We start from the raw sequence: 111,018 nt of genomic DNA, 5'->3' as shown, positions 1-111,018 counted from the left end.
TGATAGGTCCTGCGCATGAATACAGTGGCTCTGACGCACTGCTTTTGATTTGATTTATTATTGTCACATGTATTAGTACAATGAAAAGTGTTGTTTCTTGCACACTATACAGACAAAGCGTGCCATATAGAGAAGGAAAGAAGTGAGTGTAAAATGTAGTATTATAGTGACAGCTAGGGTGTAGAGAAAAATCAACTTAGTGCAAGGTAGGTCCATTCAAAAATCTGAATGCAGCAGGGAAGAAGCTGTTCTTGAGTCGGTTGGTACGTGACCTCAGACTTTTGTATCTTTTTCCCAATGGAAGAAGGTAGAAGAGAGAATGTCTGGGGTGCGTGGGGTCCTTAATTATTCTGGCTGCTTTTCTGAGGCAGCGGTAAGTGTAGACGGAGCCAATAGATGGGAGGCTGTTTGCGTGATTTACGGGGCTTCGTTCGTTACGTTTTGAAGTTTCTTGCAGTTCTGGACAGAGCAGGAGCCATACCAAGCTGTGATACAACCAAAAAGAATGCTTTCTATGGTGCATCTGTAAAAGTTGAATCGTAGCAGACAAGTCGCGTTTCCTTGGCCTCCTGAGGTAGAGGCTTTGATGGGCTTTCTTAACTTGGAAGGCAGTGACAGTATGGCAGATCTCAGTGCTGCTCGTCTTAGGCAGCCTCTCGGCAAGAAGGAGACTGGCTCCCTCTCCAGCCTGATGGGTTCTGAGATGGCTGGTGGGTGCCATTTGTGAATACGGGGGCTCTGCCATATGCGGGAGTGTGGGAGTAGCATAGGTGGTACTTGGTAGGTCAGATAGATAAGTTGTTGGGATGTTAGCTCACTCTGTTAATCCATGACTTTGCCACCGCAAGTTCCTGACAAAGTCTCTCAATGTCTACCTGAACTTCTCCATTTTGGATGGTCACAAGCCAGAGTATGTTACGAATCAGTGGGGATGTTTGACCCTGCAGGAAGTCTTGAGGGCCTCTCCAAAGCATTTCTGCTATCCTGTTGGGAGCTTCTTGTCACAACTGGGTTTAGATCATTTGGGTTGGACGTACAGGTGACATGTCCATCCCAACTTAGTTGGTTTTGAGTGATGAGCACCTTAATTCTAAGCATGTTGGCTTGTTGGAGAGGACACTGCTTTTAAATCACATTTAACATAGAACACTACAGCACAAACAGGCCCTTCAGCCCACGAATTGCGCCAATCACATCAACACCTACCAATCTATAGACCTATCTATAACCCCCAATCCCATTAAACCCCATATACTCATCCAGAAGTCTTTTGAAAGACCCCAGCGAGTTTGCCTCCACCACCACTGACAGCAGCCGATTCCATTCACCCACCACCCTCTGAGTGAAAAACTTACCCCTAACATCACTTCTGTACTTTCCTCCCCGCACCTTAGATCTGTGTCCTCTCGTAGCGACCATTTCAACCCGGGGAAATAGCCTCTGAGAATCCACCCTATCTACTCCTCTCAACATTTTATAAACTTCTATCAGGTCGCCTCTCAACCTTCGTCTCTCCAGGGAAAAGAGTCCCAGCTCCCTCAACCTAACTTCATAAGGCATGCCTCCCAGTCCAGGCAACATTCTTGTAAATCTCCTCTGTACCCTTTCAATAGCTTCTACGTCTTTCCTATAGTGAGGCGACCAGAACTGCGCACAGTACTCCAAATGAGGCCTGACAAGGGTCTTATAAAGTTGCAGCATTACCTCCCGAATCCTAAACTCAATCCCTCGATTAATGAAGGCCAGTACACCATACGCCTTCTTGACCACATCCTCCACCTGCGAGGCCGATTTAAGAGTCCTGTGGACCCGGACCCCAAGATCCTTCTGCTCTTCAACACTACTAAGACTCCTGCCCTTGATAGTGTACTCGTTCCTCCCGTTGGTTCTGCCAAAATGGACGACTACACATTTATCCGCGTTGAAGTCCATCTGCCATTTCTCCGCCCAGTCCTGCATCCTATTTATGTCCTGCTGCAACTTTTGACATCCTTCCAGACCATCCACAACACCACCGACCTTTGTGTCATCAGCGAACTTACTTACCCATCCCTCCACTTCCTCATTTAGGTCTTTTACGAAAATGACAAACAGCAAGGGTCCTAGAACAGATCCCTGGGGCACTCCACTGGTGACTGACCTCCATGCCGAAAAAGACCCATCCACAACCACTCTCTGCCTTCTGCAGGCAAGCCAGTTCTGGATCCACAAGGCCAAAGGCCCTTGGATCCCATGCCCTCTCACCTTCGCAAGAAGTCTTGCATGGGGGACCTTATCAAACGCCTTGCTGAAGTCCATCTACACCACGTCCACTGCACTTCCTTTGTCAATGTGTTCAGTCACATTTTCGAAGAACTCAACCAGGCTCGTTAGGCACGACCTGCCCTTGACAAAACCATGCTGACTTGACATTTCTTGACATCTGATGTGAAAGATCTTGAGAAGGCACCACTGGTGGTACTTTGCCAGTGCGGTGAGGTGCCTTCTTTAGGTTGTCCAAGCGTCAGAAGCATATTGGTCACCGTAATTCCTGTAGTTACACTAGCAGATCCTACAGTAACATTCAAAAGGGAACTGGATAAATTCTTGAAAAAGGGCAGTAAAGGGTGCTAATTGCAAATTTCTTTCAAAGGCCTAGCAATGATTGGCCAAATGGCCCATTTCTACGCTCAATAACTCTCTGTTTCTGTGTTCTCTGCAGTTGGCCAGACCCAGGTACGTGGCTGAATGGTGAAAAGGTGCAATTTTGAGGAGAATAAAGTTGTTCGTCTGTATGTAAGTGTAAAATGAATTCTTCCATACATAGAAGTCAATGGCTCATTGATCCATGGTTACTATCGAGACCATATTGTGTATTTTTTTCCCCCCAGTTTAGGGTATACTTGATTCAAGATACACCAAGCTTTGCTTTGCTTAGTTAGGTACTTTACCGACAACAACAGTTGATCAATAAGTTACGTATGCCATCTGTCCAATATATCAAAGTGCATAAGCTCGCTGTGCTGTTAACCTATCTTTTGGCCTGAGTAGCTGGGGTTGGGAAATGAAAATGTGCAAAATGTAGTCACTGTTGTAATGAAGGTAGCCATTTAGTCTATCATTCCTCTGCTGACTCTTTAAAAGAAGATTCCAATTAGTCTCACATCCTGTCCCACAATATAGGACCTTTTGCACCCTTAGAACAACCCAAAATTCTTATGATAGTTTGGATAAAGGAGAACCATTAGATGTGCTGGACTTAAATTTCAGAAGGCATTTGACAAGGTGCCATATCAAAGGCTACTGTGCAAAGTAACAGCATACGGATTATGGGTAACGTATTAGCATGAATAGAGGATTGGTTAGTGAACATTAAGCAGCGACTAGGGGATAATGGGTCTTTTTTGGGATGGAAAGATGGAGTGCTGCAGGGATCTGTACTGGAGTCTCTATTTACAATTTACAGGATAAGTTCGCAATGGAGAGAGGCATTCTGAACAGAAGGATCGAGGTCCTGGTACATGAATCAGGAAAGGTTTGTATGCTGGTAGAGCAAGTGATTAGGAAGGCAAATAGATTGTAGTTGTTTGTTGCAGTGGGATTGGAATATAACAGTAAGGATGATTTGTTATAGTTCCTGGCGAGATCACATCGAGAGTACTGCGTACAGTTTTGCCCGCCTTTTCTAAGAAAAGACTGGAAGCAGTTCGGAGAAGGTTTTACTTGACTGATACCTGGGATGGGGGAGTTTCGTACGAGAATAAGGCCCGCATTCATTGGAGTTTTGAGAGGGGACCTGATTGAAACGTATAAGATCTTGGACAGACCTGTCAGTGTGGACGCTGAAAGGATGTTTTCCCCTCGTGGAATAGACAATGAACTAGGGGACATCGTTTAAAAGTGAGGGGTAATTGAGTTCATAAAAATGTTTTTGTGGGTTGTGAGTCTTTGGAACTCTCTTTCCCAGCACACTGTGGAGGCAGGCCAATGAATATTTCTAAAGGAGAGGTGGACAATTTCTTAACTAATACAGGGATCAGGTTATTGGGAGTAGGCAGGAAAATGGAGTTGAGGCAAAATCCTGCAGATTCGAGGGTCTAGGTTGATGGCCTACCCCGATCCTAATTTATATGTTAACAACTTAATTTCAAAGTGCTAGTGCTACCTACATATTGTTGAAAATCTTGTGTAAAGTGCAGTGAACGTTAGATGGTAACCCACCCAGATCCAATTCAGTGAACTTCAGTGGAACCAAATATCAGGGATAACAAATTTAATTCCGATTGTTTTACATCACCCCCTCCAACCAGTTAGGTTGATTGGCCATGCTAAGAAATTGCCTCTAATGTCCAGGGATGCGTAGCTTAGAGGGATTAGTGGGTATAATATGTAGGGATATGGGGATAGGGCCTGGGTGGGATTGTGTTCGGTGCAGACACAATGGGCCGAAGGGCCTCTTTCTGCACTGTAGGGTTCTATGACTAAAAGATCCAATTTCACTTTGCTTTCATCTTCACAATCTTTATTTCCTGTTTTCACAATTAACAGAAGGGTGGAGAACCAGAGCACCCTGATTTACAGTCATTTGACAAAAGAAGTATCACTGAAAAGCGACTGTACTGTGTGAGAATGTAGTCAGGGAAGCACTTTCAATCTAGGCTCTCAGCAGAGGATTGGAGAATTTATTAGAAGAGAAAGGAATGTAAGGGGGAAAGGCAAGATGGTGCGGCTGCAGAGATTTTACTTACAGAGAGCTGGCATGGGACACGACGGGCCAAATGGCCTCTGTCCACGCTGGAATCATTTGTGGGGCACACTTTTTATTTCTGTGGGGTTGTAAAATGCAACTTTGATATTTCCCAATCCTCATATTGTGACCAAATCTGGCAACTGAGTAGCCCTGTTGGGTGTAGTAACTTCAACGAGGCCCCATGCGGTTGGCCCCTTTGAGTATGAGCTCCCTGATTGGACAAACAATTGGACAAACAAGTTGGAGTTTAGAAGGATGAGGGGGGATCTTAGAGACATATAAGATAATGAAAGGGATGGATAGGGTAGAGGTAGAGAAATTCTTCCCGCTCAGAAAGGACAGCAGGACTAGAACATAGAACATTACAGCGCAGAACAGGCCCTTCGGCCCACGATGTTGCGCCGACCAGCTTTTAAAAAAAAACACTAACCCACTAATCTAAACCAATCCCATTTCGTCCATAAACCTATCCACAGATCTCTTAAACGCCCCCAAACTAGGCGCATTTACAACTGCAGCTGGCAAGGCATTCCAGTCCCTCACCACCCTCTGGGTAAAGAACCTACCCCTGACATCAGTCCTATAACTACCCCCCCTTAATTTAAAGCCGTGCCCCCTCATGCTAGCTTTCTCCATCCTAGGAAAAAGGCTATCACTATCCACCCTGTCTAAACCTCTAATCATCTTATGTGTTTCAATAAGGTCCCCTCTTAGCCGCCTTCTTTCCAGCGAAAACAACCCCAAATCTCTCAGTCTCTCCTCATAGGATCTCCCCTCCATACCAGGCAACATCCTGGTAAACCTCCTCTGCACCCTCTCCAAAGCCTCTACATCCTTCCTGTAATGTGGGGACCAGAACTGCACACAATACCCCAAGTGCTGCCGCACCAGAGTTGTGTACAGTTGCATCATGACGCTGCGACTCCTAAATTCAATCCCCCTACCAATAAACGCCAAGACACCGTATGCCTTCTTAACAACCTTATCTACTTGATTCCCAACTTTCAGGGATCTATGTACACATACACCTAGATCCCTCTGCTCCTCCACACTATTCAAAGTCCTCCCGTTAGCCCTATACTCAACACATCTGTTATTCCTACCGAAATGAATTACCTCACACTTCTCCACATTAAACTCCATCCACCACCTCGCGGCCCAGCTCTGCAACCTTTCTAAGTCACCCTGCAAACTATGACACCCTTCCTCACAATCTACCACACCTCCGACTTTGGTGTCATCAGCAAACTTACTAATCCACCCAACTATACCCTCATCCAGATCATTAATAAAAATTACAAACAGCAGTGGCCCCAAAACAGATCCCTGAGGCACACCACTCGTAACCGAACTCCATGACGAATATTTACCATCAACCACCACCCTCTGTCTCCTATCTGCTAGCCAATTCCTGATCCAATTACCTAGATCACCCCCAATCCCATACATCTGCATTTTCTGCAGAAGCCTACCATGGTGAACCTTATCAAACGCCTTACTAAAATCCATATACACCACGTCAACTGCCTTACCCCTATCCACCTCTTTGGTCACTTTCTCAAAGAACTCGATAAGGTTAGTAAGGCACGACCTACCCGCTACAAAACCATGCTGACTGTCTCTAATCAATTCATTACTCTCCAAATAACTATAAATCCTGTCTCTAATAATCCTTTCCAAAACCTTACCCACCACAGAAGTAAGACTCACCGGTCTATAATTCCCAGGGAAGTCTCTGCTCCCCTTCTTAAACAATGGGACAACATTTGCTGTCCTCCAATCTTCAAGGGCACAGCCTCAAGATAAGGGGGGGGCGCAGTTTAGAACGGAGTTGAGGAGGAACTTCTTCACTCAAAGGGTGGTGAATCTCTGGAATTCTCTGCCCGTTGAAGTGGTGGAGGCTACCCCACTGAATATATTTAAGACACGGGTAGATAGGTTTTTGGCAGACAAGGGAATTAAGGGTTATGGGGAGAAAGTGGGAAAGTGGAACTGAGCCACTTCAGATCAGCCATGATCTTATTGAATGGCGGGGCAGGCTCGAAGGGCCAGATGGCCTACTCCTGCTCCTGTTTCTTATGTTCTAACCACAATCAGGGAGCTCATACTGCAAGGTGCCCACCTCATTTGTTGAAGTCATTACATTGTGCCAGTGCTGAAGTCTCCCTTACTCTGTTGGTGTATTGTATGAAAGAAAATTAGCCGTGTCTGTTTCTAAAACAAAGGCATCTGATTGTGGCAGCGAACGCTGGCATTTTACCGGATGTGGAGATGCTGGCGTTGGACTCGGATAAACACAGTAAGAAATCTCACAACACTAGGTTAAAGTTCAATAGGTTTACTTGGTAGAGAGCTCCTCACCTGACGAAGGAACAGCATTCCGAAAGCTAGTGGCATTTAATACCAGACAAACCTGTTGGACTTTAACCTGGTGTTGTGAGATACTGATTTTACCAGATAACAGAGCATAGTTTGTCACGGGACTTGCCATTTGTAGGGATTAGGCTTAAGCAGAAGTGCTGCCTTCAGTACAGGTTACACCACAGGGTGAGTAACACTAGGCAACAGCTTTACATTGTTGAGCCTGAGCTACGGTGCCCGGGGAAGAACAATAAAAAGCATGTAATGTACTGCATAGCTACAGCCTTCAAATGAATCACTTCTCCAAATCTGTTGAAAGCTAACGAAACTGTCTTGAGCGTGATTGGATTATCCCTTCAGTGCGATTGACTTCCAAGCAGTGACTTCCACTTTTTGAATTAGTGCAGCAGATCAGAGAAGTAACCAAATCAAAAAGAAAAGGAAGCTTGTATTTCTGCAAAAATCTTTGCAAAACCCAGGATGTGACAAATGCAACTAATGAAGCAGCTTTTCAAAAAAAAATCTAGCTACTGCTTCAACACAAGAAACACAGCAGCCCATTTGGGCACAGCAAGATCCCACAGGTAGCAAAGTTTTAACGTTGGGATCCCTGATTACATCACCACTGATGTGCAGTTACCGGCGCTGAACTGTGGTAGGCACAGTAAGTAGTCTCACAACACCAGGTAACCTCGTGTTGTGAGACTATTTACTATTCACCACCACTGAACGAAGACAGCAGTGCTGTCGCAACACTCCCCTATTATTGTACTGATTTGATTTGATTTGTTATTGTGACGTGGATTAGCATACAGTCAAAGGTATTGTTTGTTGTGTGCTATACTGTCAAAGCATACCGTTCATAGAGAAGGAAAGGAGGAAGTGCAGAATGTAATGTTACAATCATTGCTAGGGTGTAGAGAAAGATCAGCTTAATGCGAGTTAGGTCCATTTAAAAGTCTGACAGCAGCAGGGAAGAAGCTGTTCTTGAGTTGACTGTTGCGTAACCTCAGACTTGGTGGAAGAGAGAATGTCTGGGATGCGTGGTGTTCTTGATTATGCTGGCTGCTTTGCTGAGGCAGAAGGAAATATAGATGGAGTCAATGGATGGGAGGCTGGTTTGCGAGATGGACCGGGCTTCGTTTACAACCATTCATAGTTTCTTGCGGTCTTGGGCTGATTAGGAGCCACACCAAGCCCATTGAGTCTGCACCAACTCTCCAATAGTGTGTCTTATGTAGGCCAACCCCACCCCTGTCCACCCTATCCCCATAATCCCATGCATGTACCCTGCTAGTCCTCCTACCCTACACATCTTGGGGACACTAAGGGTCAATTTACCATGGCCAATTCACCTAACCGGCACATCTTTGGAGTGTGGGAGGAAACCGGAACATCCCAAATGCCAATTTAAATAGAGCAGTGTTTCATTTTTATACCAGAGGATGTGCATTAACATTGGAACAGGAGAAGACTGTTTAACTCAAGGGTGGCTTGGTGGCCGAGGGCAGCACAGTGGTTAGCACTGCTGCCTCACAGTGCCAGGGACCCAGGTTCTATTCTGGCCTCAGGTCACTGTTTGTGTGGAGTTCACACATTCTCCCCGTGTCTGCATGGGTTTCCTCCAGGTGCTCTGGTTTTCTCCCACAGTCCAAAGATGTGAGGGTTAGATTGATAGGCCATGCTAAATTCACCCTTAGTGTCAGGAGGATTAGCAGGGTAAATATGCGGGGTTGCAGGGATAGGACTTGGGTGGGATTGTGGTTGGTACAGACTTGATGGGCCAAATGGCCTCTTTCTGAGATTCTGTGTGGCACAATGCCTTATTTTGTCAGCTTGGATCTTGTTTGTCCCTTGTGGGGACCATGAATTGGATTCAATTTGAATTGATTTTTGGAGCAGGCAAGGAGTTCGATTAAGGGCTTGCCCTATCCAACCTGAGTGTGACCTTGAACAAAGAACTCCAATTAGACGCATTCCTGGAGGTTTAATCTCTTAAACCCCATCCGCGTTCAGTCAAACAGCCTTCCTTTTATCACAGCAGAAATGTTTGTATAATTAATAAACAAAAGTGTTGAGAGGAAAATGAAAGAGATCCACAATTTTTTTCAGTGCAGTGTTGATTCTTTTCTTGGTGCCTGTGTTGCCTGCCGCAGCAGATTCCACAGCTATCCTGGAGAGTTAGTAACCCTGGGGGGAGGAGAGGTTGGTGCAGCCGTCAGGGGAATTTCAAACCAAGTTACCAACAACCGAAAGCACAATCAGTCAGGCTGAAAGGACTCAGCAGCTGGGTTTCCTGTAAGTCATGAGATCCGTACCACCCGTCGGCCCTTGGCCAGAAGTGACCCAGGAGGCAAGCGTTGTCACCAGCCACAGGGACGAGAGTAGCAGGGAGTGCAGACAAAACTTCAGACCACTGCATGTGGCGTAACAAGCTGTCAGCCGCGGGTTTGTGACAATCTCAAGCAAGGGGGAAGTGAACCGAAAGTACAAACAAGACGCTGGCAGGTAATTGAAAGCCCAAAGTGGATTATCATCAAGTTTAACTTTCCTCCTTGTGCATTTTGCAGATTTGTCTGTGCTTTTGTTCCTGAAGCAGCTTGTTGCAGGTTTAATAAGTTGTTAACTGCCGGGGACGGCGGGGGGGGAGCTGTTACTTTGATTTGAGTTATTATTATCACATGTATTAACATACAGTGAAAAACATACAGTGAAAAGTTTCTTGTGCGCTATACAGACAAAGCATAACATTCATAGAGAATGAAACGAGAGAGTGCAGAAGGTAGTGTTACAGTCATAGCTAGGGTGTAGAGAAAGATCAACTTAATGCGAGGTAGGTCCGTTCAAAAGTCTGACAGCAGCAGGGAAGAAGCTGCTCTTGAGTCGGTTGTTACGTGACCTCAGACTTTTGTATCTTTTTCCCGAAGGAAGAAGGTAGAAGAGAGAATGTCCGGGGTATGTGGGGTCCTTAATTATGCTGGCTGCTTTGCCGAGGCAGCAGGAAGTGTAGACAGAGTCAATGGATGGGAGGCTGGTTTGTGTGAAGGAATGGGCTACATTCACGACCTTTTGTAGTTCCAAGTGAGACATCAGTTTGAAGTTTGTTGCTGATTGATTCAGTCAGATTTGGGATGCTTACTGGTAGTGAAGTAGAGTAACAGCAGCATGTGTTTGTATTTGAGAGGGATTATTGTGTGTGTTCCTTTCACACCCAGGGCCGGAACAGGACGAGTACATTTCCAGCAAGCGCAATTGAAGCTGTCCTGACCTCGCCTTTGTCGAGAGATTTCAGAATCATAGAATCCCTACAGTGTAGAAGGAGGCCAGTCAGCACCGACAACAATCCCACCCAGGCCCTATCCCTGTAACCCAAAGTATTTACCCAGCTAGTCCCCCTGACACTGGAGACAGTTTAGCATGGCCAATCCACCTAACCCGCACACCTTTGGACTATGGGAGGAAACTGGAGCACCCGGAGGAAACCCACGCAGACATGTGGAGAACATGCACACACACACACACACACACACACACACACACACACACACACACACACACACACACACAGTGACCCGAGGCCGGAATCGAACCCGGGTCCCTGGCGCTGTGAGGCAGCAATGCTAACCACCGTGCTGCCCCTTAATTAAAGATTAACGTTTGGTCACTCTGGAGTTCCTGTCCGTAAATACCTGACAGTTTGGAATATTCGTGTCTGTCCTCCTCTGCAAAATGAGATTTAAAATAACATCCCTGCACTTCATCCTTGCTGTTGCAGCATCATTTTCAGCAGCAAGAGGCTATTTACAGATAGCAGTTATAATAGACTGGCTAGTGGTGGAGCTGTGCATCAGAATTAATCATGTTATCCTTGTTTATAGCCGCTATCATTTATCACTGACAAAAAAAATCATTCACAGTTATACCTTCCCTCATGATTATTAAAAATAATTGATTATAGGTCTGTCTGTTTATTCATAGAATCCTACTGTGCAGAAGGAGGCCATTCAGCCCAACGAGTCTGCACTGACCACAATCCCACCCAGGCTCTATTCCCGTAACCCCACATATTTACCCTGCTAATCCCCCTGATATCATGGCCAATCAACCTAACCCTCACATCTTTCAGACTGTGAGAGGAAACAGGAATATGCGGAGGAAACCCATGCAGACACGGGGACAACATGCAGACTCCACACAGACAGTGACCCGAGCTGGGAATCAAACCCGTGTCCCTGGCACTGTGAGGCAGAAGTGCTAACCACTGTGCCACCATGCTGCTCTATTGCCACTGTGCCTTCCCATTGAATCTCCAGTCTCCTCATAGCTGAAACTTTCCATCCCAGGCAAAATCCTGGTGAATCTCCTCTGCGCTCTCTCCAGTTCAATCCTATCGTTATCTGTTTCATATTAGTGCAATCTTATTTAAAAAAGAAAACTGTCTTTTTTTTTGAAGGAAATGAGAATACATTTTCTTATTGCGTAACTGGAAATGCTGAGGAGAGTAACTGCGTCTGTGAGAGGAAACAACACAATGCAAAGTCAGGTCAATGTGACTGTATCATTCATTGTTATGTTGGCTTAAACCTATCGCCTGACATTTTCACCATGTCAACAACTGTTTTCCAACTTAATCAACAACCTGTTTAAGAAGACTGGATTTATATTGTGCCTTTAACATAGCTTTCCAACAAAGTACTTACTTTCAGGCAAAACTGCACACCGGGCCACGTAAGTTACCATAACAGCCACCCCATTGTCATCATGAGGGCGGGCACAGTGTTAACTCTGAAATGGCCTGCTGCCTCACAGTGCCAGGGACCCAGGTTCAATTCCAGCCTTGGGTGACTGTGTGGAGTCTGCACATTCTCCTCGTGTCTGTGTGGCTTTTCTGTGGATGTTCTGGTTTCCTCCCACACTCCACAGATGTGTAGGTTAGGTAATTGCCCCTTCGTGTCCAAAGGTGTGTAAGTAAGTTTGGAATAAATGGGTGTTTTTCTGGTTGGCAGTTGGTGACTAGTGGCATGCCGCAGGGATCGGTGCTGGGGCCTCAACTGTTTACCATATACATAGATGATCTGGAGGAGGGGACTGAGTGTAGGGTAACAAAGTTTGCTGATGACACGAAGATGAGTGGAAAAGCAAATTGAGTGAAGGACGCGGAAAGTCTGCAGAGAAATTTGGATAGGCTGAGTGAGTGGGCGAGGACCTGGCAGATGGAGTATAATGTTGGCAAATGTGAGGTTATCCACTTTGGAAGAAATAATAGTAGGATGGAATATTATTTAAATGGTGAAAAGTTGCAGCATGCTACGGTGCAGAGGGACCTAGGGGTCCTTGTGCACGAGTCGCAAAAACCCAGTCTGCAGGTGCAGCAGATGATCAAGAAGGTGAATAGAATGTTGGCCTTTATAGCGAGGGGGATGGAATATAAAAGGAGGTCTTGCTGCAACTGTACAGGGCACTGGTGAGGCCGCAACTAGAGTACTGTGTGCAGTTTTGGTCCCCTTATTTGCAAAAGGATATATTGGCCTTGGAGGGAGTACAGAGAAGGTTCACCAGGCTGATACTGGAGATGAGGAGGTTTGCTTATGAGGAGAGATTGAGTAGATTGGGCCTGTGCTCGTTCGAGTTTAGAAGGCTGAGGGGGGATGTTATAGAAACGTACAAGATAATGAAGGGGCTAGATAGGGTAGAGGTAGAGAGATTCTTTCAGCATAGAAAGGAAACCAGAACTACAGGGCACAGCCTCAAAATAAGGGGGGGTGCAGTTTAGAACAGAGTTGAGGAGGAACTTCTTCTCTCAGAGGGTGGTGAATCTCTGGAATTCTCTGCCCATTGAAGTGGTAGAAGTTACCTCGTTGAATATGTTTAAATCACGGGTAGATAGATTTCTGATCGATAAGGGAAATAAGGGTTATGGGGAGCAGGCGGGTAAGTGGAACTGATCCACTTCAGATCAGCCATGATCTTATTGAATGGCAGGGCAGGCTTGAAGGGCTAGATGGCCTACTCCTGCTCCTATTTCTTATTTCTTATGTTCTTATGTAGATGGATTAGCCATGGCAAATGTTTTGGGTAATGGGGATAGTGTGGGGTGTGATTGGCCTAGATAAGATGCTTTTTCAGAGAGTCAGTGCAGGCTCGATGGGCCAACTGGTCTCTTTCTGCAGGGAATCTACATCTCTGCTGCTAACTGACTAGTGTTCTTGGGGTGTGGACAACAGAGACAAGTCATTATTTATTGCCCACCCGAGTTACCAGTCATATGGCACGGGACTGGAGTCTCTGAAAGATTTTTTAAATTCATTTATTATCTGGGCCAGCATTTGTTGCCCATTCCGAATTTCCCTTGAACTGAGTGGCTTGCTGGGCCATTTCAGAGGGCATTTAAGACTTACATGTCCATGATAGGTATGTCCCTGTCAGGCAAGGAGGAATTGGTAGGGCTAGGGAACCGTGGTGCACCAAAAAAGTTGATTCGTTGGTTAAAAGGAAAAAGGAGGCTTATGTTCGGATGAGACGTGAGGGCTCGGGTAGTGCACTAGAAAACTTTAGATTGGCTAGGAGGGAGTTGAAGAGTGAGCTAAGAAGGGCTAAAAGAGGACATGAGAAGACTTTGGCTGATAGGGTTAAGGAGAATCCTAAGGCGTTCTATAGGTATGTCAAGAACAGAAGGTTGGTTAGGGCAAGATTAGGGCCAGTTATAGACAGCAGAGGGAAGTTATGTGTGGAACCGGAGGAGATTGGAGAGGCATTGAACCAATATTTCTCTTCGGTGTTCACGCAGGGGGACATGGATATAGCTGAGGAGGACACTGGGTTGCAGGGGAGTAGAATTGACAGTGTTACAGTTGATAAGGAGGATGTGCTGGATATTCTGGAGGGTCTGAAAATAGATAAGTCCCCTGGTCCGGATGGGATTTACCCCAGGATTCTCTGGGAGGCAAGAGAAGTGATTGCAGAGCCTCTGGCTCTGATCTTCAGGTCGTCGTTGGCCTCTGGTATAGTACCGGAAGATTGGAGGTTAGCGAATGTTGTCCCATTGTTTAAGAAGGGGAACAGAGACTTCCCCGGGAATTATAGACCGGTGAGTCTCACTTCTGTTGTGGGCAAGGTTTTAGAAAAAATTATTAGGGATAGGATTTATAGTTATTTGGAGAGTAATGAATTGATTGGAGATAGTCAGCATGGTTTTGTGGCGGGTAGGTCATGCCTTACTAACCTTATTGAGTTTTTTGAGAAAGTGACCAAAGAGGTGGATGGGGGTAAGGCAGTGGACGTGGTGTATATGGATTTTAGTAAGGCGTTTGATAAGGTTCACCATGGTAGGCTTCTGCAGAAAATGCAGATGTATGGGATTGGGGGAGATCTAGGAAATTGGATCAGGAATTGGCTAGCAGATAGGAGACAGAGGGTGGTGGTTGATGGTAAATATTCATCATGGAGTTCGGTTACGAGTGGTGTGCCTCAGGGATCTGTTTCGGGGCTACTGCTGTTTGTAATTTTTATTAATGATCTGGATGAGGGTATAGTTGGGTGGATTAGTAAATTTGCTGATGACACCAAAGTCAGAGGTGTGGTAGATAGTGAGGCAGGGTGTCATAGTTTGCAGGAAGACTTAGACAGGTTGCAGAGCTGGGCCGCGAGGTGGCGGATGGAGTTTAATGCGGAGAAGTGTGAGGTAATTCACTTTGGTAGGAATAACAGATGTGTCGAGTATAGGGCTAACGGGAGGACTTTGAATAGTGTGGATGAGCAGAGGGATCTAGGTGTATGTGTACATAGATCCCTGAAAGTTGGGAATCAAGTAGATAAGGTTGTTAAGAAGGCATACGGTGTCTTGGCGTTTATTGGTAGGGGGATTGAATTTAGGAGTCGCAGCGTTATGTTGCAACTGTACACAACTCTGGTGCAGCCGCACTTGGAGTACTGTGTGCAGTTCTGGTCCCCACATTACAGGAAGGATGTGGAGGCTTTGGAGAGGGTGCAGAGGAGGTTTACCAGGATGTTGCCTGGTATGGAGGGGAGGTCCTATGAGGAGAGGCTGAGGGATTTGGGGTTGTTTTCGCTGGAAAGAAGGCGGCTAAGAGGGGATCTTATTGAAACATATAAGATGATTAGAGGTTTAGATAGCGTGGATAGTGATAGCCTTTTTCCTCTGATGGAGAAATCTAGCACGAGGGGACATGGCTTTAAATTAAGGGGGGGTAGTTATAGGACGGAAGTCAGGGGTAGGTTCTTTACCCAGAGGGTGGTGAGGGATTGGAATGCTCTGCCTGCTGCAGTTGTAAATGCGCCTAGTTTGGGGGCGTTTAAGAGATCCGTGGATAGGTTTATGGACGAAAAGGGTTTGGTTTAGTTTAGTGGGTCATTGTTTTGTAACTGGTCGGCGCAACATCGTGGGCCGAAGGGCCTGTTCTGCGCTGTAATGTTCTATGTTCTATGTACATGTAGGCCAGAGCGGGTGAGGACGGCAGATTTCCTTCCCTAAAGGACATTAGTGAACCAGATGGGTTTTTCCAACAATTGACAATGGTTTCATGGCCATCAGTAGATTCTTAATTCCAGATTTTTAATGAATTCAAATTTCACCATTTGCCATAGTGAGATTCGAACCCAGGTCCCCAGAGCATTACCCTAGGTCTCTGGATTACTGGTGTAGTGACAATACCGCTACGCCACCGCCTCCCCAATATTAGTAAATTACTTAGTTTTTTATGATCCTCGGGCAGCTTTCAGTAACAACAATTTCCATTTATATGATGGGGGCGATTCTCCCCAAAAGATTCTAAGTGACAAATTCACGTAAAAACTGGAGTAAATCCCCCCGGTTTTTTCAGTGGGAGTTTAGGAAAGGATCTCCCACGCTCTGCATTATGCCAGGGCGGAGGGGGTGCCCCTGGATCTCCCAAACTCTGTGCACTATGCTGGGGTGGGTGGGGAGGGGGTGGTCCTGGGATCTCCCACACTCTGTGCACTGCAGAGCGCCTCAGCGTAAATCCCGTTGAAAAGCCGGCAGCGTAGCGCTGAGCAGGCCACTGTGCATGCGCTGATCTGTCAGGACTGAGATCGGTACGTGCGCAGCGGCCACTGTCTGAAGGCCGGCCTCCTGTCTGCTGGCCAGCTCTGCAATCCTGCGTTGCTGACTGTGACATCCCCCCCATGGTGTTATTGCTAGCCCCCCACCCCCGAATACAACTGATCCCCAGCCCACCTCGATTTCCTGCCACCACCCCCTCCATACCGGCAGTCCCAATCCCCAGGAGGCTGCCCCCCACCCCAATGGCCAGCCCTGATTGCTAACCTCCTTCCCTTTTTAAAATTGTACCCGCCTCTACTACCACCTCTGGCAACTCGTTCCAGACACTCAGCAACCTCTCTGTGAAAAACTTGTCCCTCTGGACACTTTTCTGTCTCTCCCCTCTCACCTTAAACCTATGTCCTCTAGTTTTAGGTTCCCCTACCTTTGGGAAAAGATATTGACTATCTAGCTGATCTGTGCCCCTCATTATTTTATAGACCTCTATAAAATCACCTCTCAGCCTCCTACGCTCCAGAGAAAAAAGTCCAGTCTATTCAGCCTTTCCTTATAACTCAATCCATCAAGTCCCAGTAGCATCCTAGTAAATCTTTTCTGCACTCTTTCTAGTTTGATAATATCATGTATTAGTATACAGTGAAAAGTATTATTTCTTGCATGCTATACAGACAAAATATACCGTTCATAGAGAAGGAAAGGAGAGGGTGTAGAACATAGTGTTACAGTCATAGTTAGGGTGCAGAGAAAGATCAGCTTAATGCGAGGTAGGTCCATTCAGGAAAGAAGCTGTTCTTGAGTTGGTTGTTATGTGATCACATATTAAACTCTTTACCAAAATCCATGTCTCCAAGGGAGAGATGACCAGCTTCTGCTCCAGAACAGTGAGCTGCAATCAGTGCGTAAAGGTTTCTAGCTTCAGGCTCACTCTTTTTCTATGATGGCTGAGGTCAGAGGTGGATAGAGGTGGCCTGATGTCTGGGCGAAGAGTTTGATGCTATAAAGGGAACCTCAACCATAGTGTGTGATGGAGGAACAGCAAACTGAAACAGTTGGCAGGTTTTTAGCTGTAAGGACAAACCTGCCATGTCAAATGGTGAGATAATCCTTTACATATTATGTAGATGGACCTCAGTGCCGCGTCCAAGAGTTGGGGTGAGTTGGAGTCAGATGGAAGGAAGCTTTTGTAGAGTATAAGTACTGGCACAGGCAAGAAAATCCTGCATTAGTACTATTAAATTCTACATCATCTGTGCAAACTTAACGCTATAACCATGGTCTTATTGTCTGTCATAAAAATCTAATCCAGCACGAGTAGGCCTCCAGGCCCTTCAAACCTGCCCTGGCACTCAATCATGGCTGACATGTACCAGCTTCGACTTCCTTTCTGTGCCATTTCCCCGTAACCTTCCATTCCTCGATCGAGCAAATATTTATTCACTTCCAGTTTAAATCCTTCTAATAATCCAGCTTCCACCACCCTTTGGGGCATAGAGTTCCAGAGATTCACCATCCCATTGCGAGAAGAAATTTCTACTCACCTCAGTTTTAAATGACCGGCCCTTTATCGTGTAGCTATGTCCCCTTGTTCAAGACTCTCCCACAGCTGAAATCATCCTCACCATCTACCCTAGTGTGGTTTTTCTGTCAGAGTTTGTTCGATGATGCCTCTGACGAGCACCTTGGGAGATTTTACTATGTTGGCTGCAGCATAAGTTCAAATTCTTGTTGTAATCCTCTTCACTTTACAATATTTTAATCTCATTTTGATTTTAGATTTCAGGTGGCCATGTCTAATTTGCACCTCCGCTGACTCAGCACTTTAGTTGTTGCTGGTTCTAGAATCTCATACACGCCGCAGTCTCCGCACTTGTGTCATGTACGATACAGAAACCGAGGAATATCTTGCCGTGCTGCCCCAGTTCCGAGTCCCGTGTTGTAATGGCCGATGATGACAGTGGCTACAGGGTATCGCCAGCACAAGCCTCCTTGACATCATTTGAAGCAGTAGAGGAAGCAGATGTGATTCACTGGATAAATGGTATGAAACGCAGGTTTTTAAGCAATGAAATAGCTGAGTGCAAAGGCAACAATGCCTTACATTTCTATAACACCTTTAATGACCCAGAATGCCTTACATCGAAACGACATTCGGAATGTAGTCACTCTAGTCATGTGAGAAGCACAGCCTCCGGCAGCACAGTGGTTAGCACCGCTGACTAACGCCAGGGACCCAGGTTTGATTCCCGGCTTGGGTCACTGTCTCTGCAGAGTCTGCACGTTCTCCCCGTATCTGCGTGGGTTTCCTCCCACAGTCCAGATGTGCTGGTTAGGTGCATTGGCCATGCTGAATTCTCCCTCAGTGTACAGGTGCTAGAGTGTGGTAACTAGGGGATTTTCACAGTAACTTCATTGTAAGCTTACTTTTGACACCAATAAATAATCTAAAAAACTTTTTGGTGCAGGAAGCTCCCACAAAACGGCAAGTGGCAATGACCAGATAATCAGTTTCAGGGATACTGGAGAGAACTCCCCTTCTCCTGATGATGCCATGGGATCATTCAATAGTTTATTTATTAGTGTCACAAGTAGGCTGACATTAACACTGCAATAAAGTTACTGTGAAAATCCCCTCTTCACCCCACTCCGGTGCCTGTATGGGTATATTGAGGGAGAATTTAGCACGGCCAATCCACCTAACTAATCTTTCGGACTGTAGGATGACACTGGAGCATCTGAGGAAACCCATGCAGACATGAGGAGAACTCCAGACAGACAGGGACCCAAGCCAGGAATCAAACCTAGGTCCCTGGTGCTGTGAGGCAGCAGTGCTAACCACTGTGCCACCGCCCAACACTGCTGCAATACTATCCTGTCAAACATCTTCCTCTCTATAGCACGCTCGTCACCTGCATGGTTAATGCCTCATCTGAAAGGCAGCACCTTGTCAGTGCATCTCTCTCCCTCCCTCAGTACTGGGCTGGGAGTGTTACTCTAGATTTTGTACACCGCTCTCAGGAATGAGGCTTGAACACACGGTCTCAGAGTGGTGCATGTTACCGGCAGAACTACAGCTGATACCTGACGAGAGGTGTCACTGAAAGGCCAGGTCACAATTGGCCTGTAGTTTCAGCAGCAGGACATACAAGGTGGTGAGATCTCGCAGACTCCAATCATCCTGTAATTTCTTTCTCTTTCTGTCCCCTTGGTCCAACTGGAGATGTCAGCTTGGGAAATTAGAGCTGGGACTTACAGAAGTGCTAATCAGCCAGCCCAAAATATTCATAGAAGCATAGAGAACCTACAGCACAGAAGGAGGCCATCCAGCCTATCAAGTCTGCACCAACCACAATCCTACTCAGGCCCTATTCCCGTAGCCTCACACATTCACCTCGCTAATCCCCCTGACATTAGGGTTAATTTAGCATGGTCAATCAACCTAACCCACACGTCTTTGGACTATTGGCCCAAGATAATCGGGGGATGAGAGGTCGCTGTGGTCGATGGATGGATTAACGGTGACCTCAATGTTCACACTAAGCTGTGCAGCTGCACAGTGGGTCAAAGAGGCACCACGTTAGCCTTGTTCTGTCATAAATAACATGGGTTCAGGATTGTGAAAAAAAGGGTGATGCGCAACAATTATATTTTAAAAGGCACATTTATCTGACATTATCAGAATGTCCCTCAGTTTCCATACGTCCACCCACCATGAACTCGGAAAGGTGAAGAAAATTGGCATCTCGTGTTACAAATAGTCACTGCAGCCCTGGGTCCGAGGGAGGGGGTGTGTGTGTGTGTGTGTGTGTGTGTGTGTGTGTATCTCTGGCATTCAGCATGTTGTGGTTATCGTAGGATAAATAAGAAAAAGCTATTTCCAGTGGCAGGAGGGTCAGTAAACAGGGGCCACAGATTTGAGGTGAATGGCGAGAGAAGGTGACTTGAGGAAACTTTTCATGTTACGCAGCTGTGGTTTGGTACGCAGTCCCTGAAATGGGAAGAAAGGGAAGAATGTACAGGTCTGTGGCCAGAGAGCCATAGGGGGTATTGGATAGCTCTTTCAAGAAACTAGCAGCAGGCATGAATGATCTGCTGTGCTGTATCATTCTCTGATTCATCTCTGTCTTTCCCCTGTTTACCCTCTCTCTGTTTCTCCCTACCCGCACCTCACCACACTCTTATACTAAATTGATCTTTCTATACACTCTAGCTATGACTGTAACACTACATTCTGCATCTCTCCCTTCCTTCTCTATGAACGGCATGCTTTGCCTGTAAGAAACAATACTTTTCACTGTATCCCAATACATATGACAATAATACATCAAATCAAATCAAAAATATTCTCTCTCTCTTCTTGCACCCTGGGACTTACCCTCCATTCCCCCAACCAGGATTCCCTGCAAAAGCATTGAACCTGCCCTGATAACTGTTATCTTGGACCTCTAATGTGCCTCGTACAGCTCAATTTTAACCACCGTGAGCAGCCACCCCGCCCCCCTGACAGGTTTCTGATGACAGTCACCCTGGTGAAGCCCATGCTGAACCTGTCTGTTAGCACTGCCCAGCTGTCCTGCACCTTGTTTCGCCCCATTCCTGCACACGATCTAAACTCATGCCCCAGTGTGCCTCCTGAACTTTCAACCTCCGCTTGACTTTGTGGTGCATGTCACACAATCTCAGTGTGTCTGCTTCATATCCCCTTGCTGGCAAATTACAACGGCTGATGGAATGATCTTTGTATCACAGATCCGAATGGACCAGGCCTCCTTAGTCGAAGCAATAGCAGAAACGATTCAGAGCGGTACAGCAGACCACCAGAGAGACCAGGTGAGCCCTGAAACATAGACTGGGGTTTTTCAGAGCAAACTGATAACGTTGTTTTCTTAATGCATCTTAAGCCAGGAGCAGAAGAAATAACTGAGAACTTGTGGAGTTTATTCCATAAGTAGTAACATTAACTGACGCTAAAGCCAACATCCACTCCTCTGTCTTTCAGTGGATTGATCTCAGGGGAAGGCGATGGCCTAGTGGTATTATTGCTAGACTATTAATCCAGAAACTCAGTGAATGTTCTGGGGAACTGGGTTCGAATCCCGCCATGGCAGAGGGTGGAATTTGAATTCAGTAAAAAAAATCTGTAATTAAGAATCCATCTGGTTCACTAATGTCCTATAGGGAAGGAAATCTGCCGTCCTTACCTGGTGTGGCCTACATGTGACTCCAGAGCCACAGCAATGTGGTTGACTCTCAACTACCTTCTGAATAAGGGCAGCTAGGGATGGGTAGTAAATGTGGCCAGCCAACAACACCCAGGCCCCACAAATGAATAAAAAAAACCATAAGGACAATGCGTTTAGCCCCTTGTACCCCTGAGCAGGGTGGGTTGGGGATGGAGAAGTGCATATCAGTTCCTGCTGGCTGAGGGTATAAATGAGGATTTGATTAGGCTTGGGGCTGTGACTTTTTTCCAAAGCCTTTACTGATGGAGAATGGTGGCTTAGTCAAGGAACCTTGGAGCTGATAACCAGCAAGGGAAACCAGTGACATTGCAAACATAAGGTCAACGTATGAAACCTTTCTAATTAAAATATCTAAGATTCAGATTCTTAATTTCTGATGCTAGGCTCCTCAGCCATGTCTAACCTAATGAGGTACGAATAACTAGTATTTATGAATCAATTTGAATTTATTAAGCAAGATTTTACATACGCTTAACAACACAGTGAGGATAATATGGAAAATTCTCGTCACTCAAGGTCCTAAGATTCCTTGAGCCAGTGCAATGTCCTTCTCTTCTTCTGTCTCAGGAGTTGAACTGTCCAGAGCAGTCACACGCTATGGTAACACTGTGCCAGCAAAGACTCAAATTTTCCAACTTTTATCCCCACTTCTTATTATTCTGGAATCCCTTATTTGGAAATAGTTAAAATTCACTGATCCCATTGGCTTAGGATGTGCCTGTTTCGATGTCAACCCACTAGTGTACTTAGTCATGTATTCGAGGCGGGTACAACTTTGTCTTTTAAAAATCATATAGGCAGTTACATTGGTATGATGGGTACAGAGGGATATGGGCCAAATGCGGGCAATTGGGACTAATTTAGTGATTAAAACTGAGTGGCGTGGACAAGGGCCTGTTTCCATGGTGTAAACCTTTATGACCAAAAAATATATTTCCATCCTTTATTTCCTGGGCCTTAGAGTTTATATTCTATTGTGAACAAATGCTACATCCTTTAGCTGCAGATTACCAATATATAAACATCCTCTTGCCAATATTACATCGATCATAAACATCAACATATTCTAACCCATTCCCACAAATTATAATATCAAGAAGCATGCAGGCTAAAAGCACTTCCTATCACAATCTAAACAGAAGGAAAAGTTTCCCTCTAATACAGATGTTCTGACCTACAGATGGTTCATTAATTAAACCAATGCATGGGTTTCATGTGAAGATAGTTTTAACTCAAGTTCAAATTGTTAAACTCAATCTTTCTAACTATTCCTTCGAACTCAAACTCGGAGGCCCCATTAACTTCATTTAACTCTGATTCTTTACAAACAGTTCCGGAACTGGCAGAAATTTAAGAGACAAAAAGAGAAAATTTTCTCTTTTGGCTTCAGATTCCATCATCCGCAGTAACTTGCTTTTAGAGCAGAAGTTCAGACTCAGCTATGTAAAAAGCGGTTAAAAATAAAATCCAACAGACCAACAACAAACCCTAAAGATTTTGAATTACATCAAGCAATAAAGGGGTAAACAATTGCAGAGAAGGAACTGTTTAAAGTTTTAAAGTTTATTTATTAGTGTCACAAGAAGGCTTACATTAACATTGCAATGAAGTTACTGTGAAAACCCTCTAGTCACCACACTTCGGCACCTGTTCAGGTACTTTGAGGGAGAATTTAGCACAGACAGTGCACCTCTCCACACGTCTTTCCTCCAGACTGTGGGAGGAAACCGGAAGAAACCCACGAAGGCATGGGGAGAATGTGCAAACTCTGCACAGACAGTGACCCAAGCTGGGAATTGAACCCAGGTCCCTGGCACTGTGAGGCAGCAGCACTAACCATTCTGCCACTGGGGTGCCTGAACTGAAATACTGAAATGATGATCTGCCCATTGGAAAACTGACTGGAGCTGGTGGTTTTACTCCCCACCTGATTTTACTGTCTGTTGAAGTCCATGTATAAATACAATACCAGTCCATGATAAATTCCGTCAGGTTTTTTATTCTAAAAAAATTGAAGGTAGGGGAGTGAGTGTCTCGGGAGTGAGTCCAAAGTTGGGAAAATGAACAGTGGCTCCTGACCATTTGATCTTGTTCCAAGTGTTTTATCCTGAGTTGAGCATCTTACATTATGGAATGGATCAAAGAATCCCTACAGTTCAGAATAAGACCATTTGGCCCATCAAGTCTGTACTGACCACAACCCCATCTAAGCCCTATTCCTGTAACCCCTCATATTTACCCTGCTAATCCCCCTGACAAGAGGGTTAATTTAGTAGAGCCAATCCACCCTACCCTGCACTTCTTTGGATTGTGGGAGGAACCTGGAGGAAACCCACACAGGCATGGGGAGAACATGCAAACTCCACACAGTCAGTGACCCAAGGCCGGAATCAAACCCGGATCCCTAGTGCTGTGGGGCAGCAGTGCTAATCACTGTGCCACCGTGCCACTCCTGGTGGGTTCTTTTCCCAGAAGTGATAGTTAATGGAAACATGAGTTACACTTGCATTGTTGTTATCCGTTTCTCACCAACAATTTACAGCATAAGCGTTGGAGGCAATATCACAAGCCCTCCGTGGTATTGGGAGATGTGTCATTGAATGTAAAAACTTAACGTGGAGAGAACTGAAGCTTTTCGCAGTAGGTTGCTGTTGATGCAAAGAGCTTGTTTGAAAATTCTTCTTGCCAGCATGCACAATTAATTGCCTCTGCCTATAGCACTCTCCTTGAGTATCCGATGGCCCAGAAGACCAAAACCTCTACAATTTGCATTTCAGAGTTGTACAATGGCCGGATACTGCTGGACCTCACTTCCAGTGGTTTCTGGTGGTCTCAGGGATTCGATCTGGAGTCATGCGAGGAGAGTCTCGCCAGATTCGGAGTTCAGGTAACATGAGCACGTTTATAAGTTCCCCCTTTTCATCATCCAAATTACTGCGTCATTTTTGTTCTGGTTTTTATTTTGGCTGCCACAGTTATGTTTATGATGGCAGGGTGTACTTTGCCACGAGCCCACGATATTGAATGCAGATTAACCCTGTCACAAACTGTTAGAAACGTGCTGTTAGTCGCTAATAAACTGATGGTGGGCTTCAGTCACGGTGATGGATAATCTGAATTTATTAATTTTCTGTTGCATTGTCCACAGCCAGTTGATAAGTATTTTGGACATCTCTCTCTCTCTACAAGTTACCGATATAGGCAATTCAAACAAAATATATAATTCCTTAGGGTGGAATTTTATGGCCTCGTTCATCCTGAAGCCATTAAATCTGCACCAGAGATCAAGGGATCTTCCCGTGCTCCACCCCTCACCTGCTCCAATTCCTGCGGCAGGCAGGATGGTAAACTTCCGGCCACAGTGTCTACTGGTTTCTACAGACTTCAGCTGTATCATTACAAGTTACTGTTTACGTACAGGGGTTCCTATCTAAGTGTTTATGTAGGCAGTTTCAATGCTAAATGTCAAAAATTACAACAGCAAATGCGGAAATGCACATCATTTTTTAACAGTACAGATATATATATAAAATGGACCAAAGCACAAGCATGATCCAAATATGTACAGTTTATCCTTCTCAAAGACTTGTGTTATTATGGTGTGGTTCATGACCACCGGACGTCCCAAACTAATAAAATGCGGTACTGTTGAAAATATGGCAGCCAGTTTGTACACAGCAAGCTCCCACACAAATAGTAATGTGATAATGCCCAGATCTTTTGCTATGTTGGCAGAGTGATAAATGTGCACCTGGACACTGGGTTAACTCCAGTGGTCCTCTTCGAAGTGAAGTCATGGGAGCTTTTACATCCATTTAGGATTCTGACGGGAACACTGGATTTAACAGCTCATCCAAGGACGGCATCTTTTCTTCGTTAATGGGATGGCACAGTGGTTAGCACTTCTGCCTCCCAGCACAGGGACCAGTGTTCGATTCCCAGCTTCGGTCACTGTCTGTGCAGAGTCTACACGTTCTTCCTGTGCCTGCATGGCTTTTCTCCAGGCGCTCCAGCTTCCTCCCACAGTCCAAAAGATGTGTTGGTTAGGGTGCAATGGCCGTGCTAAATTCTCTCTCGGTGAACCTGAACTGGGGCTGGAGTGTGATGACTCGTGGGTTTTCACAGTAACTTCATTGCAGTGTTGATGTAAGCCTACTTGTGATGCTAATAAATAATCTGAATTGGCTCCCTCAAGGAAGCTTTGAACAGTGCCTATTGATAGGCAAAGGGATCTGGGTGTACAGGTACACAGGTCACTGAAAGTGTCAATGCAGGTGGAGAAGGTAGTCAAGAAGGCATACGGCATACTTGCCTTCATCGGCCGGGGCATTGAGTTTAAAAATTGGCAAGTCATTTTATAGACCCTAAGTTAGGCAGCATTTGGGATATAGTGTTCAATTCTGTTCGCCACACTACCAGAAGGATGTGGAGGCTTTGGAGAGGGTACAGAAAAGATTTACTAGGTTGTTGCCTGGTATGTAGGGCATTAGCTATGAGGAGAGGTTGGAGAAACTTGGTTTGTTCTCGCTGGAATGATGGGGGTTGAGGGGCGACCTGATAGAAGTCTACAAGATTATGAGAGGCACAGACAGAGTGGGTAGTCAGAAGCTTTTCTCAGGGTGAAAGAGTCAATTACTAGGGGGCACAGGTTTAAGGTGCGAGGGGCAAGATTTAAAGGAGACGTACGAGGCAGATTTTTTACACAGAGTAGAGGTTGCCGGGGGAGGAAGTGAAAGCGGATATGTTAGTGACTTTTAAGGGGTGTCTTGACAAATACATGAATAGGATGGGAATAGAGGGATATGGTCCCCGGAAGGGTAGGAGGTTTTAGTTCAGTCGGGCAGCATGGTCGGCGTGGGTTTGGAGGGCTGAAGGGCCTATTCCTGTTCTGTAATTTTCTTTGTTCTTTGTTCTTAGTTGTCCAGTTCTTTATTAAGTGCTGCTCTGCACAATCACATCATCATGCTGATTCCAAATATAACCTTATTCTTCAGTTTGTTTATTCCACAAGAGAAATCACAGTTCGTTGGTCCGTGAGGTGTTTTGTAACAGCATGACTTTGAGTTTGTCTTCTAACATGTGATGAATGTTTTCCTTCCCTTCTTGTTCTGATTTATCTTGTCAGAAAATAAACAGGAGTAATTTACATTTGTGTAAAACGTCTCCAGATTCTGACAGGAGCGGCATTGAACAAAATGTGACATTGAGTTTATTTATTAGTGTCACAAGTAGGCTTGCATCAACACTGCAACGGAGTTACTGTGAAAATCCCCTAGTCGCCACACTCCAGCTCCTGTTCGGGTACACTGAGGGAGGGCTTAGCATGGCCAATGCACCTAACTGGCATGTCTTTCAGACTGTGGGAGGAAACCAGAGCACCTGGAGGAAACCCACGCAGACACAGGGAGAGCATGCAGACTCTATGCAAACACTGACCCAAACCGGGAATCAAACCAGGATCCCTGAGGTAGCAGTGCTAACCATTGTGCCACCACATGAGTTAGAGGTGTGAGTTAGCAAAGTCAGTGATGGCTTAGTGGTAGCACTGCTAGAGTATTAATCCAGAAACTCAGCTGATGTTCTGGGGACCCTGGTTCGAATCCCGCCATGGCTGATGGTGAATTCAGTTTTTTAAAAACCTGGAATTAAGAATCTATTGATGACCATGAAACCATTGTCGATTGTCGGAAAAACCCATCTGGTTCACTAATGCCCTTTAGGGAAGGAAATCTGCCGTCCTTACCTGGTCTGGTCTACGTGATTCCAGAGCCATAGCAATATGATTGTCTCTCAACTGGCCTCCAAGGGCAACAAGGGATGGGCAATAAATGCTGGCCAGCCAGTGATACCCGTGTCTCACGAATGAATTAAAAAAAACTAGTTCAGCTTGGTCATTGCATTTAAGGATTGTCTTTAAGGAGGAAAGGGAGGAGATGGAATGCCAGAGCTTGGTGCCCAGTCGTCTGAAGGCACAGCCACCACTGGTGGAGCAGGGATGCTAAAGGGGCCAGAATTAGAGGAGTGCTGATATCTCAAATGGTTTTGGGCTGGAGTAAGAGGGGTAAGACCGCTGGGGAATTTGGAAACCAGGGTGGGATTGCTGGGCTGGGAACCAAAGTAGGTCCAAGTGAGTGTGGGCGACAGGGCAGCAAAACTTGGTGTGAGTTAACAAAGTCAGTGATGGAAAAAGGACATTGGAGATGAAGTTTCTCTCTCATGCTGGCATTATCTGCTTCTCCATAGGTGCCGCCAGAGGATTATGAACTGCCCATTCGAGCATCCCTAATGAGCACAGAAGTAAGGCGATACATGTACTTTAGTTCCACTGGCTTCATGATGTTTCTCGCCCCAGTAAGTGATCCTGTTGTTTTCCAGCCAAGCTTGAAACACACTGACAATGCAAAACCCCGACAAAGCATTTCAGCCATCTGTTTATTTCAATACATCCTCAGTTACAAATAAATGGTAAAGTGAGCAGGGTTCCAGAGTGAGGACAACACTGCGTTGAATTGTGGTTCAACTTTCTCAACCCCTTCCCTCTTTTACCCTTGGTAGAAGCCTTGCACAAACAAATCAACACCATTGGTGGGGGAGCCAAGGACAAGGGGGACATAACAAAGAAAATTACAGCACAGGAACAGGCCCTTCGGCCCTCCAAGCCTGTACCAACCATGCTGCCCAACTGAACTAAAATTCTCTATCCTTCCTGGGACCATATTCATTTGTTCCCATCCTATTCATGTATTTGCCAAGAAGTGGATGCCAACTTAATGAACAATGTCAAACATATGGAGCCAAGTCAGGTCTTAGAGGCTGAGAGGTCCTTTGGCCCAACTTGTCCATGCCACTTCTTTTTTTTAACCACTGGGTCTGGCCTGGGTGGGTTTGTGGTCGGTGAAGCCACAACCCGCACTGTGTCGGTGCACTAACACAGCTGTCACAAGCCATTTTGCTCATCCTTTTTCCAGTTTTTCTTTGTAAACTCTCATGTCCCGTGATGACAGAGATTTGTGCAGCGTTGTAATAGCTCTCTCAAGGGCCGAATGGCCTCCTTCTGCACTGTAGGAATTCTATGGTTCACTAAGCTAATCCCAATTGCCCTCATTTGACCCATACCCCTCTATGCCCATCTTACCCATGTAATTGTCCAATCACTTTTTAAAAGACAAAATTGTACCCCCCTCTACTACTGCTTCTCATTCCAGATACTCACCATTCTGTGTAAAAAAATTGTTCCTCTGGACCCTTTTGATATCTCCCCTCTCACTTTAAACCTATGCCCTCTAGTTTTAGACTGTCCCTACATAACTGATCTATTCCCCTCATTATTTTATGTACCTCCGCTACAGGGAAAAAAGTTCCAGGCTATTCAGCCTGTCCTTATAACTCAAACCATCCGCCCCAGATGGATAAAAGTATAAAAGGGTCATCTGGACTCGAAACGTTCAGTCTTTTCTCTCCTTACAGATGCTGCCAGACCTGCTGAGATTTTCCAGCATTTTCTCTTTTGGTTTCACTCCAGTGGAGTTGAGGTACAGATCAGCCACCATCTTAGTGAATGGTGGAACAAGCTATTACCAGTTCCACCATGTTGTTCGAGCCATGGTACAACCCTTATAAGGGGATGTGATGGCATAGTGATATCAAATTTGGATTCAATAAAAATCTGGAATTAAAAGTCTAGTGGTGTCCGTGAGATCCACCTGGTTCACTCGTGTCCTATAGGGAAGGAAATCTGCCATCCATACTTGATCTGGCCTATATGTGACTCCAGAGCCACAACAATGAATAAAAGAAAGGTTAAGAGGACACAGGGTGAAGCCACATCCCGCACTGTGTCGGTGCACTAACACAGCTGTCACAAGCCATTTTGCTCATCCTGTTTCCAGTTTTTCTTTGTAATCTCTCCTGTCCCGTGATGACAGAGATTTGTGCAGCGTTGTAATAGCTCTCTCCGGCCCTAAGCTTTGTGAGTAACAGTCGCTACTGAACCACGATAATAGCCTTGAGTATGCAGGGTATGAGGTGCCACCTGAACTGCAGAGTGTAACAATCCAAACATAGGACTCGTTAACTGTTCCCTTCCTAGGCTGGAGACAATGCTGAAGTGGATTACTGAATTTGAGTTGCGACCAAGAATGGGGGTCCCCTGGTGTACACTGTAGTCCCAATTTTACAATAATAAGGATTAGCCATGCTAAATTGCTCCTTCGTGTTCAAAGATGTATGGATTAGGTGGATTGGCCAGGCTAAATTGCTCTGCAGTGTCCAAGATGTGCGGGTTAGGTAGATTGGCCATGCTAACTTGGTCCTTCATGTCCAGAGATGTGCAGATTTGGTGGATTGGCCATGCTATATTTCCCCTTAAACAAAGATGTGTAGGTTTGAGGGATTACCGGGGTAAATATGTGAGATTCTGGGATAGGGCCTGGATGGGATCCTCTGTGGGAGAGTCGATGGTCTCCTTCTGCACTGTAGGGATTTATTCTATTCTATTCAAAACAAATCAGAAGAAGAGACAAGAGACTGGAATTAGAGGACAGCAGAGCTTTGGGGTGATTCTTGCTGTGTTTTAGTAAGTTTTGATATCTGGCCTTGGGCAGGGTGAGAGCCTCTGTAACAGTGTCTGTTGACCCTTTAGGTATTTTATTTGGCGGCTTGGTGTTGCCTCTTTTCAACTTTTCACCTGTACCTGGGCCAATATGTGAAGAGCTTCGACTGGGCGTTCTGCCTGATAGTCAGCCTCGCTGCTGTATTGCTGACCACAGTTCTGCTGCTCATCTTACACAGACACAATCAGAAGGTATGTAGGAGACCAGAGCGCCTGTCACTTTGCAAGTTCTGTAAAACCAGTGCTGCTTTTGACTTTACCTGAATGAGGTTCCACAGTTTGATATCTGCAAATGCAATACTATTTCTGTTTAACTTTCTCTCAAGTGTAGTACACACAGATTAAATATCAAGTAACGAAGAGTCGAGTGCAGAATTATTCTGCGTTGCTTTTGGAGCTGTGGAATGTCGTTGTTAGGGGTTGGAATAAGTTCTCCATTTGAACATCGTATTCCCAGGTCAGGGTTGAAGCGTGACTGAAAGTATGGCCTTAGCATCGGGATGGTTTTTCCCTGCAGCTGCTGCTGCGAGTGGTTTATGAACACCTTGTGATTTTGTTTCACGTTACTACTCAAAGGAAATCAGCCAACCATGTGCTTCAACCACAGCCTCGCTTTGCAGTTTGACAATCCTCTGTCTCCCTCACTAACTGTGTCTGCTGACTGAAAGAGGTTAAAACACCGCAGGAGAAAACCAACCCTGATTCCATTTCATCAGAACATTAGGAACCAGCGTCCAGCAAAAGATGGAAGCTTTATTTTCCCTTCCCCATAAAGTAGGCTCTTTATTTAATCCAGAACGTGCACTTACCAGCTAGCACGCGGGCGAAATAACTGTTCAGGTGCAGAATAGGGGTGACACAGGGCACGGTGGTTAGCACTGCTACCTCACAGCGCCAGGGACCCGGGTTCAATTCTGGCCTCGGGTCACTGTCTGTGTGGAGTTTGCACATTCTCCCTGTGTCTGCGTGGGTTTCCTTCGGGTGCTCCAGTTTCCTCCCACAGTCCAAAGATGTGCAGATTAGATTGATTTGTCAGTCTAAAATAACCCTAGTGTTTGGGGTATTAGCGAGGTAAAATATGTGAGGGTTACTGGGATAGGGCCTGGGTGGGATTGTGGTCAGTGCGGACTTGATGGGTCGAATGGCCTCCTTCTACACTGTAGGGATTCTATGAATGAGTAAATGTAACAACATTGGGAATCTACTAGTATTAGCTCATCTGGCACCTCATTTTACGTTGCCCCATAGTGCCGCAAGATGTGTAGGATAGGGGTAAATGCGTAGGGTTACGGAGATAGCGCAGGGGAGAGAACCCAGGTAAGATACTCTGTCAGAAAGTCAGTGCTGACCTGATGGGCCGAATGCCCTCTTTCTGCACTGTAGGGGTTCTAGTTCATTTATTTAAGTGTCACAAGTAGTCTGACATTAACACTGCAATGAAGTTACTGTGAAAATCCCCTAGCTGCCAAACTCCAGCATCTATTCAGGTACACTGAGAGAGAATTTAGCATGGCCAATCCACTTAACCAGCGCATCTTTTGAACTGTGGGAGGAAACCAGTGCATCCAGCAGAAACCCATGCAGACACAGGGAGAACATGCTGACTCTGCACAGGCAGTAACCCAAGCCAGGAATTGAACCCGGGTCCCTGATCAGTCCCATGCATCTACTCTGCCTGTCCTAAGTGAAAGGTTGTTTGTTCGGTGGGTATTGGTGGGTTGCTGAAGGGCATCTTGTAAAGTGGTGCACTAAGGCAGATTTTTGTCTGTTTCCTTAACTAGTAATTCCCAGAACAGGTCGCTGTCCAAAACTAAAGGGCTTAGGTTTAAGGTGAGAGGGGAAAGATTTAAAAGGGACCTAAAGGGCAACTTTTTCACACTGGGTGGTGCGTATATGGAATGAGTTGCCAGAGGAGATGTAGAGGCAGGTACAATAGCGACATTTAAAAGATATTTGGACAGGTACGTGGGTGGGAAATGTTTAGAGGGATGTGGGCCAAACGTAGGCAAATGGGACTAGTTCAGTTTGGGAAACCTGGATGAGATGGGCCAAAGGGCCTGTTTCTGTGCTGTATATCTTCATGGCTCTATGAATATAGTCTGTCATCAGGGGCTTTATAGATGAAAGACACCATTTCCCATCAAGTGTATCTGACCAGACATCTCTCCTGCTCTTACCACCAGCCATTGGTCTGTTTGGAAGGATTTGCTGGTTGACACTCAACCTGTTTGGCCACGTAATGATCGCACCTTCCTCAGCCGTCCAGTCCTGGGGTGGGACTCGAACCTGGAGCTTCTGGCTCAAGAGGTAGAGACACTAACCCACTGCGCCACAAGACCACAGTAAATCCTAACCCCCTGCCTACAGAACAGATTGCCAGAATATTATACTGAGTTGAACCCTTGCTTCCCACACTCACGTAAACACAAGAAAAATATTTGCAGAATGTTTAACTAAGGTTAAACGAGGATGCGAAATGTTCTCTTTTAAAAAGGTGACTCAATCTATTTTTTTTCCAGATTAATGTAAACACGGATATGCGTCTCATCTGGGTCAACGAGAACCTCGTGAAGCACAACATTTTAGTTGGCGTGTCAGACGTTACAAAACATTGCGCGAGCGTGCTTCATGTATCCTTCCCAGAAATCCGGATGATTTGCAATGGCTTTGTTATTTAATCCTGGAATGGCTGAGTGGAGAAAACCTGAGACACTTAACCATGGGACAGGGATACCAGGGATAGGGGCTTCAGTTCTGTGGAAGGACGTGGGAAGCAGGGATTATTCTCAGTGTAGAGTACATTAAGAGGAGATTTGATAGGGGTATTTAAAATCATATGGGATTTTGAAAAGTCTTTCCAATCAGCGAAAGAATCTGCGGTGAGATGTGGAGACACTGGGGGCTGTTCTCTCCAAAAAATTCTTAGTGTCAAATTTGCAGGAAAACTGGAGTTCAGAGAAGAATCTCCCACCCTCAGTAGGCCACCAGCTTGAATATCATTAGGTTTCAAGATAAAAGCAAATTACTGTGGATGCTGGAATCTGAAACCAAAAGAGAAAATGCTGGAAAATCTCACCATGTCTGGTAGCGCCTGTAAGGAGAGAAAAGAGCTTTGACATAGGGTCATCTGGACTCGAAATGTCAGCTCTTTTCTCTTCTTACCAATGCAGCCAGACCTCCTGAGATTTTCCAGCATTTTCTCTTTTAGTATTAGATTTCAGGGGGACCTATTCACACTGGAGAGGTTGACACCAGCAGGCCTCTGCACAAAGTGCCAGTCTCTTACTTGCTGGCCAGCTCCCCGCAGTGCTCCTCCCCACAACCCCTCCATGGCACGATTGCGACCCCTGTCCAGTTGCGGGCCAGCGATAAACGTCCCCTCCTCCCAGTCTGGCCCACCCTGATCTCCTGCCCCACCCACCAGTGACAATCTCCACACGTACACCCCGGACTCCCCAAACGCTGCCGGAAATCCGGACCTGGGAGACACGAGCACAGCGCGAACGCTCGTGGGGAATTCCTGTGAATCGGCCAAAGCGTGGATTCTCCCGGCCCACTGTGTTTAAAAAACTAGCGGGATGGGAGAATCGCCTCCATTTTATTTTCAACACATCAAACTATGAAGATGTGGAATGCGTATCCTGAAAGGGAGCGAGAATTCTCAAAAAGGAAAGGTTATGAAAATTAGACTATAGTGAGATATTTAAAAGAGTCAGTTACAGGCAAAAAGGGGCCAAATGGCCTCATTCTGCGTTGTGGCATTTTCTGATTCCACAAGTGTCCCTGCCTCGGATGGAACGGAAGTCTGGTCTACCCTTTCAAATGAATGCTGCAGAGCTGGGAGGAATAGAGTTGGAAAGCTGGAGAGGTTAAATTAAACCAGCTGAACCATTTCCTTCCTCAGCTGATTTTGTATGTTAGTGAAAGAAACCCTTTAACTAACGGGCGCAGGCGAAACAAGTAACAGATTTTATTCCTTGACACAAGGCCAGCTCTGCTTCATGTATTTTGATGTTAAAGAGTGCGAGAGGAGACTCACTTCTCTGTTGGAAGAAAGACATCAGACATGCTCTGGACTTCAGGTACTGACTGGGAGGCTCTCCTCCCCTCCCCTCTTGCAAATAAAGGCAACTTAGAATCCACAGTGCAGGTCAAAACTTTATTTTGATTTGATTTATTATTGTCACATGTGTTAATGTACAGTGAAAAGTGTTGTTTCTTGCGCACTATATAGACAGCTTACCATTCATAAAGTACATAGGGGAGAAGGAAAGGAGAGAATGCAGAGCGCAGTGTCACAGTCATAGTGAGGGTGTAGAGAAAGATCAACTTAATATATGATAGATTAAATTGATCATTAAGTTGATCTTTCTCCACACCCCAGCTATGACTGTAACACTACATTCTGCACTCTCTCCTTTCATTCCCTATGTACGGTATTGCTTTGTCTGTATAATGCGCAAGAAACAATATTTCTCACTGTATTAATACACGTAAATCAAATCATTCAAAAGTCTGACAGCAGCAGGGAAGAAGCTGTCCTTCAGTCAGTTGGTGTGTGTTTTCAGACTTTTGTATCTTTTTCCCGATGGAAGAAGATGGAAGAGAGAATGTCCAGGGTGCGTGAGGTACTTTACTGTGCTGGCTGCTTTTCCGAGGCAGTGGGAAGTATAGACAGAGTCAATGGATGGGAAGCTGGTTTGCATGATGGACTGTGCCATGTTCATGACCGTTTGTAGTTTCTTGCAGTTTTGGTCAGAGCAGGAGCCGTACCAATCTGTGATGTATCCAGAAAGGATGTTTTTTATGGTGCCTTAGGAATGATAAAAGACTATGTATCTGCATCCTGCTGATCATGCCTGCTTCAGGCTGTTGACTGATTTATTTTACACCTCTCAGTCCAGCCGTTTTGTGTTCATTTTCTGTTATTGCTTAATCAGCAAGTCAGCCCAGTTAGCTTCCTCAGTCTAGCATCTGAATCAGCATTTGTTGAGCTTGCCAGAGGATCTGTGTCAACATTCAATGACAGCACACTTTTAACTTTACACGTACTCCTTTCAAACGGTCTTTGTTTTGTCATTATTGGCACTTTTGAAGCACAGCATTGAACGAGAAGACAGAGAGTTCGGCGGCACGGTGGTTGGCACTGCTGCCTCACAGTACCAGGGACCCAGGTTCAATTCCAGCCTCAGGTCACTGTCTGTCTAGAGTTTGCAGTTTCTTCCCATGTCTGCATGGGTTTCCTCCAGGTGCTCTGGTTTCCTCCCACTCCAAAGATGTGCGGGTTAGGTTGATTGGCCATGCTGAATTAACCCTTTGTGTCCCAAGAAGTGTAGGTTATGGGGATTGGCAGCGTAAATAGTGGGGATAGGGGCTGGTGGGATTGTTGTTGGTGCAGGCTCGCTGGGCCCAATGGTACATTCCTGCACTGTAGCGATTCTATGATTGGAAGAGAGTGAAGAAAATCGTGGTGGAAGAGTTTACTTAAGTACAAATGAACATAAAAGATCAGCAAACAAAAATCTAATGGAGGATTTAATGGGTTAGATAAGAGAGAAACTATGACCTTTGGTGGGTCAAGTCTGGAACAATGGGGCGGAATCGTAAAACCAGAGGCAGGGCATTCAAGGCTGAGGTCAGGAAGTTCACTCTCGCACTAAAGGATGGATAGATTTTTGTTTGCACTGGGTAGCAAGGGGACATGGAGTTAAGTCATGTGATATGGACTTGAGGCAGAGATCAACTGTGATCCAATTGAGCAGTGGGCAATCTGCAGCCTGTGGGACACATGTAGTCCGTCAGGGTTCTGAACTATGAGGCATTTTGCTCACTGTTGCCCATGTGCAGGGTTACCCGATTCTGCTGGTTACCATCCATGTTTTTTTCCCTAGTGGTTTGAGTAAAATGATATGCATTTAAAGGAAGGACACATGAGGCAATGCATGCAATATTGACTGTGAGAGCTGTGCACTCCCTCTGCATCCAATTAAAGCATAAATATTTATTTCACTTCTCCCATTTGAATTGATGACAGTTCATAGAATTCCTACAGTGCAGAAGGAGGCCATTCGGCCCATTGAATCAGCACAGATTCTCCAACAGAGTATCCTACCCAGGGCCTATCCCTGTAACCCCACATATTTAGGGTTAATCCCTCGACCCTACACATCTTGGGACACTATGGCCAATCCACCTGCACATTTTGGAGTGTGGGAGGATATCAGAGCATCCAGAGGAAACCTACACAGACAGGGGGAGAACATGCAAACTCCACCCATGGCCAGAATTCAACAGTGCTAATTAGGGTGCTGCCCCAAAGATCATAGAATCCATACAATGCAGAAGGGGGCCATTCGGCCCATCAAGTCTGCACCGACTTTCCGACAGAGCATCCCACCCAGGCATATCCCCATAACCCCACAGATTTATCCCACTAATTCCCCTAATCTACACTTCTTTGTGACACTAAGGGGCAACTTAGCACAGCCAGTCCACCTAAACAGCATATCTTTGGGTACTAAGGGGCAATTTAGCCTGGCCAATCCACCTAACCAGCGCACCTTTGGACTGTGGGAGGAAACTGGAGCGCTCGGAGGAAACCCATGCAGACACGGGGAGAACATGCAGACTCCGCACAGACAGTGACTCAAGCCGGGAATCAAACCCGGGTCCCTGGCACTGTGAGGCAGCAGTGCTAACCACTGTGCCACCGTGCCTCCCTTTATTAATATAGTCCTATTAATGTATGAATGATCAAACATTTTCTGTAACTTATGAAATATTTGGCATGTATTAAATGTAATTAATTTTACTCATGGGGCCATGGTCTGTGAACAATTCCAATTTCAATTGTGCAGCCCACTCAGATGAAGAAGGGTTACTCACTAGCCTGGACTGCCTGATATAATTGAACGTGGAATATTTCTGAGAATCTGTAAGGCCTGCAACTGTTCTGCATAGAGTAAGCAGATAAGGAGCATCTCATCCCTTGTGTACTGTGTGTCCGTTTAACCATTGTGCTTTTCCACCCACAGTCCCTTCTGAAACAGAAGCTGGGCCACCTCTGCATTGTGATAGAAACTAACCAGGTCAGTCCTCTGAACAACGTCAACACAGAGTCTGAAGAGACTCCACTATTAGCAGGGAAAAGCAGAGACATTCGCAGCAATGGCAATCAACAAACACAGCATGTCTTTAATACATTGACATGCCTAGTGCCGAAAGGCACAGCTCAGGTATTGTACTCACTCTAACTCACATAACCAGTGAGTGTTTGGATCTGCTGTATACCTTCACTTTGATGTGCCCCACTGTACCTTCAGCTGTCCAGTCTGGAATTTATTCTGTAAACCTCTCTACCTTTCTACTTCTCTCACGCTTTTAAATTTCTCCTAAAACCGGTCACTTTAGTCAAACCTTTGTTTGGTGTTTATCCATATTGAAGATGTAATATAATTATAAGTTACTGTTGTAAAGTTCCAATTCTCAAAGTCCTGCACAAAACTAGTGCTGATCCTCAGGGAGGCAGAGGGTGATGGTAGAGGGCTGCTTTTGTGATTGAAAGCCTGTGACCAGCAGTGTACCAAGGGATGAGTGCTGGAACTTGCTGTTTATTACATACAGAGTTGTGGGGGTCTGGAACGCGCTACCGAGTAGGGTGGTGGAGGCAGGAACGTTGGACTCGTTTAAGATGCAGTTAGATAGGCACATGAGTGAAACGAGAATGGAGGGATATGGTAGGGGCTATTAAATAGGGTTAAACCTCGGGAGACACCGGAAGGGCAGGCTGTATGATTAATATTTTTTGTCTTTATTCCACAGGTGGAGGTCCACCTCGTGTCAAGCGAGGGGCATGCACACGGCGGGTCGTGCGTGGGCTGCTCTTGGAAGTCCAGGAGTGGCCTAGTACTTCATGTCGGTGTGTGTGCTTGATCCTGGACCGGTAGACGGGCGCCGCAACAGCTCAGTGACTAGCACTGCTGGCTGTGCAGACACATGGATTTGGGCCTGTGTCTGTGGGAGTTTGCGCATTCTCCCTGTGGTTGCGTGGGTTTCCTCCAGGCGCTCCGGTTTCCTCCCACACCCCAAAGATGTGCTCTTAGGCTAATCGGTTTTTACCAAATTGACACTATTTCTTCCCTGAATCTGACTGAGTAGGGTTCCATTCGTAGACATGCAGGGTAGAATAGGTGTAGGGTGATGCGGCGGCGCGGGCTCGTTGGGCCGAAGGGCCTGTTTCCCGTGCTGGGTTGTTCTTTGTTCTTTGTTCTATTAATGACCTGGATGCGAATGTAGACAGTATAAGAGGGAGACGATGGCCTAGTGGTATTTATTCCAGAAACTCAGCTAATGTTCTGGGTCCCAACTTTGAATCCCGCCATAGCAAATGGTGGATTCTAAATTTAATAAAAAGAAAAATCTGGAATTAGGAATCGACTGATGACCATGAAACCATTGTCGGAAAAACCCATCTGGTTCACTAATATTCTTTAGGGAAGGAAATCTGCCGTCCTTACCTGGTCTGGCCTACATGTGACTCCAGAACCAAAGCAATGTGGTTGACTCTCAGCTGCCCTCTGAAATAGCCTAGCTAGGGATAGGCAATAAATGCTGGCCAGCCAGCGACACCCAAGTCCCACAAATGAATACAAAAAAATTGACAAGTTTGCAGACGACACAAAAATGATTGAGAGTGGAGACTTCAAAATGATTGATAGTGAGGAGGATAGTCTGAGGCTACAGACTAATATTGATCAGCTGGTAAGTTGGGCAGAGCAATGGCAGATGGAATTTAATCCTAATTAGTCTGAGGATGATGCATTTTGGGATGTCTAATAAGGATAGAACGTACATAATAAACAGTAGGTCCCTAGGAAGTATTGAGGAACAAAGGGACCATGGTGTACAAGTCCATAGATTCCTGAAAGTGGCAGCACAGGCAGATAGCTAGTTAAAAAATGCATACAGAATGCTTGCCTGAATTAGGATTGTAATTGTGGCAAACATTCTATATGCATCTAATATAGGAGCAGGGAGGTCTTGATGAAACTTTATAAGACATTGGTTAGGCCACAGATGAAATGTTGTGTGCAGTTCTGGTCGCCACACTGTCAGGACATGACTGCGCTGGAGAGTATGCAGAGGAGATTCACTGATAAGTTTCAGTTCTAAGGAGAGACTGGATTGGCTGCCCAGAGCAGAGGAAACTGTGGCGGGGAGATCTGATCGAGGTGTTATGAGAGGAAAAGGTAGGGTAGATTGTAAGAATCTTTTCCCCGTAGCAGATGTGTTGAAGACCAGAGGGCATAGGTTTAAGGGTGAGGAGTAAGGAATTAGAGGAAATCTGAGGAAAGATTTTTTTCACCCAGAGTATGGTGGAAATATGGAGTGCGCTGCCTAAGAGGGTGGCAGAGGCAGGTACTTCCAAAACATTTAAGAAGCATCGTGACAGGCACTTAAATTGTCAGGGTACAGTAGGCTACGGACCAAGTGATGGAAAATGGGATTTCATAGCATAGACATGGTGGGCCAGAAGGCCTGTTTCTGTGCTGTATGACCAGCGGTGTGCCTCAGGGATCAGTGCTGGGTCCACTGCTATTTGTCATTTGTATTCATGATTTGGATGAGAACATAGGAAGGCTGGATAATAAGTTTGTAGATGATATCAAGATCGGTGGCATGGTGGACAGTGAAGAAAGTTATCTTGGAATGCATTGGGATCGTGATCAATTGGGCCAGTGGGCTGACGAATGGCAGATGGAGTTTAATTTCGACAAATGCAAGGTGATGCATTTTGGTAGATTGAACCAGGGCAGGACTTAATCAGTTAATGGTAGGGTGTTGGGGAGAGTTACAGAATAAAGAGATCTAGGGGTACATGTTCATAGCTCCTTGAAAGTGGAGTCACAGGTGGACAGAGTGCTGAAGAAGGCATTCGGCATACTTGGTTTCATTGATCAGAACATTGAATACAGGAGTTGGGACGTCTTGTTGAAGTTGTACAAGACATTGGTGAGGCCATAGTTGGAACACATGTATAGTTCTAGTCACCCTATTATAGAAAGAATATTATTAAACTAGAAAGAATGCAGAAAAGATTTACTAGGATGCTACCGGGATTTGATGGTTTGAGTCATGAGGAGAGGCTGAATAGACTGGGGCTTTTTCCTCTGGAGCGTAAAAGGCTGAGGGGTGATCTTACAAAGGTTCATAAAATAGACAAGGTAGGTAGTCAGTATCTTTTCCCAAAGGTAGGAGAATCTAAAACTAGGGGGCATAGGTATAAGCTGAGAAGGGAGAGATACAAAAGTGTTCAGAGGGGCAGTTTTTTCACAGAGGGTGGTGAGTGTCTGAACAAACTGCCAGAGGTAGTAGTAAAGGTGGGTACAATTTTATCTTCTAAAAAGCATTTAGTTACATGGGTAAGATGGGTATAGAGGGATATGGGCCAAATGCAGGCAATTGGGATTAGCTTAAGGGTTTGAAAAAAAAGGGTGTCATGGACAAGTTGGGCCGAAGAGCCTGTTTCCATGCTGTAAACCTCTATGACTCTCTATGACTCGAGTAATTGAACCACCATCCTTCCTTGCACATCCTGGTTGGTCTCCCACATTCTACTCTCCAACATCTGACGTCACCCTAAACTCTGTGCCCGTGTCACAAGATGCTCTTTAAAACCTCCCTCTTTGACTGAATTTTGGGTTAGCTGTCCCAATATCATTTCATATTGGTTAGGCTACAGATGAAACATTGTGTGCGTTTCTGGTCACCACAGTGATGGAAGGGTGTGATTCCACGGAGAGGATGCAGAGGAGATTCACCAGGATACTGCCTGGGATGGAATATTCCAGCCAAGAGGAGACTGGCTTGTTGTCATTATTTTGTTTTTTTACAATGCCCCTATGATGTCCCCTGGGATGTTTACCTGGGGAGGTGGTTGTGTATTGGTATTGTCTCTGGAATGGTAATCCAGAGATGCAGGGCAAGATCTGGATCCTGGGTTCAAATCCCACCTTGGCAGATTTGAACTCGATTTTAAAAAAATCTGGAATTTAAATGGTAACCATGAAACCGTTGTAGATTGTCGTAAAAATCCAACCGGTTCACTAATGTCCTTTTAGGGAAGGAAATCTGCCATCCTCACCTGGTCTGGCCTCCAGAGTCACAACAATGGACCAACCTGTCTGAGAAACAGATTCCCTGATCGTTATCATAATACTGTTTGTGGGGAGCTTGCTGTGTGTAAATTGGCTGGCACATTTGCGACAACTGTACCAAAAGTGCTGTGTTGGTTGTGAAACATTTTGAGACACTTTCTTGCAGCACGGTGGCACAGTGGTTGTTAGCACTGCTGCCTCACAGTGCCAGGGTTGTGGGTTCAATTCAGACCTTGGCTCACTGTCTGTGTGGAGTTTGCACTTTCTCCTGGTGTTTGTGTGGGTTTCCTCCGGGTGCTCCGGTTTCTTCCCACACTCCAAAGATGTGCAGGTTAGTTGGGTTGGCCATGCTAAATTGCCCCCTGGTGTCCCGAGATGTGCAGGTTATGTATGGATCAGCTGGGTCACTGTCTGTGTGGTGTTTGCATGTTCTCCCTGTGTCTGTGTGGGTTTCCTCTGGGTGCTCCAGTTTCCTCCCACAGTCCAAAGGTTATGTTGATTGGCCATGTTAAATTGGCCCTAGTGTCTGGGGGACTAGCAAGGTAAATATGTGGGGTTACTGGGATGGGTGGGTGGGCCGATCGGTCAAATGGCCTCCTTCTATGATTCTGTGTGGATTCACCAGTGTAAATTGCCCCTTAGTGTCCAATGATGTGCAAGCTAGGTGGATTGGCCATGCTAAATTACCCCTTGGTGTCAGGTTGATTAGCAGGTTAAATATATGGGGTTACAGGGACAGGGCCTGGGTGGGATTGTTGCCAGTGCAGGTTTGATGGGCTGAATGGCCTTCTTCTGCACTGTAGGGATTCTGTCTGTGATTATGAGAGCTGCTCACTGAGCCAAGGTTACGATCATTGATATTTTGCCTCAATCCATTTCGTTTTTGTGATTTGTTTTTTAACCACGAGTTCCGTTATTTCCTTTTATCACAGGAAATAGCTTATCAGTTGCTGGTCACCTACAGTGGACTGTATGTCAAACTACTGGCCACACAACAGCTTCCCCGCATCAGGTCTTCCATTCACGCAAGCGACGCACTGGTTCCCTGCCTTTGTCAGTACGTAGAGACTTCAATCCTGAAGCTGTCACACCATGAACTGAAATAATCATCTTCAAATCCAAACAATGAAGCTTTCTGCAGTAATAATACTGGACTTTGAACACCAACTGATTTAAAGCGGTGAACAAGCAGTTTTGCGTTGACTTATAAGAGCTTTAAGAAAGTAATCTATTGAACAGCAGCCCGGTGTACAAAGGGCCAACGAGCTTTCTTTCTCTCATGCCAGCAATTAGCTTGTTCCAAAAGAAAGCGCAGGTAAGACTTAGTCAGCAATTTTACCTGTTGCTCCAGCTTGCTGATGCATTCACTGAGGGGTGGGGGTCGTTAGAGTAGTCGGGGGGGGGATTACTTCCCAGTCCCAACCATCCTCTCCCTCTTCTCCCATGTCTGTTGTGCCATCACACGATCTCCCCATATCTAAGATTCACAGGTGCCTTGCTTTGAGTTTTTTTTTACACATCCCTTGATGATAATTGAGTGAAAAACCTGTGAGGCATTTTGACAGAATAAATGGGGAGTAGCCGCCCCCAGAGAAAGGGAGGCTGGGTAACCAGAATGCACGGCTTGAAGACAATCAGCAAGATCCAAAGGAGGTGAGAACTTGATTGATTTTTAAACGCAGCGAGCAGACACAATCCAGAATTCACACCCAGAGAGGGCTGAACCTTTGATAAAGGAATTGGTAAATATTTCAAGGGATAGTGTGTGTCGGGGGAGGGGACGGTGAATTTCAGGGAGAGAACAAGGAGGAGTCGATTGAACTGAATAGAATCCATAAAATTCTTACAGAGGCCATTTAGCCCATTGAGCCTGCACCAACAATAATCCCAACAGGCTTTATCCCTGTAACCCCAACGTGTTACAGGGATAGGGCCTGGGTGGGATTGTTGTATTTACCATAGCTAGTCCCCTTGACACTAAGGGGAAACTTAGCATGGCCAATCCACCTAACCTGGACATCTTTCGGACTGTGGAAGAAAACCAGAGCATTTGGAGGAAACCCACGCAGACATGGGGAGAACATGCAGACTCTGCACAGACACTGACCTGAGGCCAGAATTGAACCCAGGTTCCTGGCGCTGTGAGGCAGCAGTGCTAACCACTGTCCCATTGTGCTGCCCATATAGTTCTTTCAAAGAGGTACAATTATCTGATTGGACCCTCTGGCGTCAGTTTAGCTCAGTTGGCTGAACGACTGGTTCGTGTTGCAGAGTGACACCAACAACGTGGGTTTGATTCCCAACTGAGATTGTTCATAAAGATCCTGCCTTCTCTTAGATGGCCCAGTGGTTAGCCCTGTTCTCTCACAGCACCAGGGATCCGGATTTAATTCCAGACTCAGGTCACTGTGTGGAGTTTGCATGTTCTCCCTGTGTCTGCCTGGGTTTCCTCCAGGTGGCCCAGTTAGGTTGACTGGCTATGCTGTTATCCCTTAGTGTCAGGGGGATTAGTTAGGTAAATACATGGGGTTATAGGGTTAGAGCCTGGGTGGAATTGTTGTCGTTACAGGCTGAATGGCCTCCTTTTGGGATTCTGTGATTCTCAAGCTTGCTTCCTTGTCTGAGGTGTGGTGACTGTCAGGTTAAATCGCTATTGGTCAGCTCTGTCTTGAAGGAGAGAGCAGCCTCTGGTCCTCTGGGCGACATTTCATGTCTGTGCTGAGTGCTTTAGTAATGTTCCAGTCAGCCACCCCACTGCACATGAGGCCTTTGTGTTTGGTACAGGGTTTCAGCAATTCAGGATATGTGACGACAACTCTGTATCTGCCAGGTTTATTTAAAATGTGTGAACAAATGCTTTACCACCTCGTGTTTGCATAGCAAAAATGAACATTTTTTTTAAAGTGTAAATATTTCAAAAGATTTCTGAAGTGCTGCGAAGTTTTAGTTTTGTCAGAGATTATTTAATGGTGTGAAAAAGGCAATTTAGCATTTTATTAGTGAAAGAGATGAGGGGAGAGTTGGTATACTTCTGGCCAAGTAGACCCTGGACAGCTCCCCCTGTATTTTAGTCTTAAATAAAAAGCATTTCTTAACCAACAACCTTCCTTTGTATGGTTATGCTGTAAAGTGTTTGAGTTATGCCTGTGAGTTTGTTGAATTTATGCCACAAATTCTGAACACTACATGGCTGGGTACAATGTGTGTGTGTGTGTGAATGTGGGTGTGGAGTGTGTGTTTGTACTGTGTGTGTCTGTGTCTGAGTGTGATCCACCAATTGCACTGTGCAAACAGTGATCATTTAGTCAGTCTGATCTCAATCTGTCACAATACCATGATTTGGATAATAAAGTCGACTCATTTCATCTTCCAGTCAGCGTCCAGCTGTTTCTCAAGGTGAATCGTAGCTTCACCCCGATGGGACAGAGGCGTCACACCCAAGTGTGGCATCAATACTTGGCACTGGGCAACCTCACAGCTGCCTCACAGTGCCAGGACCAGGGTTCGATTCCCAGCCTTGGGTCACTGTCTATGTGGAGTCTGCACATTCTCCCCATGTCTGCGTGGGTTTCCTCCCACACTCCAGAGATGTGGAGGTTAAGTTGATTGGCCATGCTAAATTGCCCCTTAGCGTCAGGGAGACTAGCTAGGGTAAATACATTGTGGTTATGGGTATAGGGCCTGGGTAGGATTGTGGTCGGTGTAGACTCAATGGGCCAAATGGCCTCTTTCTGCACTGTAGGGAATCAATGATTCCTTAGGCCCTATCAACTAGAATCAATTTTTATTTTGAGTTCTTCTTATAATCTGTTTCAACATGTAAGTATGTGTAAGGCAGTAACAAGTACAGGGTGATTGATGGAGAGAAGCTAGAGTCATAGAATCCCTACAGCAATCTGCCCAACTCCTACTCATAGTTATACCAGGCCGAGGACCAAGTCTACTGGCTCAAAGACATTGAATTAAATTGGACAGAAATCTTCACAAATAAAAGGAGGAGGTCTGTTAGAATCAATAAATAAGTACAAAGATGTATTTTCCGATGAGCTAGGGAAAATTAAGGCAAAGGTCCACAGAAGTGAGTGAAGCAGTGCGGTCAATGCCAGTTGGTGCTGACACTACAGTTAAAGCTCACCAACACCTCTACTTTCTCAGGAGACTACGGAAATTTGGCATGTCCGCTATGACTCTCACCAACACATGCACCATAGAAAGCATTCTTCCTGGTTGTATCACAGCTTGGTACGGGCTCCTGCTCTGTCCAGGACTGCAAGAAACTACAAAAGGTCACGAATGTCGCCCAATCCATTATGCAAACCAACCTTCCATTCGTTGAGCAGCCATTAAGGACTGGCCATTCTTCCATCATCTTCCATAGGGAAAAAGATACAGAAGTCTGAGGATACATCCCAACTGAATCATGAATAACTTCTTCCCTGCTGCCATCAGACTTTTGAATCGACTGTCTTGCACTAAGTTGATCTTTCTGTACACCCTGGCTATGACTGGCAGCACAGTGGTTAGCACTGCTGCCTCACAGCGCCAAGGACCCAGGTACAATCCTGGCCTTGGGTCACTGACTGCACAGAGTCTGCACTTACTTCCTGTGTCTGCATGGGTTTCCTCCGGGTGCTCCAGTTTCTTCCTGCAGTCCAAAGATGTGCAGGGTAAGTTGACTGGTTATGCTAAATTGACCCTAGTGTCAGGGGATTAGCAGAGTAAATATGTTGGGTTACAGGGATAGGGCCTGGTGGGATTGTGGTTGGTGTAGACTCAATGAGCTGAATGGCCTCCTTCTGCACTGTAGGTATTCTATGATGACTGTGACACTACATTCTGCACTCTTCTCTGAATGGTATACTTGTCTGTATAGCGTGCAAAAAAAATAGATTTTTCACTGTATATTCATATGTGACAATAATAAATCAAATCAAAAGCAGAAGTTGCTGACTACAGCCCTTTTGTACCCTTGGGAATGGTCTGGCCAGCCGTGGGTGTGTGCCCACAATGATTATGTGGGCCCATTTTTCTGAAACCATGTTTTACTCCTGATGGATACCCTTTTGAAGTGGAAGTGGTTCAATGTCGCATGGCACAGTTGCGAAATTGTGTTGCCGGGGTACCTGTATCGGATAATAGAACAGCCTTCACGAGTGCTGAATTTCAACTCCACGAATGGTGTAAAGCACATAGGACTGCACCTTCCCACCCGGCATCCAATGGAATGTTTGAACTAGCAGTCAAAACCTTCAAGCCAAGTCTTAAAAAGCAGTCAGGTGCCATTCTGGAAATCGGGATATAGCGATTTCTCCTAGGACACCGGACAACGCTGCATTCTGTGACATGAGTGCGTCCACTGGAATTACTGATGGGCCAGTGTTTTAGGACCAGACCACTGGAATTACTGATGGGTCAGTGTTTTAGGACCAGACCACTGGAATTACTGATGGGCCAGTGTTTTAGGACCAGGCCAGTGTTTTAGGACCAGACCAGTGTTTCTGGACTTGTTGGGGAGGGTGGGGGCTGGTCAGAAGAAAAACCAGGATTCAGGCAAAACAATAAGATTGTTTGCAATCGATTAGCCCATGTATGTCAGAAATTTCAAAAGCGTTTCAAAAGTTGGGTCCCAGGAATTATAACCAAGACAGGACCGCTGCCTTATGAAGTGAATGTACAAGATAGACTTGTCAGGAAACACGGGGACCACATACATGGGCGAGAGCAAACAGTACTACAGCCTGGAACCACACTGCCAGCAGGAAACATCGTTGGTCCGACTAGTGAATTACTGAGTTAATCTGTAACAGGAGAACCTGTCGTCAGCACGGAAATGGATGATGCTGAGATGATAGTGCCTGAGGAGATACGAGGTGCAGCAGTTTCTGCAGAAAATACCTCAGCAGAAGCAGCAAGTCAGTGAAGTTACACCACTCTGCCAGGAAACTGAAACCACCAGAGAGATTAGTCTATGATGGATTATTTGAATGGGTTAAATGTTGGGGACTGTATAATTTAACTTATCATTTTATGCAAGGACTTAGAGGGGGAGGGATGTGGTATCTGGCCCCTTTTAAGGGGCAATTGGTTTGGTCAATCAGAAAGGACAGTAGGACGAGGGGGCACAGCCTCAAGATAAAGGGGGGGGGCGGTTTAGAACGGAGTTGAGGAGGAACGTCTTCACTCAAAGGGTGGTGAATCTCTGGAATTCTTTGCCCATTGAAGTGGTGGAGGCTGCCTCGCTAAATATTTTTAAGACGCGGGTTGATGGGTTTTTGATAAGCGAGGGGATTAAGGGTTATGGGGAGAGGGCGGGAAAGTGGAACTGAGCCACGACAGATCAGCCATGATCTTATTGAATGGCGGGGCAGGCTCGAAGGGCTAGATGGCCTACTCCTGCTCCTATTTCTTATGTTCTTATGATCTTGGGTTCATGTCACACTACATGTATCCCCCACCATTTGGCCTGGTCTTGCAAAATCTTACTAGCTGTCCTGGCTTGAGATAGTTCGTACCTCTTTAACCTGTGATTATCCCTCTCTACATTCACATTGTCTGTACTTGTAAAGACTTGATTACCTGTAAAGATTCGCATTTGAACCATTACCTTGCCATTGTGTCTCTGCCTACACATTATCATCTTTGTGAACCTCCACTGACCTGATGAAGGAGCAGTGCTCTGAAAGCTTGTGATTCCAAATAAACCTGTTGGACTTTAACCTGGTGTTGTGAGACTTCTTACCGTGCCCACCCCAGTCCAACGCCAGCATCTCCACATCATGTAACCCCATCAAGGGAACAGGTGGGTGGGGGTTTTACCTTGGCAAGTGTGGGCTTTTGCCTCAGACTGATCCCAGAATGTTGACTGGTGGCCACAAAGCTGCAAGGCTCTGTAAGGTAATATGTTGTAAGTAAATGTTAGTTGTTTCATACCTAGCTGGCAAACCAAAATTATTACAGTGCAGCCATGGAATGGCAGGGGGTGGGGGGACAATGGTTAGATACTCCCTTGCCCCAGCTCTAACTCAATCTGCCTAACTCTGAGATTCCCCTCCCTAGACTTCTTCGCTTCCCTCTGACTTCTTCCCCTCCCTTTGGTCCCCTGTCCTGGCATCTCATGTAGCTCTGTGTCAAACTGGGGCACACCCTGGATATTTTACAATGTTAAAGACACGATAGATATTAGTGTTTGCACACTGAAGACCAAACTCTCTATTGTCAAACATGACTGGGTTTTAATTGGATAGCCTTAAAAAACAGCAAGTATTTTCCGAGATGCCCGTCTCGCTGGTCGGCAAGTTGATGGGCACATCTTCATTCTTTGCCATTTTATTGACTACGATAGATTGCGTTGCCATGGAGTTGCCGTAATGCACCAGCCTAGACCGCAAGGAGCTAGCCCGATGCAATCATTACCCTCAGGATCCACAGTCCTGAATCACGGGCCCTGATTTTTGAAAGGGCGATAGGTCGTCATCTGGCGCCGAGTTTATCCGATCGTACTTTGCATCTGCAGAGAGAAAGAAAGAAATCAGAGTTCTCTGAATAACAGCAGCGACTGTACAATAACTGTAATGCATTACTTGCCCAGCACTTTGTCAATTAAACATAATACAAAATAAATACCACCGATGTTGGAAATCTGAAATAAAAAATAGGAAATGCTGAATAAACTCTGGCAGCATCTGTGGAGAGAGAAATAGTTAACATTGTGTCTGTATCGGAAGAGGATCTTAACTGGAGGACATAGTTTTAGTAACACTGGGATATAAAGCGAACCTCATTTTCACTCAGAAGTCCTACAACACCAGGTTAAACATTAATCACCACGGTATCTTTTTCACTCATTAGTGAAAATGCACAGGGTGAAAGAGTGATGTGTTGGAAGCAGATTTAGTAATAGCTCTCAAAGGTGAACTGGATATCTCGTTGGAAATGAAAATTTTGCAGGGCGATAGGGGACGACGGGGAGTAGGACTGATTGGGTTGTTCTTTGTGAGAGCTAGCATTAGCCCAGCAGGGCCAGATGGCCACCATCTGCATTGTATGGTTCATTGTGTAAACCAAAGTTTCCAAGCTTGGATTTTTGCAATAGGTAATAATCAGTCCAAAATGAATAGAATAATGTCAGTTCTTTTTTAATGTGGCAGTCAGCACAGATGAGCAGAATTCAGCCACTTCTTTGCATCCAGCTTGGTATGGCTCCTGCTCTGACCAAGATGGCAAAAAACTACAAAGAGCTGTGAACAAAGCCCAATCCATCACTCAAACCAGCCTCCCATCCATTAACACTGATTACACTTCCCACTACCATGGAAAAGCAGCCAGCGTAATCATGGACCCCGGACGCCCTCTCTTCCAACTTCTTCCGTCCGAAAAAAGATATAAAAATCAGGTCAAGTACCAACCGGCTCAAGAACAGCTTCTGTCCTGCTGCCATCAGACTTTTGAATGGACCTACCTTATATTTTCTTTTTCTACACCCTAGCTATGACTGTAACACTACATTCTGCACCCTCTCCTTTTCTTCGCTATGAACGGTATGCTTTGTATAGCGCGCAAGAAACAATATTTTTCACTGTACATCAATACAAGTGACAAATCAAATCAAATATATACAAATCAGAAGTGTCAACTCGTTATAACGAGTAGTTAACATGAGCTATCACAGCATGGTTCAGAGATCAGATCAAACCCAAGTCAAGAGTATGAAACCTACCCAGTGATGACAAGAGATACTAACCTTTGACCTGACCACCTGGTGCCTTGGATTGGCCAGCGGAGGATGGACTTTCCTTCCAGCTGAGCACGCTGCTAATCTTGTTCAGCACATAGCGGCAGGCTTCAAAGACAAAATGTTTCAGAATGCATCACAGTTTCATTAACAGCTTCGATTTACATTGCATCTTTAATGTGACAAATCATCCCGAGAACTTTCACAGAAATATTACCCAAAATTGCCAACGCAGAATGTAACACTGATGCAGAGTTCTGGGACAGAGGAATAGCAATGTAGTTCCAGATCAGGATGTAGTGTGATTTGGATTGGAACTTACAGGAGAATGTGGTGTGATGGGTGTTGGCCAGAACTCCCCCCAAAAAATTCTAAGTGTTGAATTTGCAATGAAAACTGGAGTAAATCATGCTGCTTTTTTCAGTAGGAGTTTGAGTCTGTTCTCTGCAGAGTGCACTAGCATGAATCACGCTGAAAATCTGTGGGCGGGGGGCCCCTCCCCTCCGGCTAGGGTGGGCCTCCTCCGCTCCGGCTGGGGTGGGGGGTGGGGGGTGCCTCCACTCCAGCTGGGGTGGGCGGCGGGGGGCCCCCTCTGCTCCCCTCTGGCTGGGGTGTGAGGGGGCTCCCCCTCCCCTCTGGCTGGGGTGGGCAGGGGGCCCCCTCCCCTCCGGCTGGGGTGGGCGGCAACAACCTGCTGAGCAGTAGAAGTAATTCACCTGGCTTGAGGGAGCAATGGAAACTTGAATATATGATCACCCCAAAGGGTGGCTTCCTCTCTCAAGAAGAATCTTCCAGAAACCACGTTGTAAGCGTGTAAAGACTGGAACTACTGCTCATTAGTCAAGGGCTACAACCCTCCTGTACCCAAGTTTCTCTTAATCAATAAATACATATTGTTCCTAACAAAGCCTCAAATCCCTGCTGGAAAGCCACAATTTAACAGTGATGGCATTTCCACCAGTCTGCTGCCCTTCTTGATCTCAAATCAAGTCCAGATGGAGGCTATTTGTCCCATCAGGTCCATATCAACTCTCTGACAGAGTAGGTCTACCCTATCCCCATGACCCCATGTATTAACCTCGCTAATTCTCTAACCTAAACAATGTGGTACACCAAGGGGCAATTTCTCATAGCCAGTCAATCTAACCTGCACAGCTTTTGGACTGTGGGAGGAAACTGGAGCACCCAGAGGAAACACAGGCAGACACGGGGAGAACATGCAAACTTCACACAGACAGTCACCCGAGACTGGGAATCGAACCCAGGTCCCATCACTGTGAGACAGCAGTGCTAATCACTGTGCCACCATCTCAGGAGAATATTAACAAAATGGACATGTGTGAGCGGTGTGAAGGCTTTGGGGAGTTAGGAAGGTTTGTAGACATTCAGAAAGTTGCAGAGATAGGGAGGATGGTGTGAGGTGATGGAGCTATTATAACATTGAGGTGTTGATGGACCTGGGGCCAATGTAGATCAGCAAACACGGTAAAGGCGAGTGGGACTCGGGAAGACGGAGCAGCAGAGATTCGGATCAGCTTGAGTTTAAATCTATGGAGTAATGATAATCCAGATTTGTATTAATGACCAGGTTGTTTGGGGGGGAAGATGTCCATTGTTTAAATATTTGCCAATAATTAAAAAGGAATGAGGTTTACCAGGTGGATCCCAGGGACGGCGAGACTTATGTATGAGGAGAGATTGACTAGGCTAGGATTGTTTTACTGGTGTTCAGATGAATGAGGGTGGATCTCATAGAGACTTATAAAATTCTAACAGGACTAGACAGGGTAGATGCAGGGAGGATGTTCCTGATGGAACTAGGAATCACAATCTGAGGATTCGGAGTAGATCATTTAGGGCAGAGGTGAGACATTTCTTCACCCAAGAAGTGGTGAGCCTGTGGAATTCATTGCCACAGAAAGTAGTTGATGCCAAAACATTGAATGTATTCAAGAGGCAGCTGGATATAGTACTTGGGGTGAATGGGATCCAAGGTTGTGGGGAGAAAGCAGGATTAGGCTATTGAGTTGGACAATCAGCCTTGATCGTGATGAATGGTGGAGCAGGCTCGAAGGGCTGAATGGCCTCCTCCTGCTCCTATCTTCTATGTTTAATAACAACTAGGAGACTGGGTTGTCTTCAGAGTTGTAACCTGAGAACTCTTTCTTTCCAGTCATCAGTGGATTTTCCATGGAGTTACAAATTGGAAACAAAGTCAAAACTAGGGCCTCAACAACTGCTGCCTCTCACTTAGCCCGGAGAAATTATACCTGGGGTTTGATAATAGAAATCATCCTGAACAACTTCATTAAAAAACTGGATTGTCAAGACAACCCCAGTTCCTATCCTTAGTGTAAATTAAAAAGTTAAAACTACGTATCTTTAAATCCAATTCAATTTGGCTTAGTTCCTAAACTAGGGCATAAAATGTATCATCTGTCAGACAAGATACAACATTCCAGTCTTCAACTTCCCTGTGCAAGCCAGGCACTGACTTTCAGGGAACTTGGCATCTGGAAGCAATCCGAATTCCCTGGGCAACTGTTTTCCGCTGTGTCTACGTGAGTTTCCTCCGGATGCTTCGGTTTCCTCCCACAGTCTGAAAGATGTGTGGGTTAAGAGCATTGGCTGTGCTAAATTCTCCCTCAGTGTACCTGAACAGGCACCGGAGTGTGGCGACTCGGGGATTTTCACAGTAACTTCATTGCAGTGTGAATGTAAGCCGACTTGTAACACTAATACATAAACTTAAACTTTAAAAACTCTCAAAGTATAAGGATCTCTCTTTTCATACACTAATATTGCATGCACAAACTCTCCTTATTTTTGAGTGCACAAGATCTCGCCTTCATAAAATATATTTGCGTACACGAGATAAGATTTATTAGTGTCACAAGAAGGCTGACATTAACACTACAATGGAGTTACTGTGAAAATCCCCTGTTCGCCACACTCAGGTGCCTGTTCGGGTACACTGAGGGAGAATTTAGCACAGCTAATCCACCTAACCAGCGTGTCTTTCGGACTGTGGGAGGAAACCCACACAGACACGGGGAGAACATGCAGACTCCGCACAGACAGTGACCCAAGCCAGGAATCGAACCCAGGTCCCTGGCACAGCAAGGCAGCAGTGCTAACCACTGTGCCACCCCACTGTCCTTAAAAATGTATTTTTTGAGTGCAGAAGATCTGAACTTTAACTAGGATACTGGCCAACGCCCTAACCCTTAGCCTCATTGTTCCTATTTAAGTAATTCCATGAGTAAAATTCATAGTTACTATTTATCTTACAAACAGAAGAACCTCTTACTGACCATTGATGATTAGTCAAACCATATTTCTGTCCTTGCTGTTCTCAGTATCTTTTGTTCGCGGATAGGTGCGGTAAGCATCAGCAAATTGTAACTCCAATGTATCCTTTTCCTCCTTCACTGGGCGCTAGCTCTGCTGGGAGTTGTAGTCTTTTCTCCCATTGACACACTGAGTCTGAGCCCTGGGAGGAACTACAACCACTGTACTCATGTGCGAGCCTGCCCCCCCATCACTGCTCTGGGTGCCAATTGGCCCTGAGCTTGGTCCAGCCTTAGTCCCGCCTCCCTGCAATCTCATCGATGCAATTGCCCCAAACAATAGCTGCCGATCCAGGCAATAGCAAAAACACAGGAAGAAATCTCACAACACCAGGTTAAAGTCCAACAGGTTTATTTGCAGCAAACGCCACTAGCTTTTCCTTGCAGTGTGAATGTAAGCTGACTTGTAACACTAATAAATAAATTTAAACTTTAAAAACTCTTAAAGTGCAAAAATCTCTCTTTAATATACTAACATCGCTAATGTAGCTGCATCAAGCAAAAACTCACCAATCAATTTGCATCTGTTAGTGACAGCACACCAGGAAAGGTAATGTCACCATAGCCCCAGATGACCACAGGCTGCTCTCCCCTTTGAGATAGGGGAGAGTTGACTGGTGGTGATCTTAACCTTATCAGTGTCACAAGTCGGCTTACATTAACACTGCAATGAAGTTACTGTGAAAATCCCCTAGTCGCCGCACTTCAGCACCTGTTTGAGTACACTGAGGGAGAATTTAGTATGGCCGATGCACCTAATCTGCACGTCTTTCGGATTGTGGGAGGAAACCGGAGAACTGGGAGGAAACCCACGCATACATGGGGAGAATGTGCAAACTCCACACAGACAGTGACCCAAGCCAAGAATTGAACCCGGGTCCCTGACGCTATGAGGCAGCAGTGCTAACCACTGTGACACCATATCACCTGAAGAACATCACACCTTTATTTTGATTGATTTGACTTGATTTATTATTGTCAAGTATTAGTGAAAAGTATTGTTTCTTGTGTGCTACACAGACAAAGCATACCATTCATGGAGAAGGAAATGAGAGAGTGCAGAATGTAGTGTTATATTCATAGCTAGGGTGTAGAAATAGATCAGCTTAATTCAAGGTAGGTCCACTCTAAAGTGTGATGGCAGCAAGGAAAAAGCTGTTCTTGAGTTGGTTGGTACGTGATTTTTGTATCTTTTTCCTGAAGGAAGAAGGTGGAAGGGAGAATGTCCGGGGTGTGTGGGGTTCTCAATTATGCTAGCTGCTTTTCCCAGGCAGCGGGAAGTGTAGACAGAGTCAATGGATGGGAGGCTGGTTTACGTGATGGACTGGGCTCCGTTCACGGCCCTTTGTAGTTTCTTGCGGTCTTAGACAGAGCAGGAACCATACCAAGCTGTGATACAGTCGGAAAGGATGCTTTCTATGATGCATCCGTAAAAGTTGGTGAGAGTTGGAATGGACATGCCAGATTTCCTTAGCCTCTGGCGAGGGGCAAGGTTGAGGAGGCAGAACCTTCCTGAATAACGTCAGCTGGTATAGGAATTGAGCACGCGCTGTTGGCATCACTCCACATAACATGCCAACCCAGCCAACTGAGCTAAATTAATCCTCAGCTGGAATATTGTGTACAGTCTGGGTGCCACACTACAGGATGGATGTGAACACATTGGAGAGAGTGCAGAAGAAGTTTACAAGAATAGTTCCAGCACTGAGAAACTTCAGTTCTATTTGTGATATATATAAATGGTCTGGAAGAAGGTGTAACTGGTGTTATCAGCAAGTTTGCGGATGACACGAAGATGGCTGGAGTTGCGGATGGTGATGAACATTGTCAGACAATAGAGCAGGATAGAGATAGGCTGGAAAATTGGGCAGAGAAATGGCAGATGGAATTCAATCCAGATAATGCGAGGTGATGCATTTTGGAAGAACTAATGTGGGGGACGGGGGAGCTATACAATAAATGGTAGGGCCATCAAGAGTATAGAAACACAGAGGGACCTAGGTGTGCAAGTCCACAAATCCTTGAAGGTGGCAGCACAGGTGGAGAAGGTGGTGAAGAAGGCATATGGTATGCTTGCCTTCATAGGATGGGGTATAGAGTATAAAAGCTGGAATCTGATGTTGCAGCTGTATAGAACGCTGGTTAGGCCACATTTGGAGTACTGCGTCCAATTCTGGTCGCCGCACTACCAGAAGGCTTTACAGAGAGTGCAGAGAAGGTTTACCAGGATGTTGCCTGGTATGGAGGGTCTTAGCCATAAGGAGAGATTGGGTAGACTGGGGTTGTTCTCCCTGGAGAGATGGAGAATGAGGGGAGATTTAATAGAGGTGTACAAAATTTTGAAGGGTATAGATAGGGTAAATAGTGGGAAGCTTCTTCCCAGGTCAGAGGTGATGATCACGAGGGATCACAGGCTCAAGGTGAGAGGGGCGAGGTATAACTCAGACAACAGAGGGATGTTTTTTACGCAGCGGGTGGTGGGGGTCTGGAATGCGCTGCCAAGTAGGGCGGTGGAGGCAGACACGCTGGCATCGTTTAAGAATTACCTGGATGGTCACATGAGCAGCCTGGGAATGGAGGGATACAAATGAATGGTCTAGTTGGACCAATGCGTGGCACAGGCTTGGAGGGCTGAAGGGCCTGTTTCCTGTGTTGTACTATTCTTTGTTATGAGGATAGATTGGAGAGGTTGGAGCTGTTCTCCTTGGAGAGAAGAGGGCTAAGAAGGGATTTGCTAGAAATGTTCAAAAGTATGAGGGGGCTGGACGGATTGGACTGGGAGAAACCATTCCCACTTGTAAAGGATCAGGACCAAGAGGAACACGGATTTAAAGTGATTTACAAAAGAAGCAAATGTGATATGAGAAAACCCTTTTTAACCCAGTGAGTGTTTGGGGTCTGGAATGTGCTGCCTGGAAGTGTGGTGGAGGCAGGTTCAATCGAGCCATTCCAGAGAACATTAGATGATTATTTGAATAGAAGCGATGTGCAGGGTTCAGGGAAAGGACAGGAGAATGGATGCTGAGAGAGTTTTGGTCAGAGGATATCATCTCAGAATAATCTTAAAACAGAGATGGGAGGAATTTCTTCTCTCAAAGGATAGTGAATCTATAGAATTCTTTACCGCAGAGCACTGTAGGGGCTGGGTCATGTGTAAGGCTGAGATAGACAGATTTTAAATCAGTTCAAGGATTATGGGGATAAGATGGGAATGTGGAGCTGAGGATCAGTCATGATCTCATTGAATGGAGGAGCAGACCCAGTGGGTGGAATGGCCTACCTCTGCTCCTGCATCTTATTCTGAAGGAATGGCTAAGTTACGATGCTCGTTTGGAGGGCCAGTACAGACACAATGGGCCTAATGGCCACTTTCTGCAACAGAACAACTCTGCGACTCTGAAATTGACGCCCATTATAATGTTTCTGTGATGCACATTGGAAAATTATTTTAAAGGAGAAATAGAAATGTAAATTGTTGAAAGATTGTTTCTTTACCTCGAAATGTGACCATTCCCTCTGGCCTCACACCACCAAATATCTTGCCGGTTAAACTCTCCCAGTCTCTCCTTTATTCTATAACTTCCCATTTATTCTTTTCTCCTCTCGCACTCTCCTCACTTTCAGTTACTTAGAGTCATAGAGGTTTACAGCATGGAAACAGGCCCATCGGCCCAACTTGCTCATGCCACCTTTTTTTTAACCACTAGTCCCAGTTGCCCATATCTTACCTATTTAACTATCTAAGCGCTTTTTAAAAGACAAATTGTACCCACCTCTACTACTACCTCTGCTCCAGACACTCACCACCCTCTGTGTGAAAAATTGCCCCTCTGGACCCTTTTGTATCTCTCCCCTCTCACCTTAAACCTATGCCTCTAGTTTTAGACTCCTGTACCTTTGGGAAAAGATATTGACTATCTATCTGATCTGTGATCCTCATTATTTTGTAGACCTTTACAAGATCACCCCTAAGCCTCCTGCGCTCCAGGGGAAAAAGTCCCAGTCTATCCAGCCTCTCCTTATAACTCAAACCACTCGTATTGCATTATTAACCCCAAATTAACTTTGTTTCCCTGTGCGGAAAGGCCTATAACCTGTGGAACTTTTCCTACATTGCCCGCTTTTATTGCAGCTTTGCAGCATCCTCAGTATTTTGCTTTCCCGTGTGTGTAATTCCTATCACAGATTCACAAAGACCAAATTGTTTTCCAGGCACTTTTGCAGCACAATCCCTGTGGTGATCAAGGAATTCTGGTCGCCGCTTTGTATGCAACAAACTCCCTGCGGCTGTAATGATCAGATAACCAGCTTTTACAGATGTTTGTGGAGGAATGAACATCGATAAGGAGAGCAGGGAGATCTCCCCACTCTGCCTTGAAATTGTGCCATGGAATCTTTCATATCCACCTGAGACAGCAGATAGTTCAACCCTCTATCTCAAGGATAGCTACTCAGCACCGCACTGGAAGGTATTACAGATGATCAATGTTTAAGAGTCACAGTTACAGCACAGAAGAAGGCCATTTGGCCCATCATGCCTACTCACCAAACAAGCATCATGACTTTGTGCCGTCTTCCTGCCCTTTCCCCCTGCATATGTGATTTCTATTCAAATAATCATCTAATTCCCTCTGGAATGTCTCGATTAAACCTGCCTCCACCTCCCCTCCAGGCCGTGCATTCCTGACCCCTCTCGTCCCAACCCTTTTGTAAGCGGGAATAGTTTCTCCCAGTCTACCCTGCCCAGAACACCCATGATTTTGAACATCTCTATCAAATCTCTCAGCTTTCTTCTCCCCAAGGAGAACGATCCATTCCTCTCCAATCTATCCTCATAACTGAAGATCTCTCCAATCTACCCTTGAAGGGGTTAAAATCACAGAGTAGGGCAGAGTTCCCCTGTGAAGTTTCCGTGAAGGTCCCACGGCTGCAGACGGGTGGCTTAAACAAGAGGCAGGAGAATGGGAACTTGATAAACCACAAAGAGATACCATAACAGCCAACGTCCGCAGGTGTGGACGCACGGATGATGTAGCCAGAAAGATATTCTTCATTAGTAATTAATTACAATTAGAAAGTGTATAGAGGCTGTAACTGTGTTAACTATATTCACCATAAATGAAATACTCAGTACTATTGCCTGTAATTGAATATCAATAATTTCAGAAGAAATGTGTACTTGCGATTGGTACATGAAAATACTTCTAAAATTACCAAAAGTATAATTACTGATGCGGCGTATCGTTCAGGGAGTCTGTGGGCCACCTTTTGAAGACAGACCTCCCAGGTATAGTTTGAATAAAGGCTGATTTAAAACTCCGAGGCTGGATTGTTGGGGCCGTTTACGCCAGCAGAATTGTGTCACGTTCTCTGACCTCAGGAGCATGGCATTAACAGCTGGTAAAACTGCACCCTGAAAGTTTCACTCACTCTCTCGAGGGGCACAATGTATGTGGTAGCTGGATAGCTGGGAAGTTCCCCAACAGTCCTCAAAACTGAAGAGGTAGCTTGTATTTGCATAGACTATTTTAATATAGTGAAATTTTCCAGGGCTGAGTGTTAGAGCTCTGTCAGACAAAATAGGACACCGAGGAGATGTCAGAACAGTGACCCAAAGTCTTGGTCAAAGAGGGAGGTTTTAACAGAGTGATAGAGAGGTGTAGGGAAGGAATTGCCAAGCTGTGACCTCAGCAACCGGAAGTATAGTGTGTTAAAAGGTGAGAGAGGCAGAGGTGTCTCAGGAGGAAATCCTCGAGCTTTTGTGTTCCAAGTTGCTGAAGGCATGGTGACGATGTTGGAGTTAGGAAAATCAGGGATGTATAAGGGGCTAGGATTGGCAGAGAACATAGATCATGTAGGCGCAATGGTGAGCGCTGCTACCTCATTGCGCCAGGGACCCAGGTTCAATTCCCAGCTTAGGTCACTGTCTGTACAGAGTCTGCACGTTCTTCCCCGTGTTGGTTGGAATCATAGAATCCCTACTGTACAGAAGGAGGCCATTCGGCCCATCTTTACCAACCACAATCCCAACCAGATCCTATTCCCGTCACTGCACGCATTTACCCTGCTAATCCCCCTGACACTAGGGTCAATTTAGCGAGGCCAATCAACCTAACCCACACATCTTTGGACTTTGGTGCACTGGCCATGCTAAATTCTGCCCCCAGTGTACCTGAACAGGCACCGGAGTGGGGCAGCTAGGGGATTTTCACAGTAACTTCATTGCAGTGTTAAAGCCTATTTGTTACACTGATAAATAAACATCAAACTTTAATCTTGGAATGCTATAGGACTGGAGGAGGTGATGTCAGATTGTGGAGGGATTTGAAATCAAGGATAGCAATTATACACTTGAAAACCAAAAGCAAATGAGAAACTCCAACTCTGCAGCTACCCTGCTACTCACAGGGGGCTGGTGGAACCGGAGACAGTCAACAAATTCGAAAAGGAATTAGATGGGCAGCCAAGAGAAAAGTATGAGCTGGTTGTAAGCGTTGTGAGAATGAAACTGAGCAGATTGGTCTACAGAGGGCCAGGACGCACTTGATGTCCTGAATGGCCTCTTTCAGTTCTCCAATGCAGCAATGCATTGAGATAGCATGAGATACTGTGCACTCACATAACGGCCTCCTGAACTGCCCCATTTCTAAGCACCATTGACAAATGTGTCCAAGATTTTGGAATTGGAATTTTGGGATTATGGAGGGAATCAAGGGATACAGGACTAGTGTGGCTGAGGCAGGTGATCAACTATATAAACAAAGAACAATACAGCGCAGGAAACAGGCCCTTCGGCCCTCCAAGCCTGTGCCGCTCATTGGCCCAACTAGACCATTCATTTGTATCCCTCCATTCCCAGTCTGCTCATGTGACTATCCAGGTAAGTCTTAAGTCTTTAGTATATCTTACCAAATGGCAAGACAGACTCCAAGGGCCAATGGCCTACTCCTGTTCCTATTACTATCATTCCCTTCCTAAACCTCTCCAGTGAAATCCTGTTTGCTCACACTCCTTGAGATGTTTCACTTACATCAAAGCTGCTACATAAATGCAAGTTGTTGTTGGGCGGGAGTGAGGAAGCAGAATGACCAGAAAGTGGAACACAGGAGATGGGTCAAATGATGCTTGGGGTGGGACTTGAGGGGAGGTGATGGCCTAGTGGTATTGTCGCTAGACTATTAATCCTCCTCGACCTGCGCAACTGTGCGCCAATCTGAGAAATAACGGCACACAGTAACTTCTGAGGCATGTATATAGTTTTAACGTTTGAAATGTTATGACTGTAATTTGTATAGAACTGCAAAAAGGCTTAATTCTGCACTGTTTGCAATTCAAACTCATGTAGATTTGCAATGGTTTATTTGAGATTTTTATGAATAAAGTATATTTTTGGAAAAAAAAATTAACCCAGAAACTCAGCTAATGTTCTGGGGAGCCAGATTCGAATCCCGCCATGGCAGATGGTGGAATTTGAATAAAACATAAAAATATCTGGAATTAAGAATCTACTGATGGCCTTGAAACCATTGTCGATTGTCGGAAAAACGCATCTGGTTTCCTTTAGGGAAGGAAATAAGAACATAAGAACAACAGAAATCTGCCATCCTTCTCTGGTCTGGCCTACATGCGACTTCAGAGCCACAGCAATCTGGTTGACCCTCAACTGCCCTCCAAGTGGCAACTAGGGATGGGTAATAAATGCTGACCAGCCAGCGGCGCCCATGTCCCAAGAGTGATTAAAAAAAAACTCTTTACTGGGACATTGCGCGGGTGACGCAGTTTGCACTGAGTACCTAGGGTGGGAGCCTGGATCACTGGAACCTGCTGTATTTCACCAGCTTTCCCTGTTTGGGTTTGCTATCTGATCTTTTAATCTGTGTCAGGGTTGGCGCTGGGTGCCATGAAGTGCCTTCTCATTGCGGAGAGAGAGAGAGACTTCCTTTCACCCGGTCCATTTGCCACCTTTCCTGAAGTGAGACCCTCCTTCTGAGGTCCAGCCCCACAGGCGTCTGTAGCCCCTCAGTTATCTCTCCGGAGTGGTTCTTATTAATTGGCTATCGGGACGTGGATACGACTGCCAAAACTGTAACTCCTTGTCCCGAGAAAGTGCGAGTGGGCCTGTCTGATGGGCCATCTCAGTTAAGAGTTAACCACTCTGGTTGTACAGCTTTCCCTCGTAAATATTAATAAGCCAGATGGTCTTTTACAACAATTTTATTGAAGCCAGCTTTTTACTATTCCCAGTTTTTTTTCAAACAGAATTTAGATGAGCAATTTTTCACATATAAGACTCAGAATGTAGGTTGACAGTGGATTCCGTCTGGAGACACCATGGTTTTAAGCTAACCTTGACCCATGCCTCACCCTCATGAGATGTGGCTGTCACTAACAAGGCCAACATTTTTCACCCATCACTGTTTCCCCTTGAGAAAGTGGTGATGAGCTGTCTTCTCGTACCACTGCCTGCGCACAGAAGGTACTGTTCACAGTTCTGTTAGGGCTCAAGGGGATTTCCAGGATGGTGGGCCTGAAAGACGAAGGAACAGCAATTATATTTCCGACGTACGTGCCACATAGAGGGAAACTTGGATGGTGTTCCCATGCACCTGCTACCCTTGTCCTTCTAGATGACGGAGTTTGGGAGGCGATGGGGGGTGGGGGGGAGGGGGTGGGATTGCTGTGCCATCTTTTGAATGAGATTTGAAACAACGCAAAAAAACCTTGACATCAGCGGGACCGGAAGATCCCGCCACTGGCCAGTAATGGCAAGCAGCCTCTCCTGCTGGAAAATCCTCCCCTGATGTTGGGCAGCATGTGGCACAGGGGTTAGCACTGCTGCCTCGCAGCGCCAGGGATACGGATTCAATTCCCAGCTTGGGTCACTGTCTGTGTGGAGTCTGCACATTCTCCCCATGTCTACATGGGTTTCCTCCCACAGTCCGAAAGACATGCTGGTTAGGTGGATTGGCTGTGCTAAATTCTCCCCTCAGTGTATCCGAACAGGCGCCAGAGTGTGGCGACTCGAGGATTTTCACAGTAACTTCATTGCAGCGTTAATGTAAGCCTACTTGTAACACTAATAAAAAAGATATAAACACAAACTTATATAAAAACAAAAGTATCGCAGAGAAAACATGTCAGCATCGATTTTAAATTATTAAAAGATGGATCAGGATTAATGTTCTGTGGAGGATAAACTCCCACACTGGCTGCATTGTTTCCACATTGTTAAAGCAAAGCTGGTGTTTCTGGTTAATGTTGAATTTATCACTGATTGTTATTAAAAACCTGTCTGGTTGGCGTGATGTGGTGACAAGCCCATGGATTTGCTGTTATAAATCAATCAGCTCTGTTTAAAATCAGACTCTTTGATGAACAAGTTTAATGTTTACCTTCCGCTGCCACCAGTTCTGTTGTCTCCAGCCCGAATGCTTCCCTTGCCATGCTGTAATACAGCTGTTCTCCAGTAAGAGGAGCTGTTGCATTTTCCAAATTCTGTTCAGATAACCTGAAGGAGTTTTCGGTCTCCAAGATCAACCAGCAACGGAGAGGAACTGTCAATGAGAAGGGTTTTGGGTGAAAGGTTTAATCCCCACTTCCTGGGAGTAGGCCACTATGAATGTACTCTGAGGGTGGGAGGTTTAACAATCTTCCCTTGTGCTGCAATAGAACCATAGAATCCCTACAGTGCAGAAGAAGGCTGTTCGCCCATCGAGTCTGCACTAACTCTCTGAGAAAGCATCTTACCCTGACCCCCACCCCCGCAGCCCACCCCATCTCCATAACCTGAGCATTTAACATGGCCAATCCGCCTAACCTGCACATCTTTAGAGTGTAGTAATAAACCAGGGCACCCGGAGGAAACCCATGCAGACATGGGGAGAACGTGCAAACTCCACACAGACAGTGACCCGAGGCTGGGTCCCTGGTACTGTGAGGCAGCAGTGCTGACCACTGTGCCATTATGATATCTGAGAACCACAGAATGATACTGGGCCAATGGAGTCTAGTTTGCTCATTAGGCCTGTTCTAGTTCTTTGATCCAGAAATCCAATTATTCCCATTCTTTCTGATAACTCTGTGTGTTTTTCCTCCTCTGAGATCTAACCAGGTTTTCTTCTGGGTGTGGCTGCACATCCCAGATCACCACAATACGCTCATTTAAAAATGTCCCCTCTGGTCAGTATCATACCAAAAACAAAGGAAGGTGGTTGTGGTTATTGGATCTAATTATCTCCACCTCAGACATCACTGCAGGAGTTCCTCAGCTCAGTCTCCAAGACCCAACCCATCCGTGTCAATGGCCTTCCCTTCAACGTATGATCAGAATGGAGTTGTCTCCTGTGGTCAGTACCATTCATAACTGCTCAGACACTGAAGCAACCCATGCGCAAGCCCTTTGGCAGCAAGACCAGGACAACATTCAGGCTTTGGGTTATCTGTGGCAAGTGATGTTCACGCCACACTTGTACCAGGCAATAACCGTGTCCAACAAGCAAGAAGCTAACCCATCACGCCCAAAGGCATCCCCCTATCATCAGCAGCTTGGAGGTGACCATGATCCACAGAATGAATTGGATTGGCTGTAGAAATAGTGGGCGGGGTTTTCCCATTGTTCCCGCGGGGGTTTCCAGGTGTGAACAATCCCATTGACAATGACGGGTCTGGACGATCAGCCAATGGGATTGGAAACCTCCGCTGCCGTAAGGATTGGAAAGTCCTATTGCTGTATCTACAAGAACAGTTCAAAGGCTGAGTCACATCCTAACTCCGCAAGGCCTGTCCACCAGCCACAAGGCCCCAGTTGTGAGTGTGAGGGGATCATCTCCACTTGCCTGGACGATTCCCATTCCCCACCTGAAATGGTGATTCCTGCCACCAGCAGGATGTACCATCCACATTGTGCACTGCAGCAACATGCCAAGACTCCCTCAACTGTGCCATCCCATGACCTTTAGCATCTAGAAGGACCTGGGAACGCCACAACCCGGAGGTTACCTTCCAAGCCTCTCACCATCCCGACTTGGAAATATACCGGCTGTTCCTTCGCTGTCACTGGGTCAAAACCTGGGACCTCCCTCCCTAACAGCATGGTGGGTGTACCTACAGTGGTCGGCAGTTCAATAAAGGCAGCTCACCACCACCTTCTCAAGGTGAATTCAGGATCTGAAATAAAAGTTGACCTTGGCCCCGATGCTTACATCCCGTGAAAGAAGATATATATATTGAAAAGTCTTTCCAGATAATTGCCTTATCCTTGGCAGTGTACATTAGCAAATGGAAGGCAGTAATCCTCTGAGTTTAACCCCATGTTTTTGATGAAAAAGGGAGTGTTATTAATCTACGTACAAAGATAGATGGTCACAGCAGCAACTTTTAAACAACCTGTGTAAAATATTGCCTCGTCCGAGAACCCGGTGACTCCCCTTTAATATTTTGGACAGGCGCTAATTGGTTTGGAGCTCTGAGATACCAAGGATGTAATAAATGTTCCTTTTGCAGAGATTAGTCTCCTGTTTAATTAACAGCTGGTCAGACAGTCAAAGCTGTTTCGCATGATACATATCTTCACATTAAGCATTTCCAATTTAAAGTTCTCGTGCTCAAGGTTAAACCTCGAGCCCCCCCTATCCCCTGGATCTTTCTATCCTTCCCTTGCCCTATAGCCTTCTAAGATATCTGAGCTCCTTCAATCTAACCTCTTGAACATCCCCGATTTTTATCACTCCACCTTTGACACCGCTCCTTCAGTTGCTGAGTTTCTGATGTGATGATATTGTGCCTTTAAGAAATATATTTTTACCAATGTCTCTTGTGAGGGGTATGTTTAAAAGTCAGCTCTGTTTTGCACAGTGCCAATTTGTCTAGACCAGGCAGCTCACAGAATGCAGGCTAATGATTAATTTTAGCTAGGGATGTGTTTGTTTTAATCCAAGCTCATGCATCGTTGTTTATTTTGGTTCTTCCTCTAGGGTTTCAGAGTAGAGTTTTGATTAGGTCGATTGACAGAGATAGTTATGTACTTAAGGGGAGGAGCTAAGCTTACAGGGAAAAGCAGGCAACAATTGCTGAGTTCTAAAAGAGGTAAGAGGTGTCTCTGCCTCTGTCTTTCTCTCTCTCTCTCTCTCCTTCTCTCTGGAGGCTGCTGTTTGGACCTACTAGGAGAAATAGGTCTCTCTCATTGTCTCACTCTCTCTCTCTCTCTTTCTCCAGTCGTGTTCTGGAGGCTCAAGGACTGGCAGCCCAAGTATAAATACATAGCCAGTGTGTTGATAACTGATTTTGAAGAGGAATTTAAGGCTATAAGAGGAATATTGCTTGAAATGGGATAGGTTAGCTGTTAAGAATTGTATTTTGCCATGTTTAAGTATTTCAATTGGTGAAAGTTAAGCTAATTCATTTGTTATAGTTAAACGGTATTGTTAAATAAAGTTTGTTTTGATAAAAGTTTCCCAGTGTGCAAACAGAATCACACCTGGAGTGAAACATCTCATCCTCCAAATTTAAAAATATAAAAATTGTTGGGGTCTAGTCAAGCTTCATAACTTACTTTGAGGTACCTGACCCATACCTGAGCACTGAGGAATTCTGTCCATAATCACAGAACCCTACAGTGCAGAAAGAGGCCTTTCGGCCCATCGATTCTGCACTGAACACAATCCCACCCAGGCCCTATCCCCATATCCCTACATATTATACCCACTAATCCCTCTAACCCACACATCCCTGGACACTAAGGGGCAATTTTTGCATGGCCAATCAACCTAACCTGCACATCTTTCGTCTGTGGGAGGAAACCGCAGACACGAGGAGAATGTGCAAATTCCACACAGATGGTGACCCGAGCCGGGAATCGAACCCAGGACCCTGGAGCTGTGAAGCAGCAGTGCTAACTGCTGTGCTCCCGTAATGCCCTCCAGCCTCTCTACCCCACTTCCCTCCTTTTAGTTTCTCATTAGAAACTTCCTCTTTGACCAAACCCTTGCTCATGTGTTCAAATACTTCTTAATATGACACGGTGTCAGCTCATTATCTGATAACGCTCTTCCAAAATGCCTTGGGATCTTACACAGCAGTAAAAGTGCTCTCTGAATGTGAGGTGTTGTTATTGTTTCTTTGTGTATATTTTTGTTTTGTTTGGCTTCCCATTTTTTCACCCCCTTTGTGATCATTCTCACCTGATTCTCCCAGTCCAGTGGGGAGACTGCACTCAGTACCATGACTGGCTGATGTAAGAGCTGAGAGAACTTGGGGCCAAGTCACTCACCTCACCACCCCCCCCCAGAGTAAAACTGGTGGAGACTTTTGTTCCATAATGTGGTCTTCCAGACGTTAAACTGAGGCCCAGTCAAATGGACATTGCCGTCTCCACAGTGCTATTTCGAAGGAAAGCAGTGGAGTTCTCCCTGGTGTGAACAACGTCGCTGAAAGAGATTACCCGATCATTTTCACCTCGCTATTTGTGGGATCTACCTGTGCGCAGCTTGACAGCAGCAGCTCCGACATCACAACAGGGATGAACCTGCAGAACTTTCCCCCGGGTGCTCCGGTTTCCTCCCACAATCCAAAGATGTGTGGCTTGATGGATAGGGCAGCACGGTGGCACAGTGGTTAACACTGCTGCCTCAGAGTGCCAGGGACCCGAGTTCAATTCCCGGCTCGGGTCACTGTCTGTGTGGAGTTTGCACGTTCTCCCCGTGTCTGCATGGGTTTCCTCCAGGTGCTCTGGTTTCCTCCCACGGTGCGGGTTAGGCGGACTGTCCATGCTAAATTGATCCTTAGTGTCAGGGGGATTAATGGTGTAAAGGTGTGGAGTTCCTGGGATATGGCCTGGATGGGATTGTTGTTGGTACAGGCTCGATGGGCCGAATGGCCTCCTTCTGCACTGTAGGATTCTATGAAGTATATTTTTGGTTGTAATCATAGAATCCCTGCAGTGCAGAATGAGGCCATTCAGCCCATCAAGCCTGCACCGACAACAATCTCACTCAAGCCATATCCCCTTAACCCCACATATTTAGAATCTTAGAATAATATCATAGAATCCCTACAGTGCAGAAGGAGGCCATTTGGCCCATAGAGCCTGCACCAAAAACAGTCCCCCCGAGACCCCATCTCTGTAACCCCACATATTTACCCGAGCTGGATCCCTGACACGAAGGGGCAATTTAGCATGGCCAATCAACCTAACCTACACATCTTTGAGGAAGTTGGAGCACCCAGAGGAAACTCATATGGACACGGGGAGAGTCCACACAGACAGTGACCCGAGGCCGGAATCGAACCCGGATCCCTGGCGCAGTGAGGCAGCAGTGCTAACCGCTATGCCACCGTGCCACCCATAATGAATGGCGCCATATGAAAATGCAAGCCTTTCTTTTGACATTGATGGCTGGCAGCATTCTGGGGGAACGAGGGTCTCTGCCACTCTCAGGCTGGGTGAGCCAGTGGGTGTGCTGCCAGGTGGAAGGTGCAAAGCCTGGGCCCTGTCTGTCCATCGCTGATAACCTGCCCGCCTGATAGGGGAATCACAATCTCAGTCCATGGTTCCATGGAACAACGAGAGTGTCAGCTCCTGGAAGCAGGCCAGCAGAGAGAACTCCACACAATGTGAAGCTAGCTGTGATCAAACACAACAGAGGCATGGGGGAGGAGGAAGGTGATGACACGCTGGGAATGTGGACCAGCAGTTTCCATAGCGACAGAGGCTGTGCTTGGAGAACAACGTGATTGATGGCTGTGCAGTCTTTCAAACAGAGTGGTTGCTATAGTGATGGATGTTGACCTGAGTCACTGTGTAAGATGGTCCTCTGTGGGCTTACTTCTCCTTCGGGACGGGGAGTGGGGGGGATGGGTGAGTGCAACTTGGGAATGTTGTTGCCACAGTAACACCCATCCATCGGCAGCCAATAAGAAGCCTTTAGCCAAGGTTGAAGGTCGGAGGTTGCATAATGGCCTGGTGTGCCTGAAAAGTGACACGGCAGTGATACAAAGAACAGAGTACAGAACAGGCCCTTCGGCCCTTAAAGCCTGTGCCAATCATGGTGCCTGCCTAAACTAAAACCGTGTGCACTTATAGACTCCGTATCCTTCCATTCCCATCCCATTCATATATTCATCTAGATGTCCCATAAATGCCGCTATTGTACCTGTTCCCACCACCCACTCCGGGCAGCGCATTCCGGATATTCACCGCCCTCTGTGTAAAAAACTTGCCCCTTACATCTCCTCTAAACTTTTCCCCTCGCACCTTAAACCTATCTCCCCGAGAACTTGACATTTCCACCCTAGAAAAGAGTATCTGACTATCCACTCTGTCCATGGCCCTCATAATCTTGTAGCCCTCTATCAGGTCACCCTTCAACCAACGAGAACAAACCGAGTTTATCCAACCTGTCCTCACAGCTAATACCCTCCGGACCAGGCAACATCCCGGTAAACCTCTTCTGCACTCTCTCCAAAGCATCCACATCTTTCTGGTAGTGTGGCGATCAGAACTGTGCACAATATTCCAAATGAGGCCTAACTAAGGTTCTGTATAGCTGCAGCATGACCTGCCAATTTTTATACTCAGCGCCCTGGGCAATGAAGGCAAGTATGATGACCTTTGTCACTTGCAAGGGTGACCTGTGCCTCCCTCTGCTTGACCTGAAGATTTAACCTGAAGGACGCCACCATTAAAGTCATAACGATTCAGCCCCGATTATAAAGCACCGACTTAATTCTGAAAATCGCAGGGAGATGAGCCAGGGATTTACACACCAGTGGGTCTCACATCAGCGGTGGGGAAACTATTGGAGAAAATTCTGAAGGAGAGAGTTAATCTCCACTTGGAGTGGCAAAGCTTGATCAGGGACAGGCAACATGGCTTCGTCAGAGGAAGGTCATGTCTAAAAAATTTGATTGAATTTTTCAAGGAAGCGATCGGGTAGACGAGGGTGGTGGAGTTGAAGTAGTTTATACGGATTTCAGCAAAGCCTTTGACAAGGCCCGTACATGGGAGATTGATAAAGAAGGTAAAAGCACATGGGATCCAGGGTAACTTGGCAAGCTGCATCCAATACTGGCATAGTGTTGAGAGACACAGAGTGGTGGTAGAAGGCTGCTTGTGTGGCTGGACCCAAGTGTCCAGTGCCTTACCACAGGGCTTGGTCCCTTATTGACATAGATGACAACATTGGAGGGGGGGGGGGGTGGTAAGTAAGTTTGGGGATAATACAACGATTGGTTGGGTGGGTAATAGTGAGGAAGAAGGTCTTAGGTTGCAGGAAGGTACAGATTAGTTGGTCAGATAGGCAGATCAGTGACAAATGGAACTTAACCATGAAAAGTGTGAAATGATGCAATTTGGAAGGAGTAACAAGGCAAGGGAGTATTCAATGGATGGGAGACACTAGAAAGCTCAGAGGAACAGTGGGATCTTGGGGGGCTTGTCCATAGATTGGGGGGCAGTACAGTTAGTAGGATAAAGTTAAAGCTTATTTATTTGTCACAAGTAACACTGCAATGAAGTTACTGTGAAAATCCCCTAGTTGCCACACTCCGGCGCCTGTTTGGGTGCACTGAGGGAGCATTTAGCATGGACACTGCACCTAACCAGCACATCTTTCAGACTGTGGGAGGAAACCAGCGCACCCGGAGGAAACCCACACAGACACAGGGAGAACATACAGACTGTGCACAGACACTGACCCAAGCTGGGAATCGAACTCAGGTGCTGACACTGTGAGGCAGCAGTGCTAACCACTGGGCCACCGTGCTACCCTCATACCCTACCCTAAGAAGGCATACAGAACATCTGTTGTGATAGAGATTATGAGAGCAAGGCGGTAATGTGGGAGTTGTACAGAGTGTTGGTTAGGCCACAGCTGGAGAACCGTGTGTAGTTCTGGTCACCTCACTATAGGAAGGATGTGACCACACTGGAGGGGGTGCAGAGGAGATTCACTTGGATGCTGCCTGGGACGGAGTATTTGAGCTATAAGGGCAGACTGGATAGGCTTGGATTGTTTTCTCTAGAGTAGAGAAGGCTGAGGAGTGACCTGTGATCCTACTCAATGATTCTATTTTTTAAAGGCAAATCTTAAAGGGGGTTATCGGGAAAGATGGAGATGGAGAAGTTTAGGCTGGAAATTGAAGACACGAGTGAAGGAAATCAGGAATGTACGAGAGGTCAGAATGGGAGGGACCGAGACCTTTGAGAGCTTTAGGCCATTACTGTCTGTAGAATTTCCTACCTTGCAACATTGAGCACACTCCAATAGCTCGACAGCCTTTTGGGACGTTCAGAGGAAGGTTCTGTATAAAAGCAAGCCATTCTTCATTGAGATCCTGCGGCCTACTTTCAGAGATGGAGGGTGGTAGGCACTTCATACATTGCTTGCCAAAATAAACCCCACACCAACCTATAGAAAAAACACTCAAAATGGCTCAGCGGTTCAATTAGCCCTTCAGGTTGACCCTTCCCATGGCAGGTTTCCACCCTCAACTCAAGAGTTATGAGGATTGGAAGCATTTATCGCAAAGTTAAACACAATTGGATCAGTCAATCATGAAGCCCTTCTAATTCATAGAATCATTATGGTGCAACAAAGGCCTTTTGGCCCATCAAGTCTAAACTAACTGTCTGGCAGCATATCTTATCCAGGCCCCCTCCCCATTACTCTATACATTTACCATGGCTAATCCACCTAACTTACACATCTTAGGACATTAAGTGTAATTCACCATGGCCAATCCATCTAACCGACAAATGTTTGGACAGTAAGAGGCAATGTATCATGGCTAATCCACCTAACTTATGCAAATTCACATCTTTGGATACTAATCCACCTAATTTACACATCTTAGGACATAAAGTGGTAATTTTCCAGGATCAATCCACTTAACCCACACATCTTTGGACACAGAGAGGCAATTTACCATGGCCAATCCACCTAACCTGCACACCTTTGGACACAAAGGGGCAACTTAGTATGGCCAATCCACCTAGCCTACACATTTTTGGACGCTAAAGGACAATTTACCATGGCCAATCCACCTAACCTGCACATCTTTGGACACTAAGGGGCAATTTACCATGGCCAATCCACCTAACCTGCACATCTTTGGACACTAAGGGGCAATTTAGCATGGCCAATCCACCTAACCTACACATCTTTGGACACTAAGGGGCAATTTATCATGGCCAATCCACCTAACCAGCAAGTTGTTCAGATTGTGGGAAGAAATCGAACTACCCAGAGGAAACCCATGCAGACATGGGGAGAATGTGCAGACTCCACAAGTCAGTGACCCAAGGTAGGAATCGAACTCGGGTCCCTGGCACTGTGAGGCATTAGTGCTAACTACTGTGCCACCTTGCCTCCATTTTGATCCTGAGCTCATACTGAGAACTCAGTGCCACTGAGTTCTGAGGAGGAAAGGGAAGTGTCCCTGGACATGTTGCACTCTCTCCAGGTCTGGTTTGGTGCTAAGTAGACTTTGGTCCACCATTGCTGGTGTAAGCTACAGTGTGCTCCCTGTGTGAAGCAACAACAGAACTGGGCCAATGTACTGTTTCTGAGATTTACACGCTGTGACGCAGACCTGAGACAGTTTTAGTAATCCCTGCACTGCCCCCATCAGTTATCATTGTAAAGCATAACAAAAATCCACTCAGTTTACAGGCTTTCGGCATTCAGGACTCACTGTTTTGTTTCCACTTTATTATTTCAAGGCCAGCATCTGTTGCCCATTCCTAATTGTCCTTGAATTGGGTGACTTACTGAGCCATTTCTGGGGCAGTTAAGAGTCAACCAGATGGGCTTTTAAAGTGGGAGATTTCTAACCAGTTATTAAGATTTTTAGACAGTATGCATTAAGGGACTGACAAAACTACCAATAAAGAGTTAAATGATTCTTGAGACAACTCAATAAGCTAACGAGAAAATAATTTACACATAGGTGAATGCAGCAAACAGTAATTATAATTTTAAAATATATATGCTAATAGTTTAATGTATTCTAAGTATTGTATGAATCACAGCTTTGACAAAGGATCATCTGGATTCGAAACATCAGCTCTTTTCTCTCCTTACTGATGCTGCCAGATCTGCTGAGATTTTCCAACATTTTCTCTTTTGTTGTTGTATGAATCACTGTCTGAAGGCAGGTTATCACAAGGTATGATGGTAAAGGCAAATAGTTCAGACCCAAAGGCCTGGGAACCCCGTAGTTAGCAAAACTCATATCAGAAAGTTTCTTATGCAGGAACACATATTGCAACATTTATGAACAGGGGTATTCATTGTCTGGGCTCTGGATAGATACATGCCCGGATGCAGGATTACATCCTGTTTGGCAATGATCCAGTGGGAATGTCCACTTTGACCCCTGTAGTGAAAGTCTGTAGGCAACAGGGAAGTGACTTTAGCCAAGATGAAGGTCAATGCCTGGATTTAATGGACGAATGAGATTTCATTCTCCTGGATGATAAAATTGGCTGAAGGGTATGGCAGGGCTTACTATTGTAATGTTTATGCTAAAGGTGATTGCTTTTAAGCTAATGAAAGGTGGGAATGATTGATAAGAAAAGCTATAATGAATCTGTTTTTGATTGTATATGTCAAATTAATTGGAGAGGTCCTATCGCACTGTCTCAGAGCTACTTAACCCTTTAGGTGATCTCTTTGTGGCTGCTTGTTTTCTTTAAGTAGATGTTACATCTTTATACAGAGATATCTGCCTTGTGAGTTTTGTATTGTCTAAGGCTAAGACAACACCAGCCATCTCGATTTACCCCTCTTATTACAATTTAGGATATTTTCACATTCACCATTACTGAGACCAGCTTTATAATTCCAGATTTTTTCATGAACTAAATTTAAATCCCACCAGCTGCAGTGGTGGGGTTTGAACCCATGTCCCGCAGAGCATTAGCCTAGGATTACTCGTCCAGTGAGGATATCACTACCTCTTCCCCTACCTCTCGCAGCTGAGAGAGCTGCGTGGCGCCAAAGTGGCTGTCCCTTCTTTGGATTTTGGAGCACACTGGGGATGTAACTTTGGGCTGAATGGCCGCCTCCTCCTCCTGCTCCTATTTCCTATGTTTCTGTGAAGGGTTAATTGAGCTGGGAGGACTTTTTTCACAACTGCAAGACAAAATCAATATATCCTGGTTACTATGGGTTACTGTCCACTTGAGGGTCAGTGAATGGAGGTGGATGACTGTGGGGTCAATAGTCCAATGACCCCACGTTGATAGTTACCAAAAGGAACAAGGTGATCAGATTTTAAGCTGTAAGTAACGTTTGGAATGTGACTCTTTCAGGATAGACATTAGGCACCAGTTGGTCGAGGCCGGAATGTCAAAAAGCTTGAGCAAAGGCAACAGAAGTTGATACCTGTGCACAAGGAAGACATAGAGTGAAAGTATCGGAGAGGTTTGCTTTTGTAGAAAATCCACTCGCAATGTTTCTGTTAAACCTGCTTCCAGCCAGCCTCACCACCACCTTACTGCTTTATTCCCTAATTGTGATCTTCCTGATTTACCTCCTCGCCAGTTCCAGAGACAGCCCTCAGGCTAACTACCCCCCTGGACCCACACCCCTCCCAATAATCGGCAATCTTCACCAGTTGGATCTGAAGAGGCTCTACAAATCTCTGGTCGAGGTAAGAAAACTAGCCAGCAGACAGGCGCTGAGGATGGAGGTTATCAGCGAACGTTGAGGACGTTATAGAGCTAATTGATTTATTTAGAATTTGTTAGCTTAAATTCCCATGGTGCGCAGGTACATCTAAGTCCTGTAAGAGGATACTCTGACACATTCCTCAAAGAGGAGGATATGAATTGTAGGGTTAATTCACTTCATTCATCCGTGTAATATGGGTTGTTGGGATTTGATTTGTTTTCTTAGAATCATACAGTGCAGAAAGAGACCATTCGGCCCATTGAAGCTACACAGACCACAATCCCACCCAGGCCCTATCCACGTAGCACCATGCATTTACCCTAGCTAGTCCCCCTGACACGAAGGGACATGGCCAATCTTTGGGAGGAAACCGGAGCACCTGGACGAAACCCACGCAGACACGGGGAGAACATGCAGACTCCACGCAGACAGTGACCCAAGCCGGGAATCGAATCCAGTCCCTGGCGCTGTGAGGCAGCCGTGCTAACCACTGTGCAGTCCCTTGTAGAATATTGCCCCTCGCCCCAATAATTGCCCCTTAGTGTTTGGGGAACTAGCTAGGGTAAATGCAGGTAGGGGCAGTGTGTGAGATTGCACCTTCTAATGGTCAGAGTGAGCACTGATGGGCTCCAGGCTCCTTTATCAACTTTCTTATTGTCAATTTAGCCAGTCAGCAGAGAAATTATCCAAATCATCATTTACTGCCATAGATTCCCCTTGGCTTTCTCTGAAAGATTTACTGTAAATTTGTTCAACTGAAGCCAATTTAACTTTCACTCGAACCTCACACTTGTGATTTGCTGCAGGGATTATTGTTCACTGACAGGGGATTTCCAATCCTCCCAGAATGTCGCTGGTCTTGTTTGCCCCAGTTTATCCCTCCTCACCTCAAGTGCCCCACCCATGTTGTTATGAGACGGTCTGATGCCCATCGGTACCCCACCTGTTCCTCAGGTGATTCCAGTGGGTGGGGACGATTGGGCAACCTAACTGGGCAGGACATCGCACCTGAGCTCGATACTGCGCCCACCTGCAACAAGCACTGACAAACCTGGGAGTAGAAGTAGGCCATTTGGCCCCTCTGAGCCTGTTTTGCCCTTCAGTAAGATCGTGGTAGTGGTTAACGACGGATATGAAATGCTATTGGGGGAATGCAGTGAAGGTTTCCTGGGATGGCGGGTCTGTCATATGAGGAGAGACTAAGTCGGTTAGGATTATATTCACTGGAGTTTACAAGGGTGAGAGGGGATCTCAGAGAAACTTATAAAATTCTAACAGGATTAGACAGGGTAGATTCAGAAAGAATGTTCCCGATGGTGGGGGGAGCCCATAATGAGGGGGTCATAGTCTGAGGATAAGGGGTAAACCTTTTAGAACTGAGGGGAGGAGAAATTTCCTCACCCAGAGGGTGGGGAATGTGTGGGATTCAGTCCCACAGAAAGTAGCTGAGGCCAAAACATTGTGTGATTTCAAGAAGGAATTAGATATCGCTCTGGGGGCGAAAGGGATCGAGGGATATTGGGGGGCTGGGGGGGGAGGTGGAAGGGGTATCAGGATATTGAATTTGATGATCAGCCAAGGTCATGGGCAGCAGGGTGACACAGTGGTTAACTCTGCTGTCACAAAATGCCAGGGACCCGAGTTCAATCCCGGCCTCGGGTAACCGTTTGGAGTTTGAATGTTCTCCCTGTGTCTGTGTGGATTTCCTCTGGGTGCTCCAGTTTCCGACCACAGTCCAAAGATGTGATTGGCCATGCTAAATTGTTCCTAAGTGTCCCAAGATATATAGGCTAGGTGGATTGGCCAGGCTAAATTGCCCCTTAGTGTCCAAATATGTACGGGTTAGGTGGATTGGCCATGCTAAATTGCCCCTTAGTGTCCAAATATGTACGGGTTAGGTGGATTGGCCATGCTAAATTGCCCCTTAGTGTCCAAAGATGAGCAGGTTAGGTGGATTGGCCATGCTAAATTGCCCCTTAGTGTCCAAAGATGAGCAGGTTAGGTGGATTGGCCATGCTAAATTGCCCCTTAGTGTCCAAAGATGTGCCGGTTAGGTGGATTGGCCAAGCTAAATTGCCCCTTAGTGTCCAAAGATGTGCAGGTTAGGTGGATTGGCCATGCTAAATTGTCCCTTAGTGTCCAAAGATGTGCAGGTTAGGTTGATTGGCCATGCTAAATTGCCCCTTAGTGTCTGAAGATGTGCAGGATAGGTTGATTGGCCATGCTAAATTGCCCCTTAGTGTCCAAAGATGTGCCGGTTAGGTTGATTGGCCATGCTAAATTGCCCCTTAGTGTCCAAAGATGTGCAGGTTAGGTTGATTGGCCATGCTAAATTGCCTCTTAGTGTCTGAAGATGTGCAGGTTAGGGGGATTGGCCATGCTAAATTGCCCCTTAGTGTCCAAAGATGTGCAGGTTAGGGGGATTGGCCATGCTAAATTGCCCCTTAGTGTCTGAAGATGTGCAGGTTAGGTTGATTGGCCATGCTAAATTGCCCCTTAATGTCAGGGAGATTAGCAGGGTAACTACGAGGAGTTACGAGGATAGGGCCTGGGTGGGATTGTCGTTGGTGCAGGTTTGATGGGTCGAGTGGCCTCCTTCTGCACTGTAGGGATTCTATGACTCGATAAAATGAATGGCGGAGCAGGCTCAGAAAGCTGAATGGCCTCGTCCTGTTCCTAGTTTCTATGTTTCCATGACCTGGTTAGAACTTATGCTTCACCTGTGCTCAAATGCAGCCATGAACGAAGAGACTGAAAGTCTCATCGCAGCGATTAGACTGATGGGTCATCCTCATGGTTAGCGGAGCATCATTCGGTTAGTTGAGTGGCATTGCGATATCTGCCCGCTGCTTGAATTAGCTCAGCCATCCGTTAGACAGGAAGAAGCCTTCAAGCTTCATCCGACCTGTATCGGACTGAGGGATTCTCACGGCTGGTATGAGATTGCCATCATGTGAATACCTTTCCTCTCCCTGGCACAGCATCACTCACCTTTGAAGGCAAGAAAATAAATATTAACTAGAAAAAGGAACTGTTCGCTTTATCTTTGCGTTTCCTGCAAATCCTTTAATCTTTCCTCCTTCGTCTGGGTCAGATATTAAATTGAGGGCGTGCTGCTCTTCCTGTAGATTTACAGATCAAAGGATGATAGAGCTCTGTGTGATGTTCCAGTCAATATTTATCGCTCACCACTGCAAAACGTTTGTAGTTGTCAGAATCATAGATTCCTTGCACTGCAGAGGGGGCCATTTGGCCCATTTATTTGATTTATTGTCACATGTATTAGTATACAGGGGAAAATATTGTTTCTTGCATGCTGTACAGACAGAACATACCGTTCATAGAGAAGGAAAGGAGAGAGTGCAGAATGTAGTGTTACAGTCACAGCTAGGGTGTAGAGAAAGATCAATTTAATGCGAGATAGGTCCATTCAAAAGCCCGAGAGCAGCATCAGGCTTTGAATGGAACAGCCTCATATTAAATCGAGTCTCCATGACAACAATCCCACCCATATCCCTGTAACCCCACATATTTACCTGACTAATCTTGACTCATCCCTGTGAATGTGTAGGGTTTGCACATTCTCCCCGTGTCTGCGTGGGTTTCCTCCAGGTGCTCCGGTTTCCTCATACAGTCCAAAGATGTGCAGGTTCGTCAGATTGGCCATGGTAAATTGCCCCAAAATGTGTAAGTTAGATGTGTGGGATTATGGAGGTAGGGCTGGGGAAAGGGCTTGGGTAATATACTCTGTCACAGGGCCAGGGCAGACATGATGGGCTGAATGGTCTCTTCTACACGTAGGGATTTTATGAATCAAATTTATTGAAAGCTAACTCTGTGAAGCAATACCTCTGTAGAATATGATCCCTTGCCCCAGACACTTGGATATTTTCCCTTCTCAATTAAAAAGCTTTCACCTTTCTTTCTTGCCTTGTGTTTCATTCCTGAATAGGCCCGTATGCCAAAAATAATCTTCTAATCTCTCCCTCTGAACGAACAAAAGAATTGAGTTAGAAAAACAGTGGTCCTACCATTTCATGGGGCAAGCATTAATCTCCAAACACTGGCAGTGCGGTGGGCGGGGGAAGAGAAATCTCGGAGAAATGTATTAGTAGCAGTAATTGGAGGAAGCCCCGTGGTAGGTCGGGTCAATCTATCTCTTCTTCTGCCTTCCTGAGTTTGATTTTGGCTTTGAGCCCAGTTTGGGTTCAATCGTTAGTTGTTTCCTGTAAATGGTCAGCGTGCTTCAGTTGATCGTTCCCCTCTTAATAACTGAACAGAGTTGGAGAACTAGACACATTAGGAATCATAGGTTAAATCGATTAATCCCACACATTTAGAGCCAAAGAATCCCTACAGTGCAGAAAGAGGCCATTCGGCCCATCGAGTCTGCACCAGCTCTCTGAAGGAGCATCCCATACAGGCTTTCCCCGGGCTTAATCCCTGCAATATCACATATTTACCAAGACCAATCCATCTAACCCGCACACTTTTGACACAAAGTGACAATTTAGCATGGTCAATCCACCTAACCTGCGCATCTTTGGACATTTACAGACAATTTAGCATGGCCAATCCACCTAACCTGCACATCTTTGGACATCTACGGACAATTTAGCATAGCCAATCCACCTAACCTGCGCATCTTTGGACATTTATGGACAATTTAGCATGGTCAATCCACCTAACCTGCACATCTTTGGACATTTACGGACAATTTAGCGTGGTCAATCCACCTAACCTGCACATCTTTGGACATCTACGGACAATTTAGCATGGCCAATCCACCTAACCTGCGCATCTTTGGACATTTACGGACAATTTAGCATGGTCAATCCACCTAACCTGCGCATCTTTGGACATTTACGGACAATTTAGCATGGTCAATCCACCTAACCTGCACATCTTTGGACATTTACGGACAATTTAGCATGGTCAATCCACCTAACCTGCACATCTTTGGCCAATAAGGGGCAATTTAGCATGGCCAATCCACCAAACCTGCTCATCTTTGGCCCATAAGGGGCAAATTAGCATGGCCAATCCACCTAATCTGCACATCTTTGGACACTAAGGGGCATTTTAGCATGGCCAATCCACCTAACCTGCACATCTTTGGAATGTGGGAGGAAATTGGAGTGCCCGGAGGAAATCTACGCAGACACTGGGAGAACATGCAAACTCCACGGAGACAGTCGCCTGAAGCCAGAATTGAACCTGAGTCCCTGGTGTTGTGAGGCAGCAGTGCCACTGTGCTGCCCAGGGCGCATATGCAAAGGGAGGACTATGTTGGTGATGGAAGCACAATAATAATGAATAGTTCTAGAATCCACGTTCCCTCAGACATGGCTCCCAATGCGATGGCTTACTGGTCCATGGCAGTCACCTATCATGGCAGCTGTGAGGTTGAATAGGGTGGCAGGGTAGCACAGTGGTTAGCACTGTTGCTTCACACGCCAGGGACCTGGGTTCGGTTCCCGGCTCGGGTCACTGCCTGTGTGGAGTTTGCATATTCTCCTCGTGTCTGCGTGGGTTTTCTCCGGGTGCAGGTTAGGTTTATTGGCCATGATAAAACTGCCCCTTAGTGTCCTGAGATGCGTAGGTTAGAGGCATTAGTAATGGGTAAAATATGTAGGGATATGGGGGTAGGGCCTGGGTGGGATTGTGATCGGTGCAGATTTGATGGGCCGAATGGCCTCTTTCTATGAATTCTGTGCCCAAACAGGCACTGGAGTGTGCTGACTGGAAGATTTCCATAGTAACTTCATTGTGGTTTTAATGTAAGCTGACTTGTGACTAATAAGTAAATTGAAACTTTAAAATATTTATCCTTACAAAGCACTGGATAGGATGTAGATAGTAACTTCAGCCCAGTTGGTTAAATGTGATGTTTAAACCCCCTCATCTACGAATGCAGCAAGCTACTTGCTAAGCGATGAACTCTGCTTGTTTCCTACCTTTGCAGCTTTCAGAGAAGTATGGTTCGGTGTACTCTGTGAGACTGGGTCCGGAGAAAGTGGTGGTGCTAGCCGGCTACCAGACAGTGAGAAATGCTCTCATTAACCACGCTGACGAATTCCTCGGCAGACCCGACGTGCCAATCATGAACACTCTGAAAGAAGGATCCGGTAAGTTCCTACTACCCTGCTCTTAAAATTCCATGACCTTGTGACAGGCACCATCCTTGATGGCACGGTGGCACAGTGATTAGCACTGCTGCCTCACGTCACCACGGACCCAGGTTCAATTCTGGCTTCAGGCGACTGTCTCCGTGGAGTTTGCATGTTCTCCCAGTGTCTGCGTAGATTTCCTCTGAGTGCTCCAATTTCCGGTTCAATTCCAGCCTCGGGTCACTGTCTGTGTGGAGACTGCATGTTCTCCTCGTGTCTGCATGGGTTTCCTCCGGGTGCTCTGGTTTCCTCCCACAGTCCGAAAGATGCGCGGGTTAGGTGGATTGGACGTGATAAATTTCCCTTTAGCATCCAAGGATGTACAGATTAGGCGGATTAGAATCATAGATTCCCCACAATGCAGAAGGAGGCCATTCAGCCCATCGAACCTGCACCAACAACAATCCCACCTAGGTCATATGCCCATAACCAAGCTGTTTTCCTGACTAATCCCCCGGACACACCTTTGGACTGTGGGAGGAAACCGGAGCACCCGAAGGAAATCCACATACACGGGGAGAACATGCAGACTCCACACAAACAGTGACCCAAACTGGACTTAATCTCAGCTACCCTGTGTTGTAAGGCAACAGTGTGAACTACCATGTCACCCCATAGCCATGCTAAATTGTCCCTTAGTGTCCAAAGATGAGCAGGTTAGGTGGATTGGCCATGCTAAATTGCCCCTTAGTGTCCAAAGATGTGCAGGTTAGGTGGACTGATCATGCTAAATTGCCCCTTAGTGTCCAAAGATGTGCAGGTTAGGTGGACTGACCATGCTAAATTGTCCCTTAGTGTCCAAAGATGTGCAGGTTAGGGTGGATTGACCATGCTAAATTGTCCCTTAGTGTCCAAAGATGTGCAGGTTAGGTGGATTGACCATGCTAAATTGCCCCTTAGTGTCAGGGGATTAACAGTGTAAATACGTGGGGTTACAAGGACAGGGCCTGGGTCAGATTGTTGCTATTGTGGGCTCGATGGGCCAAATGGCCTCTTTGTGCACTGTAGGGATTCTATGATTGTACGATTCTATGACACTGCACTGAGGTGCAAGGGAATATTCCCTACACGGATCCTCATTTTTCCCTGTTATATTTGCCTGTTACTTTGGAAATATTATGCTCAACCAAAGTAATCGCTTCCAATTTGCAGATTAGTCGGGAAGGAAACTGGGGAAAGGATTTATTCCAACTCTAATGCAGTGCAGCATGATTATGAGACTATTGGAAGCAGAAAATGAGCTTGCTAGTCCATGACGCCTGTCTCCCCAGTTAATCATAATCTGCAGTAAATGGGTGAAAATACAATAGCGCCACAATAATATCCTGTCTGTGTTAGTCATGAGTAGGTGTGAATCACATTACAACCACAGCACAGCATGCAAATTCCAAAAGTTTGATTAAAGTGGAACCAAGCATCATTTGCAAAAAAAAACACCTGGAGAGAAACTCGGAGCTTAATTACCTGGTGGGGGGGGCGGGGTCACTGAATATGACCTTTTTTGACCAGGGGTGGCACGGTGGCACCGTGCTTCACAGCACCAGGGCCCTGGGTTTGATTCTATCCTCGGGTCACTGTCTGTGTTGAGCGTACACTTTCTCCTCATGTCTGTGTGGGTTTTCCCCAGGTGCTCCAGTTTCCTCCCACAGTCCAAAGGTTCGTATGTTAGGTGGATTGGCCATGTTAAATTGCCCCTTAGTGTCCAAAGATGTGTAGATTAGGTGGATTGGCCATGTTAAATTGCCCCTTAGTGTCCAAAGATGTGTAGATTAGGTGGATTGGCCATGCTAAATTGCCCTTAGTGTCCAAATATGTGTAGATTAGTTGGATTGGCCATGCTAAATTGCCCTTAGTGTACAAATATGTGTAGATTAGGTGGATTGGCCATGCTAAATTGTCCTTTGGCGTCCAAAGATGTGCAGGTAAGGTAGATTAGCCATGCTTAATTGGCCCTTAGTATCCAAAATGTGTTGGTTAGGGGGATTGGCCATGCTGAATTACTCTTACTGTCCAAAGATGTGTAGGTTAGATGGATTGGCCATGCTAAATTACCCCTCAGTGTCTGAAGATGTGCAGGTTAGTTGGATTGGCCATGCTAAATTGGTCCTTAATGTCCAAAGATGTACAGGTTAGGTGGGCTGGCCATGCTAAATTGCACCTTAGTGTCCTAGGATGTCCACTTTACATGAATTAGCCATGGTAGGAATATGGGGTTACAGAAATAGGGCTGGGGATTGGGCCTGGGTAAGATACTCTGTCAGAGAGCTGGTATAGACTCAATGGGCTGAATGGCTTCTTCAGCACTGTAGGGATTATGATTCTGTTTGATTCTGAGAGTTTGGCGTCCCCTGGCCTTTGACCTCTGCAGTTCACTGAACAAAGACTGAGGGCGTTGACGGCCTTCTTTGGGTTGTCCCACAGGCGTCGTCTGGTCCAACGGGGAGCCGTGGAAACAAATGCGGAGGTTCATGCTCACTACCCTGCGGGATTTTGGAATGGGCAAGAAATCTATCGAGGAGAAAATAATCAAGGAAGCTGGATTCCTGGTGAAAAAGATTGAATCTTACCAAGGTGAGCCAATGTGTGAGCTCAGTATGACGACCCAATGTTATCTGGGGCATATTCGGGGTTATTTGGGGTAGCACAGTGTTTAGCATTACTATCTCACAGTGCCAGGGATCTGGGTTCGATTCCCGGCTCAGATCACTGTCTGTGTGGAGTTTGCACATTCCCCCTGTGTCTGTGTGGGTTTCCTCCGGGTGCTCCGATTTCCTCCCACTCTCCAAAGGTGTGCGGGTTAGGTAGATTGGCCATGCTAGATTGCCCTTAGTGTCCAAAGATGAGTAGGCTAGTTTGATTGGCCATGCTAAATGACTCCTTAGGGGGATTAGCAGGATAAATATGTGGAGCTGAGGGGAATAGGGTCTGGGTGGGATTGTTGTCAGAGTTGGCTCAATCAGCGAAATGACCTCTTTCTGCAATGTCAGGATTCTACCATTCTATTTTACTCATTTATGGGACATGGGCATCGCTGGCTGGCCAACATTTATTGCCCATCCCTGGTCACTTTTGAACTGAGTGGCTTGCCAGGCCATTTCAGAGGGCAGTTGAGACTGTGGATCTGGAGTCACACATCAGCCAGACTGGGTAAGGCTGGCAGACTTCCTTCCCTTTTAGGGAAAAGGCTGGGTTTTTCTGACAATCAAAATTGGTTTCACGGCCATCATTCGATTCTTAATTCCAGATATTTTCAAATGAATTCAAATTCCACCATCTGCCGTGGCGGGATTCGAACTCGGGCCCCCAGAGAATTCACTGAGCTTTTGGAATACTAGTCTAGCGATAATATCACTGGGCCATTGCCTCCAGAAGTGGCGAGACACATCAGATACTTAAATTCCTGCCATACTCTCTTGCTTCGGCCAAACCTGGGAAATTTAAAATAAAACTTTGTGAAAATAAATTAGTTAAAAAGAATAAAGAAATGATTCAGAATGACATGTTTTTCTCTCCCTCTGTCTAAAAGCATTGAATGCAACTAGTCAACCATGAAGGGTTGAGTGCCTGGAAGGGATGAAACCTCTCTGATTTTATCAATCATTTAAATTAATGGGTAAAAATCAAGTGAGTTCTACTCAGGGATATGCTCCACTGCCACATTTGTTCTCTTGTTTTGGATCTGAGTGACTCAGCCATCTGAGAAAGAGAAGATAGGCTAAGATCCATTGTGTAAGAAAGTATTCAAGCTGCTGCCAGGAATTTCACAAGTGGCATTATCGACCAGTGTCTGTGCCCAGGCTGCTGAGGAGGTGATAGGAAAGGCCTGTCAAAAAGAAATAGGAGTTATGGGAGATCTGGGAAGGTGGAAGGGGAGATGGAGAGGTTTAGAGAGGGAATTCTGGAAGTTGGGCCTCGGAAGCTGAAGGCTCAGGTGGAATCAGTGCACAGAGTGCCGGAATTGGAGTTCAGATGGAACAGAGCCAGCAGGGGATCATGGGCACCGTCAGAAGGTGCGATCAGGTGATCATATACATTAACCTTCTGTCGATTACAGGCTTCAGCGGCTAGTGAAGTAGCAGGCCCCACAAACTGTGGCAACTTTTAATAAGTTCAATGGGGAGTGTTAGGTTTAATTCCAACTTTCACTGAGCCATGATGCATGCATTTGTTTCGTGTTTGAGTGTGTGTGTGTGTGTGTGTGTATGCGTGTGTGTGTATATGTGTGAGTGTGTATATATGTGTGTGTGTATGCGTGTGTGTGTATATGTGTGAGTGTGTATATATGTGTATATATGTGTGTGTGTATATATGTGTGTATGTGTGTGTGTATATATGTGTGTATGTGTGTGTGTGCATGTGTATATGTGTGTGTGTGTGCATGTGTATATGTGTGAGTGTGTGTTGTGTGTGTGTTTTTGTGTGAATGGGTGTGTGTGAGTGATTGAGTGAGTGTGTGTATGTGCGTGTGTGTTTGTGTGTGTGTAAGTGTGTTTGTGTGTGTGTGTATTGTGTGAGTATGTATGTATGCATGTGTATATGTGTATGTGTGTGTGTAAGTGTGTTGCATGTGTGTGTGCATGTGTCTGCATGTCCGTGTGTGTGTATGTGTGTGAATGTGTGTGTGTGTAAGTGTGTTTGTGTATGTGCATATTGTATGAGTGTGTATGTGTCCATGTGTATGTGTGTGAGTGTGTGTGTTTAAGTGTGTTGTGTGTGTATTTCTCTGTGTGGGTGTGTGTGAGTGATTGAATGTGTGTGTGTGTATGTTTGTGTGTGTGTTTGTGTGTGTGTGTGAGTGTGTGTGTGTAAGTGTGTGTGTTTGTGTGTGTGTGTATGTGTGAGTGTGTGTGTGTATGTGTGCGTGTGTGTATGTAAGTGTGAGTGTGTGTGTGTGTGTGTGTGTGTAAGTGTGTGTGTGAGTGTTTGTGTGTGTAAATGTGTGTGTGTAAGTGTAAGTGTGTGTGTTTGTGTGTGTGTGTGTGGAAGTGTGTGTGTTTGTGTGTGTGTGTGTGGAAGTGTGTGTGTTTGTGTGTGTGTGTGTGTGAGTGTGTGTGTGAGTGTGTGTAAGTGTGTGTGAGTGTGTGTGGGTTTGTGTGTGTGTGTGTTTGTGTGTGTAAGTGTAAGTGTGCATGTGTGAGTGTGTGTGTGTGTTTGTGTGTGTGTGTGTGTAAGTGTGTGTGTGTGTGTTTGTGTGTGTGTGTGTGTAAGTGTGTGTGTGTGAGTGTGTGTGTGTGTTTGTGTGTGTGTAAGTGTGTGTGTGAGTGCGTGTGTAAGTGTGTGTGAGTGTGTGTGTGTGTTTGTGTGTGTAAGTGTGTGTGCGTGTAAGTGTAAGTGTGTGTGTGAGTGTGTGTGTTTGTGTGTGTGTTTGTATGTGTGTGTGTGTGTTTGTGTGTAAGTGTGTGTGTGTGTAAGTGTAAGTGTGTGTGTGTATATATACAAAGAAGCAAGAACAGGGAGGGTTTGGAAGCACTCACATGAGCTCAGATTTGGGATAACCCTGTGCGATGATGTATATTTATCTGTCCACACTCTACATCTTCATGTTTTCAGGTCAGCCTTTCGATACAGATGTTATAACTAACTTTGCTACAGCCAATGTCATCTGCTCCATAGTATTTGGAGACCGGTTTGATTACGAGGACAAGACTTTTCTCAGCATTGGAAACATGGTCCATGAAAGCTTTCGACTGCTTGGTAGCCCCATGGTCCAGGTAACTTCAGCAGGTGACACCAGTGGGAATGTCACAATGCACAGGTTACTCTAACACTCGCACTCATCAGAGCTGGAACTCCCTCAGCCCTGAAAGTAAAGAAAGGAAGCTGAAATCTGAGGGAAAAGAAACATTTCTTTGGCTGCCAACTTGACTTTGGGATGGCACAGTGGCTACGGGAGGCAAGGTGGCACAGTGGTTAGCACTGCTGCCTCACAGCGCCAGGGACCTGGGTTCAATCCCAGCCTTGGGTCACTGTGTGGATGCACGTTCTCCCCATGTCAGCGTGAGTTTCCTCAAGGTGCTCCAGTTTCCTCTCACATTCCGAAAGATGTGTATGTTGGTTGGATTGGGCATGCTAAATTTCCCCCTTAGTGTACAAAGATGGACAGGTTAGGTGTATTGGCCCTGCTAAATTGCCCCTTAGTGCCCAAAGTTGTACATAAGTTAATGAGATAAATGTGGGGTTGCAGGGTGATCCTAGGTAAGAGTTGATGCAGACTCAATGGGCCGAATGGCCACCTTTTGTTCAGTAGGAATTCTATGGTTCCTCTGACTTTGCTGCTAAAGTCAAATTGGCTCAATCAGAAAGTTGTGTGTTTGAGCCTCTTGTAAGAATTACATTAAATTTAATTAAATTGCGCCGTGTTGCGAGAATTTGACACTGCCAGAGATGATTGGGCTAATTTCCCATCGGGTAAAGGTGCAACATTGATGACATTGAATCATGTTTATACAACTTGGTGAGATTCCCCTTTCTGTTCTAGTCAGTGCTGGAATCAGGCAATGTGTGTGATACTGACTAACTTGCCTGATTCACATTGTCAATTTCCACTTTACAGATACTCTGTGATCTAAGGGAATGGTTCGAGTGGCTGACCAGCCTAATCCTTATCCTTGTCTTCTTCCTAATTAATCCTGTGTGTTGTGAAGTATGAATTTAAACAGTTCAAAGTATTGGCTGCAAGAACAGGAACGCTAGCCCATTTTATAGCATCATAGAATCATACAGTGTAGAAAGAGGCCATTCAGCCCATCAAGCCTATACTGACCACAATCCCACCCAGGCCCTATCCCCATAACCCCATGCATTTATTTACCTAGCTAATCCTGCTGACACTAAGGGGCAATTTCTCAACGCTAATCCGCCTATCCTACACATTTTGGGCCACTAAGGGAGAATTTAGCACGGCCAATCCACCTAACCAGCACGTCAGGAAACCCACTCGGACATGGGGAGAGTGTGCAAACTCCACGCAGACAGTGACCCAAGGCCGCGAATCGGCAGTGAGGCAGCAGTGCTAACCACTGTGCCACCAAAATAATTTAAAATAAGGGAGTTAACGATTTTGTTAACAGAAGGAACTGTGATCCGATATCATTGTACATCATAATTTCCAGGTTCAGGCAATGTTAGATCAACATTGTTGCCAATGATATTTTAATATCTCTTGATTTTCCAAACCCCACCCCATCCTCTGTGCAAATTCTTAGCTTGGAAGCTATGATCTGTTATACTTACTGAATCACTTTGCCAGCAAACTGATGGTTTAATTGAATGTTTGGCAGGTGTATAATGCTTATCCATTTCTGAGGTTTCTACCTGGAAGTCACAAAGAGATTTGCAGGCAATTTGAGATGCTGAAGACATCCCTGAAGGACATCATCAAGGTTAAACAGCAGGAGTTGAATGAGAACGATATTAGGAGCTTTATTGATACGTACTTTGTCAAGCAGCAAGAGGTAGGTTCATAACACACATCCAGTCACTAAAAAGGGGCAAATACAATGACAATCGATGCCTCATGTCTGAGTCCAGCAGTAAAGTTACACACTAGAGACTCGAACACGTAATCCAGGCTGGTAATCCTTGCAAAACTGAGGGAGTGCCCCACTGCCAGAGGTGTTGCCTACTGAGCACGATGTTAAACTGGGGCTCCATCTCCCCTTGTGGGGTGGACACAAATGGTCCCATTGCAATGCAGCCCACTGCCGTCGTTTGAGACCCCCTCTATACAAGTCTGTTCACCAGTGTGACAAATGACCCAAGTAAATCACAGATTATGGCCCCAAAACTTCACTCATCTGTGATTTCAAATGTCAAGCTCTTACCTGACCTAGTTTTCTTTTATTTATTAGTGTCACAAGTAGACTTACTTTAACACTGCAATGAAGTTACTGTGAAAAGTTGCCACACTCCAGCGTCTGTTCGGGCGCACTGAGGGAGAATTTAGCATGGCCAACACACTTAACCCGCATGTCTGTGGGAGGAAACCGGAGCACCAGGAGGAAACCCACTCAGACATGGGGAAAACATGTAGACTCTGCATAGACAGTCATCCAATCCGGGAATCGAACCCGGGTCCCTGGTGCTGTGTGGCAGCAGTTCTAACCACTGGGCCACCGTGTTCCCATGTGGACATGTCATGGGATCTGGGAGTCACTGGATGGGCCAGCATTTCTTGTCCATCTCTAATTGCCGCTTGTACTGAGTGGTTTGCTTGGACCATTTCAGAGGGCAGTTGAGAGTCAACCACATTGCTGTGACTCTGGAGCCACATGCAGGCCAGACCAGGTAAGGATGGCAGATTTCCTTCCCCTAAGGGACCTTAGTGATGGTTTATACAACAATCATGACAGTTTCATGGCCATCATTAGATTTTTAGTTCCAGATTTTTATTGAATTCAAATTTCACCATCTGCTGAGTTGGGATTCGAACCTGGGTCCCCAGAGCATTACCCCATGTCCCTGGATTGCTAGCCCAATAACAGCCCACCGTCTCCCTGATGCACGCACTGTGCACGTGCTGATTGTACACACGCACTAATTTCACAGCTCAGGAACATGTGCAGGAACAGGAGCCCTGCGAATGGCGAGAGTTTGACTGTATATCGAAGAAGGGCAAGGAAGTTCCATCCAGTATCTATCCCTCGACCACATCCCCGAAAACAAAACAAGTAACAGGTTACCCTCTCATTCGCACATTTCTAAAGGGCTATGGGAGTGGGTGGAGGGGCATTGATTGGTGTTGCCAGTATGAAGGGTTGGGGGGTTGGTCAAGGGGCATAAGTTGGCACTGAACCTGTGGAAGGTAATGGAGGAGTGGATGAAAGGGCTTAAGTTGGTTCGAAATTTGCATATTTCTATTTATCAGATATTGATTTGTGAAAAAAGTCACTGGTTACATTTCCTACATTACAACAGTGGCCACACTTCAGAAGTATTTCACTGGGTGTTTGGGGTGTCCTGAGGTTGCAAAAGGTGCAAGGCTTTCTCTCAGGTTAACATAGGCTAGGGTCTTTGTTCCCTGGTCAGGAGGGCAGAGTTAGCACACTGGAAACCCAACCTGGGAGAATGTGCCCCAGGTTAGGGTTAGGGTTAGAATTAGGGTTAGAGTTAAGGTTAGGGTTAGGGTTAGAGTTAAGGTTAGGGTTAGGGTTAGAGTTAGAGTTAGGGTTAGGGTTAGGGTTAGAGTTAGGGTTAGGGTTAGGGTTAGGGTTAGGGAGAGGGTTAGGGTTAGGGTTAGAGTTGGGGTTAGGGTTAGAGTTAGGGTTAGAGTTAGGGTTAGTGTTAGAGTTAGGATTAGGGTGAGGGTGAGGGTTAGGGTTAGAGTTAGGGTTAGGGTTGGGGTTAGGGTTAGAGTTAGAGTTGGGGTAGGGTTAGGGTTAGTGTTAGAGTTAGGGTTAGGTTTAGGGTTAGGGTTAGGATTAGTGTTAGGGTTAGGATTAGGGTTTGGGTTAAAGTTAGAGTTAGGGTTAGGGTTAGGAGAATGTCCCCCAGTAGTGGGGATTTTCATTCTGGAGTGATGGGCTTCGCTGGGAGTCAAGCCCACAGCCCCTAGAATGTGTGCAGGGGCTGCTGGGTGTAGAAGCAGGCTGAGCGGAAGGCCTGGCCCCCCTTGCTCCAGCACCATGTCCAAGATTTCAGGCATTCAGTGTATTTAAGACAGAGATAGATAAGTTCTTGATTGGGAAGGGGATCAAAGGTTAAAGGGAAAAGATGAGAGAATGGGGTTGAGAAACTTATCAGCCGTGATTGAATGGTGGAACAGACTCAATGGGCCTAATGGCCTGATTCTGCTTCTATATCTTATGGTGTTTGAAAAGTAAACAATAGAACAAAAAATAGCAGTCATCACCCCAAGCCCCCAACGCACACTCCTACCAGGTACTGTCCATGCCAACACAAGCCACCTCATGTCCCTTTATCCACACCATGGCCCCCATGCCCTCCACACCAACCTAAGCCTCTCCAGGCACCCCTCTATAACCTCTCATACCTTCAGTGCCAACTCCTCTGCCCATCTCCATAACACCATCTCCATGCCAACTTACGCACCTCTATCCACCCCCCAACTCTTCTTTATGGCAAAACCAATCAATGCCCCTCCATCCACCCCCATAACCATTTAGATTGTCTATACCAACAATGCCAGCTCATGCCACCCCGTGCTCCCATCTCTCATCCTTTGTCTTTCCCATTCAAACTTATCCATTGTCCATCATGGGCAGTCCTGAAGACTCATGCTGAGATTAAATAAAGTAACATTCCACAAAAATAACACTCTGCTCCATAAAAACCTATTCACTATATTTGTTCCTTCAACCACATTATTTTAAAAACAAATCTTTCATTCAATTGCTTTATCCCTTATCAAACAAACTCTTCATTTAAGTGCTTGAAGCAAACATTGGAATTCATAGTCCCACTTCACAGAGTCTATCAGCACTTCAATTAAACTGTGAAATGGAAGGCACCCTACTGTGACCATGGAAGGTTGTGAAATTGGGTTATGCAGCACTAATCTTGTAATGGTGACCCCAGAATGAAAAAGTAAGCAATGATATTTTTATGCAATGATTTAGAGGATAGGGATTTCAAATGACATGAAACTTTATAGTTGCCTTTGAAAGTTCATTTTGACGCTTTTGACAGTTGCCTTTGACAACTGACTCACTTAATGGTTAAAAAATGGCAGCATGGACAAGTTGGGCCAAAGGGCCTGATTCCATGCTGTAAACCTCTAAGACTCTATGAGTTCATTTTGACACTTTTCACAGTTCCAGTGAGCTCGACAGTTAATGAGTTTATGCACTTTTTATGCACATTCATGCCTAATTTTAACAATATGAAGGGACACTTAATCTCTTCCAAGGGGCGCTGACCTCTCCCAAAGGGCATCTGACCTCTCCAAAGGTGTCCCAGGCCCATATCCAAAGGAGCACCCTCCCCCCGCCCTCTAAAAAGGTACCCTACCTTCCCCTCCCAAAGGACCCACAAAGTTCAGACCTGCCAGGTCTCACCTGTGTATGTTGTGTTTCACACACATGTGGGCCACCAAATGTTGACTTGAGTGGAAGTAGCTGCCTATATAAATCAGGGGTGAGACACACATGAACAGGTCCTGACCCCACTCCATATCAGCTCTTGCCAACGTGATAGGCTCTGTGTTCGGATGCCTCTGCCAACATTTTTGCAGTTACAAAACTCTAGGCTATCATCTTTAACAGTCCACACAGCCGCACAGTAGTATCGGAGAATACAGTGCGATCACTCAGATTCAGAGTAATGGTCTCTGGGATAAAGTAATAACTTAGCCCACGGAGTAACTATAACAGAGTATACAGTAAAACCCACATTCCAGAGTAACTGAGGATTCCCAGGGTAGAAGTGTCAATGACTAGTGGTACTTTGGTTTAAGGTAAAAAGAGGGTGAGTTTAAAGGAGATGTGAGAGGCAGAGGAGATGGTCAGTGCCTGGAATGCACTGCCAGACGAGGTGGTAGAAGCAGATACAATAGCAATGTTTAAGAAGCATCTTGACAGATACATGGATAGGCACAGAATAGAGGGATACAGACCGCGTAGAGGCAAAAGGCCTTTAGTTTAGAAAGATATCATGTGTCAGCACAGGTTTGGTGGGCTGAAAGGCCTTCTTTTAATTTGATTTATTATTTGCTTTGATTTATTATTGTCACCTATATTGGGATACAGTGAAAGTATTGTTTCTTGCACGTTATACAGACAAAGCATGCTGTTTATAGAGAAGGAAAGGAGAGGGTTCAGAATGTACTGTTACAGTTATAGCTCGGGTGTAGAGAAAGATCAACTCAATGCGAGGTAAGTCCATTCAAAAGTCTGACGGCAGCAGGGAAGAAGCTGTTCTTGAGTTGATTGGTATGTATCTTTTCTCCGATGGATAGAGACTATGTCTGGGGTGCGTGGGATCGTTGATTATACTGGCTGCTTTTCCAAGGCAGCGGGAAGTGTAGCCGGAGTCAATGGATGGGAGGTTGGTTTGCGTGATGGACTGGGCTTCATTCCTGTGCTATACAGCTGTTTGTTGTTTGATTATAAAAACAGAATGAGTACTGCAGATGAACAGAAATGCAGAATCGGATATTCTAATCTCATTGTGTGATCCCTCCGTTTGCTTTTCAAGGAGATGGGCAATCCAGACACGTACTTCCATGAAAAGAACTTGGTGATCACAACGAGTGACCTGTTCATTGCTGGAATGGGAACAGCGGCCACAACCATTCGCTGGGCTCTGTACATCATGATGAAATACCAAGATATCCAGAGTGAGAAAAAAAAATGACAAATACCCCTCCCATTTTCCCCAGCTCAGTCAGACTCTCCCTGGCTCACCCTGATGAACCCATCAGCCTCCTGAAAAAGCCTAAGGAAAGGCCCCTGTCTCTCCCACACTCTCAACAAAGGGCTGGATATATTAGGGCAGCACAGTGGTTAACACTGCTGCCCCACATCGCCAGGGACCCAGGTTCTGGATTCCTGGCTTGGGTCCCTGTCTGTGGAGAGTCTGCACGTCCTCCCCATGTCTGCATGGGTTTCCTCCGGATGCTCTGGTTTCCTCCCATGGTCTGGAAGATGTGCTGGTTAGGGTGCATTGGCCATGCTAAATTCTCCTTCAGTGTACCCGAACAGGTGCTGGAGTGTGGCAACTAGGGGAATTTCATAGTAACTTCACTGCAGCATTAATGTAAGCCTAATTGTGACAATAATAAATAAATAAACTTTAGCTGCACTGACAAGGTTTACCTTGAGTTATAGGAGATTAATGAGTGATCAAGTTGAGGTATTTTGAATGGTAAAGGTTACAGAGATAGAAACTTCCTCCTGGTGAGAATTGGGAGTGGACCAAAGCAAGAGGGCAGTGAGAGGTGATCCTGGGAAATCTTCTTCACGCAAAGCATAGCAGAAATCTCAAACTGTCTCTGCGCCAGAGGTTAGGATTGAAAGTTTTAAGACAGAGATCAATGGATTTTTTGCCAGTGTAGGAGTTAATGGAACCAAGGCAGGTGGATAGAGTTAAGATACAGATCATGAATGGTGGAAGAGGAGATCTGAGGGGCTGAATGGACTCCTCCTGTTCCCCTGTTCTGACAAAAACCAGTGAAACTTTTCACTGTCCACCACCACCCCGCACCCCCCCCCCCCCCGACCCCCCCCCCCCCCCCCCATCTCCTCCCACGGCGTCTTTGTCAACAGCAGAGGTGGTTTTCCATTTGCTGCCGGCAGGATCTTCCAGTCCCGCTGACGCCAACGGGGGCGTTTCGCATTGTTCACCTGTTCCCGCCGCTGGGGAACTTACCCACTTACGGGGTGCGTGGAACAGAAAGACCCGACTGGCGGGAAGGGCTGGAAAGTCTGTCTGACTCACCTGAAGCGAGCAGCTCTCACACTGAGGGTACGTGACGGCTCACTCAACATCCCTGAGAAAGGGAAGAGGGAGCTGTACATCTGTCAGGGGCAACCATTCCGGGATATAAAATCCACACTTAACATAACTGATTGTCTCCATGGAAACAAATAGTGATGAGTTTCCTGTGCCAGATGAGGTACCCGTTACTGACGTTCATCTGGAATAATCTCGGACTACAGAATTACAGTGCTTTCCAGGAACCAGAAAAACCCCTCAAAGAGTTGAATTGTAATTCTCCAACTCATTGTCCAACATTTAGTTCAAATTTTGGACTGAGTAAGTTAATTACTGAAGATTGTATTGAGGAATTAAAGGGGGAGGGATGTGACGATTGTCCCTTTCAGGGCAACACAGCAAAGTGAGGGTCACACGGTTTGAGTGACCAATGGGGACTCATTGGGAAGCGCCCCAGGGGGTGCTTAGGCAAAGAGACATTGCGGGAGCTAACTGCAGCCATGAGGCTTCCTTGCCCTTGACATTGCGTGGGTGAGTGTCACAGCGTCAGTCACGATTCCACCAGAGTCACGCTGCCCCCATGTCACACTTTTACCTTTTTCTGTTCTAGGGAAAGTTCACGAAGAAATTGACCAAGTGATTGGATCTGAACGGTCTCCCAGGATGGAAGATCGGAAGCACATGCCCTACACGGATGCTGTTATCCACGAGGTGCAAAGATTTGCAAACATTGCTCCTCTGGGCATCCCACGAGCCACCACCGTGGACACCAACTTCCAGGGATATTTTCTCCCAAAGGTAGAGAATGTCAATCTGTCGCGAGTCTCAATGACCAATGGCAGGATCAGATGTCCCATCATGTTACAGTATTCCAAAGGTTAATGATGAAACACCAATCCAATTGATATTAACAAACACCAACAGAAAGGGGGTGGCATGGTAGCACAGTGGCTAGCACTGCTGCTTCACAGCTCCAGGGTCCTGGGTTCAATTCCCAGCTCGGGTCGCTGTCTGTGTGGAGTTTGCACATTCTCCTCATGTCTGCGTGGGTTTCCTCCAGGTACTCCGGTTTCCTCCCACAGTCCAAAGATGTGCAGGTTAGGTTAATTGGCTGTGCTAAGAAATTGCCGCTTAGTGTCCAGGGATGGGTAGGTTAGAGGGATTAATGTGTATATATGTAGGGATATGGGGGTAGGGCCTGGGTGGGATTGTGTTCGGTGCAGACTCGATGGGCCGAAGGACCTCTTTCTGCACTGTAGGGTTCTATGGTTCTATGGTTAAAAAGCAAGATCTGACACACCATGTCCATCTGCCCAGGCTTTACAGTCATAGAATCCATAGAATCTCTGCAGAAGGAGGTCATTCGGCAACTCAAGTCTATACCAAATCTCCAACAGAGCACCTTGCTCAGACCACCCCCCCCCACCCTATCTCTGTGACCCCACGCGTTTACCCCGCAAATCCCTGCACATCTTGGCACACTAAAGGGCAATTTAGCATGGCCAATCCACTGGTGTTACAGTGGTTAGCACTGCTGCCTCTCAGCGCCAGGGATGTGGGTTCAAGTCCCAGATTGGGTCATTGTCTGTGTGGAGTCCGCACATTCTCCTCATGTCTGCATGGGTTTCCTCTGGGTGCTCCGGTTTCCTCACACAGTCCAAAAGATGTGTGGGTTGGATGCATTGGCCATGCTAAATTCTCCCTCAGTGTACCCGAACAGGTGCCCGAGTGTGGCGTCTAGAGGATTTTCACAGTAACTTCACTGCAGTTTTAATGTAAGCCTACTTGTGACACTGATAAAGTAAAAAATAAATTTTAAAAAAATCTTTGTACTGTGGGAGGAAACCAGAGCACCCAGAGGAAACCCACTCAGAGATGGGGAGAATGTGCAAATGTAACAAAGACAGTGACCTGAGGCTAGAATTGAACCCAGGTCCCTGGTGCTGTGAAGTAACAGTGCCACCATGCTGCCCTTCTGCCCACTTGATCGGTGGTTCCCTGAGGACCCCCAACAGTCTAATTTCAATCATCATGAATGGGCTCGGGGCCTACCTGTTGTGCACTGACCGGAGCCATTCTCCATTTGGCAAAGTAGCACAGTTCACTCTAACCCCCTGTGTCTCTCTGAGCTTTGCCTATTGTTTAACAGGGTGGTGTCAAGGCAGCAAACTGCATCATTGGTGAGCGCGAGATGATTGTTTTCCTCTCCTCTGCAGGGAACTTACATCATTCCCTTACTGGCCTCGGTGCTTTATGACAAAAGCCAATGGGAAAAGCCTGGTGAGTTCTACCCAGCCCACTTTCTGGATGCTAATGGCAAGTTTGTGAGGAGAGACGCCTTCATACCTTTCTCGACAGGTAACCAAAGTTACACAGCATTAAGCAAATCAACATCATAAATAATTTGCACTGATCTATCGAGGTTTTCACACAGGAGCGCTAAGAGGCCTTTGAACCTTTTCCATCATTCAATTAAGTCATGGTTGATTTCTGTCTGAACTTTCGTCATCTTAGTCCGCTGAGCTCTAATATCCTCTGCCGAATAGAAATCTCATTCCCAGTTTTGACATTTTTAATTGACCCACCCAGTCCCAACTGCATTTTGGGGGAGGAAGTTCCAGGATGAGTTGTGGGCTTTGATGTTCAGCCTTTTAATTGATTACAACTTTGTTCCCTTCAAATAACCAGACCAAGTCACGGAGTTCACTTAAATATTTCTTTTAATGCAAACTATAGGGGGACCCTGGAAAATCATAGGTCACAGTCTGTAACCAGCCAGAGAATTCAGGAACATACAAGCAGATATAGTTTCAAATTCCATTACAAACAATTGACATTTGCCAATAAAGATAAAGGCGTTAGCTCCATTCACTCACAACTACTGATTAAGGTCACATCATGCATAAGATATAGATATTAAACCAATCACAATCATTGCATGCCTTCTTAATAATAAGATCCAATCAGCATGAAGTTTGATTACATTAGTAGACTATTGTTCAAGCTATCTTTGACACCCCAGCCTGTGTCTGGGTTGTAGATCGCAATCAATCGTCTCAGGTCTAAATGTGTGATTTAATGGCCTCTCCCAGACAGAGGCCTTGGCTGATGAATAATCTCATACTCCATAGCTCTCCTCCCCATATTAGCTGAAGGTGATATTTGTCATTTGAACAGGCTCTTTCTTTGTCTTGCGAGGTTCTGTCTGAAAACGAGCAGTCTGATGTTTGGTATTCTGGATGTTTGTTTTGCAGTTAAGCTGGGTGCATAGTTTCTCTGCTTGACCATCTCTGTTAACCCTTTCACTGAGTGTTATTATTAATGTGGCCATTTCCCCCACCTCGCCCTTTGCCTGACAACAATCCTCAGTTTTGTAATTGGCCAACCTAGTCTCAATAGTATTTTGGGGAGAGAATTTCAGACTTCAACCAAGTTCATCACAATATCCTTCAACAGCCTTATTATTTTAAAGCTTTGTTCTGAACTGCTCGCCCACAAGGGGAATTTGTTTCTCTCTACTTACCCGTGAATCAATTAAGTGTCTCAGTTAGACTTTCTGAAACTCTTCTCTCCTCGAGGGGGGTCCAGGCTCAGTTAATGCAACTTTTCCTGATGAGTTAGCACTTTTACCTACATTATCATTTGTTAGCTGGATCCTTGTTGGTTAGTGAAGGTAAAACAAAGACAGAGCTGCTTTCTTCTCTGAGAAGAGTTTCTCCTAGTCCACAGTCAGTGCTGCTATCACTGCCCAGTGTCCCAGCTATTCTCATTGATAGCTGGAGAAATACCCATCACTGATATAAAACATAGAACTGTACAGCACGGGAACAGACCCTTCAGCCCACAATGTTGTGCCAAACATCATGCCAAATTATGGTGGCACAGTGATTAGCACCACTGCCTCACAGCGCCAGGGACCTGGGTTCGAGTCCCAGCTTGGGTAACAGTCTGTGCGGAGTTTGCATGTTCTCCCCATGTCTGCGTGGGTTTCCTTCGGGTTCTCTGGTTTCCTCCTACAGTCTGAAAGGCGTGCTGGTTAGCTGCATTGACCCAAACAGGTGCCAGAGTGTGGCGACTAGGGGATTTTCACAGTAACTTCATTGCAGTGTTAATGTTAGCCTACTTGTGACATATAACTAAACTTTTCTGCCTGTCCTTGGTCCATATCCCGCTATTCCTTGCATATTCATGTGGTTATCCAAAAGCCCCTTAAACACCCCTGTCTGCCTCCACCACCACCCCTAGCAGCGTGTTCCAGACGCCTACCACTCTCTATGTAAAAAACTTTGCCCTTCACATCATCTCAACTTAAGTGCGTGTCCCTTTGTGTTAGAAACTTCAGCTGTGGAAAAAGGATTCTGACTGTCAACCCTATCTATGTCTCTCACTATTTTATAGACATCTATCAAGTCTCCCCTCAGTCTCCGCTGCTCCAGAGGAAACAATCCTAGTTTGTCCAGCCTCTCCTTATAATTCAGCATCTCGATAAACCTCTTCTGCACCCTCTCCAAAGCCTCCCCATCCTCCCTGTAACATGGCGACCAAAACTGAACACAATACTCTAAGTGCTGCCTAACCAAAGTTTTATAAAGCTGCAACATGATGTCCTATTTAACAATACCATCCCCATACACATTTATAATGTAATCAGTAAGACATTGGCATCATTTTGGTGGATCAGTATTGGCACCCCCCTCCAAAGCTGGTACATTCTTCCAGATGTGCAGTGCCCAGTGTCGAACACCATATATTCCAGATGTGGACCTCTATAGAATTGAAGCATCACTTCCTCTCCTCTGTATTCCAGCCTCCCTTGAGGTAAAGCCCAGCACTTTTCAATCACTTTTTGCTTAAGTATAATTGGATTCTCGCTGCACCTCTGCAGAATGCTGTGTAAATAATTGTGTTGTTCACCCCTCTCAGAGGCTCCCCGTTGTTTGTGCTGTTTGGGTTTGATTGCACTCCCGTTGTTTCACTGCGATTCCTTTTCCTGCCACCATTAATCTTTGCATGCCTGATATACATATTACATCACAGGAAGGGATCATTCGGAATCTATGGCGCTGCCTAATCTTAGTCTGTTTATGTTATCTAACCCCCATCAAAGTCAGCTTCTTCTCCTTTCTCCCTGACTTTTACCACCCTCTGGGTGAAGAAATTTCTCCTCACCTCAGTCCTAAAAGGTTTACACCTTATCTTCAAACTATGACCTCTAGCTCTGGACTCCCCCACCATTGGGAACATTGTTTTTGCATCTACCCTCGAATCCTGTGAGAATTTTATAAGTTTCTATGAGATTCCCCTCTCACTCTTCTAAACTCCAGTGAATATAATCCTAAACGACTTAGTCTCTCTTCATATGACAGACCTGCCATCCCAGGAATCAGCCTGGTAAACCTTCGCTGCACTCCCTCTATAGCAGCATTGTGGGTGTACCTACACCTCAGGGACTGCAGCAATTTAAAAAGGCAGCTCACCAGTACCTTCTCAAGGGGCAATTAGGGATGGGTAATAAATATTGGTCTAGCCAGCGACATCCACATTCAGTAAATGAATTAAAAAAAGGAACACAATATGTTCCCTTGCCATCTTATAAATCTCAATCAGATCAGCTCAAAATCTACACTTCTGTAAAATGTAGAGCACCAGTTGTTTTAGTCAATCTTTTCCATAAGACCATGAGAAACAGGAGCAGAATTAGGCCATTTGGCCTCTCGAGTTTGCTCCACTATTCAATCATGACTGATAAGTTTCTCAACCCCATTCTCCTGCCTTTTCTCTGTAACCTTTGATCCCCTCACCAATCAAGAACCATCTCTGTCTTGAATACACTCAATGACCTGGCCTGCACAGCCTCCTGTGGCAATGAATTCCATAAGATTCACCACCCTCTGGCTGAAGAAATTCCTCCTCATCTTGGTTCTAAAGAGTCGTCACTTTACTCTGAGGCTGTGCCCTGGATCCTAGTCTCTCCAACTAACAGAAACGTTTTCCCCACGTCCACTCAATCCAGGCCTTTCAGTATTGTGTAAGTGTCAATGAGAGCCCCACCTCATCCTTCTATCCCTCAGCGTACAAGGGAGACCAAGAGCAAGTAGCATGATCCTTGCACTAAACACCTCTGTGCAGTGTGCAATTGTGAGTTCAGGTAATTGGCCATTTTAACGGCTCGCTCCATTCTGACCCTTCTGTCGTCAGCCTCCCATACTGTTCTAGCCAAGTTCAAGCTTTCCATGTGGTACTTTAAAGCAAAGGCTGTCAATTTTTTTGTTCATGGACCTCCCATGGGGTAGGAAGTGGGGAGAGAAATTTTACAATGCAGAGGTTTATCCTCTTTTGAGAAATAATGCCTAATCCCCCAAAGAGGAATCCCTCCTCTTAATCTGTTAAAAGTGTGTGGGAAGTTGTGAAGTGTTCCTCAGTAATGTTTAGTGGGTAACTAACAGAAATACCTGACACTCACTTTAAAATAAACACTCAATTTATTTATTTAATTAACGGGAAACTCTAAGCAAATAACATTCCGAATAAAATTAGATTCTATTGGAATGCTGTTCAAATAAATGCAACACTCATTCATTAAGTTAAAATATATGTAATAATAGAATTTAGTCACTCTCAAAAATACAACCAGGTTTTGTGGCTTTCGGAATCTTTTGAAATCCCTCTGCTGATTCCTCTGCCTGTAAGTTCTTTCTGATTTGGTATCTTTCGCTGGTTAGATGGTGCGTTCCCTTCATAGATATCTGAAGCTGGCTGGGTGGAAAGCTGCCCTCTCCCTTTTGAGGCTTGAAAGGTGACAGTTCTTCTGTTGTGCTCCTGTTTTTCTCCCCCCGCGCTCTCTTTTATATCTGTGATGACCTATCAATTTTCCGACAATAGAACTGGTCTGATGTTGTCAACACCATCAAATTCAAAGTTTGTGGGTTCCTGGTAGCTGAGTGCTTGCTTTAAATTGATTGGGCTAAATTAAAAAGAAAAACAGGTTGTCTTGTCAAGGCTATTGCTTTTGACTTTTTCATGCAAATATTTGGACTCTGGATGTACTTTGCATTTTAAACCTCCACGCACTGAAACAAAACACTCGCTGTTAAAGGGGTCACACAATGCTTTTTTACCCTCTAGTATTTTTACAATTTTTTACAGTTTTGCCAACATCAGAACTCCTCACAGACCGCCTACCAATCTGAGTCCACTGGTTCTCACTTACTATTACAAAATAACTCATCTAAGTTAATGGGGTTGTAATCAATTTACGTGCATTAATTTTTTTAATTAACTACCATAAAGTAAATGTTTCATTCATTCAGAAACAGAAGCGCAGACAATTTTATATTCTAAACATTGATAGTACAACCGAACACATTTATTGAAACATTCTAATCTATTACAAATTAATCATAAAAGGCTTTGTCTGAGGAACTAACACATCAATATTAATCAGATAAAATTAATTGTAACTGGAATTTTCGACACTGTCGTTGTTTGAACTTATGTCAATTCAATCTGCACACAAAAAGGACAGCACAGGAACAGGCCCTTCAGCCCTCCAAGTCTATGCTGGTCATGATGCCCCAACTAAACAAACAAAAAACCCTTCTGCCCTTACTCAGTCCACATCCCTCTATTCCCTCCCTATTCACTTACCCATCCAGATACCTCTTAAACGTTGCTAATGCGCCTGCTTTCACCATTTCCTCTGGCAGCGCGTTCCAGGTACCCACCACTCTCTGTGTGAAAAACTTCTCCTGGTCATCTCCCTTAAACTTTCCCCCTCTCACCTTGAATCTGTGTCCCCTTGTATTTGATACTTTCACTCTCGGAAAAAGCCGCTGAATATCCATCCTGTCAGTGCCTCTCATAATTTTGTAGACCTCTATCTGGTCTCCCCTCAGCTTCTGTCTTTCCAGTGAAAACAATCCTAGTTTATTCAACCTCTCCTCATAGCCAACACCTTCGAGACCAGGCAACACCTTGGTGAACCTTTTTTGCACCCTCTCCAAAGCTTCCACGTCCTTCTGGTAGTGTGGCAACCAGAACTGCACACAATGCTCTAAATGCAACCTAAGCAAGGTTTAATAAAGCTGCAACATGATTTTCCAACTCTTGAACTCAATGTCCCGGCTGACAAAGGCAAGTATGCCTTATGTCTTCTTAATCACCTCGGCCACCTGTGTTGCCACTTTAAGGAAACTGTGGACCTGCACGCCCAGGTCCCTCTGTATGCCCATGTTCCTAAAGGTTCTGCCGTTTACAATATAATTCACACCTAAATTTGATCATTGCATTTCTCCAGGTTAGACTCCGACTGCCATATCTGTGCTCAAGCCTCCAACCTATCTATATCCTGTTGTATTATCCCCGGCACTATCAGCAACTCCGCCAATCCTCATTCTGCAAACTTACCAATCAGACTATTCACATTTTCCTCCAGATTATTTATATATATATTAAAAATAACAGCGATCCCAGCACTGATCCCCGGGTAACACCACTAGCTACAGATCTCTATTCTGAAAAACACTCTTCCACAGCTCCTCTCTCATCCTGTATAACCAAACCAGTTCTGTATCCATCTAACCAGCCCACCCCGAATCCCATGTGATTTTAGTTTTTGTACCAGTCTGCCATGTGGGACCTTGTCAAACACCTTACTAAAGTCCAGATAAACTACATCCACAGCCTTTCCCTCATCAATTATCTTTGTCACCTCTTCAAAAAACTGTTTGGTTGTGTAAAACTAGCCACAATTTTCAGTTGTGCAAGGCCAGCTCCATGTAAGAGGTAGTTTTCTTGGGAAAATGCATGTCATGTGGGTGTTAGAAGCTATACAATCAACACAGTGCAGAAGAAGGCCATCGGATCTGCACTGACTCTCCAAAAGAGCAACTTACCCAGGTCCACCCACCCCACCAAATCCTCATAACCCTGTACATTTTCCTTGGCTAAATCTATATAACATGCACATCTTTGGACATTAAGGGGCAATTTAGCATGGCCAATCCACCCAACCTACGCATCTTTGGACACTAAGCAGCAATTTAGCATGGCCAATCCACCTAACCTGCACATCTTTGGAGTGTGGGAGGAAACTGGAGCACCCGGAGGGAAACCTATGCAGACACCGGGAGAACGTGCAAACTCAGCACAGTCATCCTAGGCCGGAATTGAACCTGGATCCTTGGCACTGTGAGGCAGCAGTGCTAACAATTGTGCCACTGAAGACCTGTTCTCACTTATGGCCTCATGAATGCATTTTGGGGTCCACATACTACCACTCTATCACTGTCCACACTCAAACTCAACAACTCCAACATGTTGGTGATAAATCTGCTGTTTGTTTAGGTCATTTGCCTTTAGCCTGATCATTTGCTCTGTTCTTTCCTCTGCTCCCACTTTCCCTATTCCTGTACCTACTTAAAAAACAGTTCCCTTTCCAATCATTTCCACTTCAGACGGAAGGTCAGTGACCTGAAATGAAAACCTTTGTCCCCTCTCCACCAGACGTCACCTAAGCTGCTGAACGCTTCCAGAATTTTCCGTTTCCTCTAGCCTCAATAGTATTTTGCCTTTTGGATATACTTGCATTGCCAAAGCCACTGTTAACACCTCCTGTTGTTGCTGGTTCTGGTCTAACAGGTCGCAGGATTTGCCCAGGAGAGACCCTGGCTAAGGTGGAGCTCTTCCTGTTCTTTGTAACTCTGCTGCAGAAATTTGACTTGTGTTCACCGCCCGGAGTGACTGAACTGGACCTCACGCCAGTGGTCGGAGGGGTATTAAACCCCAAGCCACACAAAGTGTGTGTTAAACCTCGTGTCCACCAACAGTCCTAACCTCCTCACAATGCAGACACATTATTATGAAGGCTTTGATGATTTGTAGGGTCTGGTGGCATCGCTCCAATCACATCCAAAGATCCTGATGCCACAGAGACTGTCTCAGATTGGTATTCCTTTCGTTACGCTGTGCTTTGTATCAGTTTTATTCTGACTAACTACCAGACGGCAGAATAAAACGGAATATTGTTGAAAAATACTTCATTCTAATGCGTCATCCTTAAATTCTCTCATTGGGCTCATCAGGTAAAGGGCAGTATGGACAGGTTGGGCCGAAGGGCCTGTTTTCCACACTGTAAACCTCTATGACTCTATGACTCCAGAAGTAAATTGAAATATTTCCAATTCTGTTATGTCTACCACAGCAGCCCTTTAACATCTTTAAGCCATTGAATTGGAGGTTAAATTTGTATTAACATACAGATTTATTTTACTCATTCATGGGACATGGGTGTCGCTGGCTGGCCAGCATTTATTGCCCATCCCTAGTTGCCCTTACGAGAGTGATGATGAGCTGCCTTCTTGAATCGCTGCAGTCCACCACATGCTGAGGATTGACCCACAATACCGTTAGGAAGGGAATTTCAGGATTTTGACCCAGTGACTGTGAAGAAACAGCCGCTATTTTTCCAAGTCAGGACGGTGAGTGACATGAGGTGGAACTTGCAGGTGCTGGTGTTCCCATGCATCTGCTACCCTTGTCCTTCTAGTGGTCGTGGCTTTGGAGGGTACTGCCTAAGGATCTTTGGTGAGTTGTTGCAGTGCATCTTCTAGATAGTATACAGTGGTGAGTAAACAAGAGTATATTCCAGTCTATTCCTCCCCCCCACTATTCTTGGAGATGTCATCTGACCTCAATCTGGCTCCCTGGCACATCCACCCTCACAATGCTCCACTCTCCTTGGGACAATAGTGTTCTTTTTTTCAACTACTTTCATTAACAAAGGGAAGTGTCCCAAGATTTTCTTTTTAATTAAGAAGCACAGTTTTAAACTGTGAACTGGACATTGCTCTTTGATCCTGGAGATTCCAGGACAATCCTGGAGATTAGACAACCTGACCAGTCCTGCAGCTGGGAGGCAGGAAGTTTAGCCCGGCTAAAAGTTTAAATATTCCCATTTATCCCGGGAGTCGGAAAACATTCTTCCCAGAGACTGGTCTTATTATTTACATTTTATGAATTCTGTGGGCGTGCAATTATATTTTACAGAGAAAAGAGGAGGAGACCTTTGCTGGGATATTTAATCATTTCCTGAGACTATTATTTCCCCTCCCCTTCTAACCAATTACAATAAATTGTACAGATGTTAAAAGTTGGGGCTGCTATATTTCTTTTGGAAGGGCAGGCGTCACGTTGCGTGTGATCCAGCCTTTGATTCAGAAGGTGGAGGGATCAAGCCCCACGCCAGGGACTTGAGAACAAAGATCGAGGCTGACGCTCCCAGGGCGTTACAGAGGGAATGCTGCACTGTCAGAGGTGCTGCTCCTGCCTGTAAAACATCTCACCGTACCAGGTGAGCTTGAAGGATCTCAGAACACTGTGTGAAGAGGAGACAGTAGGGAGGAGAAGGAAGGGTGGGGTGGGGCGGGAGGGGTGCGGGGGGTGGGGGGCATACCCCTGACAATATTTATCACTCAGACATCTATTTTAAAAAACTGTCTGTCTGTCCATGATCACACTGAATGTTAAGACGCAAAGGCAGGGGATCATTCAGCCCTTCAAACCTGTTCCGTAAAAGATCATCAAATCATAGAATGGCAACAGTGCAGAAGGCCATTCAGCCCATCAACTCTGCATCGACTCTCTGGCAGAGTGTCTTACCCACGCCCACCCACCAGCTCTATCACCATAGCACCACACATTTATCACAGTTAATCACCCTAACCTGCACATCTTTAGACATTAAGGGACAATTTAGCAAGGCCAATCCACCTAAACTGTACATCTTTGGACATTAAGGGGCGATTTACCATGATAATCCAGATGACCTGCACATTTTTGGACATTAAGGGGCTATTTACCATGACCAACTACCTAATTACGCATCTTTTGAAAATGAGGGGCAATTTAGCATGGCTAATCCCCTAACCTGCACATCTTTGGGGTGTGAGAGGAAACCGGAGAACCTGGAGAATGCCTGGGTGATGAGGATGAACATGCAGAGGTGTGCGGACAGGATGTGACTGACGGGATTGGTCCTCAGAGAGCTGACATCGACTCAATGGGCTGAATGGCCCCCTCCTTCTGTGCTGTAATGACTCCATTCATTCCATATCCCCCCACTTGCAGTAAAACCCATGTCTTATCCAAGTGAGGTGATTTTCTGAATGCGATTTGTACAGGATCAGTAGGGGGGTGTTGGGGGGTTGAGGGGTGGGATATTGGGGGGTTGGGAGGTGGGATGTTGGGGGGCTGGGGGGGGTGGGGGATATCCAGTGAGAATGCACAGGCCATATTGGGCCAGATGGGAATGGAACCAAGGTGAGATGGTGAACATGAGGTTACACCATGAGAAGAGCCATCTGATCAACCATTGGAGAATGTGTGGAGTAATTGAGGACCAAGGGCCTTAAGAAACTACAAAGAGTTGTGAACGTAGCCCAGTCTAGATGTACCCAGTCCGAATTTCTGGATGTATCACAGCTTGGTATGGCTCCTACTCTGACTAAAAGCACAAGAAACAACAGAGTCATGAATGTAACCCAGTCCATCACTCAAACCACCCTCCCATCCACTGACTCTGTCCACACTTCCTGCTGCCTCGGAAAAGCAGCCAGCATTATTCAGGACCCCGGACATTCTCTCTTCCACCTTCTTCCATCGGGGAAAAGATCCAAAAGCCTGAGGTCACGTACCAACCAACTCAAGAACAGCTTCTTCCCTGCTGCCATCAGATTTTTGAATGGACCTACCTCGCATTAAGTTGGTCTTTCTCTACACCCCAGCTGTGACTGTAACACTACATTCTGCACCCTCTCCTTTCCTTCTCCTCTATGTACTCTACAGTAAGTTTTGCCTGTATAGTGCGCAAGAAACAGCGCTTTTCACTATGTACTGATACATGTGACAGTAATAAATCAAAAGGGTAGCATGTCATGATTGCATTTAAATTAAGATTTTGGAAGTCAAATGGTCATAGATTCATAGAAGGAGGCCATTCGGCCCATTGAGTCTGCACTGACACATATCCCAACCAAGACCTATTCTCATAACCCCATGCATTTATCCTAGCTAATCCCCCTGATACTAAGGGGCAATTTTGTATGGCCAATCCACCTAACCAGCACGTCTTTGGGAACAAGGAGGAAACCAGAGCATCCGGAAGAAACCCACACAGACACGGGGAGAATGTGCAGGCAGTGACCTGAGCCGGGAATCGAACCTGGGTCCCTGGCTGCGTGAGGCAGCTGTGCTAACCATTGTGCCACCGTGCAGCCCCTCCACAGACCCTTCTAGAAGTGAGGAAGAAACCCAGGCAGACACGGGGAGAATGTGCAGGCAGTGACCTGAGCCGGGAATCGAACCTGGGTCCCTGGCTGCATGAGGCAGCTGTGCTAACCACTGCGCCACCGTGCAGCCCCTCCACAGACCCTTCTAGAAGTGAGGAAGACACCCAGGCAGACACGGGGAGAATGTGTGGACTCCGTACAGACAGTGGCCCGAGCTGTGAATCGAACCCAGGTCCTTAGCTCTGTGAGGCAGCTGTGCTAACCACTGTGCCACCGTGCAGCCCCTCCACAGACCCTTCTAGAAGTGAGGAAGACACCCAGGCAGACACGGGGAGAATGTGTGGACTCCGTACAGACAGTGGCCCAAGCTGGGAATCGAACCCGGGTCCTTAGCTCTGTGAGGCAGCTGTGCTAACCACTGTGCCACCGTGCAGTCCCTCCACAGACCCTTCTAGAAGTGAGGAAGTGCACGTTGGGAACTGTTTCTTCATCGTGGGGTGGACGATGATGAAAGAGGAAAGATCTTTGTATTTTGATCTTGATGCTGAAAGGTAGTTTTCCAGCCTGCCTCGTTCATGAAGCATTGCACAATAGAAACTTACCTCAGTGTCACAGAGGCAGATCCCAGGGTCACGCGGCTAAGGTCAGTGACTTGTGTGAACAAACCTCCGTCCAGTAAACATTCTGTGGCTGTGTGAGGAAACACTCTTGCTCAATTCAGCCAGCTCCTGTCATTGGCTGGGATGTTACCGTCCCAGAGTGACATTCTCAGGAGGGAATTCCAGATCTCAGGAAGCTGAAGGCACGGACACCAGCACTGGAATGATTTAACTCGGCGGGGGATTCAGCGGATACCAAATGAGAGGTGCCCAGATACCTCAGGGTGCGGCAGAGATAGGAGGAGGAGAGAAGACCATGGAGGGCTTGAACACTAGGGCCGGAATTTTCCAGCCAGCGGGATTCTCCGGTCCCACCGGCAGTGTATCCCTGCCACGGGATTCCCACCGGCCAGGGGTGACATCAATGGGAATTCCCATTGACAGGGAATCCAGCCATTAGCAAACAATGTGCCTCCTCCCGTTGGCAGGGAGGCTGGAGGATCTCGCCCCAGATTTAAGAGAATGTCGCCATTCAGGATACAAAAATTCCACTATTGGGAAAGACTGGGTAGGTTGGGGACGTTCTCCTGGGAACAGAGGAGGCGGAGAAGTGATTCAGTTGACGGCACCTCCCAAACCCACAACCACCCCCATCTAGAAGGACACGGGCAGCAGGTGCCTGGGTACATCACCACTGGGCATTACCCTCTAAGCGAGCATGTAGATACAGCAAGCAGTTCGGATGATATGTTGGCCTTCATTGCAAGAAGAGTTGAGTAGAGGAGCAAGGATGTCGCACTGCAGCTGTACAGGGCCTGACTGAGGCCACATCTGGAGTATGTGTGTGCCGATCTGGCCTCCTTATCCAAGAAAGGACCTACTTACCGTAGAGGGAGTGCAGTGAAGACTCCTGGGATGGCAGGATTTTTTGATTGGATTTGAAGATTGTCATATGAGGAGGGATTGGGATGACTGGGCCTTCTTTGCACTGGGGTTTAGAAGAATGAGAGGGGATCTCACTGAAAGAGATAAGATTCTGACAGGGCTGGACAGACTGGATGCAGGGATGTTGTGTCCTCTGGCTGGGAGGGGTCCAGAACAAGGGGTCACAGTCTCAGGATAGAGGGTGGGCCGTTTCAGACGGAGATGAGGAAATATTCCTCCACTCAAGAGGATGGTGAACCTATGGAATTGTCTACCACAGAAAGCTGTGGAAGCCAAATCTCTGAACGTATTTGAGAATGAAAGAGACAGATTCCTAAACTCTAAAGTGCCAGAGATGTGGGGTGAGTGTCAGGGCGTGGTACTGAGATACAGGATCAGCCATGATCGTAATGAATGGTGGAGCAGGCTTGAAGGGCCGAATGGTCCACTCTTGCTCTTATTTTCTACGTTTCTCAGTCACTCACCATCCTGAGTTGGAAATATCTCCATCGATCCCTCACTGTGCCTGGGCCAAAATCCTGGAGCTCCCTCCCTAACAGCAATGTGGGTGTACCTACACCCTCAGGGACTGCAGCGGGTTCGAGGAAGCACCTTCACCAACACCTTCTCGAGGGGCAATTAGGGATGGACAATAAATGCTGGTCTAGCCAGCAATGCCCACATCCTGTGAATGAATAGCAAAAAAAGTACCAAATTGAGAGGTGGCCTGAGGGGAAGGGCCTTCGCACAGGGGTCACTGATTAGCAGATTTAACGCGTTTGTGAGAAAGATCAGAGGGGAGACGAGGAAATGTTTTTCACCCAGAGGGATTTGGGGAGGGTGGGGGAAGGTTCTGGAACTCACTGAAAGGGAGGAACCCTCACCTCATTGAAACAGTGTCTAGGTGTCACCTCGAGTGCTGTAACCGACAGGGCCATAGGCCCAATGCAGGAAGGTGGGGTTAGGCTGGCTGGCTGGCATTTAGACAAGCACTGACACAATGGGCCGAGTGGCCTCTTTCTGTGCTGTAAACATTCTTGTTTGTGCGATAGAAACAAATAAGATAGGAGCAGGAGGAGGCCATTCAGCCCATCAAGTCTGCTGCACCATTCATTATGATCATAGCGAATAATCCAATCAATAGCCTGATCCCGCCTCCCCCCCTTACGCCTGTTAGACTTCAATCAGGCCATTGATGTTGGACTGTAGGAGTATGAGTTTCCTCGTTAATAACCCAATTTATGGGCCAATCAGGGAGTCTTTGCCTTGTCTTTAACTGGAAGTGTCAGTTCCTCTGGCAGCCTCCCCCTCACACCTTACCGCCCTCACCCCCCACCCCACCCCACCCTCAACCACCCCCGGACATAGACTGCTAGTTACTACCAATCAGTGTACTGCTGTTAGAGTTGTAAATAAAGGGATTTTACTGAAGATTTTATACCTCTGAAGACTTATGGCAATCCCCCGATCATGTTAACTCCAAGAGCTATATCTAATTTTTTTCTTGAAAATATACAATGTTTTGTCCACGCACACAGGGTGATGCGGGAATGGGACTTGGTGAGAGTTAGGAGGAGAACAGCATTGGGAGGGCCCAATCTTATGGAGGGTGTGGGATAGGAGAACATTGGGAATATTCCAGGCCTGGGAGTAACAGAGGCAGGGATGGTGCTGACGAGTTGTGGAGGAGACGGGCCTGGTGGATATTACGGACCTTGTACCCCTGGTAATGGAGGAAACATTGGCTGAGTTATCCAGCTCCGTATCCAACAGGAAATCAAACTGCTTCAGTCACGGGAAGTGGCCAGGATCCACAAGGGATGGATAGTACAAGACGTAAAAAAGTTCTCCAGATAAATTCAGGCTCCACGACAGAGTCTGGGCCTTGTGTACATCATTAAGTGTGAGGTATTTTGTTTGGGTGGAGTGAAGTAGTGCCATATAGCGAAGGTGAATTGGCCTTGCTAAATTGCCCCTTTGTGTCAGGGGGACTAGCCAGGATAAATGTATGGGGTTATGGGAATAGGGCCTGGGTGGGATTGTGGTCAGTGTGGACTTGATGGGCCAAATGGCCTCCTTCTGCACTGTAGGATTCTGTGTCTGTGATCAATACACCAGACAAGGTAACTCCATTCCACCAATCATTCCAGCAACTCTTTCCTCCACCCTATTTCCATTCACCTCGATTTATTCCATTGCTTTTTATCTTATTAACCCATGACTTTATATTCTAGTGCATATTTTAATTTTTAATTTCTCCCATCGTTCCATTTGTCTACTTGTAAATCTCCCTTTCCATTTTTTTCCCCACCTGTCACCTCACTAGAGCTGCTACATGTCCCAGGTTATCCTTTGAGGTTCTGTGCCTTTGTTTGCCATTTACAGGTTCCGATCACTCAGTGGACGCTATTAGCATCATTCCTGGCTTTTATCATCACCATTGACATTCCAATTGTCCTTTTGTCCATGACTTCTTAGTCAATTAGCCAGCCCACACCCTGACGGTATAAATCTCCTTTAAAGTTTATTTATTCATGTCACAAGTCAGCTTACATTAACACTGCAATGAAGTTACTGTGAAAATCCCCTAGTCGCCACACCCCAGCACCTGTTCGGGTACACTGAGGGAGAACTTAGCATGGCCAATGCATCTAACCAGCACATCTTTGGAGTGTGGGAGGAAGCAGGAGCACCCGGAGGAAACCCACGCAGACACGGGGAGAACGTGCAAACTTCACACAAGCAGTGACCCAAGCC

At 45.9% G+C, this 111,018-nt stretch overlaps 2 protein-coding genes and 1 long non-coding RNA gene across 5 annotated transcripts; 2 read left to right on the top strand and 1 right to left on the bottom strand.

Moving 5' to 3' along the window:
* Positions 1 to 2,700: 2,700 nt before the first annotated feature.
* Positions 2,701 to 44,372, top strand: tmem268 (transmembrane protein 268). 3 transcript variants are annotated; one of them, XM_080182323.1, is made up of 10 exons: positions 2,701 to 2,775; positions 17,904 to 18,168; positions 20,877 to 20,957; positions 24,148 to 24,257; positions 27,614 to 27,721; positions 30,012 to 30,173; positions 32,501 to 32,611; positions 33,974 to 34,063; positions 37,016 to 37,216; positions 42,070 to 44,372. In XM_080182323.1, exons 2-10 carry the CDS (start codon positions 18,069 to 18,071, stop codon positions 42,241 to 42,243), a joined length of 1,137 nt encoding a protein of 378 aa, XP_080038449.1. In that variant the 5' UTR covers positions 2,701 to 2,775; positions 17,904 to 18,068; the 3' UTR covers positions 42,244 to 44,372. The 3 variants fall into 3 exon arrangements, with proteins under 3 accessions (XP_080038449.1, XP_080038450.1, XP_080038447.1); XM_080182324.1 differs by lacking the exon at positions 2,701 to 2,775 and adding an exon at positions 9,427 to 9,598 and having other exon boundaries at positions 27,614 to 27,667; XM_080182321.1 differs by lacking the exon at positions 2,701 to 2,775 and adding an exon at positions 9,427 to 9,598.
* A 3,975-nt stretch (positions 44,373 to 48,347) lies between these two features.
* On the bottom strand, positions 48,348 to 53,321 carry LOC145337536 (uncharacterized). The gene is made up of 3 exons (XR_013885366.1): positions 53,183 to 53,321; positions 49,878 to 49,976; positions 48,348 to 48,644 (listed from the first exon to the last, which is right to left on the bottom strand). It is a non-coding gene; the product is annotated as an uncharacterized LOC145337536 (long non-coding RNA).
* A 20,348-nt stretch (positions 53,322 to 73,669) lies between these two features.
* On the top strand, positions 73,670 to 103,410 carry LOC145337527 (cytochrome P450 2K1-like). Its single transcript, XM_080182316.1, has 9 exons — positions 73,670 to 73,870; positions 79,856 to 80,018; positions 82,482 to 82,631; positions 85,611 to 85,771; positions 87,341 to 87,514; positions 92,214 to 92,355; positions 94,063 to 94,250; positions 95,669 to 95,810; positions 103,092 to 103,410. Exons 1-9 carry the CDS (start codon positions 73,670 to 73,672, stop codon positions 103,283 to 103,285), a joined length of 1,515 nt encoding a protein of 504 aa, XP_080038442.1. The 3' UTR covers positions 103,286 to 103,410.
* The last annotated feature ends 7,608 nt before the right edge of the window (positions 103,411 to 111,018 follow it).

The sequence above is a fragment of the Carcharhinus amblyrhynchos genome, unplaced genomic scaffold (genome assembly GCF_965287045.1).
Source record: "Carcharhinus amblyrhynchos unplaced genomic scaffold, sCarAmb.v2.hapA scaffold_52, whole genome shotgun sequence".
NCBI classification, from domain to species: Eukaryota; Metazoa; Chordata; class Chondrichthyes; order Carcharhiniformes; family Carcharhinidae; genus Carcharhinus; species Carcharhinus amblyrhynchos.
This window is presented reverse-complemented; position numbering and strand designations above follow the sequence as displayed.

Excerpts from the sequence above, each read along its gene's own strand:
- tmem268 (XM_080182323.1), top strand. The coding sequence starts at position 18,069 with ATGGCCGATGATGACAGTGGCTACAGGGTATCGCCAGCACAAGCCTCC. Across the intron at positions 27,722-30,011 it reads TCATGATGTTTCTCGCCCCA|GTATTTTATTTGGCGGCTTG; the intron begins GTAAGTGATCCT and ends TTGACCCTTTAG. Across the intron at positions 32,612-33,973 it reads ATTGCGCGAGCGTGCTTCAT|CTCTGCTTCATGTATTTTGA; the intron begins GTATCCTTCCCA and ends ACACAAGGCCAG.
- LOC145337527 (XM_080182316.1), top strand. The coding sequence starts at position 73,670 with ATGTTTCTGTTAAACCTGCTTCCAGCCAGCCTCACCACCACCTTACTG. Across the intron at positions 82,632-85,610 it reads AAAGATTGAATCTTACCAAG|GTCAGCCTTTCGATACAGAT; the intron begins GTGAGCCAATGT and ends TCATGTTTTCAG. Across the intron at positions 85,772-87,340 it reads TTGGTAGCCCCATGGTCCAG|GTGTATAATGCTTATCCATT; the intron begins GTAACTTCAGCA and ends AATGTTTGGCAG.